The sequence below is a fragment of the Panthera pardus genome, unplaced genomic scaffold, assembly GCF_024362965.1.
Source record: "Panthera pardus isolate Hobbes unplaced genomic scaffold, ASM2436296v1 HiC_scaffold_8, whole genome shotgun sequence".
NCBI classification, from domain to species: Eukaryota; Metazoa; Chordata; class Mammalia; order Carnivora; family Felidae; genus Panthera; species Panthera pardus.
In genome coordinates this window covers 36,158,820-36,268,878 of record NW_026527013.1, presented here as the reverse complement: position 1 = coordinate 36,268,878, position 110,059 = coordinate 36,158,820, and the positions used below count along the sequence as shown (strand labels likewise).

Sequence of the window (110,059 nt, the reverse complement as noted above, 5' to 3'; positions counted from 1 at the left end):
GAGGTTTAAAAATAAACAACAACAAAAAAAGCTGGATATGACTGTATTTACCATGATTTCCTTCTCCGTCTCTCATAAAATATTAATCATGCTTCTCTCTCTGGCTGCATATGATTTTTTTTTCCACTACACATTTTTACCTTTGTCAAAATCATTTCAAATAAAAATGGACAGATGTGGAATCCTTAATTTATGTCAGGTACTATTTGAAATGCTATTAGTAGCAGCTTTTTGCCACTTTTCATTCAGGGGGTCAAATTCAATGTAAAGGTTTTCCTGGGGCTCTTATGTCCACACTTATGCTTCTAGACAGGGCCACCTGAATATTTATCTGTCTGTATACAAACCACAGTGGATAGTCTAATAGTTTATGATATATTCCATTCCAATGAAAAAAATCTGTTGCATGTCTGTTACTTTCATTGCTGGCTGTCTCTAATTGGTCAGTCTGAGCCAGTGGGAGTGCCTGGTGTCATGTACCAAAACACCACCACAGGAGTCTAGGTGTTAGATCCAAGGCACACAGATGCCGGGCTAGATGCCTCTGCAGACCTCTTCTCCATCCAGCGGCACCCTGTTCCTGGACCTCAGCTTCCTCCCTGTGAAATAGGTAGGTTTGGACTAGGTGATTTCCAAGGCACCTGTTGGTTTCTATTATCTGAGGGGGCTGTGGTGCTTGCTGCCACTAATCAAAAGATCTCCTGAAAGTAGCATTGCCAGGGTCCAGCCCACATGAGCCTGTTTTGAAAAGCACCGGTTTAATCTCAGTGGTTTCTACCTGTAGAGTAGTCTGGAGGGGGAAAAAAAGAGCTTTCTGGGTTGATGTTGAGACACCTGACCTGGGAAAGTGGCTGGTATCTCCTGCTACTGACTGTGGACTGTGAACTCTGTCCTCTCCCATTTACTGCCTGGCACTAATTTTCAGCTCAATGAATGCTATTAAACTCAACCTGATTGGGGAATAATAAAGGACAAAGAGGAGACAGTATCATGATTTATTAACAGCAGCTACATTTACTGAGTACCCATTAGGCTATATGTATTCCACGTCAGTAGTTCTCAAACTTTATTTTGAATAGAATCATTCAGGGCCTTGCAGAAGGTTGGGGGTGGGTGTGAGAACTTGCATTTGTAACAAATTCCCAAGTGATGCTAATATGGCTGATCAGAGATTATATTTTGAGAACCATTGTGTTTTATTCAATTCTCAGTCTTACAAAGTAAATATTTTACAAATAAAGACCCAGAAGTGCCGAAGGTCTCATAGTTCATAAGTGAAGAGTTAAGGATTTATTATTTTTTTAATGTTTATTTATTTTTGACAGAGAAATAGAGTACAAGCAGGGAAGAGGCAGAGAGAGGGGGGACACAATCCAAAGCAGGATCCAGGCTCTGAGCTGTCAGCACAGAGCCCAAGGCAGGGTTGGACCTTACAACCCTGAGATTATGACTTGAGCTCAATTGACTGAGCCACCCAGGCACCCTGAGAGTTAAGGATTTAAACTGTATTCCTGAGTCTATATCTCATTTTTCCAACCTCCCGCTCCAAGAAAGGATACATATATGTATGTATATATACATACATATATGTATATTTTAATATAATCTTTTTGTATTCATTCAAACACACATGTGCGTGCACACACACGCGTGCGCGCGCGTGCGCGCGCGCACACACACACACACACACACACACACAAATGTATCTATCCATCTATCAGTGTATGTCCGACTGTGGAAGAAAATAGCCCCAAATTTTATTACCGTTTATCTTCAGGTGATGAGATTATGGGTGTTCTAAAGTATTCATTAATTTTGTGGTTTTTTTCCTTTGTACTTTTCTTTTGTCTAAATATATATTTTTCCCCCCAAAAAAGTTTTTTTTCAATTCAGTTCCATTGCCGCTTAACTTCTTATCTGACAGAATGATGTGACATTAAAAGATTACCACTGATATTCACAAAGGAAGAAAATAATCTCTCCATCCCACCACTATAAACCGATTTAGATACGTTTTATTCTTACAGTGAGTACCCTTATGCAAAAATGTTTCCTGAAAAGTAAAAAGTGAAAATTACTCCGATGCTTTGCGTCAGGGAAAAGGTCAGGCGTATGAAGATGGCTCTTTCAAAGAGTTTTTTCATAGAATATACCATTTTATATAATTGTTTATTAACATAAATTGTACAAACATATAATGTATTATATGTATATTTTTACTCAGCATAACATTACACACTGGGTAAGATTTATGTAATTAAGTGTAGTTAATCAAGATTATAATTACAAGAAAAGGCTTTAAAACCCATCGTAGCCTCCGCGCAGTCAGCCCCACCCCTTCCTCTGGCCCCGCCCCAGTGCCCCTTTCCGCCCCATTGCCCCTTTCCGCCCCATTTCTTTCGACCGCGTTGACCCCGCCCCTTCGCGTCGTCCCGCCCCTCCGCCCCGCCCGCCGTGAGGGCACCTGGGAAGAGGCGGAGAACAATATGGCGGATGGCGAGGAGCCGTAAGTACTCGGGCTCAGCAGGCGTGCCGGGCCGGGCTGGGTTGTGAGAGAGCGCGGCGGTGGGCGGTCACCGCCGCCACCCGGGGTCCCCCAGCCCCCCGCCCCGTCCCCTCGCCCCCCCATCCCCTCGCGGCGCCCAATGTGTAGCGTGATGCTGACCCTTCTTTTATTCTCTCTTTCTTTTAGGGAGAAGAAAAGAAGGAGAATAGAGGAGCTGCTGGCTGAGAAGTTAGTGCTGCCGGGAGGCCGGGGCCCTCTCCGGGGACCCCCGCCTCCCCCGACCCCAGGCCTAGGGGACCAGCCGCAGCGGGCCCGGGGGGCTGGGAGGGGGGCACCCGGAGCGCAGGCCGCGCGGCCTCATCCCCTGACCCCCATCCCGCAGCCCCAGGGGCCTGGCGGGCCGCTCCTCGTCTCAGTCTCGGGCGGGCGCCGGGCCCGGGGTCTACCGCAGCAGGTCCTGCACCGGCCCGCCGGGGTGGTACTTGACCAAAAGTCTTGCGGAAGGACCCTTGAGCCCCAACCCCTCCTCCACCCCAATTGTCAAAGCCGTGACCTTGTGAAAAGGGAATCTTTCTTAAACACGTGAAACGGACCGTAGGCCTGTTTGGCCTTTCGTAAATACTGAGACAGTAGTATTAATTGCAAACTTTTTATGAGAACTTTATGCATAAGGTATTGCAGTAAGCACTTCAATCATTTTTGCAGAATAATTGGTTCTAAAAGGAGAGCGTTGATTCCAAAGAGCTTATTTTCCCCGGATAAGTTTTTATCAGATACTTAATTCTGTGCTGATGAGACAGATTTAAACAAAATGTTTTCCACCCTGGCCCACACCACTTAATGTTTCATCTCCCTACACGGGAGGGGAGGAACGTACTCTTGCAGTGGGTGTGGTGAGTTAGTAATTTCTGTGCCAGTTCCCGGTAGCAGTGCTTCAGAGTCTCTACGAATCTCCTTCGGAGAGTTTAATTGCAATTGCAGTTGGACTGGAATATCCAGCTTAATTTCACATTCCTTCCCATCTTTCATTTCCTTTCCACTTTTGTTTAAAATGACAGTTAAGAATTGAATGCTTACTATATGCCATGCATTTTACTAAGTCCTATATGTGGATTATCTCTTTATCCTCGTTCTGACCTTAAGATGTAGCTACCACCTACACATGAGGTTTATGGCTGTTAAGTAATCTGCTGAAGGTCACAATGTTGTGGAACCAGACCCAGCTGAAATGTGACATCAAAACCTGTGGGCTTTATTGTTAGGCAGTACTTACTTGTCCCTTCGTAAAAATTGGGTATTACTAATACATTTGAAGGTAGCAACTGTGGGTTTATAGGAAATTTGAAAATTAAAAATAATCAGAACCAAACATGTATCTTGCATAGAATAGGAAATACATTTTGTATTTTGTTAGAGGAGTCCCTCTCTACTCAGTTGTATGTTCTAAAAAGTTTTTAGATAGTAATGCATATCTGTAGTGTAGTTGTAACCCCAAACTTTTTTTGTGTTGAGTGGAAACAACACCTCATAGTTAAGAGATTCTTTCTTGAAAATTGGGACCTCTTTCAGAGAAAAATGTGTAACAGTTCCTGTCATCAGAAATAATCATTAAATGACATCTTTCAAACTTGGAAATGACACATGAATTATATTAGATTTGGAGCATCACACATCTGAAAGTGGTGTTTTTTTGTTTTTTGTTTTTCATTTTCCTGGTATAATTGTGTTGATGGAACAGACTTGAGGGGTTTGCAGTAATCTTTTATAAATTCCAAATGTAGAAAAGCCCATTTCTCACCAATTGACCAAAATCCCAAATTTGATCTTGGTTTGCTTTAGGATCCCAGAAGCACGTAGAATGATATATTTCGTCAAACGTGCTGTTCCTAACTTGAAATAAACTATATAATAGCCAAGGGAAAATTTAAAAGCATAAGCCTAATGATACTGATACTTCCCTTTTTATTTGAGCAGGTCTGGTGTGGTTACTTTTTCATTTGGGGAAACCATAATAGTTGTAGGTGTGGCTTTTTCCTACTGATCTTTGCAGCTGAATTTACTGTGTTCTGTGCAGAATGGCTGTTGATGGTGGGTGTGGGGACACTGGAGACTGGGAAGGTCGCTGGAACCATGTAAAGAAGTTCCTCGAGCGATCTGGACCCTTCACACACCCTGATTTCGAACCGAGCACTGAAGTGAGAAACGTTTATTTTTAAGTAACTCCTCTAATAGTTTTATGTTTCAAAAATAATAAAATGCTTTCTTTCTAATTTGCTCTTTAATAAAAAAATACTAATACAATTGTGTAAGTTATCTTGAAATACTAAATTGAATATTTGCAACTGATTTTATTTGAATGACAAATATTTAGTAGTTTTCACATTTCTCATGTAATGTGTTGAAAATTCTCAAGAATAAAATAACTTTATAATCTGAATTAAGATTCTAAGTTATACTTCACTTAAAATTACAGTTTAAAATGACTTCTGAGACACATTCCCCATTTTAGTCCTACTCTGAGGAATTAAATTTGATAGAGATATACATGTACTTGCTTAAATTTTGAAATTTAGTTGAAATGCGCATCTTAGAATTGAGTATAATTGCATGTTAAAAATTATGACTGCTCTATAATAGAGGAATAGAATTTTGGACTGGGAGTGTTTAACTTAAGGCAAGTATTCAATTAGATACAACTTATTTTTTAATACAAGGTAGAGAATATCTTCTTTATAGTTAGTTTTTATGTCCTTTGTGTTTATAAAGAGATGTTGTTGAAATAGAAATATTATGCTATGCCTAAAATTAAGGTACAGACTCTTGGGTTTCAGTATACATTTTCTCTCCTTTCATCTTAGACAGAATTGCAAGTATTTTGAATTTCTTTGGATAATCTACCTTTTATTTTTTTGCCTGATAATTTAAGATACTGGTGTTAAATGATTGTTTTAAATTGTATTTCTGCTGATGTACAATTTTCTAAGAGTTTTATCCATTTTTTTCTTTCTGTTTTCTCTTGTTTTATAAATACCATTATTGTTGTTCTTATCTTTTTAAGACCTTTAAACACCTTGTGCAGTGCTTGATCCTCTGTTAAAGTTTTTACAAACTTTTCTCTTCTTAGGAAGTCAGTTAAATAAGTAAATTTGCTGTTTTCCATCCCCTTTCAGAGTTTAAAAAAAAAAAAAGATGAGTCTTAATTAACTAGGTATAGTAGTTTTTCTTGTTGGACATGAACTTTTAATTTCATAAAATGAAAATGAATTTAAAAACACTAAAATTGAAACCCGCTGAAATCATTGGGATTATAGAATTTCTGGTTCTACCTTGTTCATAAATTTAAAATAATTCATTGAATACAAAGTCTGCTCTTTATCTTCAGTTGCTTTTTTCACGGAAACATTAGAAACTTTTATGGCAATTGCTTTATTGATGGTACTTACAGTTATTATCAACCAGATTTTAATAATGCCTTTTCATTCTTTACAGTCTCTCCAGTTTTTGTTAGATACATGTAAAGTTCTAGTCATTGGAGCTGGCGGCTTAGGATGTGAGCTCCTGAAAAATCTGGTAATTTATACATATATGTATGTATATATGTATATATATATATATATAATGTATTTTTTTCCTCCTTGTGATAATTAGTCCTTTATCTTTTTCTGTTCTATTACTAGAAAATTTCTTTATTATAATTGTTAATCTTTTCTCCTGAGACTTTGTTAGATAAATTTAGCAGGTCAGATTAGAGATAGTAATTAAAATGATGATATAACTGTGGAACTTTTTACAGTCTAAAGTTTTCAACTGTAAAGTCATTGATAGAAATTCTTCTGTTTTCTTCTCTGGTCTTTATTAAACAGATCTTTGTGCTTCCTCTTGCATAGCAGTCATTAATTTCAGTGAAGTAAATAACAAAACTGGTAATTCCTATTTTAACATGTAATTTCAAAGAATTATTTCTTCTTTTCCTCAAAATAACCCAATTAGGTGGATAGGATATTGTCCCATTTTACATATAGGGAGAACTGAGGTTCAGAGATGTTAAATGAATTGCCCAAGTTTTTCTGAAGAATAGTGATGTGCTTGGAACCTAATCCAGGTCATTAAATCTTAGTCAAGTGTGCTTTTCACTGAGCCGTTAGGTCATTACAGGACTTAATCAAACAGTAATTTGTGATGGCCATAAAATAGTAAACTCATGAAATTTCAGAGAGCTAAGCCTTTTTTTTTTTTTTTTTTTGTCAATTTGTTTTCACAGTATCATCTTAAAAGAGGGTACTCTGTAGTGAAGCTATTTCTGTATACTGGTTTGAAATCCATAATATGTGACTTGAGAGTTTTGTTGACTTTTAATAACCACAAAGTAGCTTTTTATAAGGTCTTATTGGCTTATTTAACAAAAATGGTGAGGGGAAGAATTGATTTAAAGGTGTTGTGTGTCAGGTGTTCGTTGGTGTGTCAAAAATTGGAAGTGCTAGAACAAACTCTTAGACAATGAGTAAAGTCACATTCACTGGCCAAATGAAGGACTTAAAAAGTTGGTCTTGGAGCTACAGTTTAAATGTAAACAGCCATATACATTTTGCTAAGAAAACACTAATGTCACTCCTAGTGGCACTGCAGAAACTTAATGCGCTTCATGGTACTTACTCCTGTGCTCAGTTCTGAAGGGATTGTGGGTCATCATGGTCTATGTCCCTAATGAATTTGAAATTTCATTGGAGGTACAAGTCGTACACAAAATAAATAGAATTATGTATGATGTACTATGTGATGTGGTGCCAAAATGACAGTACTTTCTTAAACATAAAAACCCTATTGCAGTACCAAGGAGTTCTAGAAAGGAAGGATTTATGGAGGATGGGTAGTGGTTTTGGTAGGCATTGTATGCAAAAATCTCCTAATGCTTAACTTTTTCTCTAATGAAGCTATTACCTGCAAATGTGACATATGGTAATTTTAAATGTAAATTAATTGGAGATTAGATCTAAGGAAGTCACCAAACAACTTTGATGCCTTGTAATTTATTGTTGTAATAACCTCTTAATAGAAGAAAACTAAAGCTTTTAGATTACCACTTGTTGCTTTGCTTATTTCAGACATAAATACCTAAGAGGTATACATGGTTTTTTGAATTGACTATAAGCCTTCTAAAGACTCATTCTAAAAAAAAGGCTATGACATTAATATTAATGATTGATCAATAGTTATTTAACCTCTTCACCCTCATATGCCAGGCATCATTTTGGAAGCTAAAGATACAGCCTTGAATAGTACTGACGGGTGTTTGTATTTGTGGGGCCTATGTTTTAGCGGAAGGAAAAAGACAAGTAAAATACATAATATATCAGATGGTAATAAAAGCTGTGGGGAAAGGAGGAATGCAAGATTGATAGCTTGGTAGATAGCCTGGTGAGAATGGAAGTGGTTTACAAAAAGGTGTTATTTGAGCAAAGGGGTGAGCAAGAATTCTTTAGGCAGAGAGAACATTTGGTGCAAAATCTGTCAAGTGGGAGCATGACCGTTACTTTTTAGGACAGCCAGGAGGTCATTATAGCTAAATCAGAAGTGGAAAAGGGGGAGCATTTTCCCATAGGGTATCAGAGAGGTAGTGGGAGGTGGAGGAGCTCAGAGTGAATATTACAAAAGGCTTTACAGGCTACTGTAAGAACTTTGCCTCTTACTGTGCGTCAGGAAGTCATTGGATGGATTTAAGCAGATGAGTTGACTTAATCTGACTTTTAACCTGGTTCACTGTGTCTGATATACAGAGAAAAAAGCTCAAGGAAGAACAGAGCAGGAAGCTGAGAGGCTGGTTAGAAGGTTGTTGGAGTCACCTAGGCAAGAGATGACAATGACTTGGAACAAGATGGTAGCATTGGAAGTGGTAAGAGGTGGTCAGGATGATGAACATGTTTTGAGATTGGAGTCAACAGGGTTTGCTAGTGGATTAGTTTGGGGACATGAGTAAAGGAGAGTGAAGGATGACATGAAAAGCTTTTCTCCTGGGAGGATGGAGTTTGCATTCACTGAAATGGAAGACACTGGGAAAAGAATAGATTTAGTGGTGTTGGTGAGCAAGGATGAATGAGTTTGGTTTTGGAAACTGTTAAGTTTGACAGGTCTGTCAGATGATGCTTTATCTTCCAAAATTGCCTGGGATCACAAGCACTAACGAGAAGTAAGCACAAGGGCACTCCACCTTCTGGCCAGTAAAGTAGGGGGAAAGCTCCTGAGTGAGATGAACTGGAAACCAATTTTTAGTGTTCAAATTTCTCATGAGTGTAGCAACCAAGTGGAGAACGTATTTTAAAGAGGAGGAATTGGTTCATACCCTGTCACATATCTCAGGTGGGTATGATTAGAGAGACTGAAAATTGTCATTGGAGGTAGCGACATAGGAGTCACTGGTTACCTTGACAAGGGCAGTTTTCTGTGAAGTGGTGGTAGTGAAAGCTTGTTTAGTATAAGTGTGAGACAGGAATATGAGAAAGCAAGTATGGACAGCCCTGGAGGACATCTTGCTATCTAAGGAGGGGCCCAAAAGTAGGAGAATTATTGACACCTGATTTAATCTATTTCACTGACCAAGACCAGAAAAGCATGGTTAATCATTGAGACTTGGTTTTTTTTCGTTCTGTTGCTTCTGCTGATAAATTTGAGCAGTGGTTGTACTGTTAGAATATGTGGCCTTATTGAAATGCAACCATTTGTTGCTTTTCCTTAGCTTTTTTGATGGCTTGTTCTTGACTCAATACTTCAAGGACACTCCTTTTACATGTGCTGTGTACGTATGTGTGTTGGTAATATGTAACTATGTAATAGTTATTTCTGAAGCACGACATACTTAATGTTATGTAAACTAAGATAAAGCTTGTAGGAATATTATTAACAATATTCTGAAAAAGAACAGCAAATTCAGTTAATTAGTAAGACTAGTAAAATTAAAATAGCTGGCAACAGCAGCAAAGCAACAAACTTTACAAATGTGTTTACGGGATTATAAAACCGCTGCAGAAATGTCGAGTTGTTCTCTTTTGGTTGCAGACTATTTAAAGTTGAGTAGTTACACATTTTTGACCTTTACAAGAACTCTGAGTTTTATGTACCTTGTAAGACTCTTTAACCACTGAATACAATTATGTAGAATTTATTATTGAGCATTTATAAATTTAGAACTACATGAAAACAAATCTTAAAATTTCAGATGTGAGGAAACTTCTGCTTAATTGGATTTTTTTTATTCCCACAGGCATTGTCTGGTTTTAGACAGATTCATGTTATAGACATGGACACAATAGATGTTTCCAATCTAAATAGGCAGTTTTTATTTAGGTAAGTTTTAAGATCTTAGTTTAAAATGCTGATAATCACTTGAACTTGAGTACATTACAGTTTAATCATCTTTAAAAACTATGAGAGGGTCACACTCATTTTATTTAAAAAATAACTACCACTCCCTTTTTAGGTAAAATTTTGCAAGAAAATTTGAGCATTCTGGTGAAACTAGTTTTGTAAACAAATACATGATTTTGTTGTGTTTTTTTAAGAGATTTCCAAATGGTTTATGTGATTCGGGAGGTGATTGTGTTCTGAAGACGTGGAGTGCAGCCTTTTTCCTCCTGTTGATTTCATGAGAGAATAGTAGCCAGAATATTAGGCCCTAATGACATACATTGGTGGGAATTTATAAGCCAAGAGTTGTATGGTGACTCTGGGGCAATGAAGTTGTGACAGAGTTGGAACTTTGTTAATAGAAAGAAAAAGAAAATGGACAGTTAAGGAGAGAAGATCCAGGAACAAAGGGATAATTACCTTCGACAAACATGAAATACAGAAAGCGTCTAGAAATGGATTGTTAGAAATGACTTTAAAAACTGGAAGTAGGCCATATATGCAGTCCTGAGGAAAGATTCATTAGTCAGTTTTACTATGTAGCATTTAGAGATTTGATTAGCTTAGATAGAAGTATCATTGATCAAAAAATTATACATATGGAGAGATAAGGACTTTTTATTTTTCTTTCTAGGGATTAGATTACTAGCAGAGAGTACTCAAATAGTTGTAGATATGCCGTATAAGGTTAGGTTAGCAGAGAAGGTAAAATTAAATTTTTGGATAGGCCTAAAACCTCTCTCTTTGTGGAAGATATTAAAGAGATTGAGGGATGGGTTAAAGTCAAGTTAAGGAAGTGCTGTAATTGCGATGTGAACTGTACATTTAACATTTAGGCCTTATCTTTTTGTTTATTTAGCCCTTGAAATTATCCTTCTTCACAGAAAACTTTGTGGATCCTTCCCGTGTGACACATTCTTAGTACATGAATGCTCTAAGAAAGATCCCATTGAATTCATTGGTTAATGATGATAGGTCATGACCTTTAGTTTGTAGCTAAAATAATGATTGAAAATCATAATGATAGTTAACATTTGTTGAGTACTTAAGATGTAGTAAACACTTTCTGAAGTCTTTATATTACCTCCTTTAATCTCAGAGCAGCCCTCAGGGCAGGTCATTGTTTTCCAGAATAAGCAATTAGGCCAGGGTGTCCTGCAAAGTTGGTAACTGTATAAAGCCTTTTTGTTCAGAGGGCAGTTTTTAGGTGGAGCGATCTGATCCCCTAATTCTGGAAAGGTAAATTAGCAGTTTCTACAGAAACTGTCTAGGAGTTTTTTTATTTGGGTTCTACTGTGGAAGTGCATATAATCCACAACATTAAAGAATCAAGTTTCCTTTATCCCTTTTATCTAAAGAACTCTGTCCTGAGTAGTTGAATACAGTACTGAAATCAGGTTCCTTGATTTGTACAGTCTAGTTCTAGGACAAAGTCAGAATAAAACTCTTATTAGAAGTTTTGAATCAAGAAAAGCACACTGCTTTATTGGAGAGGAAAAAAATTGACCTGTTAAATTATTTTTCTTTAAAATTCCCATTTTAGGGGCACCTGGGTGGCGCAGTCAGCTAAGCGTCTGACTCTTGATTTGGGCTCAGGTCATGATGTTAGGGTTTGTGAGATTGAGCCCTCCATTGGGGTCAGCATGGAGTCTGCTTAGGACTTTTTCTCTCACTCTCTTTCTCTGTCCCTCCCCCACTTGTGTTCTCTCTCAAAAATAAATAAACATGAAAAATTTAGACTTCTAAAAAGTAAGTAATAAAAAGTAATTTTTATTAGGAACATTGATTTTTAAATTTTCGTTTATTTTTAAAGTATTCTGTGCTTATATATGAAGGAATACAAAGATATAAGAATATGGTCTCTTTCTTCCAGGTGTTCATAGTCTAATGGGTATGATAGATCTCTGTGTATAATGAAAAATATGTTGTGAAAAAGTAGCAACGAAGCTCTTACTATATGCATATGCATGCATCACACATATGCATGTGTGAGGGAGTGATTTATGTCTTTGAGGAGAATAAGGAAGAAGTGATTTATGTCTTTGAGGAGAATAAGGAAGTAGAAAGAAAATACCATTCGTACTGAGATTAGAAGAGAGAATTCTTTGTGTCCTTTTGTATCTATAGCTATGGTTCTTAACTAGGAGTTACCTTTTTAGGTCTTCTGTTTTTAGCTTCTTAAAAATGTTGGCAATATTTGCAATTTTAGATAATGGCTTTGGCATTGTCTCTTCTTCGAACACATGCATATGACTTCTTATGGGACATAAAATTTCCTATTTAATCAGCACACATGGGAAGAAGGGGATAAACGAAGGTTCTTGTATCCCCAGAATAAATCTCATGTATATTTCAGCCACCACCTCCATAGTAGCACCTTGAGGTTCTGGGGTTCAGGGCAGATTTGGAATGCTCTGAGTGTGGGATAATATTTTACATTAGGAAATGCCAGAGTGAAAAGTGGCCAGGAAACATGCCATTGTTATGCTTTATATGGAAAAAACAAAAATAAAAAACAAACACTTTCTATTTTCATTTAAGAAATATTTGATTAGACTTGTCAGTGCTTGTGAATTTTACAATTTTACAGTTGTATTGTAAATACAATTTGGAACATCAGCAAGTGTTGCCATTTGGTGTTAGTGTTGAATGCCTAATCACTCATCAAAAGTACTTCGATAAAAGTATTCCTTCTAAATATCCTCTAAATAAACTCACCATGAATATTTTTTATGTCTGAAAGTAAATTATACAGATCATCTAGATTTATATGATGAATGATAATTTAAATATAATTTTTCCTGTAGGCCTAAAGATGTTGGAAGACCTAAGGCTGAAGTTGCTGCAGAATTTCTTAATGACAGAGTTCCTAATTGCAATGTAGTTCCGTATCCTTTTGACAAAAAGGTTAACTTTCAAAAGCATTTGTTTTTTATTATAAAAGAGATGTTTAACATAGAGAATACAGATAAGCAAAAAAAAAAAAAAAAAAATCAGCAGTAAGTTTATTACTGAGGTATCTGCTGGTGACGTTTTGTTTTATATTGCTTCCAATCTTTTCTTTAAGGTTATATAAATATTTTTTGCCCTAATTTTTAAATTAAGCTTTCACAGCGCCATTGTTTATTTTGCATTATTGCCCTTGATTTCAGTTTGAATTACATATCTCTTTTGCTAGACTGTAAGTCCTTGTCTGGCTATAGTTAATGTTTATATCTCCCTAGAGTAGCAGGCTGAATAGACAGTTACTGTATTATTAACCAAATGGAAGGTGTGTCAGAGTAAATTCATTCTTAGAAGAAATATCTTTTAAAAAAGTAGTGTTCTGTAGGTTTGGGGACCGTTCAGTATTTTATAGAAATTCAGGAGGTGAGCTTTGCTATTTGAGAAATGCCACAGGATACAAAATGAACAAAAAAACCAAATCTGTTTCTCTATACTAGCAGTGAAAATGTAGAAAGTGAAATTTAAAATACAGTGAATACCATTTACAGCCACTCAAAAAAAAGAAGAAATACTTAGGTATAAATCTAATAAAATAAGTATGTGACTTATATGCTGAATACTGCAAAATGCTGATGAAAGAAATCAAAGGTCTAAATGAAAGGAAAGGTGTTCCTTTTTCAAGACTTGGGTGATTTGACAGAGTAAGGGTGTCATGTCACCCTACATATGTACACAAGTTTAATACAATTTCTATCAAAATCCTGTATTGTTGGATTTCGTTGTTGATACAGATGAGATTCTAAAATGTATATGCACAGGTGACGGGACACTTAAAACAATTTTGAGAAAGAATACAGTGTGAGCAATCACTGTATCATTTCAAGACTTAATACAGCTACAATAATCAAGACTTTGTGGTGTTAGCAGAGAGAGACACACGTTAGTAGAACACAGAAACCAGTAATAGCCAGAGGCAAATACGGCCAATTGGTATTTGACAAAAGTGCAAAACTAGTTCAGTGGAGGAAAGGATAATCTTTTCAACAAATTGTGGAGACTTGATAACCGTATGCAAAAAAAATGAATCTCAACTCAAACCTCAAAATTGAAAAAAAAAATAACTCAAGATGCATCATAGGTTTAAGTATACAATGTAAACTAAAACTTTGATGGCCGTCCGTGTACGAGAAAATCTTTGTGATGTAGGACTTGGTGAAGAGGCCTTAGACCACATCAAAAAAGTGTGATCCATAAAAGAAAAAAATTTGAACTATATCAAAATTAAAAACTTTGTTTTGTGAAGGGCCCTGTTAAGAAAATGAGATGTAATTATGAGAATGGGATATAATTATGAAGTAGGTATCTGACAAAGGACTTGTCCAGAATAAATAAAGAACTCTGAAAATTGAGCAGTAAGAAAACAATGCAATTAGGAAATGGACAAAAAATGTGAAGGGACATTTAACTAAAGAAGATAGTTCAAAAAGCACATGAGAGTATGTTCATCGTTGCTAGCTATAAGAGAAATCCAAATTATGACCACAATGAAATATTACTACATACTTGACATAGCTAAAGGAGAAAATAATAAAATCAAATCCTGGCAAAGCTACAGAAAAATTGGGTCACAGATACATTGCTGGTGGGAAATGTAAAATGGTATAGCCATCTGGAAAATAGGCTGTTTCTTAAAAATGTGAATATATACTTTCTGTATAACTCAGTAATTTCATTCCTCGGCATTTACTCTAGAGAGACAAATACTTAGGTCTACATAAAAATTATTCTCGAATGTTCATAGCATCTTTATCTGCAGTCTCCAAAAACTGGAAACAATCCAAACATCTGTCACTAGGTGAATTGTTAATACTGGCATGACCATGCCGTGGAGTAATACTGAGCAATAAAAAGGAACTAAGGAAACATGCAACAAGTTAGGTGGATATCAAAGGCAGTATGCTGAGGGGCACCTGGAGGCTTGGTTGAGCATCAACTCCTGATTTCAGTTCAGCTCATGATCTCGCAGTTTGTGAGATCAAGCCCTGTGTCAGGCTCTGTGCTGACAGCAAGGAGCCTGCTTGGAATTCTCTCTCTCCCTCTCTCTGCCTCTCCCCTGCTCTCTCATGCGCACCTTCTCTCAAAAAAAAAAAAAAAAAAAAGACATGGTGAATGAAACATGCCAATCTCAAAACATCATATATTGTATGTTTCCATTTAAATAACATTCTTCAAATGACAAAACTACAGAAATGAAGAACAAATTCCTGATTGCCAGGGATTAGACACGGATTGGAGTGACTCTAAAGGGTTAGCAGGAGGTAGAGCGTTGCCTTGATGGAATAGTCACATGTCTTTATGGTGGCGGTTCCACAAATCTACACATGTTTGAATGACAGCTGTACATACTCATTTTTATCAATGTCGTGTTTTTGGTTTGGATACTGTGCTATAGTCTCTAAGAGGTAACCACTAGGGGAAACTGGATGAAAAACACGGGACCTCTTTGTACTAGCTTTGCAACATTCTGTGGATCTGTAGTATTTCAAAATAAAAAGTTTAAAAAGGCAAATACAGGCCCCTGTAGGGAAAAGGATGAAGAAGAATATGCATACTGTTAGATCTGTGAACTTTGAGTATTTTGTAGAAATCTAGGGCATAGAATTTCTTAGTGTGGATCCTGGGTCCCCCTATTGCTGTTTCTCCAGTGTGTGCTCTGGTTCTCTTATGACCTCCCTGTGCTAGCTGCAGTTTATGCCTCCTGTTTGCCGAGCATTCAGAAGGAATAGAGGCCTGAATGGGTGAGGGCTAGAATTGAATTTGTTTTTTATAGCTTTTATAGTCCAGAATAAAAAATCTAGGACAAACATAATTTATATTGTCCCGTTTTTCTCCATTTTGCTTTTTAAAAATATATGATGGATTATTATAATTTAGAGAAGTATAATATATATTATTAAATAGAAAATTGCTCCGTTAGAAAAATTAAAATATTTTGTACACGTGTGCTGTTAAAATGCTACCTACTATGATTGATTAACACCAACAGCCATTTTTGAATGGGGTTCTCTTTGCAGCATCCAGACAGGGAAAGACTGCTGATAGAATTTTGTAGGGTAAAAAAGAGAGAGACTTGGAAAACTGACTTAAATGAGAGAAGAACAAGGATTTGTTCCCCCCCCCCCCCCCCCGCCCGCCCCACTTACTCCCAAAATAACAAATCACATTAGTACCTGAAAAAGCTATTGGAAACCTGGTTTTTTAAAATTAGCTTCGCAGCAGTAATTCCTATTTTTAATGGAAAATGTTTGATATATAACTTCGTATAAATTCAAGGTGTACAAGGTGTTCATTTGTCCTAAGTCTTGTAATCGTGTGCCTCAATGGGAACTGTAATGCGTGTTTCCTTCACTAAAATCCATATTGCCTCTTTGCTTAGGGCTAATGGTGTGTTTGGGGCTAAAACACACAGTCTGCTTTCCCAGGATGTATGGTTTGATATTAAAACTGAAGTCTAGTAGAGAGTATAACAGAGATATAAATATAATATGGGAGTTCAGAGATGAGAGAACTAAGTAGTTAAGGAGAGGAGTGTTTAGAAAAGAGGTGTTGTCATGAATTAGGATTGTGTTCATTTTGTCACATTCCCCGGAACATTGAAGACTTATGTCTTGTTAAATACATTTATAATTTGTTCCTTATGGCATTGTTAAATTCACTTTATAAATTAAAAACTTAACAGCTTAAGTTCCTTTACTTATATCCAGACATTTCAACAAGATTCAAGATTTTAATGACACTTTCTATCGACGTAAGTTGTCCACTTGAAATTAAATTCTCACTAAATTCTTCCTGTATTTTATTGCTATCTATTTGAAGGTTGCTAGCTATTTGAGGGCTGTTTCTTCATTTGTTTTCATCTCTTGGTGTTTGCTTTTCAGTAAGGTTGACTGAACAGAGAATGCCACTGTTGTAATTCTTAGTTGATATCATTAGCTGCATTTTTATTTGTTGTCTTGAGTAAAGATGACTCAAGAATTAGGAGCTGTGTGTGTTTGTGTTGTAATAAAAGGCGGGGCTTTATTGTTTCTTAGAAAGTGTGAATTATTTTGTGCAATGGCATTTTTAAAAGCTAAACTTGCTTTTTCTTCCATAGAATTTCATATAATTGTATGTGGACTGGACTCTATCATAGCCAGAAGATGGATAAATGGCATGCTGGTAAAAACTTTAGTGTTGTTATGATTCTTGGAAGTTCTTGCTGCTGCTTCGAACATACCAAAAATTAGAATACCATATCATATTTTTGAAAAATCATTTTAATTTTCACTCAAGTAGTTGTGCTTCATTATTTATTGCCAGTCATTAATTTTCAGGTGAGAATATAAATTGCTAATATCATAATCCCTTGATTTGATAATCTAGTGCTCAGTAATGTGATTGACTTGTGAAATTACTTGACAGCATGTTATCTTTTTTTTTAATTGTTATTCCCCTCTCCTACCTTCAAATAATTTTCCTAGATATCTCTTCTAAATTATGAAGATGGCGTATTAGATCCAAGCTCCATTGTCCCTTTGATAGATGGGGGGACAGAAGGTTTTAAAGGAAATGCCAGGGTGATTCTGCCTGGAATGACTGCTTGTATTGAATGCACACTAGAACTGTATCCTCCACAGGTAATCAAAAAAGCACCTGCATTTGCGTTTGTGTTAGAGTCTCTTGGGGGGTAGAGTTAGGATTAATTATTAAATCTAGTTCAGTATTTAGGATTTTTAATTACGGGTGACCATATTTTAGAAATCATGCTAAGAAGAAAGATAAGAAATTATGGTCTATTTCTAGAAACATAGGAACCAAATATCACAGTTTGATACTATTCTCTTTTCATAATTCCTTTGTATTCATTTTTTCTTTTGGAGAGTAGGGATCAAGGGCCAATTCCAAAGTTATATGTTGGGATAGAGCTATACTGTGTTTTCTTTGGTTTTTGCCTGTGATTGTTCTGGGGAAATAAAGATACCAGGGATGAGAATGATCCTTCCAAAGATGGGCCTCTTTAAGCTACATACCCACTTTAAGGAACAGTTAGAATTTTGATTTAAAAGTAAAAATGATTTTAGGGGCACCTGGCTGACAGTCAGCAGAGCCTGTGACTCTTGATCTCAGGGCCGTGAGTTCCAGCCCCATGTTGGGTGTAGAGCCTACTTAAAATAAAGGTTAAAAAACAAAAAGAAATAATTTTATTAGTGTTTACTTGGGATTGATTTAACTCTGTGAATTTGCTTTTGTTTTGGTTTGTTTTATACCGTCATATTTAAATATGCAAACATAATGAAGTGCTCATATTTGAGAAATTATTTGGCACTTTTCTTCTCATGATCTAACAAAGCTTAAATTTTGTACATGTAGGGCAAACCTATTGTTACAGGAAGATGAATCTAAGGCAGGTGACTCAGATGCTCTTTTAGTTTTAGAATTATTAGTGGTATAAAATGTTTTGTTTTTATAAGAGGAAAGCTAAGATGAATTAAAACCTACTATCTACTTTTAGGGAGCAGTCCTAATTAGAAGTTACATTTTAAAATAATTCATTGTTTAAAATCCACTAAAAAAGGTAAACTGTGCTTTCAGGTTAATTTTCCCATGTGCACCATTGCATCTATGCCCAGGCTACCAGAACACTGTATTGAGTATGTAAGGATATTACAGTGGCCTAAGGAGCAGCCTTTTGGAGGTAATAAACTGAATTTCATAATCCGGAATTATGTAAGATATATTTGTTTATATTATCCGTTTGTGTAATTACATTAAAAACAAGTTGATTTAAGTTTACATGTTTCTGTCTTCCTCTCCTGCTTATTTTTTCTTTTTCTTTTCTTTCTTTTTTTTTTTCCCACTAACAGAAGGAGTTCCATTAGATGGAGATGATCCTGATCATATTCAGTGGATTTTCCAAAAATCCCTCGAGAGAGCATCACAATATAATATTAGGGGTGTTACCTATAGACTCACTCAAGGTAAGTCAGTGAATTGTCATGAATTATAACCTGGGGATGATCCCATTTTCAAGGGTTGGAATGCTCTGAAAGAAATAACGGATAAATGATTTCAGATAGTACCAGCCATTTGCGGCTCAAAGTACCATGGAAATAATAGTTTCCAAGTGTCCCAAATTTGGTTGGAAGGAACAGAGTTTGACAGAATCCATACTACTTATTAGCTAGAGGAATTTAATAAAATCTTACTGGAATTGGAAGAGGCCCTGAATCATCCAATTTGAACCATTCATTTTATCTTTCACTGAAGAGGAATGTGTCACGTCCTGGGACCATCTATTTCACATTTGGATAAGACTGTCAAGACAATTATTTTGTGTATTGAGCAGAAATCTCCATCTTTAGTTTGGTCTGAGCATTGCCCCAGCATACACCATAGATAAATCAGTTCCCTTTTGAGTAATAGCCTTTAACATATTGACAACAGTTATCATATTGCCTGCAAATCACTGTCATCAGCCTTTCTAGTTCCTTCAAAGCTTTGACATGTTGCCTGATGTTAAGTTCCCATCATGTTGTTTTTTTCTAACCATGTTCCAGTTGTCCATATTTCTCTTAACTATCTAGGGTAGAATGCAGCATTCTAGGTTTGGTCTTAAAATAAACTTGTGATAATTGGTGCAGTCTTAGAGGAGAGCAGGGTTTTTTGTTATTTCTTTGCTTGTTATTTATGTTGATGGTATACTTCTGGTTCTTTAAGGTTACTGTCTACTAAAATCTGAAAGTTTTCCTACATGCAGTTGCTAAGCCCCATCTTCCTACTATAGGTTTGGCAGTTTTTTGGGGTAGTTTTGTCTTTTATAATACACAAGTGTAGGTCTTTACAAGTTTATTCTTTAAAAAATTTTCTTAATGTTTATTTATTTTTGAAAGAGAGAGAGAGCATGAGCAGGGGAAGAGCAGATAGGGAGAGAGAGACACAGAATCTGAGGTAGGCTCCAGGCTCTGAGCTGTCAGCACAGAGCCTGACATGGGGCTCAAGCTCACGAACCGTGAGATAATGACCTGAGCTGAAGTCAGGTGCTTAATCTACTGAGCCACCCAGGCACCCCTTTACAAGTTTATTCTTAAACCTGCTGTTACCTCTCTATATGTGCTTTTATGCCTGCCAGGTTGTCTCTTTTTTTCCAGCATCTTTTCATCTGTTGTTTTGATAATCATTCTCTATCTCTTTTCCAAATAGTTAAAAATTTTTACAAGACTTAAGACATCCAGGTGGCTAAAAGACACATGAAAAAATGCTCAACATTACCCATCATCAGGGAAATACAAATCAAAACCACAATGAGATACCACCTCACACCTGTCAGAATGGGTCAGATTAACAACTCAGACAACAGATGTTGGCAAGGATGCAGAGAAAGAGGATCTCTTTTGCACTGCTGGTTGGAATGCAAACTGGTGCAGCCACTCTGGAAAACAGTATGGAGTTTCCTGAAAAAGTTAAAAATAGAACTACCCTACGACCCAGCAATGCATTGCGCTACTAGGTATTTATCCAAGGGATACACGTGTGCTGTTTCAAAGGAGCACATGGACCCCAATGTTTATAGCAGCACTGTTGACAATAGCCAAGTATGGAAAGAGCCCAAATGTCCATCAACAGATGAATGGATAAAGCACATGTGGTATATATTATACGATGGAGTATTACTCGGCAATCAGAAAGAATGAAATCTTGCCATTTGCAGCAATGTGGATGGAAGTAGAGGGTATTATGCTAAGTGAAATTAGAGAAAGACAAATATATGACTTCACTCGTAAGAGGACTTTAAGATACGAAACAGATGAACATAAGGGAAGGGAAGCAAAAATAACAGGGAGGGGGGACAAAACATAAGACGCTCTTAAATGCACAGAACAAACTGAGGGTTGCAGGAGGGGTTGTGGGTGGGGGGATGTGTTAAATGGGTACGGGACATTAAGGAAGACACTTGTTGGAATGAGCACTGGGTGTTATACGTAGGGGATGAATCACTGGAATCTACTAAAATCATTGTGCTATATGCTAACTGACTTGGATGTAAATTTAAAAAAAAAATTGTTTTTAACAAGGCTCAAGTAGCTGAGAACAGACATTTGAATCATACTTCTGGTTAGGCCCTTTTAGGTTTATCTCATTCTTTTGATCAGGCTTTCTTGAGTACTTGTTATTTCTTTGTCTTATTCACAAGGATATCATGAAAGACCTTTCCAACTGCTCTGCCGAATCCTGGATATACTATCTTCCATGTTTCCCTGGGTTACCTAGTTACTTATCACAGTAACTGAGTCCAACATGACTTAACTCAGTGAACAATCTTAATGCTCGGTCTAGTGATCACTGCTTCCTAATGTAGGTACTCACAGTTCATCCTTCCAGAATTTTGTTCCAAGTTCATCACTTAGTTCACTAGAAAAAAGGCTTTGCCATCTTTTTGAAAATCTGTTTCTCTTCTGTGATTATTTCCTTGTATTTACTGAGGTCCTGGTAATGTCATTTAAAAATTCTATTACATGCTCCTTAGTGCTTCCTGTACTCCCCCTACTCTAACCATTCCAACCTGCTTTGTGTTCTTTTTAAAAAAAATTTTTTAACATTTATTTTTGAGAAACAGAGACAAAGTGCATGTGGTGGGAGGGGCAGAGAGAGAGGAAGACACAGAATCTGAAGCTGCCTCCTGGCTCTCAGCTATCAGTACAGAGCCTGACATGGGGCTCGAACCCACGAACCATGAGATCTTCACCTGAGCCCCCCAGGTGTCCCTGCTTTGTGTTCTTGAACACACCCAACTCATTCCCACCCTGGAGCTTTAATACTCCTAATTCTTTTTTCTTTTTTTTTTTTTTTTTTTTTTTAATACTCCTGATTCTTATACCAGGAATGTTCTTCTTTGGATCTCCTTAGGGTTGGCTGCTTATCCCTCAGGTACCAACTTAACCGGTTTACTCCATCATTCAACTGATAATGACCTCGGAGCCATTCACTATCAATGTTCATATAATTTCTCAGAAATAATGGTAGTCTTGTTTTCCTATGCAAAGAATATTTCATACTTAACACTTTGATACATCCTTGCCCTGGAGCCTTTGCCCTTACTATTTATGAAAATGCTCTTTCCACAGGTCATTGCATAGCTAGATCTTTCTTATGCTTTAGGTTTCAGCTCAAATTAATGACCTTCCTGAGGAGGTCATCCCTGATCATCTACTTTAATGGACCTCTTCCACCATTGTCAACTCTACCATATACCTTGTTTTACTTTCTTCATAAAGCTCTTCAGTATATGAAAGCAGAAGGAAACTCTGTAAAAGCAAATACATGTTTTCACTGCTACTCACGTAGAATGGTGTCTGGCATATAGTGCACATTTGGCAACAGTTTGAATTAAATGACTTAATTTTGTCCTGATCAGGAACTGTAAACTCATTTCAATATGCAGCCTCTTTCATCCTTCCATATTTAGCAAGGCTTGGTGTGTGCTTTTGAGCCTGATGATTGAGAGCCTTGACAAAGTACAGAATCAAAATTGGAAGTAAAGGGGGTGGGGACAAGAAGTGAGGAGTGGGCGATGAGAAGTCTTTATCATTTTGGCTCTTATTGGGCAATGTGTCTTACATTCCTCACTGTGACTACCTGTTCTTCCTTTCAGTACATCCTGCTGTATGTGGTTCACTGGAGAGCTTCTAGTTTAACCATCATGAAGTTAGTTCCTCCCTACTTCCCCTTCTCTGAAATTATATGTATTCATACAGTCAGAGTTAGCTTTTTAAAAATTAATTAATTTTAAATTTATTTCTTTTTAAAAGTTTATTTATTCTGAATGAGAGAGAAAGAGCACAGGAGAGGCAGAGAGGGAGAGAGAGAGAACCCCAAGCAGGCTCTGCGGTCACAGCACAGAGCCTGCTGTGGGGCTTGAACTCATGAACCATGAGATCATGACCTGAATCGAAACTAAGAGTCAGTCGCTTAACTAGCTGAGCCACCCAGGCACCCTAAGTTTAGCTGTTTATTTATTTTGAGAGTGATGGGGAGAACGTGTGAGTCAGGGAGGGGCAGAGAGAGAGGAGACATCAGATCCCAAGCAGGCTTTACACTGTCAGCATAGAACCTGATGTGGGGCTCAGTCTCACAAACCGTGAGATCATGACCTGCGCTGAAACCAAGAGTTGGTCACTTAACTGATTGAGCCACCCAGGTGCCCCCAGAATTAACTTTTTAAAACAGGTTTCTAAACTTTTTCACTGTCTTTGCTCCATGTCTTCTTAGATTGTTTGGCCTTTTTCTCAGTTTTTTGAAACCTGCCTGCACCTAAAGTCTGGGAACACATTTTTAAATTCTCCCTCAACTCCCAAGATAATATGGCTACTTTTTTCTGAAGTTTTTGTGTTCCAAAATGAACAATTCAGATATAGTTAGGGAATATTTATTTTGTACTTAAAAAAATGGTAGAGGGTGGGGCTTTGTTCATTCCTAATCTGTGAATACTGATAATGCAAAACATGAGATAGAAATAGAGTACAGTTAAATATTTTGCATAGTCCATATTATAGAGGGAAATGAGACGACGAGGGGCAGTTTCTCTGTTTGTTGTAAGTTTCGGGGAATCAATAAAACTATTGTATGAGGAAAAATTAGTTAACTCTTGTTCTTTATACTTTATTCACACTTCACTGAGGATAGTATAGTAAACTGTAGCAGTTAAGATTATGCACTGGGGAGCAGATATAGGTTCATATGCCACTCCTATCACTTTATTAGATGTATAGTTGTGGATATTTGTCTCAACTTCATTTTCCTTACCTTTAAAATCAGAGTGATAAGACTAATAACAAGGATGTTATGAAAATTCTGTCGTATCTTAATCTTCATACTGTACCTGAAATACAATAAACACTCTAATTGTGAGCTGTATTATATTGTGTCTTTTTTATTTGAAGCTTAGTAAAGAGTTTTCTTTGATACTGTAACTGGTTTAAGATTCTGAACATACAACAAAGTGATGGGAATGTGAAAGAAGATCATTTCATTGTTAAGTCTATTTTCTGACTTGAACGCCTGAAAAATCAAGTTGTGGAAAATGATATTTAATAATCAGATTGTCTAAGACACTTTTTAGAAGAAATGACCGTCTTTTAATCAATATATTTTTCAGGAGTTGTAAAACGAATCATTCCTGCAGTAGCTTCTACAAATGCAGTCATTGCAGGTAGGGGAAAATGGCCATACTTAATTTTGTTTTCTTTCCTTTAGTTTTGATTCATTAAATTGACATTATTGCAGCTACTTGATTTCAGAAAACTAGTATTTTAGAAATTTGGTATCTTCTTAGGTGGGGAGGGTGTAACAAAACTGCAAAAAAGAACAAGCTATTGGATCTGTATATATTTTGTTTTAAATTATGTCATAAAGTGCTCTGTTGTAAGGGGATATTATATACCTTTCCTTTTTTTTTTTAATTTTATTATTTTTTTTAATGTTAATTTATTTTTGAGAGAGACAGAGACAGAATGCTAGTGGGTTAGAGGCAGAGAGAGAGGGACACACAGAATCTAAAGCAGGCTCCGGGCTCTGAGCTGTCAGCACAGAGCCCGACGCAGGGCTCGAATTCACGAGCTTTGAGATCATGACCTGAGCCGAAGTTGGACGCTCAACCGACTGAGCCACCCAGGCCCCCTATATACCTTTCCCTTTAATCAGTGTAACAGATTGCTCATTAATCTAAAGAAGAGGAAGGAAAACATGCAATGCTACTCTCTTACTTGGATTATATAAAACAAATATACAATTTGTTACTTTCTCAGTGTTTTAAAGAGTGTGTGTATGTATATATCTATATTTATCTGTTTTTTAATCAATAGCCTTAAATGTTTATCTGTTCTGATTTATAACTGACTTTTTAAAAAACTTATAATTTTAAATGTCTAATTTTCATTGAGTTGAGGCACCTTTATTTTCTCCCCTCTTCAGCTGTGTGTGCCACTGAGGTTTTTAAAATAGCCACAAGGTAATGGATTTCATTTTTTAATATCTATGTAAATCTGTATTTTGACTTGGCTCAATTGTATAAAGATGAACATTTTTTCATTACAGTGCATATATTCCTCTTAATAATTACTTGGTATTCAATGATGTAGATGGACTGTACACGTATACATTTGAAGCAGAGAGAAAGGTAAGTACTATTACACTAATGAAAACTTGTTTGATCATGCATAGTTTGATTTTTACGTATTAATTACTGGTTAGAAATATGAGTGAAATTGCCCACATCCTATGTATTCTTTAACTTCCAGAAACCTACTTACTATATATCTTTTGCAGTGTAGCCCAGAATAAATACTGTGTAGCAAGATAATTTAGGAAAACAGGTCTATTATGAAAAACAGATTTTAAAGCATGAAAATTTATTTGTAGGAAATATTATAAAACAAGTTGATTTTCATTTCATATTTATAGACTATTATTGGTGGGTATGCCACTATTATATATTGTGTTTTATGTGTTTAGGAGAACTGCCCAGCATGTAGCCAGCTTCCTCAAAATATTCAGTTTTCTCCATCTGCTAAATTGCAGGAGGTTTTGGATTATTTAACCAATAGTGCATCTCTGTAAGTGTTCTGGATTTTTGTTTTATTATAGAAATAATTTTTCTGATTTTAAAACTTTAAAAACTAGAATTGTTTTTTAAGAAGTGATCTTTGATTTTTTAATTTTATTTTGTTTTCCCTATCATAATTTAGGCAGATGAAATCTCCAGCCATCACAGCTACATTAGAGGGAAGAAATAGAACACTTTACTTACAGGTAATCAGTGTTTGGTTGTTTTTTTGTTTTGTTTTGTTTTTTTGTTTTTCACAAAACTATATTACAAGTCTTTTTTCTCATTATATTACAAGTTCAATTTCATTTAATGTGCTTTACATTAAAATAATTTTGTTTTCTAGTCAGTAACTTCTATTGAAGAACGAACAAGGCCAAATCTCTCCAAGACATTGAAAGGTATTTTAAAGATTAAAAAAAGAAAATGTTTATTTTGAGAGAGAATGCATGAGCAGGGGAGGGACAGAGAGAGAGGGAGAGAGAAAATCTGAAGCAGGCTCCGTGCTGTCAGCACAGAGCCCGATGGGCTCAAACTTACAACTATGAGATGACCTGAAACTAAATCAAGAGTCTGTTGCTTAACCAACTGAACCACCCAAGTGTCCTGAAAGCTATTTTGAATGAATATATTTACTAATCATTTTCTTCTCTTTTTCTCTTGGTAAAAGTAATGAATCCTTATTCTAGGTAATGCCTTTAAATGATGATTTCATTATAATTATATCTTTAGAAATGATAATAGAATTGTTCTTTCAGTAGAATATTAAAAAAACTCGAAGAAATCAAAGATAGTATCACCTTGATTAAAGAGAATTGGATTTTGATGTTTATCTAGACCTTAAATGTGTACTTTGTGTGTGTGTGTGTGTTTTGCTTCTGTTGAGATTTTTTTGCTTGGGTTAATTATACTTTTTCTATTATAGAATTGGGACTCGTTGATGGGCAAGAACTGGCAGTTGCTGATGTCACCACACCACAGACTGTACTATTCAAACTTCATTTTACTTAAGGAAAATAAATCTGCACATAATAGAAAACTGATGGAAATATTATATATTACATGTATGCTAAGAAATTTAATGTCATTTTTAGCGTTAGTGTTGCTAGAATTTGACTTTTTTATATAAAGAACCACTCTTTTTTTAAATTTTTAACTTACCTTGAAGACAGAATTTTGGGGTTGGTATTTGTAAGCATTTTCATTAATAATATGGCAAATGATATCTGGAGAGAGAGATAATGAGCAAATGTATTTCTTTAGAGGAGGAGGCAAACACTCTGATGCGTGACTTCTGTTATTATGGTCACAGAACGCATTCCTCATTTTTCATTTGAGCACCCCCATATAGAAAAGATACCCCTTTAAAGAAAATTAGAAAATAAAGTTTTAAATAACATTAAACATTACAACCTGACATCTAGAGCATATTGAACATAGCCTACTTCTTGCTTGATTTAATATTCATTTAATTGTGGTTGTCCAAATGAATATTAATTATTGCAAAGGTTACCGTGTCCATAATAATTTGTAAATGGTGTTATAGCTGAATACCTGTGCATGGAAATGGGAACTATTTTCATGTTTACTTGTAGTGCCATAGAGGCCAATATGCACAATATTAAAGCCAAGACATGGATGTTTAAAAGAATCTAATGTTCAAACAGTTATCACTGATGCTTTCACACTATTTATTAATAAAATCATATATTGTCTACTTTTCTCACTGAAAAATTTTAAGGTATATTAAGGATAGTAAGTTCCATAGTGATGTACATTGCAATAATTTTTAAATGTGTAGCAGGATTACTAATACAAAACTTTTATGGTACCACAAGAAATAGCTACTGATTTAATTTGCTCTCACATAATAATGTAATGAAATGGAATCTTTTTATATTGTCCTTAAAATGCCCTTTTCTTCCCTAAAAAATTAAGCCTTTAGACAAAATTAAGTGTAAGTATTGAAAAATTAGTTTTAGTGTCTCAATGTGGGAACATGCACTATGTGTTTTTCACTTAGATGGCAGTGTTCTATTCAAAAGCTTTATGATTACATGTCACTAGGTTAAATTTTTATTCTTTTTAGCTCCATACTAACGTTTGTTTCATTATAAACAAACTTAAAAAGTTAAAAACTTAACAAATTTGTTGTTTAACAAAAAACAAAACTTAAAAAGTTACAGATTCAGGGGTACTTGGGTGGCTCAGTCAGTTAAAGCATCTAATTTCGGCTCAGGTCATGATCTCAAGGTTCCTGAGTTTGAGCCCCACATCGGGCTCTGTGCTGGCAGAAATAAACATTTTTTTAAAAATTTAGAAAGTTACAGATAAAGTTTGAATTTCGGAATATGAAGGGACTAACATTTAGCACCTCCTTTACACGGGTGCTCTAATAATTCTCAGAGTAGCCTTGTGTGAGAAGGTGTTAATATCTACATCAGAGAGCTCAATCCTTTTAGAAAGTTTACATCATTTATCCCAAATTGTACAATTCGAAATCTTGGAACAGCGATTCCAACACCAGTCTGCCCCCAACCTCCTTTTCAGTCTACTTGTTTAAGCTGTTTTAAGTTAGTTACCTGAATTATTTAGTACTACTTGTGTAGATCACTAAATATTACGAGTTTTAACATGTAAATTTTTACTGGTTAGATGAAACTATTGGAAAATCATAAATAACTTTTCAAGGGCAAAGTTTAATTTTGTTTTAAATTAAAAAAAATGGCTTTAGGACATAGTTGCTTGCAGTGGGATAAAATAAAGGCGGGAAACCTAAATAACCACAGCAGGGAGATAGAAGAGGTTTAATAGATTTGTGGCAAATTGGAGTGAAAATTACTTTTGTAAAGTGGCAAGTACCTCAGCTGACTGTTCACTCTTGGTATCCATATTTTTCAAAGTCATCTGGAAATCGGAATTTTTGTATGGAATCTGGCTTCAAATGTTGACAGAATTTTGCGTTTAACATTATGGAGTCTAAATCCCTTAGCCACTGACCGGATTAGGTAGGCCACCAGTTTCATTTTTTCTCATAACGAAATGTTTGAAGAGTGAATGCAGAAAAAGTTGTATTTTAAATAGTATGCACAACACACGTTAATAGAGTAATAGTTTTAGTGCTTTTCAGGTTTGTTTTGAATGGGGCGAAGTGCGTACTTGTGAAGGGGAAGTTGTGCCTCAGAAATTCAGACTTGTAACACCTTCAGATGATAGCTTTTTACTTAGGTCATCAGGTGGGCTGGACCAGGCCTTTTATACAAAATCCAGTATTTTCAGGCAAACCCAAACCCAGGGTTTCTCAGGTCCAGTTTAACACAGGACTGATTAAATATCTGAGACAAAGCGCTAATAGAAGGGCGAGAGCCAAAGTTTTGTTTGCAGTTGTTATGTTTTTTTTTTTTTTTTTTTTTTTTAACGGTTTATTCATTCTTGAGAGCGCAAGCGGGGGAGGGACAGAGAGAGGGAGATACAGAATCCAAAGCGGGCTCCAGGCTCTGAAATGTCAGCACAGCGCCCCGGGGCAGGTCTGGAACCCACTAGCCTAGAGATCATGACCTGAACAGAAGTTGGTTGCTCAACCTACTGAGCCACTCAGGAGCCCCTGTTTGCAACCCTTACTGGCAAGACGCTTTTAGTACCTGAGCTATTTTCTAGGAGTGAAGCCACGTGAAAAGTAGCATTTCCTCCCGGAAGAAGCTACCTCTGCTGGCAGCCACAGAGCTGCTGGTGGCTTAGGATTTGCGCCTTACGCTCGTAAGCACTATCAACAGAAATAGTTCCGCGTTCTCCGTAACTAAAGGGAAGCTTCGGGTACCGGATGTGACGTCTAAGTTCCTCTTTTTCTTCCGTCTATTGACGGAACTCTGGGCTCCCGGATTTGGTGGTTGTGTACGTGGAAGGAGCCCGCGCATGCGCGGCTTGGGCCTTTTCGTCTCAGCTGTGCGCTTAGGGCCGAGGGTAACATCCCGGGCTCGGGGGGGATTGTCAGAGTCATGGCCCGCCGCTGACCGGGCCCGCCGTTTGGGGAAGGGGGCGAGGCCGTTCCGCAGCACCCCTCCCCGGGCCTCAGGCTGGTCGGCCTGGCCCTCCGCCTTCCCGCTTGGTGCTGCCGCCGCCACTGCCGGCTGAGGAGGGGAGATGAGTTGGTTCAACGCCTCCCAGCTTTCCAGCTTCGCGAAGCAGGCCCTGTCCCAGGCCCAGAAGTCTATCGACAGGGTCCTGGATATCCAGGAAGAGGAGCCGAGCGCCTGGGCCGAGACCATTCCGTACGGAGAGCCGGGTAAGGGAGAGAGGGGCGGGGGGTCCCGGGGGGCCTGGGCTCGCGGAGGCATCTCTCCTGTGGCAGGCGAACGGACGAAGAGGTGTAGGCAGCGCTCCTTCCCCGCTGACGGCGTTCTGAGCGAGTTCTCTCTCCCTAGCCCGTCCACGAATGCTCGTTTGCCTCCAAGTGGGTCTTTGTTGTTTTCCGGAGGGAGATCCCAGCCCCGGTTCTTCCGTGCCTGGGGCCCCGGGTGCGGGTCCTGCCGGCCTCGGAGGCGCGGGTGGCGATTTGTTGGGCTTGTTCCCCGCCCTCGTTCGACGTAGCTAGCTGCAAGCACGAGCAGTCCAGAAAACTGGGATTGCTCCGCGCTCCGGGCACTGGGGAGCCGCGACGTGTAGGAAATCAGCAGGGACGGGAGGCACCGTGCCCAACGCTTAACGAGCGCTCCGTGCTCGGCAGCGCGGAATGTGCTTTTTTATGGCTTTCTCATCTCCCAGACAGCTCCTCGAGTTAGGTTCCTTGTTGTCGCCGTTTTACAGAAGGGGAAATCGAGGCCGAGTAACTTCCTCTGGGCCATCCCGCAGGTGAGGGGTGGAATATGTTGGAGATACCACCCGTGGAACCCGGCCCAGGAGTTTGGGGTTGCATCACGTTGTGTTTTCAGAGAGCTGCGTCTCTCTCTGGCGGTTTCCTGGAGCCCGATCTTTTCAGGGATCTTTACTTGCTTTGGCTCTAAGCCTAAGGAAACAGTTGAGCATTTTAGTGCGAGGGGTAAAAATTTGTCTATTTGGGAGCTCTGAATCTGTGTGCAAAAAAGAAGGAAGTTATTCTTGACTACTTCTGTCTGGTTTCTTGTTTTAAATTTTACATCTTTGAAAAGGACCTAAGTTTGAGGTACTTCATTTTAAGATATTTTTGGCCCAGGCCTGTGTGTCAGGATCTTAGTACTTTTTACAAGATGCTATGGTGACCTTGTGGGAGTAGCTGAGCTTCCTTTTTCTTAGATACCCCACATTTTGAATTACTAAACCTAGAGGAGACAGCATATAAATTTTAAACATAAGGATGCTCGTTTTTTGAAGTTTGGGGCTTGAGTCATGTATATAATTTTTTTAAGAGAGTTTATCCAGAATAGACAGATTAATGAAATATTTACTTACTGAGTATTTATTGATTGCCTATGTTCTACATTGCCTCCCTCGAAGGTGACCAGCCTTTAGAATGGAGCAGTTGAGGGAGTTATCACATAACCTTGGGATTTGTGTGAAACATTCTTCAGTTTCTTCAAGCGGGACATTTGACTTCTGTCATTCATTAAGGAGACCTGCTAAATTCAGCTAATTAGCGGACTTAATCTTGCTTGTTCATTTGTTCTTCTGGTTTTCTCCTTTTCTCATTGTTTTTATATACTGAACCAATAGATAACACAACTGTGCCCCCAAACCGAAGTGTTCTACATACTTCTCAAGTCATATTATAGAATAGACTTTAATAAAGGGCTAGGTAGTTTTTATAAAGGAGCTTTTAGGTGCTTGTTCTCGCCCCACCAACTTGTTTGTTTGTTTGCTTGCTTTTGTTAAAGTAGCCTTCACTCTGGGCATGAAGCCCAACACTGCGCTTGAACTCAGGACCCTGAAATCAAGACCTGAGCTGAGATGAACAGTCAGAGGCTTAACTGACTGAGCTAACCAGGTGCTCCCGTCCCTATCTACGTAATTGTGCAGAATTTGTGATGATTCTGCTCAGCCACTTTTGAGTTTAGAAAAGGAAATTTTTTTTAAAGAAATGCTTTAATATTTTAGCAAATAGGCCATTTTTTTGTTTATCATTGGGTTTTTTAGTATCATGTGTTTCTGTGACTGAATTACCTTTTTTACCCAGAAGATAGTTATTTTCTCTTTGGTGTTTTGAAAAAGGCCTAGTGTAAACTACCATCGGTATAAAAACATAATAATTCTTAAAAAATGCCCATCTTTGAAATTCATAGCACTTTTTTAAAATTTTATATTTTATTTTGTTAAAAAATTTTTTTTTAATGTTTATTTATTATTGAGAGACAGAGACAGAGCTTGAGCATGGGAGGGGCAGAGAGAGGAGGAGACACAGAATGCGAAGGAGGCTCCAGGTTCTGAGCTGTCAGCACAGAGCCCTACGTGGGGCTAGAACTCACATACTGCTGGATCATGACCCAAGCCGAAGTCAGATGCTCAACTGAATGAGCCACCCAGGTGCCCCTAGATTTTATTTTTAAGTAATCTCTACCCAACATGGAGCTTGAACCCACAACCTTGAGGCCAAGAGGTACATGCTCCAGTGACTGAGCCAGCCAGGCACCCGTGAATTTCATATGACCTTCTAATTGCTGACATAATTTGTAATTTAGGAAGGGAACAAAACTTTCTCATAGAGTGGGTTTGGATAATGACTCTTGGAGAATGAACTTGTCATTAAGTGCATGAAAATGAATGTGTCCTTTAGAAGTTACTGTTCCCATCAGTTTACTTTGATCTTTGGAAAAGGACATTTGTTGCCAGTATGTTGGGTTCAGTTTTTGAGTGTTACCCTCTTTCCGGCTCGTAACTATGTTTTATTACTGATGTTATGACGAGAATAATTACTAAGAAACTGAACAGAAGGTCAGGTTAGTTTGCTGTGACTGCACACGATCTGTAAGTGAGGGTACTGCCTCTTGTTGTGAGATGCATCACAACATGTTGTGAGATGTGTATCTTAGACTGAGCGTGTTATGTAACATATACCATTACTTTCTTAATTTGTTGTGGGAGGGAGTAACATATTTGCTTCTGGTAGGCCAGGCCCATTTTGATCTCTCACCTTTGTTCCTGGTTCCTAGTTTGGACAGATCCATACCAGTTTTCTTCTTTAAGGCCTAAAGTTCAACAGTGAACTAATTAATCATATAATAAGCAGGTAGCCTAATAGGTGCAAGTTATAGGTCGTATTCTATAGGTTTCCTGTTTTTAAACTGTGTATTGACTTATGACGATTGTAATATTAACATAAAACGAATATATTTTTTCTTTTGTAACATATATATATGTATGTATGTGTGTGTGTATATATATATATATATTTTTTTTTTTTATTTATTTTATTTATTTTTTTTTTTTGTCGTCAAAGGAATAAGTCCCCCTGTCAGTGGAGGATGGGATACTTCAACCTGGGGGTTAAAATCAAACAGTGAACCTCAGAGTCAGCCTGTAGCCTCTCCTAAAGCAATAACAAAGCCAGTTCGGAGAACTGTGGTAGATGAATCTGAAAATTTCTTTAGTGCCTTTCTCTCTTCAACGGATGTCCAGACCATTCAGAAGAGTCCAGTGGTATCAAAACCACCAGCTAAATCACAACGACCAGAAGAAGAAGTAAAAAGCACTTTACAGGAATCCTTGCCCACTGGACAGTCAAGAACCTCGGAAACAACTGAGTCAAAAGTGAAAGACTCTACTCCATGTGTGTCAGGGGAAACTCTGGCAGTAGATACTCTGTCGCCAAAAACTGAGGGCAAGCATGAAGAAACTGTTAATAAAGAATCTGATATGAAGGTATCAACTGTACGTTTGAAGGTATCCGAAAATGTAATTAATGTGAAAACAACTAGGGAAAACATACCTAATATGTCAACTGCAGAAACAAAGGACGTGGCTTTGGAACCTAAGGAACAAAAACATGAAGACAGACAGAGTAACACACCTTCTCCTCCAGTTAGTACCTTCTCGTCTGGTACTTCTACCACCAGTGACATTGAAGTCTTAGATCATGAAAGTGTAATAAGTGAGAGCTCAGCAAGTTCGAGACAAGAGACTACAGATTCAAAATCAAGTCTTCACTTGATGCAGACATCTTTTCAGCTTCTCTCAGCATCTGCTTGTCCTGAATATAATCGTTTAGATGATTTCCAGAAACTCACTGAGAGTTGCTGTTCATCTGATGCTTTTGAAAGAATAGACTCGTTTAGTGTGCAGTCATTAGATAGTCGTAGTGTAAGTGAAATCAATTCAGATGATGAACTGTCAGGCAAGGGATATGCTTTAGTACCTATTATAGTTAATCCTTCAACTCCAAAGACTAAAGTAATTGAATCTGTTGAAGGAAAATCTGAAGAAGAAGTAAATGAAACATTAATTGTACCCACTGAAGAAACGGAAATGGAAGAAAGTGGACGAAGTGCAACACCTGTCAATTGTGAACAGCCTGATATCTTGGTTTCTTCTACACCAGTAAGTGAAGGACATACTGTCTCAGACAAAGTGGCCGAGCCGCACGAAACTGCTGAAAGTAAGCCAGAAGCACATTCTGAGAAGGAAGATGTTTGCAAGGTAAATCTAGAAACTGCAAGGGGATTTTTGGATATGCTTTTCAGAAATGAAATCATTGTTTATTTATTTATATTTTCATTGTTTATTTTTAACATTCCATATTGCATAGTGATTTCTGCTGATTAAAAAAGAAAAGCATTTTGGCCTTTAGGTGTGGCATTAAGGATTTTAAAATTGAATTATCGATATTAAATTACTTGAAATTCCTCTGAGACATCTGTGATAACATAAGTTGATATTTCAGCATAACTAAGAATGAAAAGGTTATCTCGCGTCGTTACTTTTGAGTCCTTTCACCTTACAGTTCTTGTATGCTGTGCTCATTTGTCATTTTGCAAAGGATTGGCTTATGGTAACATACGTCTTCAAAGCCTTTGCAGGTAAAGGTGCTGAAACGAATATAAACACTATATGGGTTTTTTATGTCAAAATTTGTTTTGCATGTTCACATTATTTGTAGCAAATCTTAAATGAAAAATTTAGTCTTTAATTATTGATGTGTTTCTGTTGTTACTAATTACTTGTTTGTTTTCTCTTTTATGTTATTTTGATGTTTCCCTGCTAGCTCTCTTAACATGAATAAGAATGGGAAATGTCCAAGAACAAAGGCATTGCTTAGGAATGACAAATTGCTTCTATCTAATACATATAAAAGGAAAGTGGTGTAAATTCTTTAACATTAAGTCACGGTTTTGATTTTTCCTATGATTTTTAGATATAGAAATTGAGTTGGATTTGGCATCTTTAATAGACTCCTCTGAGATATAGAATGTCTTGAAGAAATGTCCTGTAAGTGCCATGTATTGAATTATTTAATGTAAAAAAAAAAAAGTTCCAGATTCTGTTACCTAGGTTTAATATTATTCACACACACAAAAATGCCATGCTATAGCTATAATAAATAGCACTTTGAATTGCTGATATCAGCACTGTTTCGTATCAATAAGATATTTTTGAGCTACTTTCAGAAGGTAAGTGATATCTAAATTAATGTAAACCTCAATCAGGTAAGACTTTTTTTTTTTTTTTTAAGTGCAAACAGCATCATTCCTCCCCTCATACACAAGTTTTTCACTGCTTCAGCAAGGCCTAAGGAGTAAGATACTGTTATCCTTCCTTTTTGTTTAGCTTTATACTGATACATCCTGGAGATTTTAAAGTTACATGCATATGAATTTTTTTAAAATGTTTTTATTTTTTGAATGCAATGTATCATACTAAAAATAGTTACATGCTACATATTTGGATTAAAGAATAATATGGAAAAAGGGACACTTGCGTATCTACTACCCAGCGAAGATACAGGATATTACTAAAGGCTTTGAAGCCCCTGTGATCTTTTTAAAAATTTTCTTTGTCATTCCGCTTTTGTTGGACATGCAGACCTTTTTTTAGATTTTACTATAACAAACTGCTGTAAATATCCTTGTATAGTGATGCAGGAGTTTTCTCCTCTAAAGTATATCTAAAATAATTTTCTGCGTTCAATGGTGTGTAGATTTTCAACTAGATATTAAAGTGGTTTACTAATTTATACTCCCACCAACTATGTGGTTGTACTGATTTATACTCTTCTACCAGCTATGTATGAGTTCTTGTTCTGAATCCCCTATGTTCTCATTGTTGCTAAGTCTTTTTATGAGGTAATGCTATTTTAGTTACTATATTGATTAGATTACCTTTACAATTCATCACTTGCATGTAAAAATGGTCTTTTCAGTTAAATGTTTGACTTTGTGTATTCTTCTTATTCAGAGAGTCGAATTTCTGAATGAGAAACTGGATAAAAGGGAGGCTCAGTTATTATCTCTTAGTAAAGAAAAAGCACTTCTAGAAGAAGCCTATGATAATCTGAAAGAGTAAGTATTTTACAAATGTCAATAATTGTATGTTTTGTAGAGGCCCAAATGGTTATTATTTAAGAATTTTTTTAAAACTAAAATGTCTAAAATCTAACTTGTTTACAATAATTGAAAATGGAATAGCATTTCAGTTATAAATGTAGAGATTTTTTCCTCAAATTATCTGTACCATATTACCTTTGGCATTTGAAGAGAGGTGTTTTGCAAAAACAAAACAAAAAACCTTTTTCCTTTTAGTTATTAGATATTTAAAACATATATTTAAAGAAAACTATGATATCAAAAAAAAACCCCGACAATATTTGTTTCCTTTAAGGAGGTGATTCATAAAATGTAACACAGATTCAAAATTTAAATATTTTACTGTTATTTTTATACACCAAATAGGGGTGACATTTTCGATTTCTAATTGGTTGTCATTGAGGTGTTTTAAAATAAATTAAGCCTGTAATTTTTCTTTTAAATGTTAACAGGCATAAAACTAACCAATTTTAGTAAGTTATGTGTTGAAGACAATGTTATTTTCCTTTTGCAAGCTGAACTCCTCTTGTTACCCTAGGAACATGTAAACAAGTACCTCTCTCTATTATTTTTAATTTAGTGAAATGTTTAGAGTGAAAGAAGAAAGCAGCAGCATTTCTTCCTTGAAAGATGAATTTACTCAAAGAATTGCAGAAGCAGAAAAGAAAGTTCAGCTAGCCTGTAAAGAGAGAGATGCTGCTAAAAAGGTAATGGAAATTAAAAATAATATTACTTAAGTTCTATACAGACATAGATTTTGAGGAATGTGTTCATAATATTTTGGTATGGAAAAAAAGTAAGATTAAAGGATACCATACAGTAGGGGCGCCTGGGTGGCTCAGTTGGTTGAACTTCTGACTCTTGATTTCAGCTCAGGTCATGAACTCAGGGTCATCAGATGGAGCCCCACATGGGGCCCTGTGCTGGCCGTGGAGCCTGCTTAAGATTCTCTCCCTCTGCCCCTCTCCCCCACTTGTGTGCTCTCTCAAACAACTCTTTCTCTCTTTCTCAAAAATAAAAAGGATACCATATAGTATATTAACACTTAAATTATAAACTTTTATTTAATACCTTTAGACTTAGATTTTTGAAACTTTAAAAAAAAACTAAGCATATATTTATATAATTTATCTATAAGTCCTTGTAAGATACATAGCAAGGATCATTAGAGTAGTTTCATAAATGAAAATTTTGTCAAAATAAATAACAATTAAATCTAAATGGCACTTGGGGCACCTGGGTGGCTTAAGCCTCTGACTCTTGGTTTCTGTTCAGGTCATGATTGCATGGTTTGTGAGTTCCAGCCCCACGTGAGGCTCTGTGCTGAGCTTGGGATTCTCTCCCCCTCTCTCTCCCTCCACCTCTTCCACTCATACTAAATAAATAAATAAATAAAATAAACTTTAAAAAGATCTAAATGACACTGTATACATTTTTTTGAAGTATTATTACCTTCATTTGTTACTTTCCAGCCACTTCAAACATATTATATATACCTTTTCAAGTCAGAGTGATTTTAAAATAAAAAATTGTAGGGTCACTTGAGCGGCTCAGTTGGTTAAACGCCTGACTCCTGATTTTGGCTCAGGTCATGATCTCACAGGATTGTGAGTTCAAGCCCCTCATCATGCTCCACACTGATGGTGTGAGGCCTGCTTGAGATTCTCTTTCTCCCTATCTCTCTCCTCCTCCCCTGCTTGCTCTCTCTCTCAAAATAAACAAATATTTAAGTAAAATAAAATATTGTCATCGTTAGCAAGTCTTGTGAGACATAACATTGATTTATTCTAATATAGGATTTCTTAGCACGTTTCACATTTTGGGCTGCATAATTTTATGTTGTATGGGATTGTACTCTGCATTGTGAGATGTTTACCACTATCTGGGCCCCTACCTACAAGACACCACTGTCAGCGTTATCTCCCTATCTCCCACTCTGCACCCACCACCCCATTCCTCGAGTTGTGATAATTAAAAATGTTGGCAGACATTGCCAAATGTCCCCTTGGGAGCAAGATCACTCCTGGTTGGGAACCATTGTTCTAATTCTTATAATTTGTAGCAATTGGGTATTTCAGAAATTGGTAACCAACTAAGGTTAGTAATTCTATCTAAACTATTATTAATAACGTCTCTCAGCATTTGCCCTTCTCAGTTAGGTTGGTCTTCTTGACCAGTGTTAATGTTAATCTTTATTTTTTGGTATACTGTTAAAGAGGAGAAATAAGTCATATACTTCCTTTGCTTGTTTGCTTTAATTAGCTAGCTCATTTCAGACACTAACAATAACCTCAGACTACCTAACCAGTTTACCTCTTCTTGTCCCTACTATATTCCGTCTGGACAAGTTTAATTGAGAAATTAGATTTTAAGTAACGTAATGTTTATTTTCTGTAATGTAATTTGAATTATAGATCTAAAATAGACCCAAATTATTAACTATAGGTGGAAAAAGCTTGGACCCTAAGTTTTTTTACGTGTACTAGTACATATGAAGTTGGGATCCACAGGAAATTCAAAGCAAATTGGATTAACCTTAAGAGTTTGCTTTTCTAGTGATGGAAGATAGATAATGTCAACACCTATATAGTACAAGGCAGAATGAAGTAAATTACAGATCAAGACGAATAAGCAGTTTGGAATGGTATCATAGAGGATGAATTCTGACCAGGGGAATTGAGGAAAGTTTCATGGAAGGCAGGATGGTCTTATTGGGCCTTGATGGATGAATCAAGTTTTGACAGTTGGAAGATGCAGAGTAATGTTGTGGATGGCTCAGTGTATGGGCTTTGGGTACTCATAAACCTGGTTTTCAAGTTAAACTCCCATCACTTAGTAGGTCTCTGACCTTCAAAGTTTATTCAGTCTTTAATTGTGTAGTTAAAGTACCTCCTTCATAGGATTGTTGTGAAAATAAAATTATAATGGATACAAAGCATAGTTTAAATACCTCATGTTAGTTGTTTTTAGCTGTTCTTTCAGATTATTGCTTAAAACCAAATTTTAAATCCTGAGCACTTTTCACATCACCATACTTCTCCATTGTGGTTTTAAAGGATAACTGTCTTGACATATTTCTGCTGAATCTCTGCTTTAAAGTAGACTGAACCTTATATAATCATGCTTTTATTCATTTCACAATGCACTAGCAAGTGCAGCAAGTTTTAGATGAGGAATGGGAATAAAATGAAAAATGGAGACATGTATTGTTTGAAATGTTCCAAATAAAATACTTGATCTGAAGAAAATGTGTATACTTGTATTACCATATTAAAACCTCTTTATTTCTGAATTCAGGTTTTTTATGTTGTTTCAAAGCTGTTTACTTAATTAACTGAGGTAGTAAACACAGGTTAACAATACAACTTAAGGATCTTTATTGAGAATTTGATTATTGACTTTGAATATGGAAAAAATTGAAAAATATGCCCAGAATGAAAGTAATTCGTTATGGTATTCACATTCTTTTTTTTTTTTTTTAATTAGGAAATCAAAAGTATAAAAGAAGAACTTGCTACTAGATTAAATAGTAGTGAAACTTCAGAACTTTTGAAAGAGAAAGATGAGCAGATCCGAGGGTTAATGGAAGAAGGTATGTAAAATATTTAGTTGATTATGAAAAATACTGTCAACACAGGAAAAATGCTTGCCACATGATTAGCTACTGCTTCCCAGTAAAAAATATTGGAAGCAAGAAGGCTTTGTGCTTAAACCTCAGAAATGGTAGGTGATAATTTATGGAAAACTGGGGAGTAATATGTATAGAGGCAGAGACATTTGCATGTAGCCTTTTATACTACATACACGTACTTGCTAAAATAACTTGCTGAAAAATAAATGTTTGTGCTTCCATAAAAAAGTTTTTAACAGATTTTACAGCCTGTCATTTAAACCAAGATATTTGAGGTTATTATTTTGGAGTTTATATAGTATCTCAATCTCTAGCTTGGGTACTCTCTGGTATCATCATATTATTTGGGCATTTGATAGTGAATTTTTCATTATATTCTTATTTTAATTTTTCAGTTATTAAGTACTCTATGAAAAAACTTATTAGCAGGGTTATAGAAATAAATATTTTTCATTAGATAAGTTATTACAAATTGACACTGGACTAATTTCTTTATGTAATTTCATAGGAAAGAGGTAGTTTTTGAAAAGGGGATTAAATGAATTTTTTTTCCTCTTTAATTTATATATTTGTATTTTATTTTTGAGAGAGAGAGAGAGAGAGAGAGAGAGCAAGTGGGGGAGGGGCAGAGAGAGAGAGCGCGTGCGCAAGCAAAACCCAAGTAGGCTCCATGCTGCCAGCACAGAGTCCCATGCATGACTCCATCCCACGAAGCTGCAAGATCATGACCTGAGCCTAAACCAAGAGTTGTAGACTCAACCTACAGAGCCACCCAGGCACCCCTCTTCTCCTCTTAATTAAAATTTTCCTAGTTGTAAAATTAGACTTGCTACTTGCAGAAATTTTTTAAGTTTTGGTAGGTGTAGGAAGAAAAAATACATCCTAATCGACTTTTACAAGAAACTGTTAATTTCTTCTAGTCCTTTTTTAGTGCATTTTTAATACATTGTTAAGCATAATTAAGGTCACATACTTTATTTGTAATTTTCCTTCTTTTACAATTCCCCTGCTACTAAATAATTTTGCTAGCATTATTAATGACCGTATTAAAGTCCCTTCTAGGGGCACCTGGGTGGTTCAGTTGGTTAAGCATCCAACTCTTCACTTTGGCTCAGGTCATGATCTCATAGTTTGTGAATTCGAGCCTTGTGTCGGGTTCCACACTGATAGTGCAAACCCTGCTTGGGATTCTTTCTCTCCTCTCTCTGCCCCTTTTTCTCCCTCAAATAAACTTAAAAAAAAAAAAAAAAAGTTTAAAGTCCATTATATGGCTATATATACCACTATTTATTTTACTGTTTTCCTCATATTGTGTATTTATTTCTAAAATGTTAATATTGTAAATGGTGGGATGAACATTTCTGTACTTAAATCATTGAACTTAAGAGGGTTTCCAGAGGGCTTGTAAACAACATGGAACAATCACTTCATTTCAAAAAATTAGTTTTATCCAGTTTTTATTTTTCATTTATTCAACTAATATTTAACAGTGTGTCAGATACTATATTTAGTATAGTAATACATTTGACATGCTCCCTATCCTTTAGGAGCTTACAGTTCAGTGAAAAGGAACTAAAAGTACTCAGATAATTGTAAAACACAGTCTAAGCACTACAATAGAAAATGGAGAATTGATAAGTCACATAATCATTATGTCAACTCATCTTGAGGTCATGAACTGCCTTTATTACAGCACTAGAGATTGAGGGAAAGGCTGTGTGCGTGGTTTCATAATTTTAAAAAATTATCTTAAGTATTTATATCAAGGGGCATTTGGGTGGCTCAGTTGGTTGAGTGTCTGACTCTTGATTTCAGCTCAGGTCGTGATCTTAGGTTTGTGGGATTGAGTCCTGCGTTGGGCTCTATGTTGATCATGGAGCCTGCTTAAGATTCTCTTTCTTCCACACCCTCCCCTGTTTGTTTTCTCTCTCTCTCTAAAAAAATAAAAAAATAAAAATATTTCTATCAGATGTCACTGTTTGGGTTTTATTTAGTGAGGGGGTGGGTTGATGTTTTCTTTTGCTTAATGAAATTCTTTATACTGAAAATAGAATGATTTCATATGGGATCATTTATTCACTGCTTCTGTATCTTCCAGAAGTATTTTTAAATTCACAGCTAAAAAGCTGAAAGACTCAAAGCTGAAAGCACACTACAGTAAATAACAGATTACATTATTACTGCACTTCGTCATTTATTAACATTTGGGCACACCTGATTCATAGCTTTCTGCACACACATATACTTCCCTTTTGCCAAAGCATTTGAATGTAGGCGACAGATAGGAGTCCACTCATAAATTCTTTTTTTCCTCAGTTTTATTGAGGTATAATTGGCTAATAAAAATTGTATATATTTAAGGTGCACAATGTGATTTTTTTTGGATAACATATATATTGTGAAATGTTTACCACAGTCAAGCTAATTAACATATCAATCACCTCATGTACTTAACTTTTTTTTTTTTTTTACATTTTTTACATTATGTCTGAAGAACTTACCTCTGTAACTGAAACTTGGTCCCCTTTATCTCCATATTTCCCCTGGTAACTAGCATTGTGCTCTGTACTTCTATAAATTCAACTGTTTTATATTCCACATCAGAGTGAGATCATGTATGTAGTATCTGAATCTGACTTATTTCAGCCTCCAGGTTCATCCATGTTCTTACAAATGGCAGAAAATCTTACAAATGATTTCCTTTTTCAAGGCTAAATAATATATAGCATGCTACTTCTTTCTTTTTTAAAAATTTTTAAATTTTTTTAATGTTTATTTATTTTTGAGAGAGAGACAGAGTACAGTGGGGGAGGAGCAGAGAGAGAGGGAGACACAGAATCTAAAGCAGGCTCCAGACTCCGAGCTGTCAGCATAGAACCCGATGTGGGGCTCGAGCCTACAAACCATGAGATCATGACCAGAGCTGAAGTTGGATGCTTAACCAACTGAGCCATCCAGACACCCCTTCTTTTTTAGAATTTTTAATGAATTGGGAAAATATTCACAATTTTAGATAGCAAAAATAAATTACACATTTGTATATACAATATTTTTTATTGAAGTATAATTGCATACAATGTTATATTCCAGGGGTACAAGCTGCATAGTGATTCAAAAATTCTGTATATTATTCAGTGCTCACCATGAATACAGTCACCATACAATATTATTACTATATTATTGACTATATATACTGTATTGTAATTTTTATCCCTGTGACTTATTTTATAACTGGAAATTTGCACCTTTTAATCCTCTTCACCTATTTCACCCCTCACACTCTCCGCATGTTACCTTTGGCAACCACCATTTTCTTTCTGTATTTAAGAGTGTGTTTTTATTTTCTTGTTTGTTTTGTGTTTTAGATTCCACATATTAGTGAAATCATATGGTATATCCCTTTCTTTTTCTGATTTATTTCACTTAGCATAATACCTTCTAGGTCCATCTATGTTGTCAAAAACGGCAAAATCTCATTCTTTATTATGGCTGAGTAGTATTCCATTGTATGTATGTGTGTATATACACACACACCGTATTTAAATGCTTTGTCCATTTATCATTGTATGCTTAGATTGTTTCCGTATCTTGGCTGTTGTAAATAATGCTGCAATATACATAGAGCATTATATTTCTTGGAATTAGTGTTTTCTTTTTCTTTGGATAGATACCTTGTAGGGGGATTGCTGGAACACATCGTATTTCTGCTTTTAAATTTTTGGAGAAGCTCCATGTTACTGGAGTTTTTAATACTTAAAATTTCTTGTCTTTTCGATAATAGCCATTCTGACGTGTGCGGTAATATCTCATGGTGGTTTTCATTTGCATTTCCCTGATGATTAGTAATGATGATTAGTGATGGTTAGTGACCTTTTTACGTTTTGGTCGGCCCTCTATATGTCTTCTTTGGAAAAATGTTTATTCATGTCCTTTTTCCATTTTTTTAATCAGATTGCTTTTGGGGGAAGGGTTGAATTGTATGAGTTCTTTATATATTTTGGACATTCACCTCTTATTGGCTATGTCATTAAAATATGTCTTCAATTCAGTAGACTGTCTTCTTGTTTTGTTGATGGTTTCCTTTGCTGTACAAAAGGTTTTTATTTTGTTGTAGTCCCAATAGTTTATTTTTGCTTTTGTTTTTCTTGCCTGAGGAGACATATTCATAAATATATTCTAAGGCTGATGTTCAGGGGATTACTGCTTGTGTTTTCTTTCTTAAAAAAAATTTTTTTTTAATGATTGTTTATTTTTGAGAGAGAGAGAGAGTAGGGAGAGTGTGTGTGTGTGTGTGTGTGTGTGTGTGTGCGTGTGTGCGTGCGCGCGTGCGGGGGAGGGGCAGAGAGCGCAGGAGACGCAGAATCCGAAGCAGGCTCCGGTCTCTGAGCTGTCAGCACAGAACCCAATGTGGGACTCGAACCCACGAACCATGAGATCATGACTTGAGCTGAACTCGGATGTTTAACCGAAGTCGGATGCTTAACCAACTGAGCCACCCAGGGGCCCTGCTGCCTATGTTTTCTTTTAAGAGTTTTATAATTTCACATCTCACATTTCGGTCTTTAATCCATTTTGAATTTATTTTTGTGTATGGTGTAAGAAAGTGGTCCGGTTTCATTCTTGTTCATGTAGCTGTCCAGTTTTCCCAACACCACTTAACGAAAAGAATATCTTTTCCCCGTTATGTATTCTTAACTCCTTTGTCCTCAGTTATTTGACCGTATAAGTATGGGTTTATTTCTGGGCTCTCTATCCTGTTTTATTGATCTATGTGTCTGTTTTTGTGCCAGTATCCTACTATTTTGATTACTGTAGCTGTAATCTAGGATTATGATACTTTCAAGCTTTGTTTTTCTTTCTCAAGATTGCTTTGGCTATTTGGGGTCTTTGTGTTTGCATACAAATTTTAGGCTTACTGCTTCTAGTTGTGTGAAAAATGCTCTTGGTATTTTGATAGGGATTGCATTGAATCTGTAGATTGCTTTGGGTAGTATGGACATTTTAACAATATTAATTCTTCCAGTTCATGAGCATGGTATATCTCTCCATTTGTGTTGTTTTCAATTTTTTTCATTAGTATCAGAGTATAGGTCTTTGATTTTCTTGGTTAAATTTATTCCTAAGTATTTTATTTTATTTTATTGGTGCACTTGTAAATGGGATTATTTCTTAATTGTACTTCCTACTACTTTATTATTAGCATATGGAAATGCAACAGACTTCTGTATATTTTGTATCCTGGAATTTTACTGAATTCACTTACTCTAATAGTTCTTTGGATGGAGTCTTCAGCTTTTCTAGCTATGGTATTATATCATCTCTAAATAGTGACAATTTTACTTCTTCCTTACTACTTTGGGTGCCTTTTACTTATTTTTCTTGTCCATTTGCTGTAGTTGGTCTTCACTACAATATTATATTAAAGAGGTTAGAGTGCACATCTTTGTCTTCTTCCTGGTCTTAGATGAAAAGCTTGCAGTATTTTACCATCAAATATGATGTTAAGCTAAGAATTTTTTCTGTGTTGCCTTTATTATGTTATGTTCCCTTCTAGCCCACTTTGAAATTTTTATCATGCCCAGATACAGTATTTTATATAAAAATGCTTTTTCTGCTTCTATTGAGTTGACTTATGGTTTTTATCCTTTTATTAATGTGATATTTCATGTTGATTGATTTGCAAATATTGAACCACGTTTGTGTCCTTGGAATAAATCTCACTTGATCGTGGTGAATGATCCTTTTAATGTATTGTTGAATTCAGTTTGCTAATATTTTGTTGAGTATTTTTACACCTGTGTTTATCAGGGGTATTGGCCTCTCGTTGTCTTTCTTTTTTTAAGGGTCTTTGGTTTTGGTGTCAGGGCAATACTAGTCTTATAGGATAAATTGGAAAAAGTTTTTTTCTATTTGTGGACCAGTTTGAGAAGAATAGGTATTAACTCTTCTTTAAATGGTAGAATTCACCTGTGAAGCCATCTGATCCTGGGCTTTTGTTTGAGATGAGGAGTCTTGATTACTGATTCAATTTTGTTACTAGTAATCGATCTGTTCAAATTTTCTTGTTCTTTCTGATTTAGTTCTGGGAGATTGTTTCTAGGAATTTATCCATTTTTTTTCTAGGTTGTCCAGTTCACATATATAATCATAGTATTCTCTTAAAATTCTTTGCATTTCTTTGCACACCACATTTTCTTTATCCATTTATCCATTGATGGACACTTAGGTTATTTGCATAACTTGACTTTTGTGAATAATGCTGCAGTACACATGGAAATGCACATGTCTCTGAGGTACTGATTTTATTTCCTTTGGATGTATACCTAGAAGTGGGACTGTTGGATCATATAGTAGTTCTATCTTTAATTTTTTGGGAATCTCCATGCTGTTTTCCATAATGGCTGTACCAGTTTACACTTCTGCCAATAGTATATACCAAGGTTCCCTTTTCACTACATCCTTGCCAATTCTTATCTTTTGTCTTGTTGATAATAGGTATCCTCACAGTTGTGAGGTGATATCTCATATAGTTTTGATATGCATTTTTCTGATGATTAGTGATATTGAGCACCTTTTTGTATACTTACTGGCCGTTCTTTGTCTTCTTTTGAGAAAGTCTATTCACATCTTTTTTTTTAAAAAGAAATTTTTTTTTAATGTTTATTCATTTGTGAGAGACAGAGAGTGAGTGGGGGAGGGGCAGAGAGAGAGAAGGAGACACAGAATCCAAAGCATGCTCCAGGCTCTGAGCTGTCAGCACAGACCCCCAGTGGGGCTCGAACTCACCAACCGTGAGATCGTGACCTGAGCTGAAGCTAGACACTTAGCCAACTGAGCCACCCAGGAGCCCCTCACATCTTTTACCCATTTCTTAATTGGCTTGTTTTTTTGCTGTTGAGTTATTGGAGTTCTTTGTTTATTTTGGATATTAATCCCTTATCAAATACATGGCTTGCAAATATTTTCCTCCATTCTGCAGATTATCTCTTCAGTCTGTTGATTTGTTTCCTTTGCTATGCAGTAGTTTTTAGTTTGATGTAATCCCAGTTGTCTATTTTTGCTTTTGTAGTCTATGCTTTTGGAATCCATACCCAAAAAATCATTGCCAATACCAATGTCAGAAGTTTTTTTTTCCCTAGTAATTTTACACTTTCAGGTATATTAAGTGTTTATTTTGAGTTGACTTTTGTATTTGGTGTGTGGTCCTATTTCATTCTGCCTATGATTATTCAGTTTTCCTGGTATAATTTATTGATGAGACTTCCCTTTCCCCATAGTGTGTTCTTGGTCTCTTTTTTGAAGATCACTTGGCTCTAAATGTATTTCTGAATTCTGTGTGGATTTTCTAGGCTGTTTTGCTCTGCTGGTCTATGTTTTTGTTTTTGTTTTTAACGTTTATTTATTTTTGAGACAGAGAGAGAGCATGAACAGGGGAGGGGCAGAGAGAGAGAGGGAGACACAGAATCCAAAATGGGCTCCAGGCTCTGAGCTGTCAGCACAGAGCCCGATGCGGGGCTCGAACTCACGGACCGTGAGATCATGACCTGAGCCGAAGTCGGATGCTGAACCGACCGAGCCACCCAGGCACCCCTGGTCTACTGTTTTTATGCTAGTACCATATTGTTTTGATAACTCTAGCTTTGTATCATGTCTTAAAATGAGGAAATATGATACTTTCAGCTTTGTTCTTGCTCAGGATTCCTTTGGCTATTTGAGGTCTTCTGTGGCTCCATATGAATTTTAGGATTTTTAAAAAACTTGTGAAATGTGCCATTGGACTTTTGTTAGATATTGCATTGAATATGTAGTCCGCTCCTAAATTCATGAGTCTCCATTTCCCAGTAGCAAGTACATTTTGCTTCACAAGCACAACATCATAACCATACCTAAAAAAATCAGTATTTATTCAGAAGTATACTCCAACATATATTTTATCATCCCATTGTCTCTAAAAAGGACTTTTATACCTGATATTTGTCCTGCCCCAAGATCCAGTCAAAGTTTGTGTATTGCATTTGGCCATTATGTCTTTTTGGTCTTTCATCAGTCTAGCGATAGGTCTCTCTTCATGACTTTAAAGACTTCGTAGAATCCAGGCCAGTTTTCCTATAGTATGCCCCATGTTCAGGAATTTGTCCTTCTCATGATTAGATTCAGATAAAATTTCTGGTAAGAAAGATCACTGGTGACTAACCAAATGGTTAAGATGGTAATAGCCAGATTTCTCCATTGTATTACAAGTAGATTTTTCCATTTGTAATTCGTAAGCAATACATGGGAATGAATTTTTAAAAATTTATTTATTTAAATTCAAGTTAGTTAACATACATTGTAGTGTTGGTTTCAGGAGTAGAACCCAGTGATTCATTACTTACATATAACACCCAGTGCTCATCCCAACAAGTGCTGTCCTTAATGCCCATCACCCATTTAGCCCTTCCCCCCATTTACCTCCCTGCTAGCAACCCTCAGTTTGTTCTCTGTTATGTAAGAGTCTCTTATGGTTTGCCTGTGGGAATGATTTCTTAAGGCTAAGAATATTCTGTTACCTATCACCCTTCCATCTAGTAATTTTAGCATTTATTGATGGTTCTTGTCCAAATCAGTTTAATGTTCATGGTTATAATATTGTGATTTTAAAAATACTCTATCATTTTATGTCACTGGTTAGATCCAACACACTATCCAGATTCTTAAGGAATCATTATTTGAAATTTTTTTTTTTTTTTGCCATCGCTAGGAGAAAAACTTTCAAAACAGCAGCTGCATAATTCTAACATTATTAAGAAATTAAGAGCTAAAGACAAAGAAAATGAAAATATTATTGCAAAACTGAACAAAAAAGTTAAAGAGCTAGAAGAAGAGTTGCAACATTTAAAACAGGTGAATATTAACTATTATCTAAATATATATATTGTTATTACTTCCTATATGAACAATTAGCCATGGTTTATAAAACATTTAGAATAATTTATTGGGATATATCATGGGAAGAATTTGTCAAGCAATTTAATAGATGATAGTTAAGATTTTTCTTCATTACTGTAACACTCAAGATTCCTGGAATACAATTATTTACCATGGTGTTATTAATTGAAAAATACTTTCGTCTGTTTTATAGGTCCTTGATGGCAAAGAAGAGGTTGAGAAACAACATAGAGAAAACATTAAAAAACTAAATTCTGTGGTAGAACGCCAAGAGAAGGATCTTGGCCGACTTCAGGTAGACATGGATGAACTTGAAGAAAAGAACCGAAGTATTCAAGCTGCTCTGGATAGTGCATACAAGTAAGAAAATGAACAAATATACAACTCGTTTAAAACCAATTATCAGACTAGGATGTTGAAGAAATACTTCTTCTGTTACTTGATCACTAACAATATTTATAAACTTGGCTATATATGGACTTGTAATTGGTCAGAGCAAGTTCAACAGAGAGTCCTTACTGTGGTCAGTGTTTATTATGGGGTGAACTCTCCCTTCTTGTGTAGTTCCTAGGGAAATCTATATGCAAACTTCCTTAACTTGGTCATGTAATTAACTATTTTAAATAAAAATTATCAATCCAATTTTTTAAGAGAACTTACTGATCTCCACAAAGCCAATGCTGCAAAAGATAGCGAGGCACAGGAAGCTGCTCTGAGTCGTGAAATGAAAGCCAAAGAAGAACTTTCTGCAGCACTAGAGAAGGCCCAAGAAGAAGCCCGTCAGCAGCAAGAAACGTTAGCGATTCAAGTAAGCAAGAGATAATAATTAAATTAGTCTTTAAAAACTTTGTGCTTTTACAAATTAAAGAATACATTAGCTGGTTTGAGTCAAATTTTATGTAGGGGTACAGGTGTTATATTTTGTTTCTAATCTCGTTGGACACTTTTTTCTAAGAGTACTGTATTGTGCCAGTCTTGTGTGTTGTTTTTTTTTAATTTTTTTTTTAACATTTATTTATTTTTGAGACAGAGAGCATGAACAGGGGAGGGTCAGAGAAAGAGGGAGACACAGAATCCGAAACAGGCTCCGGGCTCTGAGCTGTCAGCACAGAGCCAGACGTGGGGCTTGAACCCACGGACTGTGAGATCATGACCTGAGCTGAAGTCGGACGCTTAACCGACTGAGCCACCCAAGCGCCCCCCCCTTTTTTTTTTTTTTAATTTTTTGTTTTTTAACATTGTGTGTTTTTTTAAACCATTGTTAAAGTGATACCTACGTTATTCTAGTACTGCTTATTTTTGGTGAATTTCAGACTTACTACAGAATATTGTGAAAGGCAAAGACTGTGTTACTGCACCTATGCAGATAAATACTAGACATTGTGTATAATTTTAGGAGAATCCATATAACTCCTGAGCTTATTCATAACAAGTGGGGGAGTCCATACAGTTCAGATAAGGGAGGAAAACCAAAATTTGTCAGGCTTTGTCTTACAAAATCATCAGTTGATGGATACTTGGGTTATTTTCACTTTTGGTTATTATAAATAATACTACTATAAACATTCATGTACACATTTTTGTGTAAACATTTATTTTAAATTCTCTTAGACATAGGGCACCTGGGTGGCTTATTCGGTTAAGCGTCCGACTTCGGCTCAGGTCATGATCTTGCAGTTCATGGGTTTAAGGCCCGTGTCGGGCTCTGTGCTGACAGCTCAGAGCCTGAAGCCTGCTTTGGATTCTCTGTCTCCCTCTGTCTCTGATGGCTTCATTCCCTGTGCTCTCTTTCTCAAAAATAAATAAACATTAAAAAAAATTATTAAAAAAAATTCTCTTTGACATATATCCTTAGGTTAGTTTGGTAATCCTATATATAACTTTGTGAAGAGCTGCCAGACTTTCCACAACACCTACACCATTTTACATTCTCATCAGCAATATGTGAGGGTTTTAGTTTCTATCTTTTGCCAGTGTTTGTTACCTTCTTTTTTTTTTTTTTTTTTTAAATAATTTTTTTTTTAACGTTTATTTTTGAGACAGAGAGAGACAGAGCATGAACGGGGGAGGGTCAGAGAGAGAAGGAGACACAGAATCTGAAACAGGCTCCAGGCTCTGAGCTGTCAGCACAGAGCCCGACGCGGGGCTCGAACTCACGGACCGCGAGATTATGACCTGAGCCATCCAGGCGCCCCTTCTTTTTTTTTTTAATAGCCCTTTTAGTGGGTATGAAATGGTATCTGATTGTGGTGTATTTGTTTGTTTATATTTCCTTAATGACTAATGATGTTGAGCATCTTTTTATGTGCTTACTGGCAATATATATATTTTTGCATCTTCTTTGGAGAAATTTATTCAAACACTCATATCCTTTGCTCATTTTTAAATTGTTGAGTTGTGAGAGTTGTTTATGTGTTCTGCGTATTAGGTCTTTATCAAAGGTAGGATTTGCAAATATTTTTTCCCATTTTTTAGGTTGTCTTTCATTTTCTCAATAGTGTCCTTTGATGTATAGGTTTTTTTAATTTTGGTGAAGTCCATCTTCTTTATTTTTTCTTTTGTTGCCTGTGCTTCGGGCATTGTATTTAAGACACCATTGCTTAGTCCAAGGTCATGCAGGTGTTCCCCTGTTTCCTTCTAAGAATTTTATAGTTTTAGCTCTTGCATTTAGGTTTTTTGCACACATGGATGTCCAGCTGTCACAGGACCATTTATTGAAAAGACCATTCTTTCCTCATTGACCGCAGTGCAATTTTGATTTAATTTTACATAAATATGTAGAACATTTACATGATTCCAAAGTGAGAACTATATAACTGTATATTGAGACAACATTTGCTTCCAACTTAGCTCCTCCCCGTTCCCTTTCTTTGCCTATAAGTAGCCATTTTACTAGTGTTTGGTTTGTTTTTTCAGTGTTTCTGTTTGTAAATGAAAGAAAATATACAGGTCTATAAATTTACCTATATACCTCTGCATATACACTAGCATAATAACAAAAAGTAGGGGAATGGGAGACAGAGAGCATATGGTGGTACTATTTATAAAATTATCACCTTTTATAAGTAACGTCAGTTTTGTGTATTAACTTCTTCTTACCTTTCTATGTATTTTTAAGTATTTGATACCATATATATTAGTTTTTTCATTTAAGATTTAATTATAAATTTTTACATATTCTTCACATTCATCATAATTTTTTTAAGTTTATTTATTTAGAGAGAGAGAGAGTATGCCCACACACGTATGTGGGAAAGAGGCAGAGAGGGAGAGAGAATGTATGCTGTCAGCTCAGAGCCTGACACAAGCTCAGTCTCATGGAACTGTGAGATCATGACCTGGGCCAGAATCAAGAGTCGGATGCTTAACTGACTGAACCACCCTGGCGCCCACATTCATCATAATTTTTAATGGGAATATTATATTCATGTATCAAACTTTGCAAAAATAGATTACTGATGGATATGTGGAATATTTCCTGTTTTGTCTATTTTTGCTAGTCTAGCTAACAGCAATGGGGGGGGGTATCTATTATATTTATATCTGCTTTTGTTGAGTCAATTCTCAAGACTAGGATGACCAAGGGAAAAAGGTGAAAAATTTTATGATCCTTTAAACATGTTTTCATAATGTTTTACAGAAACACTGTAGCAGTTTACATCTGCAGCAGTTGTGTATTAGGAATAGCAGCTTGCTTTTATAGCTATCACATTCTGCTTTACATTGCGAATATTTATAGATGCATTGTCTCTCCTTCTGTATTGTACAGTGGCTGTGCCTTGTACCTGTTTATATACTTTTTTTTTTTTTTTTTTTTTTTTTTTGGGCCTAACAGTGGTTTTCTAAGTATATATTGGGTACACATATAGTTTAGAATTGCTTGATGAATGGGATGTGTGCTAATCATGTGAAAAAGCTCATTGGATAGTAGAAGTATTCTACATAAACAGCAAGTGTGCACAACACAGTATGCAGGTAGGAAGTTGTGGGTAATGTTTTGTTACCGTCTGTGCTAGTGTGTACGGGTTCTCATACAGGTGGGAGACCTCAGGCTGGCACTGCAACGTGCAGAGCAAGCGGCTGCCAGAAGAGAGGATTATTTACGCCATGAGATCAGTGAACTCCAGCAGGTACTGTCACAGTTTTCCTAAACACAAATCCAAGATGTGTTTTCCTAGAAATAAAAAATGGCTCGGTGGGGATACTGTTCATGGAATTGAGATGATTACTACCATACTTAGCATTTGCTGTATTGTTTTGTGCCTTATATGAATAAAATCAGAGGGGGCACCTTAAAAAAAATAAACATGAAAAGCCCTAGGTTTTTTTATGGAAAATAATTTGTGATAGATTTATTTCTCAGTATTGTCTTTTCATTTGTTATAACTAGTTTATTATTATCAGTCTTTGATTACTGTTAGGTAGATAGGAGACCACTCTGTTAATTTTCAATAAGCGAACATGAATGGGAAAAGGGAGAGAAAATGCAACTCAGATTGATCTTTCTGTTTTTATAAATACTTAGAAATATTTGGGTGATGAGACAATTGCTGGGAGGTTTGGATGATAGTCTCTTTTACCTTCAGGTAATCAAAAGCTATCTTTATGTTTGAAAACCTTATAAAGAAGCACTTATTTACATACTGTTATGCTTCGTAACTCTAATTTAAAGATTGAATAATTGGAAAATAATGTAAATAATTTTTTCTTGGGAAAACAATATTTTCCAGAAATCTCTCATAAAGTTTGTTTGCTAGTGTTTTTAGAGCTTTTATTGCTGTTAGTGGTAATGACTTAAGAATTTCACCATTCAGAGACTTCAGGAAGCAGAGAATCGAAACCAAGAGCTGAGTCAAAGTGTTTCATCAACAACAAGACCATTGCTTCGACAGATAGAAAATTTGCAAGCAACTCTAGGGTCCCAGACATCATCGTGGGAGAAGTTAGAGAAGAATCTTTCTGATAGGCTTGGTAACTGATTTCTTTAGTTCTTAAGCTCAGTGTAGAAGCTTGTTTATAGAATTAGAATAATGGCATAAAATTGAAATTCTTGATCTGATAGTTATATCTTATGTCTAAGTTGTAGATTTTTACCTCTTCTCTTTTTTTACATTTATTTTCTAATATCCTAATTGACCCTTTCAAACCACTTGTTTTCCCTTACACAGTGTGTCAGATACTGTCCCAAATACTAGCATGCCATCCTTTCATTTTTACAGACTGCTGCACTCATTTTTTTCCTTGTCTCTTGCTAAATCTGACCCCTTTCTAGCTTGTCTACAATAATGTAGGATGTAGAAATCAGGATTCTAGTTGTTGGTAGAATTCCAGGAGCAGAGATAGACCTAAGGAGGATCCCGATCAAACTCTACTAGACAGATGATGCGGAGTCTTTAGAGTCTTTTTTATAGAAATGCCCCAGGTTGCCCTTCTGTGATGTTATTAAGAAAATTATTCTAAGATGTTTATGCAAGCATAGACTAGTACAAATGCATATATATGTACATGTATATACATATACATATATTAGATATCCCAGAAGCTGGCAAGTTCATGAAAAATTCATGTGTCCATTCTGTGCCTAAATATAAATGTCATGTGAGACACTGTGGTCTAGTGATAAAAGCAGGCCTGAATGGGTGTCCTTGTAAGCCATGAGGGGTAAACTAGATTAGTGGTTTTCAAACAGTATTTGCTAGATCCCTTAGATGTCTTAGGACTAGCTGTCATGGTGAGAGGGAAGCTCTATAAATGAGAGGTGCTCGATGTATCTCTCTAGGCTGCTGTAATGGGAGTAGTTCCTCCTTTGTCTTTTTTTTTTTTTTTTTTTTTTTTTGAGTTCCATGTGAGATGATGTCTGGAAAAAGATTCATCTGCTTGAACAATCAGTGAACTTAATAAACCCTTATATGTTGTGTAATTTGTAGGTATAAGTTTTGGGGTCCATCAATTGTTATTGAGACCCATTTGTTATGAAAATAAGACATCTGAAAATGACACCTCATGAAAAGAATAATTATTTTGCAATAAATGAAAAGTAGAAGCTGTTATTTTTGTGGTTTTTAAACTGGAGTCTCCATACACTCGAGGGTATGTGGTATTGTGCTGGAATGTAGGCAAAGCCAAGGGACAGGTGTAGTAAATTGTATTTTTTTTTTTAAATGTTTATTTATTTTTGAGACAGAGAGAGACAGAACATGAACGGGGGAGGAGCAGAGAGAGAGAGGGAGACACAGAATCCGAAGCAGGCTCCAGGCTCTGAGCTGTCAGCACAGAGCCCGATGTGGGGCTCGAACTCACGGACCATCAGATCGTGACCTGAGCCAAAGTCGGACGCTTAACCGACTGAGCCACCCAGACGCCCCGTAAATAGTATTTTTAATAGGAGCACAGAGGGCCACCTTGGTGGCTCAACTGGTTGAGCATCCAACTCTTGATTTTAGCTCAGGTCATGATCCCAGGGTTGTGGGATCGAGCCCCATGACCGGCTCTGCACTGAGCTTGGAGCTTGCTTAAGGTTCTCTCTCTCTCTCCCTCAGCCCATCTACCCCTCTCACTCTATCTCTCTCAAATTAAAAAAAAAAAAAAAAGAAAAGAGCACAGATACAGTATGTAACAATATAAAGTGAAAAATAGAGATGGTGTTAAGTGTATTTTGGTGGGGGGGGAGAAGTAGAATTTTTGGTTAAATCTTAAGAGTTGTATGCACTAATCTTTTTTTAATTGAAAATTTTTATCTAGATAATTGTAGATTCACTTGCAGTTATAAGAAATAATACAGTTGGTACTTTGCATGCTTTATCCAACATCCCCAAATGTTAACACTGCAAAATTAAAGTATAATATCACAACCATTATGTTGACTTGATACAATCTACTGATTTTAATCAGATTTTCCCAGTTTTAATGGTACTCATTTGTGTGTGTCTGTATTAAGTACTGCACAATTTTGTCATTTGTGTGGGTTCATGTCCCCATCCCTGCACTCAAGATGTTGAACACTTCTGGCACCACAAAGACCCTTTACGTTGCCCTTTTAAAACCTCACTTTGCCATCCTCGTGGCCTTTCTCACCTGTCTCAAATCTTGGCAATCACTAATCTGTCCTCTGTCTAAAATTATGGAATTTCAAAATGTTACAGCAATAGAATTACATACTGTGTGACAATTTGGGATTGGCTTTTTTTTTTTTTTTTTCTCTTGCAGCATAATTCCCGGGAAGTTTGTTTAAGTTACTGTGTGTATCAGTGATTTAGTCTTTTCATTGCTCATTGTGTTTCCATGGTATGTGCATAGCGCATTTTCTTTAACCATTTACCTAATGAAGGATATCTGGGCTCATTCTAGATTTTTTCACACAAATAAAGCTCTGGTGAACATTCTTGTCCAGGTTTTAGAGTGAACATGTTTTCATTTCTCTGGTGAATGCTTAAGTGTTCACTTACTGGGTTGTGTGGGTAGTTGTACGTTTAGTTTTTTAAAAAAATGCCAAACTGTTTTTCCAAAGTGGCTGTAGATGTGACAGGAATCTAGTCGCTCCATATCCTTGCCAGCAAGGATGTTGTCTTTTCCCTGTTTTTTCTTAATAGTGGTTCATACAGGTGTGTAGTGATATCTGACTGTGATTTTCATTTTCATTTCCCTGATGACTAATGTTGAATATTATTTCATGTGCTTATTTTTCATTTCTATAGCCTCTTGAGTGAAATAACTTTTAATGTCTTGCCCATTTTCGAACTGGATTGTATTTATTTTCGCTACTGAGTTTTGAGACTTTTTTTATATATTCTAGACACTAGACTTAGATGATGTGTTTTGCATTTTTCCCTCCAACTCTGTAGCTTGTCTTTTTATCCTATTCGCAAAAGCAAAAGTTTAAAATTTTGAAGGTGTCCAATTTATCTGTTTTTCTTTAATGGCTCTGCTTTTGGTGTCTGACAAATACTCCTTGCCTGTCCCTAGATGCTGAAGATTTCTCCTGTGGTTTTTTTTTATTGTTTTACAGTTTTGTTTTACATTTAAGTTTATGATCCATTTTGAGTTAATTTTCATTTATGGTAGAAGTTTAGTTTGAGGTTCCTTTTTTTTTCCTTTTTGCCTGTGGATATCCAGTTGCTCCAGCACCATTTGTTGATACTTTAAAATATGTGACTCCACATACAAATTAAAAGATTTTGGGAAAAAGTAATAAAGCAGAAGCTGAAATTTGTTCTTTTGTCTGTTGGAGGCAGTCCTGCTTTTGGCAATAAACTGATTTAAATATGGCTCCTTGAATCATTAACAGTTTGAAGTCAGAATCTACTTGATATTTTGGCCTCTTGGATATATGTGATTTTTCTTTTTTACCCTACAATCAGGTGAATCCCAGACCTTGTTGGCAGCAGCAGTTGAAAGAGAACGTGCAGCTACAGAAGAACTCCTTGCCAACAAAATTCAAATGTCCTCCATGGAGTCACAGAATTCTCTCTTAAGGCAGGAAAATAGTAGATTTCAGGCCCAGCTAGAATCAGAGAAAAATAAGCTAAGAAAACTGGAGGATGAAAATAGTAGGTGAGCATGTTTCTTGAGTGTCATTCTTGGTATTTTGTGCCATAGTAAAGCATGTAAAAAAAGAATGTTAAAGTGTTTCAAGTCAGAATCATTAGTAATAGAATATTATAGCCAGGTGGTTTGGGTATTCACTGAACTTTACATAGATAGGTTCATGAAATTGTGTGGCATGTTCTGTATGTATTTGCATTTTCCAGGGGAAGGATTCATTAATCGGGTTTTTTAAAGGAATCTGTAAGTACAAAATAGTTTGGAGACCACTCATTGGAGTTATTTTTATAGTTTGATATTTTACAAGGGTCTTAGCAGTATTCCAGTCTTTCTAAATAAATGTCTGGCTTCTTTGGAACCATAAGCTGTAAAAGCCATCTCTCTGAATTTTTATGAAGACTGTGATTAGTGTGGTTTTACTCTCTTTTTTCCTTAGAGATTTTAATTAGAAAAAAGTGGTGAAGTAAAAATGATTTATGAAATAAAATACCTGAACTTCTATAAACATTTTCAAAGAACTCCCTAACAAGCTTTTGCAGAATCTGAACCTGTTATAGACTGGTGGTATTCACAATTCTTTTTTTTTTAAATTAAATCCTAGCATAGAGCAGCAATACACTAAAATGCACAAAAGTAGTAGCTTAGCTTCTGAATGTAAAACCCACATCATCTGGAAAATATGGTTGGGAAATCAAGCTGGAAATACAAATTACTATTAAAGAGTTAATAAAGTAGTGAGTTTTCAGTAGTCTGTACTATCATCTCCTTTTTTTTGTTTGCTTCTCTCTGGCTTACTAGGTACCAGGTTGAATTAGAAAACCTAAAAGATGAATATGTAAGAACACTTGAAGAAACAAGGAAAGAAAAGGTATTTAACATTGTTTGCTCAAAAAAAAAAAAAAAAAGGAAAAAAACAATGTTTGCTCACCTCTAGGGCTTCCACCCGAGAATGGTTGGGGATGGTAATGAACTAATGAGATGCCATGATGAAATGGGTGATAAGACTACTTTTGGAACTTGGTCTTTAGTAGTAAAACAAATGGGAATATATGTTTTATGTTCTTGACTTTAAAGTTGGCTAATGATGATTTAGCTTCACAGAAATTACCTAACTATATTTTTCTCCATCAGACACTACTGAATAGTCAGTTAGAAATGGAGAAAATGAAAGTTGAACAAGAAAGGAAGAAAGCAGTTTTCACCCAAGAAGCAGTAAAAGAAAAGGTATTGAATTTTGGTTTTTGTTTTGTTTTTGGTGTAACCAGTTAGTGCTGTTGTTATTAAACATTGTTAGATAATTTTAGTTATCCTTCATAAATACCATTTCTAATGTCTAACATCAATAGAGTGATAAATTCTAACATTCAGTAGCCTGTCAGGGTAGATCCAAAGTAACTTGAGTTTATCCAAAGAGATCTGTTATTTCTAGGATTTGAATCACAGAACCTCTTGCCCATTTTTAAGTGAATTTTGTGTTCTCTCACTGAAACTAATATACCTCGTTTGGCCCCTAGGCACTGTGGGAATAAAACTAGTTTATTCTCTTTATTTCTGGTTAATGAAAGTAATTTTTTAAAATGAGTTTCCTGTATAGGATTAGACTATACTTGATAGATAGCATGATATGTTAAAACTACCTACATGTATATGGAGATTACCTTTTGAATTTATTTGGAATTCTATTTATTTATTTATTTCAAAATTTTTTTTTTTTATGTTTGTTTTTGAGAGAGAGAGAGACAGAATATGAGTGGGGGAGGAGCAGAGAGAGAGAGAGAGAGGAAGAGAGAGAGGGAATCTGAAGAAGGCTCCAGGCTCTGAGATGTCAGCACAGAGCCCGACATGAGGCTCAAACTCTCAAACCATGAGATCATGACCCGAGCCAAAGTCGGACGCTTAACCAACTGAGCCACCCAGGCGCCCCAAATTTATTTGGAATTTTAAAAAATAAATAATAAAAATAAAATGGGGAGGAACTGGGTGACTCATTCATTTGAGCGACTGACTCCTGATTTCGGCTTGGGTCATGGTCTTAACCCCAATCGTGAGTTTGAGCCTTGCATTGGGCTCTGCGCTGACAACATAGAGCCTGCTTGAGATTCTTACTCTCCCTCTTTCACTGCCCCTTCCCTGCTTGCACTCTCCCTCTGTTTCTCTGTCAAAATAAATAAATAAACATTAAAATAAAATGGATAAGCCAGAAAATTTGTGGTTTGTAACACTCATTAGCAACCTGATTCTAAAGAATTAGGTTTAATTGGTGGTTATGTTATACACATAATGTATAATCATATGAAGAAGCTAGTTCATATACTTGCTAGAACAAAAACATTCTCATTCCATTAAAAGTAAATTATATTGTAATATAAATGGTTCCTTAGATGATTTGACCAAGTCTGTCTAGTTTTTAAGTTACTAAGTATTTGTGCCTTTACTAAAGACTTCAGATATCCTATCTGTAACATTTTTTGAGGAACTACGAATGAGTCTTTGTTGTCATTTATCCTAAAAAAGTTTACTGGTTTTTTTTACCATTTTAGTCTTTAATGTGATCTGAATTTTTTTTTTTTTTTTTACTCCCTAAGGAACGGAAGCCATTTTCTGTTTCTAGCACTCCCACAATGTCACGATCAAGTTCAATAAGTGGAGTTGATATGGCAGGGCTACAGACATCTTTTCTGTCTCAGGTGGTATTTTATTTCTTACATGTGCCTAGTTGTTAAACTGAACGATGATGGGATTCCTGGGTGGCTCAGTTGGTTGGGCGTCCAATTCTTAGTTTTGACTCAGGTCGTGATCTCAGAGTTTGTGGGTTTGAGCCCCACGTGAGCTCCACACTGACACTGTGGAGGCTCTTTGGGACTCTGTCTCTCTGGCTCTCCCCCAGCTTTCTCTGTCTCTGTCTCTCTGTCTCTCTCCCTTCCCCTCTCCCCCTCCCCCTCTCAAAAGAAATAATACAATTTAAAAAAATAAACTGAATGATGGTAAAGGAAATTCAGGTAGCATTTTGGCTATCAACTATGACCTTGCCATTCCATAGGCAACTCATGTGAATATTCTTGAAGAAGTGCTAATTGGACTGAGGAACTGTAGATGATTTTCTGCCTTTGAAAAAGTTACAGACATTTTAAAGCAAGAATTAACAACCATTTTGTTTTGGAACTCAGTCTGTAGTAACTAAATAACTGTATATGGTTTGTTTAATATAGGATGAGCCTCATGATCATTCATTTGGACCAATGTCTGTATCAGCAAATGGAAACAATCTTTATGATGCTGTAAGAATGGGAGCAGGATCCAGCATTATTGAAAATCTACAGTCTCAGCTAAAGCTAAGGGAAGGAGAAATTACTCATTTACAGGTATTGGAAAAAATTAAATGTGCTACTGGAGTCACTGAAATTTTGGGGCCCAATAAATAGCACCCTTCATTTCCACCTCAAGTCTAAGCAAATTGAGAAATAAAGTGAAATGGTTGCATATGAAGTTTAAAACGTATCACATATATTTATGATACCGACTGGAGAAATTAGCCAAGGATAAGAGCCAAATGAGCCTGCTAATGGACTGCCAGAATTAGGAATGCTGACCTGCTCCACATAGCACAGGCAGTGCTGGACCGTAGTGGGCCTCCCCCTGTGCTGTAGCTTGCTGTAGCTAAGACTTGGAAGCATCTAGGAGAGCAGAGAGCTCCCTGCAGGCACCTTTTTCCAAACATTAAAAAGAGGGGAAGTTGCTTATCTGAACATCGCCATTTTATTCTTCCCAAATTTACCATTTAGTTTAATTGCTCCCCCTTGTGAGGAAGGAGTTGAGAATATGAGCGTGATGAGAACTATAACACCTGCACATGAAAGGAAACCTCATGAGTAGGGAAGGAGCACCCTCCCATCTTACCTTGCTTTTTAAAAATTTAATATGGTGAGAGATGTGTCTGATTTCAGTGTTAAACTTAATACACTCAGAAGTAAATCTTTCCTCTTTTATTTTCATTATATACTTTAGGTATATTGAAAGGTAGTTGAAAATATTACTCCATTAAAGAAGAAGTGTTTGAATTGGGGGGAAAAATCAGAATAATTTTAATACATGTTATATTTGGGTAGCCCAGTGTGTTATGCTTGAGGGCCCATATTAAGTTCTTTGGTAGTGATGATAGATTCTTTCAATATGACCTGCAAAGCTGGGCCTACATTAAAGTATGTTTTTATTTCTCTGAGTTTCTGTAGTAATTTAGAATAACTGAAATACATGCTGCTTTTCTAGAGAAAAATAAAGTATAGGGCTGCATATTTCAAACAGAGTGAATTTTCTTTAGTTCTTTTTCTTTCATAGTAAGCCCTGTAAATGGTTACCTCTGAGGAAAGCAGAAAGCCTTATTTTTGCCACCGTTTCCTTAAGAAAGAGTTATTTCATGGTTATTTGTTGACATGTCTATGTTTTCAAAAATAATATTGAATTTGTTTATATTAGTGGGACTATTAGACAAGATGTGTATTTATTTAAATTTGTTTCTGGTGATGTTTCTCAGCTGGAAATTGGCAATCTAGAAAAAACCCGCTCAATAATGGCTGAAGAGCTCGTTAAATTAACTAATCAAAATGATGAACTTGAAGAGAAAGTGAAGGAGATACCCAAACTTCGAACTCAGCTAAGAGTAAGTATTCTTCACTTAGGGATAAGTCTAAGATATTTTTATCCAGTTGTACTAAATCTCATATTTTTAGCTTACATAAAATGCATATGTATAAGTTAATGATTTGTTTAAACACTGGTATTAATATTTCAGTAAAGTTTAAAGAATCTTACAGCTTGTCACATTACACAAAGTATTTCTCATAATCGTGTAGCCCTAATATAGGAAAATAACTAGATTTTATTTGACCATGGCTCATTTATAATACAGCTCTTTTATAAGATCTTACTAGTATTTTGTTCATTGATGTTATATGTATCATTGCTATTTGCATATTTGGCATAAGGAGTCACAGTTAAGCCATATATGAGAATATATTTTCTTTCAGCTTTTTTTGTGGGGTAAATGCCAGGTAATAATTAAACTGCAATGAACCAGAAAGACTAAAATCACATGTGTGTTAATGGGAGAAAAGACAGATTAAGCTTTATATAGGGAGAATTATAGAATGGTGGAGATATATGGCAAAATTGATAGCCATTTGGCTTAGGTTTTTTTCTTTCCTTTTTTTAATTCCTTTACTTGCTGTTTATTCCAATAGGTTGGAGTATCAGTTTAATTTTTATAAGAGATGACTATATACCTTTATTTAGATTGTAATGTGTTTACTGGTCAACTGGTGACTCGTTTATAATAAAAATATAATATTAAAGATGTTTTATAAAGTTATTTTAAAAATTGTGAACACATTTTTTGTAGGATTTGGATCAGAGATACAACACTATTCTGCAGATGTATGGAGAGAAGGCAGAAGAGGCAGAAGAACTTCGATTAGATCTTGAAGATGTAAAAAATATGTATAAGACTCAAATAGATGAACTTTTAAGACAAAGACTCAGTTAACTTCTAAAAATTACATTCCCATCAAACTGAATGTAAACATTTAATATCTAAAATGTAGACTTCCAATAAATTCTTTTATAGAATTAGAAAGTGGAATTTACTGTAGAGTTCAAAAACTGAAAAAAATTTGTTTTATAGTATATAGTAATAATTGCAATTAAATTATTTTGTGCAATATTTGAACTTTATTTTTGAAACTATTCTTTAAAGATTTATTTTTTAAAGCACCCTTTTTTTTTCTTTCTTTTTTTTTTTTTTTGTCTTGAAAGCACAGAGATTAACTACTTTTCCTCATATCAATATGGTTAGGGAAAGAGAATGGTGTTCATATGGTGTTCATATGTGGTATTGTAAATATATAATTGTGTCTCTAATTTATATGTGTTTGTATATATTAAGGACATTTAAAGAGTGGTATTAACATACTGAAACTTTGAAATCTTCCACAATTCAATATGTCTAATTATTACTTGCTGAAAATGAACATTTAGTCTTCAGGTAAAAAAAAAAAAAATTAAACCTGCAATTACTAAATTTTGAGCTAATTTTTTTTTTTTTAAGTAGAAGTCACGCTGACACTGTCTGAAGTTTAAAGGGTGAATGATTTAAACTTAAAAATTTTTGTGGCCCGTGAAATTATTTCACCCAATTCTATAATTAAGTCTGTGCAAAGTTTACCTCTCTGGTAAAAGCTATACCTATTCAGTTAGTTATATAGGCATGATTGGATAGTGGAAAAATTTTACTTACAATGATTTTTTGATGGTATCAGTGACATTTAAGTGATTTTGAAGAAGTATTGTTTTACTACCCTATAAAATGAATCAAAAGTGATAAAATAATAACATAATTTTCTCTTAAAAATTAATTGTTCACATTTTGTAAAGCCTTATTTTTTGGCACATTAAAAATCAATGTTTGATATTACAGAATATTCATAACAAAATAGAGAAGTTATAGGAGTTAATTTAAATTTGGCATTTTGCAGTTCTGTGTAATTTATCATTTTACTTTTCCTCAAAACTTAATTTAAACACAAAAATAGTGTGGAAAAAGCTTTAAAAACAGCTATGCTTTCTTTCAAATGTTATTTTGTTTAAAAGTTAACTAGGCTGTGTTTTAGATTTGTGATATATTTTGATACATTTTATTACTCAAAGTCATTTAGCTGCCTTTAGGTGGGAATAAAAACTCGCATTTAAAATTTAGTTTAATTTTAAACACTAGAACTTGGGAGTATAGCTACAAGCAAGCCATGTTGAAGAATTTGGAATGCTTTTCAGGGCAATTCAAGTGACCTCATTTTTATTCTTTTTGTATTCCAGACAGTGTTTCTGTCATGGATCTCTGATTTGTAGCACTAATAAATACTCTTTCAGTGTGAACCAAACTCATAAAATTAATTTTCTATATATTAGTGGTAAGAAGCAGTGTAATAGCTTTTTGTCAGCTTGGATTTTTTTTTTTTTTTTTTTTTTTTTTTTTTTTTTATTCAGGGGCTGACAAGGAATGACAAGACTGATAGCAATAAAAAAATGTACAGAATTAGAAAATATAGGAAACTTAAGTTGCAAAATTCTGTCAAGCATTTGAAACTAGAAGTTTAGAAATTACGAAACTATTCTTTTAAAATATCTATTAGTGAGAAAATAAAGTCTTCAGTTGTGGAGAAAAGATTGAAATAAAACCTATACCTTTCAATTTCAAAATAGTAAACATTCTCTTTTCTTCTTATTAATAACATTAATAAAATCAATTCAACTTAAAATTTTAAAAGTGTTTTCAATTTATTTAACTCATAAATGATAAGCATTTATTTAAAGCCTTGGCTGTATATTACCCTATGTTCTTTATCCAAAAATTAATAACAAATAGTCATACGTATTTTATTATACACTTAGATCTCTCAGTACATTTTTATAAGTTTGAGAAGGTGTAGGGAATGAGTTTCTTGAAAAATTCCACTAAGTGGCAGAACACCTATAGAATTTTGGTTGCTGTATTTTGCTGTGTGTCATTAAAACTTCTCCATCCATATTCTAGTAAGGTAATGTTTATAATAGTTTGCAATCAGATGTTTCTAATCTTGAAAGAAAATAGATACTACAAATGATAATAATTTCAACAATATAAAAAAAGAGTAGAAGAGGTGTGAACCTTGTTGATATGTAGACAGCTGAATACAGACTAGGTGTTTTTCCAACTCCTGGGAAGCTAAATTGAGACTACCATTTCTTTCTTTTTCATTTCCTCTTTTTTGAGAAGTTCCAGTTGTATACTCCTTAGCATATGGGAATGTACCGAATGTATCTGTATTATGATTTGAGGTATTCTGAATATGAGTAACTTCTGACCTGGGGAAACATGAGTTTTTGGAGTTAATTAAGTGAATTTTCTTTTCGCATGATCCCTCAATTGGCATTTGATTTCTTAATTGAAAATTTATGCAGATGTGTATTAAAAGTATATGATTTGTAGTATTTAGAAAATATCCACAAGAAAAAAAAGAAAGTGACTATAGATATCTTTATCTTGTTTTACTATTTGTCTAGTATATATACATTTTTTTCTAGTGTATTATAATTTTTTTATTTTCCTTTAAAAATCTAATCACCCGTATTTCATTCAGTTTTACACTGTAACTTTAATTTCATATTTTGTAAAGGGCTAAAAGTATGATTTAAACTACAGATTGACATAATATTTAATTCTAAATGAAAGGTAATGTAAATAAGCATGGATCTGATTTTAATAAAGATTTTAAAATATTAATAATGTATTTCATTGTTAACATAATTTAGACTGGCCAATGACTAATAGTATTGTTTTATGAAGATAATATAACTTGTATAACTTTGGAGTTCATTTTTTTTTTTAAGTTTATTTTTATCTCTTTTGAGACAGAGAGAGTGAGCGGGGGAGGGGCAGAGAGAGAGAGGGAGGCAGAATCCCAAGCAGGTTCAGGGCTGTCAGTGTGGAGCAGACTTGGGGCTTGAACTCCTGAACCTTGAGGTCATAACCTGGCCAAAACCAAGAGTCAGACACTTAACTGACTGAGTCACCTAAGTACCCCTAAAATACATATTTTAAAATGAGGATAAGCCCAACTTTTCTGTAACTTACATTGTGAAGACTGTTAATAGTATTAAGGATAGTTTTTCTAACGAAGATATGTTTTTGGAAAACAATTCTGAGAATTTCCTTTTGCCACTAAATTACTGTAAGGGTGATTAGTCTTTTAAAAATCACACTGTCGGGATATTCTTCTAAAAGTCTTACAACAGTTATGTATTGAAATAATAGTAGATAAAATATTGTCCTGTCTTCCTGAGTTACCTACCCTGAGTTCATACTGTTTGTACTATTGAACTTTGCAACTTTGATCCTTAGAAATACAAGCTTTTGCCCTAACATCTATCCGTTCTACCTTTAGCAAATCAAGATCTTTTAATAAGACAGAAGGGAAATTAGTGGTTTTTTCTTCTTAATACTAAATACTTCTCAAAACAAATAAAAAGCCCCAAATTCTTCAGTGGTCCACGATTGCGACACAGAGAATTTGCTATTGGTGCTATCCAGAATTTATTCCCCATTCTGCCCTGCTTCTAACTAAGCTAAATTTAAATTTAGAAACTTCAAATAATACTAAGCAAGGGGTATTAAGAGGTGTTGCTGTTTGCTTAATATTGAGCTCTCTTGTTGCTTTTACATGTAGTGACGAACAGAGGTGTTCTTTCAGTTTTATACAACACCATGCCCATTTGTCTCCTGAAATTTCAATCTTCATTTTAAAAAATACATACTGTTTACAAATCTGTGGTCATGTTGATTATAGCAAACACCGTGCTTACTTCCTTTGTTACTGTGGAAAGAATTAACTGAAATGTGCTCATAATCCCTTATCCACTGTTTTGAAGTCTAGAAAACTCCAAAAACTAATTGGTATTTTTATAAGTTTATTACCAGATCTGCTTTGGTGGTAAAGCCTGACCTTTACTGACATGGGGCTATTTAGAGGCTTTATCTCATTCGATGTGAGTAATCATATATTTTCTGCAGAACTGTGTGGGATTATGGGGTGTTAACCCAGGGCACACTGAAGGTGTTAAGTAGTAAACTGTGCAACAACCTATTCTTTACAAAAAAAATTCAGGAACACATATGGTTCCAAGGATTTTGGAAGAGGGATTGTATACCTACCTGCACTCTTACCTTCAGATCAGCCTTTAAAGTCCACACCATTATTTCCATTTATTTTTATTTTATTTTTTTAAATTTACATTCAAATTAGCATATAGTGCAACAATGATTTCAGGAGTAGATTCCTTGATGCCCCTTATCCATTTAGCCCATCCCCCCCCCACAATCCCTCCAGTAACCATCAGTTTGTTCTCCATATTTATGAGTCTACTTCTGTTTTGTCCCCCTCCCTGTTTTTATATTATTTTTGTTTCCCTTCGCTTATGTTCATCTGTTTTGTCTCTTAAAGTCCTCATATGAGTGAAGTCATATGATACTTGTCTTTCTCTGACTAATTTCACTTAGCATAATATCCTCCAGTCCCATCCACGGAGTTGCAAATGGTCCATTTTTAAAATGAAGAATGGTCTACTTGCTTAGGGTCATATGGCAAGTAAGTGGCAATGATGGGGTTCTCATTTGTGCTGTTCGGCTCCAGAGCATGCTCTGAACCATTAAGTGCAGTGTCTTGCTCCTTTTCTGTAAACCCATAAGCATATAGATCACTTTAGCATAAGACCAACGTTTGTCAAAACTTATTCACTTAAAACTTCAACCTTTGAATTACAGTTTAAAGCAGCTGGATGTATCAGAGAGCCAATCAGCTATATGCTGATAGTTCAGCATTTTGCTGACACTATGAGCCAGCCAAGTGTCACTATGTGTGTAGCAAGCTTAAAACATATAATAAAATTGCAATGCACTATAAAAATTATATAAAATTTCAAACCTGTACAAATGAGAGAACAGATTATGAATCCCCATACACTCGCTAACATACTCTTTAACAGGGTTCAACAGTTCATGGCCCATTTTGTTTCATTTATAGTCCATGTGTGTTTCATCTCAATCCACACTTTAAAAAAATTTTTTTAATGTTTATTTTTGAGAGCGACAGAGACAGTGAGCAGGGGAGGGACAGAGAGAGAGGGAGACACAGAATCTGAAGCAGGCTCCAGGCTTTCAACTGTCAGCACAGACCCACACGGGGCACGAACTCCCAAACAGCGAGATCATGACCTGAGCTGAAGTCGGACGCTTAATCAACTGAGCCACCCAGGTGCCCCTCAATCCACACTATTTTGAAGCAAATTTCAGACATATGATTTGATTATCATATTTAAGTATGGAAAGTTTCTGTAAAAAGTACCTCATCATTTGATTACGTGCATCATGCATGACTCATAGGAAAGATGGGATAAATATGTTTGATTTGTTTACTTCATTTACCAGTTTTCACATGAAGAGTTGGTTCCCTTCTGCCATCAGAGATGAACAGTGAGGTTTTGGCTGATGTATTTGGTTGATTGGTTGGAACTTTTTGAGTATAATATTTATAGATGCTTGAATCCATTACAGTTACCTTTATTGATGATTTAAATTCTTCTGTCTTTGGCCAGAGGGAGCCTTTTTAAATTGGTTCCTGAGTCTTTTTGATATGGCCCTTATAAACTTTAATTACTTCCCTGCCCCCTCATGTAAGATCTTTCAGCTTCTTGTACATTTCCTGCCCCACATCTAAGATGATCCATTTTTCTTTCTTTGGAACCCATGTTCCTTTTAATGAGAAGAGGTTTGCAGAGATCACATTCTGGGTACAACAGGTGCTTCTTGCTACAGAGTTGGTTGTTTATAGGCCTTTTCAATGGATGATGGAGGAGAGATTTGTTTTTAGTAATAAAGTATGTTAACTTATATTATCACCTCCAAATTCGTAACTACAGGATTTTTATATAACCTTATCAGGCTTACATCTATACCACATGTCAAAAAATTCACCTTCCAAGATACTGTCTTAATTATTTCTATTTGGTTTATCCTAACCAATATTCCCACCAACAATTGGGTTCATGAAAACAGTTTATGATTTTAAAATTCTTTTAATCCTGAGGGTACATCTACTGGGATGTACTATGTTTCAAAGTCACTTGGGATAGTTCCTTCCTTGTGGACTACAGCACAACTGGACAGTGTTTAAATGCACTTAGTTTCATTTTATTTGTAATTTTGAAGGATTACTTTTAAAAAATTTAATTTTGTTTCATAATGTAAAATATTCACATGATTCTAAAGCCACTTCTATATAATGTACATCTAGGGAAGTTATTTTCTTTGTCCCTATACCCATATTCCCTCTTCCCCCCATAATCATTTTAAATGTTATGCTATTTGTAAAATAACATATATATCCTCTTTCCTGGATAAATAATAGTATATTACCATCTTTTCCCCGCTCAATACACCCTGCAGTGTATAAAGATATTTCTCGTTTCTTTTTTTTAATTTTTTACACCTGCATAGTACCTTGTGTGGATATACCACAATGTAGTCATTCCAATATTAATGGACATTTGAGTTTATTTTAATGTCCACTTAAAGAAAGTTCAAAATTAAATTTTAAGATTGGGGGGGCTCCTGGGTGGCTCAGTCAGTTGAGCGACCGACTTCGGCTCAGGTCACGATTTCACGGTTTGTGAGTTTGAGCCCCACTTTGGGCTCTGCGCTGACGGCTCAGAGCCTGGAGCCTGCTTCCGATTCTGTGTCTCCCTCTCTCTCTACCCCTCCCCACCTCATGCTCTGTCTCTCTCTGTCTCAGAAATAAATAAACATTTTTTGAAAAATTTAAGATTGGTATTTTGGGTAGAAATTCTATGTTACAAATAGCTGCTGCAGAATCACTCTCCCGTTCTTAAAGCTCTATCCTATCTTGTTTCCTCTGAGCCTGAATGACCACAACTTAATATTTAGCCATTTAAAATAGTACCATGTGTATGTGACACCAATTTAATTGACTTGTATGTCCTTGCAATGAGATTAACTTATTTTTAGAAACTTTTCTCAGGTATTATGTTTAAAAACTATATAATAAATATAAATATATGTCACATGGCTTAGTGAGAAAAATTTATTTTAAATGATTACAACTCATTTTGAATACCTAACAGGAAAGCTCCATTTTCTGTACATGACAAAAATGGGATGGTGACAAGTAAGCTTAGAAGCACTTTTAAAAATTACTGCCTTTATTGGTATGGGGTGGGCAAAGTATGAAATTAGAGAGCAGTAGTTCCCTTAAAGGCAGTCTTTAACATGAAGAGTAAATGACTTGATACTGTGAAGTGCTTTAGGATTATGCCTGGCACATGTCAAGTTACTCTGTGTTTTAGCGGTGTTGTTATTTGGGGGGAAAATCCAGACAACATTCCTAATTTAGCAGATAACTAGTAATACTTCTCATAACAGCATCTTCAAAAAGTATTTAAAAAGCATGTAAACCTTTGGAAATAAACTGTCGTGTTTCTTTAAGGTCATAGGAATAGTGGTGACTCTGTGAGCGTAAGTTTATTTTGATGGCATCAACCTTTAGTTAATCAGTTCAAGTTGAGTCCGTAATGCTCCTATGCTATACGAGATAGCATTCTAGAACCCAAGGTGTCCAAAGTGAAGACAGTGTGGGGGATGGACATTCAAATAATTATGATAAAATAACCCATATAATTATAAAGGAATTCAAATAATTATAAAATAATCCAAGGATCAAACTTCAACTCCGCAGAAGAGCATTTGAACTTGGCGAGTTGCCCCCAAGTACGGAGAGAAGCAAGTATCCCGGAATCCCCGCCGCCAGAAGGTGCCGCCAACTCCGTTCGCGCTCACGTTGCAAAGTGAAGGCGGCAACTTCTCTAATGAACCAGACGGTAACCACCCGCGTCAGGAAGACGCAACCAGAATGAAGACCGGGAGAGTCAGGTGTGCCGTGTCCTCCGAGCGCCTTATCGCCTCCCCCCGAGGGGGCCGGTGCAGCTTCGAGACCCCGCTTCGCTCTCCGGCTCAGCTCGCGGGGCCGGCTCAGAGGCTCTCCCTCTCCGCCCGGTAGCGAGGGGCAGCGCAGACCGAGCCCCCGCCCCGCTGCCGTGCGTCCCACGGGCGCGCGCCCGGCCCCGGCTCCTGCCCCTGCCCCACTGCGGGGCTCGGGCCCGCCTCCCGGCGCAGGCCGTCTCGCTGTCCCGGCGGCTCCCTGGCGCCCCCTGGCCCGGCTCCGGCGCCCGAGGTTTCCGGTGAGCCGCAGTAGCCGGTTATGACGACTCCGTGCCCCCGCACGGCGGCCGTCTCCTCCTCCTCCTCCTCCGCAGCCCCGGCTCCCCCGGCTCCAGGTGGGACTCGCTCGGCGATCCGCGGAGCCCTTACCCGCCGCCCTCCCGCGGCCGCCGTGCTGCGCGCGCCTCTCCCGCCGGGGCGCCCGGCGCGCCTTGCCCGCGGGCTGCAGCCTCTCCGCGGACTCCGCCGGCGCCTTCGCCGCCTGCGGGCCGGAGAGGCGGGCGCTCGGCCCCTTCACGGTGCCTGCAGCGGCGCGCGGGGCTCCCGGGAGCCCGCCGGCCACGGGGAAGGATGCCCTTCTTCCCCGCCCGCGCCCCGTGGGTCGGGGTCCCAGACCGGGGCGAAGCCGCTTCCCCGGGCCCCTCCCCGGCACGCCGGGGGCCGGGTGGAGCGGGGGTGCGGTGCTGGGTGGCGGGCGACGTGCGGGGATCCCCGCGTCCGGGAGGTGGCGGCGTGGGTGCGGAGCGCGGAGTGGGTCCGGAGCGCGGAGTGGGTCCGGAGCGCGGCGGGGTGGCTGCGGAAGCGCGCCCGCCGCGGACCCCGCCGCCGCGCCGCTTCCCGTTCTCGCGCACAGCTGGTGGACCTCCCCTGGGCATCTCAGGCAGCCGCCGAGCCCTCTCTGACCCCCTTGCCTATACCCACCGTGGGACCTGTGGCCCCAGTGGGGGCCGAGCCATTTAGGAGTCCTTGTGAGCCTCAGATGCTTTCAACTTTTCGTGTGTCCACTGCCTTCTTTAGACTGCCCAAGCTCTGTCACAAGGCACTGCCCACTGTGTCACCCACTGTGGTCCCTGTCAGCCTCGGGCTTTAGCCTCTCATCGTCTTTCATGCTCTTACTTTTTTTTTTTTTTTGCCCCTCCTCCACCTTTTAGGCCTGAGGAAATCCGGTCCAGGAATACAGAAGAGGAGGGAGCCAGTTGCATTGCGCTGAAGGCAAGTAGCGCAGCGCTGAAGCTTTCATCTGCTGGAGAAGTGCAGACACCCTGCCCTGGGGGACCTTGCAAGACGACCGCGTTCGGACAGGCTTTCTGCCAGGCCCCGGGGTTGTGCTTTCATGCTCCAGCAGCCACCCCCTTCTAGCGTATGCAAGTGGGTACGTGCCCTTTGCAAAAGCCTGCTTTCTGGTCTGAGACTTCAGATTTTTCCCATGACTTAAGTTACTCCTTCTGCATGGATCAGTGGGTTTAGTTTTGGCTAGAGCTCAGTCAAGGACAGTGGACCTGAACACCGGAAGGTCAGGACTTAGTCATAGCAATGACTTCATCACTGGAAGGGATTAGCCAAAAAATAGGCCATCCTGCCTTTTGAAAGGTAAGGCCCGGAGTAGTAAATAGTAAGGTTCAAGTAGCAGTATGATTCAGTGCGCAGAATGAATAGGGTCAGAACCAGGAACATTGTTTGCCTCTAGGAAATGGTTAATCTACAAAGTGTCCCTTTGGCCTGTACCAGTTGGTGACTGTATAAAGCAGGCTGTGTCCTTCTGCTTACCATTAGAATCTGGTTAAAGTTAGAGTGTTGAAGATGGTGTCTTTGACTTTGCTTTTAGCAGCATGGTGTTCATTAGGGAAAAGAAAACTCACTGAGTCAGGCTCTTTGCTTACGGAGTGTCTCACTAAATGCTTGGCCTTCCACTGAGACGTTATCTCACTACGTTGTTTTCTCTCTTAATATTTCCTTGAATCCAAAATATCACCTATATGATAAGGTCTACGTTAGCATTCTTTTAAGGTAATATGTTTCATTTCTGACAGATTTCAGATACCTAAAGCATGACAAAAGCTTCTGTGTGGTTCTGAGAATTCAAGAGGTCAATATTTCCCTGATAAGTACACTGTTAGTATTAATATGTATTTTTAAATTTTGTAAAATTGCTATCAACTCACTGTTGTATAAAAGTCATAACTAACAATATTAATTCAGGTCACTTTATAACAGGTAACAGTATATTCTTCAGAGCCACGAAAGAACCCACCATATTTACTACTCCAGAGGGGAAAAGGATTCCTTTTCACTGTCCACACTCTTTGTTATGAAGCCTTGGCCTTGGAACTTGAAGCTGGATTGAACATTGAAGTTTGTTCCTAAAGGCCCCGTCCTTGTGACCCAGGGTCAATGAAGGCTGATTCTGAAAGCTGGGTTTTCCAACATGCCCTGATGACTGTGGATCTTGCTGGGGAGTAGTTACGTGTAATATAGCCCTATCATTCAGTGGGAAGAGCCCTTTTTTTTTTTTTTCACAGAGCAAAATATACTGCTAAAGTGAAGAAATGGTATCATTATGGTCTGGATACATAGGAGAATTCTAGTCCCTGAGATTTAATCCTTGTGGGGTGAGATAGACATGTAGTAAGGTCCCATGATGGTTATCGTCTGTTTTCATCTTGCTGATGCAAGATGGGGACAGAGTAATGGCACAGTCTCTGAGACAGACTGCCTGAATTTCCCTCCTGGAGTTTTCTAAGTTGTAGTTACTATTATCATAGATCATTATGACACCCACTAGAATGTAAGCTTCACGAGGGTAAGGGGTTTTAGACCACATCTTCATTGCTACATCCTTGGTACTTTGAACAGTACCTGACACATAGTATGAACCCATATACAATTGTGATTATTAGGTGTGGTTTTTGTTTTTTTTTTAATTTCAGAGACAGAGAGTGCAAGAGGGATAGAGGGGCAGAGGAAGAGAGAGAAAATCTAAGCAGGCTCCATTCTCAGTGTGGAGCTTGATGCGGGGCTCAATCCCACCATTTTGGGATTATGACCTGAGCTGAAACCAAGAGTCAGAACACTCAACTGTGTGAGCCACTCAGGCATCCCATGATTATTAGTTTTTATTCAGCAGATACACATATCCTCAGAGCTTTTGCATTTTCTTTTCTTCTCTCTCCCTGGCATGATTTCCTTGCTCAAAATTCAGGTCTAAGCTCAAATATTATTTAGCGACCTGTTCCTTCCCCCCACCATACCACATGGCTTTAAACATTTATTTCATAAACACCTATATAGCATTTAATGTGCCAGGTACATCTAAACATTTTACCAATGTTTAAGTCACAACAGCCCTATGAGGAAGGTTTATTATTATTTCCATTTTACAGTTGGAAAAGCTGAAGCACAGAGAGATTAAATAGCTCAAGATCATACAGCCAGGAAACTGTAGCTGGATTCAAACCCAATTGGTCTAGTCTCAAAGTTCATATTCTTAACCACCATGCCGTGTTATCTATCATATTACCTACTTTCTAGCATCAGTAATATGTGAGTGGGGTCACATCGAATCCTTCATCCCATTTTCACAAATAAAGTTTTATTAGAACACAACCACCCCTATTCTTTAGGGTGGGCTGTGGGTTCTTTCATAGCAAAGGTACTGTGGCGTAGTACCTCAGAGATTGTAGGACCTCCCAAGCCAAAAATATTCACTATCTGGCTCTCTACTGAAAAGTCTGAAAAAGGTTATAAGCTCCAACAGAGCAGGAGCCTTTCCTGTTTTGTTCAAGCCTGTGTACGGGGTAGCCCCTAACACAGTGCCTGGCACAGAACAGGTGCATAATAAATGTCAAATAGAGGGAATGTTACTCAGTAGAGTTCGGTGTCTTTATATTTAGCTCTTGATCTCTTTGACCTTTAAAGGATAGGCCTTAACAAAAACCTTTCCAATTGGATCTCTAGGTTTGGAGGTTGCTATGTTAATGCTGCTTATTCTTGGAGTATTGCTTCATGGTGTTTCACTGAGTGGCCAAGAGGAGGCTTCTCCCAAGGCTGATGGCATTCCAGGCGAACCTCTGTTTAACTACGCCAGCATTCGCTTGCCCCAGGAACACATTCCCTTCTTTTTGCACAATAATAGGCACATTGCCACGGTCTGTAAGAAAGACTCCCATTGTCCTTATAAGGTAGGTATTCGTCTTGTTTTTTCTCCTCTTAGTTCTTTTTAAAAGGATTTTAGTCCTGTTTTATAACCTGAACTTGATGGCTGCATTCTGTAAGGTAGTAGTAAGACTGTTTGCATTTCATCTAGTGCTGCTAAGTGACTAAACTTTGCTTTTTAAAATGATACCCCATTCATGAGAGTGAGATTTAAAGTCGAAATCACTAATAAAATTTAAAAGCTAAATCACTAATGAAATAAATAGGCGGCCGATACTATTGGTATTCTCTGTAAACAAAGTAAATTAGATTTCGGACAAAAGGTCTAGGTAAAAGCAACCGAAGAACTTCACACCTCTTCTTTCTTAAACTGCTCTTGAGAAGGTCTCTTAGCATTTAATTTCGGTAATAACACCTCCGCCTCTGTCTCCACCTAATTATGACTGTTACTATGGCCTTCCTTCTGTTTTAAGGTTGTTGGAAAGGCCTCAAATTGGAGCCCATTAAGACGTCTCACGAGGTCAGGTCGCAGAGATCAAAGCTGGGCCTTGTGAAACGCTTCCTTTCCCATGGAGCCCACACAGGAAGCACATGGACAGGCAGACCTGGGAATGAGACCAGTCTTGCTTCTGGGCCTTGCAGACAAGCGGACTAAGCTTTCTGGCCAACAGGAGCTGCTGGGTCCCCCCAGGACTGCAGAACTGTCCCGTCTTGTGGCGTCTTGTGGCGTCTCTCCTTATCTTGATTGATGAGTAAAGTTGCTGATCCATCTAATTTGTGGTTCTTTTGATCATAGAAATTTCATTTTGTGACTCTTTGGGGACTGCTTTTAGAATCACTTTGAGCACTGAGAAAGGCAGTTTCATTAGGCTACTTGAGGAAGTTCCAATGCAAGTGGTCTTTGGGAATGTAGGTAAAGCCTACACTTGGGTTGGGTCACAGACGGACATGGTGTTGGGGGAGTGGTGATTAAATACCATTGTTGTTAAGAACTTTGAGACTGCCATTCTTAGGATTTATTCTAATGATTTTTATTACATGAATATGTATTATAAGATGTAAGAGTGAAAGTTCTGTAAAGATTTGTTTTCTTCACAGAAAAAACTAGAGTCGTCTCTCAATGTCCGAAAAAGGGAGACTAGTCTAAAAGTACACGTTTGTTTTTTTAGAAACACTTAGAGAATCTAAAGTTCTGCTGGGGTTATGAGAAATCCTGCAAACCAGAGTTCAGGTTTGGCTACCCTCTTTGTACCTACGTCGACATGGGATGGTAAGCTTCTAGATGGAATCCTCCTCTCCTTTAAATTCTTATCTTTTTTTAATGTCTATTTATTTTTGACAGAGAGAGGGCATGTGTGGTGGTGCACAGAGAGAGAGGGAGACAGAGGATCCCAAGCACACTCCACACCGTCAGCACAGAGCCCGATGTGGGGCTCAAACTCACAAACTGTGAGATGATGACCTGAGCCAAAGTCGGACACTTAACCGACTGAGCCACCCGGGCACTCCCCCCTCCCCTTTATATTATCCTTCTCTGCATTGTATGCTGATGCCCCACTTCCCAGACAAACTCTTTTGGTTTTTAGATAGTAATTCTTTTAGATATTAATTTGCTTATACAGTGATGAATTCAAGTTGACTTGCCTCCCCTCCTTCTTGCCACCCTGTGCAGGAATATGTCTTTTTACCTCTACCAAGAGGGAAAAACAGTATGGATCACTAGAAAATATTTTACCCCAACAAACACTAAAAAAAAAGATAAATTGATGGCTCCCTCTTTTTAAAAAAAAAATTTTTTTTTAAACGTTTTTATTTATTTTTGAGACAGGGAGAGACAGAGCATGAACAGGGGAGGGTCAGAGAGAGGGAGACACAGAATCTGAAACAGGCTCCAGGCTCTGAGCTGTCAGCACAGAGCCCGACGAAGGGCTCGAACTCACGGACCATGAGATCATGACCTGAGCCGAAGTCAGCCATTTAACCGACTGAGCAACCCAGGCACCCCTGATGGCTCCCTCTTGAGTGTGGAGGAGAGTGTGAAGTATATACAGTAGGTAAAGCCTACACTTTAGTTGGGGCACAGATGGACGTGGTGTTGGGGGAGTGGTGATTAAAGACCATTGTTGTTAAGAACTTTGAGGCTGCCATTCTTAGGATTTATTCTAATGATTTTTATTACATGAATATGTATTATAAGATGTAAGAGTGAAAGTTCTTTAAAGATTTGTTTTCTTCACAGGAAAGGCTAGAGTCATCTCTCAACATCTGAGAAAGGGAGACCAGGCTAAAAGTACACGTTTTATGTTTTAGAGACACTTAGAGGATCTCAAGTGCTGCTGGGGCACCAGTGCATACCAGCTAAAGAAAATACAGTAATTAGCAGCTCGTTTTCTTGAGTTCCAGATGACCCTAACTTAATAAATTTCTGTTGTGTATTTTTAGTAAAAGAAAGTAAGTCTGTAAGTAACTTATTTTGGTATCTTGATGTCTCAAAGGAGTTTCAGGAAGATTATGATAGTTTAAAAAAATTAATGGCAAACTTTTAGCAATTTCATCTTTAGAAAAGAAACTCAAGGCTCAGAAAAGTGAAAAAGAGAAAAATAATGGCATCTTTGTGATTGCGAATAGGACAGATACCCTTGAATCAGCCCAGGACATATTCTGGAAACAAGCTGACTTTGGATATGCCGGAGAGCGACTGGAAGAACTTCACGTGCTCTGCCAGCCTGAGGAAACGGTGCGTGTTTATTTTCAAATACTCATTAGTGTTTGGGTTTTCATGTAAAAGCAAGGCTCCATGAGAGGAATCCTTACTCACTTATTTATTGGCTTCAACTTGAAAAAATTTGTTTATGTTTATTTATTTTTTGAGAGAGAGAGAGTGAGTGGGGCAGGGGCAGAGAGAGAAGGAGACACAGAATCTGAAGCAGGCTTCAGGCTCTGAGCTGTCAGCACAGAGCCCAACAAGGGGCTTGATCCCAGGAACCATGAGATCATGACCTGAGCCTAAGTCGGACGCTTAACCGACTGAGCCACCCAGGCGCCCTGGCTTCAACTTTTATTTAACTTCTAAAACAAGTTGTTCTGTGTCATTTGGAAGCCATGTCCTCATTTTCACACATATCTCAGAAGGTCATATTTTGAGACAGTTAAAATATAACTAGGTTTAGAATTTTCCCCCAACATAGGCTAAAGAAGATAAATTGCTTCTTTCCAGATTCCCTCGCAAGTCGTTTGGGACGGATGATACACCCCCACCATACTGCTCTGTGTTTGTTTAGGACTTGATGGTTTGTGAAAGGCTTTTCTCCTTGTCAGCTAGCTTGACTTTTGCAAGCCTTAGAGCAGATAGACAGGGCAGGGATTACTGATGCCATTTGACCAGAGAGAAAAAAAAAGTCCTCAGAGAGGTTAAGCAGCTTCTCCAGGACCACGCTTGTAGACTTGTACGTCTAGAACTCAGATACAGATCTCTTTCTGTGTGCTTTCAACCGTGCACTGCCCTCAGTGGGTCAGCCATGCACGTTGCTAAGAGCCAGTTCTGGGTGGTCAGGAGAAGAGCAGTCTCCACAGGGCAGGGTTCAAAACCTGATTCTTAGAGCACCCAACCTTGCCATGTTTCAGTTTCTTTTCCTTTCAAGCCATGCCTGTGTCATAGCTTATGGTGGGGATGAAATGGAATTCTGCTTGTAAAAATGCTCAGTGTGGGACTGGGTTTCCAGCAAAGGGCTCAGGGTTAGTTTTTAAAGGTTCATGGCTTATAAGCACTTACTATTATTCTAAATTTATTTATTTATTTTGGGAAAGAGAGAGAGAGAAGGAACGCAAACGAGGGAGGGGCAGAGAGAAGGAGAGACAGAATCCCAAGCAGGCTCTGCACCATCAGCGTAGAGCCCAGTGCAGGGCTGGCACTCACGAAGTGCAAAACCATGACCTGAGCTGAGATGGAGAGTTAGACGCTTAACCTACTGAGCCACCTGGGCACCCCTGTAAGCACTGATTATTATTTTTTTATTTTTTTCTTATTTTTATTTTATTTTATTATTACTTTTTAAATTTACATCCAAGTTAGCATATAGTGCAACAATGATTTCAGGGCTAGATTCCTTCATACCCCTTACCCCTTTGGCCCATCCCCCCTCCCACAACCCCTCCAGTAACCTTCTGTTTGTTCTCCATATTTAAGAATCTCTTATGTTTTGTTCCCCTCCCTGTTTTTATATTATTTTTATTTCCCTTCCCTTATGTTCATCTGTTTTGTCTCTTAAAGTCCTCATATGAGTGAAGTCATATGATTTTTGTCTTTCTCTGACTGACTAATTTCACTTAGCATAATATCCTCCAGTTCCATCCACGTAGGTGCAAATGACAAGATTTCATTCTTTTTGATTGCCGAGTAATACTCCATTGTGTATATCTACCACATCTTCTTCATCCACTCATCCATCGATGGCCATTTGGGCTCTTTTCATACTTTGGCTATTGTTGATAATGTAAGCACTTATTATTAAGGTCTCCTATCTGCCAGGGTTCTTGAACCCTGGCCATGTCTCTGACCTCTCAGGGGTCTCTGTTATCTCCAGACAATCTAGAAAATTTTAAAAAAATTCTTAATTCACTTTCATTAAGAAGTGGAATATGTGCTCTGTGGCGCTTTTGGAGATACCACGTAATAGAACTTGAAGCAATTGTAGGGAGGTGGATGAACCCCGAAGGAGGAATTTGTGGCTTTAACCTGCACTGCTGCTGACACCCTTACAAGACATTGTTTTGTGTATGCCACATAGTTTGGCTGGAGCCCAGATGTTCTTGTGGCGGGCACAAAGGGAGAGCCATTCCACACCTCACACACCTCCTCCAAGGCAGTTTGTAGAATGCTTTCCTGGACAAGATCTACAGTGACACATTTTGTGCAATCAGAATATGATCTCTTACCAACTATGGATTCCAAAACACCATGTGGGTTAAGGTTAAGGCCTTGTGTTCATTGGGAATTACGGGAAAACAATAAGATGGCATTTAAATCCATAAATAAAATCCAGAGCAGGTAACAGTTTTTGAAACTGTCCCTATTTCAGCACAAACCAGATTGGTTAAAAAAAAAAACAAAAAAAAACAGGCTCTGGTAGTTGACTCTTTTGCTCTTTTATTACAGTGATTTAAAAAACATTGCCCTTTTACTGCTGTTGAAAGAGAGACTCTGAGAAGTTTTGTAGTTTGTAGAAAGCACCTCTTATTAAAATTGGTAACTGCCCTTCCAGCCTTCACTTTAATGTCTCTTAATGTGTGCATTCTTCTTTGTTGCATTTGGCTTGGCTTTGAAAAATGCTTTTTCTCATAGCTGTGAGATACTGATGGCTCTAAGAGCTTTTTTTTTTTTTTTTTTTTTTTTTTAAGAGCACAGCAAAACCACACATAAAGCTCTTGGCCTTAAAATTTGAGATGATATAAATAGAACATTTGGGAGTTTTCCCAGTAACCTAAAAGTGTGCACACTGGCAAAACTATGCTTGACCAGAGTCTGCTGGGGAGGAGAAAAATGCATCAACAGAAGCAGGCTTTCAGAAGCTGTTCTCATCACGTGGTGTGGTTTCAGCCCGAACATGTACATCCTGTCAATCTGTCTAGCGAGGCTGAGTGTGTCCTCTAAATGTTAATACCTGGAGTTATTTTTTTCTTTCTTCTCCACCTTGTTTCAGAATGACTCAAGTCTGGTATGTTCCCGTTATCTTCAGTACTGCAGAGCAACCAATCTCTATCTTGATTTAAGAAACATCAAGAGAGACCATGACAGGTATTTCAATGGTTGATGTTAAAATCGAATAGAAATTTGGAAATATTTCCAGGTCCAGGGATATGGCTTGGACTTGCTTCATAGTAATATGGCAATGAGGTCAGGGAATGGGTGGAGGATGGAAGCCCAGTCAAGCCACAAGCTGATCATTGTGAAGCTGGATTATGGGTCCATCAGGTTTCTTTACCATTCTGCTACTTTTGTTTATGTTCGAAGCATTCTGTTTTAAAGAGTTAAATTCTAACGAGGAACGGATTTTGTAAACCACATTAGTTACATCCTGTGTGCTTGAACAGTGATAAAATTTTTCAAACTCCGCTTAATTTTTTGTCATCCACCAGATTTAAGGAAGATTTTTTCCAGAGTGGTGAAATTGGAGGACACTGTACGCTTGACATTCATACATTGATGTCTCAAGGTCAGCGCAAAAGCCCTCTGCAGTCCTGGTAAGATTTAAAATATATATATACGTATATATATATATATTTCTAAAATATTTGCTTTTATTTCTGGCACTTGCAGACCTTGGAAGGGACTTTTAAATGGAAAATGTTACTTTATTTGTAGAGAATTTGGCATGAGCCTCCAGGGAGTGATGGCTACAGAGTGAATCTGTCAGTTGTATTTGAATTAAATATATGTTTATAAAATATTAGGAAGTATGATACACGATTTACTGACTGCCAATGAAAGAAAAAAAATCTGTTCAAAAATGAAATTTTATTAACTCTTCATAATTGTGCATGTGTTTGGAGAACACATTTTTTATCTTTAAAAATTTTTTTTCTTTTTACATTTATTCATTTTTGAGAGATAGAGACAGAGTGTGAGTGGGGGAGAGCCAGAGAGAGAGGGACACACACACAAAATCCAAAGCAGGTTCCAGGCTCCGAGCTATCAGCACAGAGCTCGACGCGGGGCTCGAACCCATGAAATATGGCATCATGACCTAAGCCGAAGTCAGACACTCACCACCTTACCTTCCAGGGGCCCCAGGGGAACACATTTTTTAAAGAATTAAGTATTTAATGAAGTACGTAACAATCATATAGAGGAGGGTACAGTTTGGATGATGAAGAAGTGAACCTAGCTGTATAACTCTTACCCTGGTGAAACATAGACCATCACCAGTACCCAAGACTCCTCTTCAAAGGGAAACCCTGCCCCGACTTTCAACACTTCTGATCAGCTTTTTGAACTTTATATAAACTGGAGAAAATATTTTGATTTAAAACATATTTCTGAAGTTTATTTATCTACTTTGAGAGACAAAGAAAGAAAGAGAGAGCGCGGCAGTATGAGCAGGGGAGGGGCAGAGAGAGGAGAGAGAGAATCCCAAGGAGGCTCTGCACTGTCAGTGCAGAGCTCATTGTGGGGCTTGAACCCAGGAACCATGAGATCATGACCTGAGCCGAAATCAAGAGTCGGATGCTCAACCGACTGAGCCACCCAGGTGCTCCTAAAACATTTTTACTAATTCTTTGGTCTAATTGACTATATCTAGAAATTAACAAATTAGGGTACTTTAAAAAAACTTTTTTTTAAAACTTTTTATTTGGAAATAATTGTAGACTTCCAGAAGTTTAGACAGCGCAAGGAGTTCCCATTCTACCCCTATCCCAGCTTCCTCTAATGATGACATCTAACATAACCACAATGATCAAAACCAGGAAATTGACATTGTTGCAATAATATTAAGTAAACATAGTTGAATTTCACCAGTGCTTGCATGCACTCTTTTTTATTTTTTATTTTTGGATGCATAATTCTGTGAAATTTATATCATACGTCTGTGTGCATGCAACCACTAACACAATCAGGACACAGAACTGTTCTGTCATCTCAAAGAAACTCCCGTGCTACCCCTTTAGTCTAGCTGAGCACTCAGTTCCAGCGTATATGTTACATTTTCCACGTGCCACCGAGCAATTGTCCAACAACAGCTGGCTGTCCTACAATTCAACTCAATTCTGACACCATCTACCCAGAGACAACATCAGATCCCACATAGGTTAAGAGCTCAGTCCCACAAGACTGTCCCCCCGCCCCATTTTAGACCCCAGTTACAAGCCCAGGGGATCACCTGTGCTTCTGACTGATCCATCGGCTGTAGATTGGGTTAGATTTTGCTAGAGTGGCTCAAGTAACCTAGAGAAATATTTTGCTTAGTAGACTACCAGTTTATTCTAGAAGGATGTAGCTCAGGAACACCCAGATGGAAGAGTTGCATAGAGCAAGGTGTGGGGAAGGGGCCCAGAGCTTCTGTGCCTTCTCCAGGCACCCCACGTGTTCCCCAACCCAGAAACCTTCCAAGTCCTCTCCTGTTAGGTTTTCATGGAGGCTTCATTACCTCCATGACAGTTGATTCAAACTCCAGCCCTTCTTTATTCCCCTAAGGTGTGGGGGTGGGACTGAAAGGTCCAACCCTCTAATAATGGTGATTCTGATTGGGTGATGTGGTGATTCGTCTGGCAGCCAGCCCCCAACCTTAGGGAGGTCGAAAAGTGCCTCATTAGTGTAACAAAAGACACTTTCCTGGCTTTGAAATTCCAAGGGCTTTCTCCCTTGGCCAGAAATGGGGATGAAGACCAAATATGTATATATCTTATTATAAATCACAATATCACAAGTCACATAGGATAGTCTTATTTAGTGTTAATTTTTGAGGCCAAACATTCATGCTCAGCAAATCCTTCAGGATAATAATCCGCCATACATTTATAGGGCATTTTACAATCCGCAATGCGGTATCTTCCTTAACTGGGGTTAAAAATCAAAATTCACCTGAGTAACTTTGAAGATCCTAGTTGGCTTTATTCGGCGATTCATGAATTGGGCAGCATCCCATCTAGCAAACAGAGAAGAGCTCCAAGAAGCTGTACAAAATGCTTCTGCTTTTATAGGCAGAAGGGGGCAGGGACAAGAAAAGAGCAGATCCCTTCATCTTCCTGTGGGGGAGGTGGACTCTGTGTGGTAGATGGCCTTGTTGGTGCTGACCAGAAAATTACGGACTGGCTGCTTAAGACTCCATTCCTAGAGAAGTTGGAAAGTGTAATTAGGTTAGGCATTAAGCTTCAGTTTGGTGATGTGGGCTTAGCACAAGTGACTCCATTTTGGGCCTCTTTTTTCTTTTCAACACTTAATGTGAGTTTTGCAGTAGGAGTTCCTCTGCTGCAGTGAGCTGTTTGATTACCTAGTATGTTTTGATATCTGATTTCACATGGTGGTAGTTCCCTCTGGTGTATTTATATTAGTAATTTATTGCCATGTAACAAATTACTCCCAAATATGCACTAGGGTATATTTTCATTCATTATCTATTTGATAACAAACTACTCCAAGATTTTACAGTTTAAGACAACAAACTTTATTATCTCATGAAGTTTCTGATGGTCAGGATTTGGAGGCAGCTTAGCTGGCTGGTTCTGGCTCAGGATCTCTCACAAGGTTGCAGTTCAGCTGTTGACAAAGGCTTAGCCATCCCTAGGCTCAAGTTGGCTTGGAGACTCTGCTTCTAGGCTCCCTCATGTTGTGGTAAGTTACACTTTCTCTGTGTCTGGTGCCATGTTTTTGCCACATGGACCTCTCCCTCAGTGCTACTCACAGCATGGTAGCCGGCTCTGAGAGACGGAGAGAGAGAGAGACTAAGCACGTGCCCTAGGATAGAGGCTTCAGTCTTTGTGTACTCTAATCTCAGAAGTCATATACCATCATTTCTGCCATATTCTGTTCATTGGAAGTAAATCACCAAGTCAGGCCCACACTTAAGGGGAGGGAGTTAATCTCTACCTCTTGAAGGGAGAAGTATCAGAGAACTTGTGGACCTATTTTTGAAATCACCACAATAATTCGGCATTGTGTGTATTTTAACAGGATTTGTTTGATATTTGTTTTACATCAGTTGTCTCAAAGATGAAGAGTTACAATCTTTAGGTTAATTATCTTTTGGAACATGCCCGTGATTATCTTCTTTTGTAGGGAAGAAAACTGTGCCATATGGTCTCCAAAGACATTTTCTGAGAAAAAGGCTTTACTTTCTAACGGGAGGCTTAGCTGTCTGCTGTGTTTCTGAGGCACTCAATAATTTTTGGAATGCCATCTGTCTTAGAATCCTAAAGTCTACCACAAGATCACAAGAAGGCTTTTTGAATCTTCCCACTTTACTGGTAGATTATTTAGCCAATGCATTGTGTAGATTTCTTTTTTGTCTGGAAAATTCCTGCTTCATCTTGTACATGAAGCTGTCATCTTTCTTCCTTGTCTCAATCTTAAAGTCATTATCAAGTTATATAAATGTTAGTAAGTTTGAGAAGTTCCACTTGTCTTCATAAGAGCATATTCTAGAAGTAAAGTCCCCCTAATGAGCACATCCTGAGTTACAGTATTATAGTAGGAAGTTCAGGAGGATCCGTTTGAAACTATCTCCCAACTCTTAATTCCAGGTTTGCTGAGCTACAAAGCTATACTCAGCTCTCCTTCAGACCCATAGAAGCTGCTGAATGTGATGTTGTTATTGAAAAACCAACCTACTTCATGAAACTGGATGCAGGTGAGACGTTAAACTTGCCTGTTATTTATTTATCAGTGAATAAGGCATTGCTCCTTCTTTGATATGTGTATGTAGTGATTTCCTGTGACTTTCTGGGAGGCTGTGTGACATTAAATAGTGGGTTTGCTTTTTGATGTGGGTTCCTTCTCTGAAGAAGGGAGCTAGTTTGAACTTCCCATTATATGATACTTTCGGTATTTTAGTGGAGACCTGGACATTCGTATCAGATGACTCTATCAGAATCAAAAGATGAGAGAAAAAGGGTCTATGGACACCTTCTGTAGCTAAATTTACCCCATCTGGTTTCTGCAATAACTTGATTTGTGTTGTGCTTCCTTAGAAAAAATTTAAAAGGAAAAGCCATGTATATATTGTGGGTAGGAGAGGAATGCCCTTGCTCTTCTGGCAGACTTTCTAAAATCCTTTCCATGACTGAAGGGAAATGAAAATTCCTCTGAAGTTAGCAGTGCAGTGTATTATTAGGGGCAAAAAGTTAGTTACATTATTTTCCCATTTGTACCTATAGCTTCTGACTCTCAACTTTCAAGAACAGCTTTAACTTTGTGAACCAGTTGTCCCAGAGAGGAGAAACGTGGATCGTGCTATATTATGTGTCTTATTATGAGAGAAAAAGATCATGGAGTGCCTGGGTGGCTCAGTCAGTTAAGTGTCCGACTCTTCTGCTCAGGTCATGATTTCACAGTTCTTGAGTTCAAGCCCCACATCGGGCTCTGTGTTGACGGCATGGACCCTGCTTGGGATTCTGTCTCTCCCTCTCTCTCTGCTCCTCACCACTTGCTCTCTCTTTCTCAAAATAAATAAAAAACAGATTTTAAAAGACATAAAGGTTATTCTGCCATGCCATATCAAAATGCATGAGGGGCCGGGCTTCCAGTGAAATATAGAGAGCTCTCTGTCACAAATATTTCAGAATTACTATAATGTGTTGATCATATTTTTTTTTTTTTTTTTTAACGTTTATTTATTTTTGAGACAGAGACAGAGCATGAACGGGGGAGGGGCAGAGAGAGAGGGAGACACAGAATCGGAAGCAGGCTCCAGGCTCTGAGCCATCAGCCCAGAGCCCGATGCGGGGCTCGAACCCACGGACCGCGAGATCGTGACCTGAGCCGAAGTCGGACGCTCAACCGACTGAGCCACCCAGGCGCCCCGTTGATCATATTTTTAATGCTTCTGTTTTCTGAAGCTGTAATTCTTATATAACAAAGCATTAGGTTCAGAAATCAGACCCGTTGTGGATTTTGGAATGAGAGCAAGTAAGAATGCTGTGTTCGAGGTCCTGACTCTTGTTTTAAATATGCAAATTGAAAAGGGGCAAAGAAAACTCTGTGATCTGCCTGAAAAGAGGTGGATATGTATGAGCTGTTAAATGGATGCCCCTACTCAGGCGGTAAAATGGGTAAAGTAGGAATAATAGGCTAGCGTAGCCCCGGGCTGTTTCTTTTCCTATGTTTGTAACTCTTTTTCTTCTGACTACACCCTCATCCTGTTTCCCTTTTCACATTGACTCTTACCATCAGAGAATGAGCATTTTACAGAACACGACTCATTCGGGGGCACATTTCTTGAGAATGGGACCCATGTTTTCTCCTTCCTTGGCCACACTGGTCTGTGCTGCGTCCCTCAGTACCTGTTACAAACTTGCCGGATGATCCATGGGGGAGCTAATGTGTGCTGTGCGCTCATCTGGAAATAAGGATGTGTTGTCATAGAACCTTCTTTTTCTTAGTAATTTGAAAATGTGCTCTTTGCCAAATTGTTCTGAATACATAAAGGAGTCTTTCCAAATACTCATCTAAGATTGCAGTCTAGGGGAGCCTGGGTAGTTCACTTGGTTGGGTGTCTGACTTTGTCATGATCTCACAGTTTGTGGGTTCAAGCCCCGCATCGGGCTCTGTGCTGACAGCTCAGAGCCTGGAGCCTGCTTCAGATTCTGTGTCTCCCTCTCTCTCTGCCCCTCCCCAGCTCACACTCCGTTTCTCTCTCAAAAAATAAATAAACATTAAAAAAATTAAAAAAAATAATTAGTTACCAGTCTAAAAATAATTTTTTCTCTTTGTTTTATTGAGATGTAATTGACATAGAGCACTGTATAACTTTAAGATGTACAGCATAATGACCTGACTTCTATAAACAGAGTATTTTTTACTCTTATTTTCTGGCACACAACATTATTCACCGTGGGAATGAAGTCAGAATATTTTATGATTTCTGCTTTTCAGAGTCACTGTTTTTCTTTTCAAATGCATGTTTAAAATTTTTTTTTTAATGTTTGCTTATTTTTGAGAGAGAGACAGAATGCCAGCAGGGGAGGGGCAGAGAGAGAGGGAGACACAAGAATCCAAAGCAGGCTCCAGGCTCTGAGCTGGCAGCACAGAGTCCGACGTGGGGCTCAAACCCACGAACCGTGAGATCATGATCTGAGCCAAAGGCGGACACTTAACCCACTGAACCACCCAGGCGCCCCAAAGTGCATGTTTTGAATGTCAGTTCTTGGAATTTCGTCCCCTTTAGATTTGCACGTTGCCAGTTTGGATACTGGGTCCTGCATACCTAAGTCGAAAGAGTGCATGTTTGGTTTCTTTTTAATGACCGACTTACAAATTTAGAAATAGCTGCACACACACTCCCTTCGCCCCTGTTTGACCCGGCAGCATCCAGGTTGTCTTCATTACAGTTTCCCTCTGTGCCAGGCACAGGGCCGGATACTTTTAGGTACATTTTCTTTGCATTCCTCCTAACAAAGCTGGCACCTAAGTATAAGGATTTCCTATTTCTCCTAGAGAAGCTAAAGCGTGGGGACTTTATCACCTCTTGTGAAAACCTTGCTCCTGAATGGCTGAGCTGGGATTCAACATGGTTCTTCAGACTCCAAAGTTCATGCTGTTTCTATTAGAACATGAGACACTCAGCCCTTTCAAATGGTAGTTGGTTAATATTTTCCCAAGAAGCAATGCTATAAATAGCGATTAAAAAGGAATGAAAAATACCAAAATGTTAAAAGTGCCATCATTGTCCATACTTCTATGGTAAATACATATTGCTTGATTGATTTAAAAAAATAAATGATCATAAAAAATAAAATTACTCTTTTTGGACTTACAGTTCTACTGCATTTTGAGCTAAATAGACTTCTCTTATTTTTTTCTTGGAATTTACTGTTCATTGGTTACTTAGTGTATACAGGGGAAAATGCATTCCTGATTTCTAAATGGACAATTTTAAAGTGATTTTTTGAACCCAATCATCAGTTAATTGAGGACTTCCCAAGTACAGATCCTTTCGTGTTTGGAAAAACTCTTATGTTTTTCTCCCAATTATTTTCAGCTAAAAGTCTATCACACTGTAAATAGGTGGGGTGAATAAAAAATGTTTAATCCTTTGCTCTTTGGGGTTAATTAACATCAATTTCTTTTTTTCCAATACCAGGTGTTAACATGTATCACCACTTCTGTGATTTTATCAATCTTTATATTACTCAGCACGTTAATAATTCATTCAGTACAGATGTGTACATCGTGATGTGGGACACCGTAAGTAAGAACATGTTCTTGGCTTCAGCTTTTTTTCAAAAAAAATTTTTTTTAACGTTTATTTATTATTGAGAGACAGAGAGAGCCAGAGCATGAGCGTGGGAGGGACAGAGAGAGAGAAAGACACAGAATCTGAAGCAGGCTCTAGGCTCCGAGCTGTCAGCACAGAGCCCGACGCAGGGCCCGAACTCACAAATTACGAGATCGTGACATGAGCCGAAGTCGGAAGCTTAACCGACTGAGCCACCCAGGTGCCCCCTTTGCTTCAGCTTTGCCTGCCTCAGTAAATGTGTGAAATGTGATGTGGTGAAATGGAGTTTTCTAACCCACACACATTTAAATATACACACATGTACACACCGATGCAGATGGGTGTGAATGTGTCTGTGCATATGCATTTACATGTATGCATACATATGGGTATGTATGCATTTGCGCGTATATATCTTTGTTCTTTGAATTTTGGAGTGAAGCCGTGGAAGATTTCTTTCCCCCTCTGGGCAGGTGAAGCCCCAGAGACTTGTGCTCAGTGTTTCTTTGAGAGAGACATGTGAAGACTGTCCTTTGCTTAACCTCTGTGACCTCCCACCTGACTCCCATGGGGAGATCTGGCCTCTGTTTCACCGTGTGGCCTCCTGTAATTACCACCTACCTTTGCTTAACTGTAGCTTCCCTTTCCTACTTGACTGATGCCAGATTGTGCTGTATCAGGTCACTACCCAGGGCAAGTCTTAGGTATATTAGCACGGTCTTTTTTTCCCTTCTCCTTCTTCCCTTATCTAGCCCCCCGCCTACCAAGGTAACCCCAGAGTTGTCCCAGTACACTCAGCTGGGAAATGGGATAATTCTGGTATCTCCCTCAGTATCATGGATGAACCATACAGTATGCGAAGAGTCACAGTGCCTGGCTCTGTGTGTTGTGTGCTCTGTGTGTTGACTATGACCATGGCAATGATAGGGAGGACAAGTGGTTTATGGTGCACATGAGAGGCTGCCACTAAGAGGTCATTAAAGTTCACCTAGACATTCCAACTCACAAGATGCTCGTAGACCCCCTCTTGGCACAAGTCTGTTGAGAACATTCTTGCAGGCAGGGCAACTTCAGGCATTTCTTCCAGGGAGAGTCCTTCCAGAAGCCTGAACAGCATAGCTCAGGTGCAAGGGGCGGGGATCTTCCTAGGGCAGGTACAGACACTTCATGTCCCACAGAGGCCACTATCTCCTGCGCCAGCTGTGTTGGTAGAGCCCCCAGGATCCCCAGAAGAGACAGCCAGCTCCAAGAGTCATCGTGCCCTTTCCCAGTCCAGACACATTGTACCCGTCAAGCCTCTTTTTAAATCGCAAACAGGGGCGCCTGGGTGGCTCAGTCAGTTGAGCTTCTGACTCTTGATTTTGGCTCAAGTCGTGATCTCACAGGTTCGTGGGATCAAGCCCTGTGTTGGGCTCCACGCTGGGCTTATAGCCTGCATAGGATTCTCTCTTTCCCTCTCCCTCTACCATTCCCCGGCTCATGTGTGCTCACACGCATGCTCTCTCTCTCTCTCTGAAAAAAAAAAAAAAAATTAAAAAAAATTTTTAGAAAAATCACAAGCAGTGTTACTTAGAAACACAGTTGGCCCCTGCCATCTTCATTTCCAGAGAGAAGAGCCAGACAGTTAAATGAAGGTTAGATTCTCGTGCAGGATTTGGGGAAGTGTTTTGTTTTCACAGATACGAGGCTCATAGTGGAGCTGCATAGAAAGGTTTCCTTTATCACTGCTCCATAGACTTGTAGTTTGATTTGAAGTCTGGGGAGAATTGGTTGATAATTATTCGCATGTGAATAATGCAGTCTTTTGATTTTCTTCTTTGCAAGTACTTTTTTTTCTTTTTTGCAATACTTTGCAACTCAAGTATTCCCTCTTGAGTTCCAGTTTTGCTACCATGACAGTTTCATTTCTTGAAACTGTTTTTGTGAGCAAAGGACGCAACAGTTCCTTTCTCTTTTCTGTCAGTGCTTCTAGGCCACCGTCACCAGCTCTCAGAAGCCCTGATGATTAACTCAGGGTTGTTGTGCCTTTAAAAAAAGAAATTTTTTAACATTTATTTATTTTTGAGAGAGAGAGAGAGAGAGAAAGTGAGAGCAAGTGAGTGGGGAGAGGCCGAGAGAGAGGGAGACACAGACTCCAAAGCAGGCTCCAGGTTTCAAGATGTCCACATAGACCCTGACATGGAGCTCGAACCCACGAACCGTGAGATCATGACTTGAGCCAAAGTCTGACCTTAATTGAGCCACCCAGGCGCCCCTTGTTGTGCCTTTTTTTTAAAAAAAAAATTACACCCTATGTTATATCATTGAATGCTTAGAACCCTCCAGGGAGTAGGATTTTTATGAACTTGGTTTACAGATGAGGAAGCTGAAGCTGTGAGCAGCAGGCGGGTGTTCTAAGAGAGCACAGTCAGCGAGGGGTGGAGTCAGGGTTCCAGGCCAGGCAGTCGGACCCCATCCTGTGCACTGAAACCACAGTGCCCTGTCTCCTCCCTATAGTCCCCTGCACATCCTATTAAGTTGACGGAAAGTTTTCTAGACACTTTCCAGAAGCTTCCTTATATCTTGTTGCATGCTTTTCCATGTTTTCCTCAAGTGGACTGAGTTAAACTGAGCACCTTCTATAGCCCTCCCCTTCTCTGCACCTTCTGGAGAGTGTAAATAGGATGCACGGCCACCATGAAGTCCCAGGTTACTCACTTAACTGGTAACTGGGCACGTGATGTCAGGGCAGGCTGACCACGAGTGGCAGGGAGGGGCAGGATGCATCTAGCTGAGCAGGGTCACCACCCTCCTATTACCTCCCTCTTTTGGGGTTAAGCATCCGGCTTTGGCTCAGGTCGTGATCTCATGGTTCATGAGTTCAAGCCCCACACTGCAGCAGTTAGTGGCTTTGGATACTCTGTGCTCCTCTCTCTCTGCCCCCTCCCTGCTTGCATATTCTCTCTCTCCTAAAATAAATAAACATTAAAAAATAAAATGAATTAAGTCATGGGAATGTAAAAAAGAAAGAAAGAAAGAAAGAAAAAGAAAGAAAGAAAGAAAGAAAGAAAGAAAGAAAGAAAGAAAGAAAGAAAGAAAAAGGTCTCTTCCCCTTCTTCTTCTTCTCCAAGTTCATTTCCCTCAACAGTAACAAACTGCAGTTAACATGTGGGAGTCCCTTATAAGACTTGACTTTAGCAAATATGAAGATATCCTCATACAAAATCTATGTAAGGATCTGTATAAGGATATAATAAAATTTATGTAGGGGTGTGTTTGTTTATATCCTTAGAGAAAATATACTCTCTCATATCCTAGCTTAGTATTATATCAGGGGCATCTTTCCCAGTGGGTACATTTAGGGTTATTATTATTTTTTTGTGTGTATGGATACATGATATTTGGTAGATGCTAGGGATATCCAACACATGCCTCAGTGCATGTATCATGTCCTGCCACCCCCCAATCATATTTCATGTGTTGCCATTTTTTTTTTTTTGCTACTTACTGAAACGCATTGAACATCCTTCCCACATACATGGGCCTTTATACACTCATCCCAGCTTTTCTGTAGGATGTATTCCTGTAAGTAGACTTTCTAAGTTATAGGTTATGTGCATGTTTAAATTGGAGACATACACAGGAGGAAATTTTATGGCATCTTCAAGAATATCCAAATGTTCTTCAACCTGAGACTAGAAAGAAGTCCTTCCCCTGTGGCAGATAATTTGAAGTTGAGGGATGTGGAAAAGAACCTTTTGGAGGTGGTCGTTACTGAATAATACATGATTTCCCTGAAAAGTCAGGATTGCTGTATTTTATTATTAAATTTTCCTTTCAAAGGTATCTTATTTTATCTGAAGTATTTTATCTCAAGAAACTGTCTCGAATCACTCTTTTAATTGCCCTTTATTTATTATTGAGCCAGAATAGGGACATTTCATTTTTGATGGTGTTGAGAAGGGCCTTTATTAGAATGGCATTGGAGAAACATCGAAGGGGAAAATTTTTTTTTATCACTACATCTAACAGTTCTCAATAACTTTGAAATAACTCTAATATGTGCAACATAAAAATTTCAAAATCTGAAAAAAGAATTGCTATAATGATAAAAAGACATGAGCATAATGTATAACCAACTGTAGACCTTGCATCTAATCCTACAATACATAGTTCTTATTTCTTTTGGCTGAATTTTTCAATCTAAGTTATACCATTTTTAAAGAAACTGATCTCCTTCCTTTAGCTGAGGGAGCATGTAATTAATTTCTACTTTGCAAAAATGGAATGCATTTGGTAAATGTACTAGAAAGACCTATTTCCCTCTGAGAGGCAATTGTGTGCAGAGGTTAAAAGCTTGGAATCTGGAAGCAAACTGACTGGATTTAATCTCAACCCTGCAAACATACCAGCACTGCCATTTATGCAAACTACTTAAATTTGTTTCTCTGTTTCCTCATCTGTAAAATGGGGATAATGGTATCCCCTAGCTTATTAAGTTTGTGGGGTGTTAATAATTTTAAGTGCTTAAAAGCATGCCTGAGATGTAGGAAATATGCAAGATGCTATTATAATTATTATTACTCTTAATGTTAATGGGGAATTGTCACATGTTACTCTTTGGTCAATGAGGAAATCATTTCTTAGAAAAACGCTCATCGGGGTGGGGTGCCTGGGTGGCTCATTCGGTTAAGTGTCTGACTTCAGCTCAGGTCACGATCTTGCACTTTGTGTGTTCGAGCCCCGTGTCAGGCTCTGTGCTGTCAGCTTGGAGCCTGGAGCCTGCTTCAGAATCTGTGTGTCTCTCTTTACCCCTTCCCCTCTATCTGTCTCTCTCTCTCAAAAATAAACATTAAAAAAAAAAAAGAAAAGCATTCATCATAGTTTAATGTTAGGACTTCCAAAGCATTTTCTTGCTTTGAAATTTCTTCAGAAGTGTATTCCATTTACCCTGATTGTTTTTGCTTACTGAGCTACCCTAGTGTGTACAAATGGTGTCGTATGTCTGTGATTTGGATAGAAGACTCACAGGGAAAAGACCCCACACCAACTACCATTCAGAGATGTGAGTATAAGAACAGATAGGGTAGAAAAACCAAATGTTTTCAGCAGACTAAGAGTATAATTGTGGTGATTACTTCTTTTTTAAATAAAAATTTTTAATGCTTATTTTATTTTTGAGAGTGAAAGAGAGCACATGCGGGAGAGGGGCAGAGAGAAAGGGAGACACAGAATCCTAAGCAGGCTCCAGGCTCTGAGCTGTCAGCACAGAGCCCGGTACAGGGCTCGAACTCACAGAATTGTGAGATCATGACCTGAGCTGAAGTCGGACCCTTAACTGACTGAGCTACCCAGGTGCCCCTTGTGGTGATTATTTTTGATGACATTCCATCAAATTAGGTATTTGCTCAGGCCCAAGATGAAAATCCGTGTTTCTTCTATGGATTTTTTGAGCTGGTTTAGCATCATTAGTTCTTAAGACTAACAAGCTTATTCGAGTATTTTGTTGCATTTTTAAAAAGCCATATTGCATCCTTCCATGGCCCTAACCTATTTTGTTTTCACTTTCAGAGCTCCTATGGATATGGTGACCTATTCTCTGACACATGGAGAGCATTTACGGATTATGATGTTATACATTTGAAAACTTATGATTCCAAAAGGGTACTGGAAACTTTCCTGAAATGTCTCTAAATAACAGTCATTACAGATGACTCACTCATCGAATAAATATTTAATACGAGTTTCTATTAGCTATTACCATTGATTTTTGACTTCGTAGTTGCTTTTTTTTTTATGACTAGAATAATTGTTTTTAACTAGGTAGCATTAAAAAACTTTTCCCTTTAACTTTTCCAAAATTATGATTTTCACTTGAGTGAAATAGTTTGCTGTTCAAAATATTTTAATGCAAAAAAGAGATTAATTAAAATTTGTTTTCTGTAATTTTAAGTACTATTTTGGTGTGGAGTGTGCAGATTGTGTTCTCTTACCTTGTACAATACCTTCATTCTTAGGTGTGTTTTAAAGAAGCTATTTTTTCCCTACTCCCCCGGATGCGATACGGGCTGTTCTATAATACCCCTTTGGTAAGCATGTCAACGGGTGTTAATATTCATATTTATACACTTATTCTGGATAGATTTTAAGATAAACGTTTATTTGTAACTTGAGAACATCCTAAATAGTACGGCAGAATGGCTCATTGTAACATGAATTATTGTTTTCATGTTAGATATCTGGCTGTCAGAACACGGGATTATTCAGGGCATTTTCCCAGCATGTGCTGCACAGACTGAACATCACACAGGAGGGCCCCAAGGTAAGGAGTACATTATAGGTTCTGACTTGGGCCTGACTTCACCCAAAATAAAAACCAATGGCACCTTTGCAGAAAAAGAAACCAGCGGAAGACAGTGTTTTCTGGGGTTAATAATTTCTTGCCTGGAGTGAGTGATCCAAAATCAAACGTCACCAGCCTATGACAGATAAATAAGGGACAGTGGAAGAATGTACTTTTTTCTCCATTCTCTTTCTCCTGTCTTTCTCCATATCTCCTTGCTCTTCCCCCAGTCCCCACCTAACCCACAAACCCCTGCTAAAAATTCCACCCAGCCAATCAAACAGAAGTGTAGTAAACAAGTTTTGTCTTCTGTGGCTAAAATGGATGCAGTGTTATTTCCTGAGGGAAGTCTGAAGGAATCAGGCTAAACAAGTACTCGTTCCCTAAATATATCCTGATTGAGTTTCATTGCTTTGTGAAAATCACATTTTAGGTTCTAGTATTCATTCATCTGTGCAGGCATATACAGCATTATTTTGCCTTTTCCTTTTGATGACAGGATGGAAGAATCCGAGTCACCATTCTTGCACGGAGTACAGAGTACCGGAAAATTCTAAACCAAAACGAGGTTAGTTTTTGGTATGCATTTTTAATACCATCATGTTGAATTTAACTTCCTGTAACTCATGTGCTTAATTTTTTTCACATTGCACTACATGCTTTGATTGGAAATTATTAGCTTTTAGCAAAGTTTGATGGCTATGCCCAGTTCATCTACTAGACTCCTACTGGGGGTCAGCAAACCACCAGTTGCCCAAACTAGCTTCGCCTTACTGTAAACGTTCACCTGCCACAACTCAGAGTGGAAACAGAGGCAGAAACTATCTCTTGTGTCCTGCCTTTACTGCCATAGATTGCCAGACATTCTGCCTCTGTACAAACTAGCGGCAAAAATGCAAGAGTATCTTTTGAGAGATGATTGATGGAGCGTGGCAATACTGTGGCATCCAGAGGCAGACTAAGTTAGAAGAGTCTCCATTCTTTTCATGACTGTGTGTCCTGGAAATTATTCACCTTTAGGTTTTGTACTTTATTTTGACAGCATCAGCTCTTAAATTATATTTAACTGAGATAAGATCACCATGCAAGGCCCTTGCCTATAACACCCTGGTTGGCAGGTGTTCTCACAATAGTATGACTGAGTCCACAAAAATGTCTTGAGCACCTGCTATGTGTTGGGCTGTATACTAGGCCCTGGAGCTACCGTAGAGGACAAGACAAGTGAGATCCCTGCCCTCACGGAACTTATGCTCTCTGGGTGAGACAGACAAGAAATAAGTAAACAAGTCCCTAAGTAAGGTGATTTCAGGTAGTAGTAAGTGCCACAAAGGAAGTAAAACAAGGTGATGGGGTAGAGGGGCCAGAGATGCAGGAGGAAGGGGAAGCAGTCAGGTGAGATACCTGAAGAGGTGCTGTTGAGCAGAGACCTGATCGCTAAGAAGCCAGCCAAGGAGAGAGCCTCCCAGGCAGAAGCAGATGGCCTGTGATGTCCAGGCTTTAGGTGCTCCAGGATAGGAGAGATCACCAGGCGGCTGTAGCACAGCAGGAAAGGTGGGGGCGACCCTAGAAGAGGTCAGAGAAGTTGGGCAGGGGGTAGGGAGGTCCCATATCCTCTCAGCCTCATAGACCTAGCTGAGAAAACGAGCAGGTTCTATTCTGGTGTGGGAGAAACCACCGTGAAGTTTTGGGCAGGGTGAGGTAGGCAGAATACCAGGCCTCCTCCAGAAGATGCCCCCATCCGAATCCCTAGAACCTGTGACAAGATTAGGTTACGTGGCAGAGGGATGCTGAGTTTGTAGGTGAAATTAAGGTCGCTTGTCAGCTGGCCTGAAAGTGGGGAGATTACCCTGAATTATCCAGCAGGGCCTGATGGAATCACAAATGGGCTTTAAGCATTCTCCACCAGAGAACCATTGCCTCTGCCTGAAAGCTCTCTGCTTAGCTGGATTCTTCTAAGCACATTTTAGTTCTGCACGTCCTTGAAAGTGGAAGAAGGAGACAGAATCCAGAAGGGAGTCATGAGGACAGAAGCAGGGCCAGAGGGATGCCACATCCCTGGCCTTGAATATGGAGGAAGAGGCCCCGAGCCAAGGAATGCAATGGCTCCTAGAAGGTGGAAACGAATTCTGTCCTAGAGCCTCCAGAAGGAGCACAGCCCTGCAGACAGCCATCTGTCTCACTGTTGGACTGCTGTCCTGCACAACATTGAGTGGGTCAGTTGTGTTGCCGTGAGCTATAGAGTCTGTGGTAATTTGTTGTAGCAGCTAATAGAAAACGAATACACAGGCAGAGACACGAACTGGCTTATTCATTTATTTGTAAACCACTTTGGCTGCAAGAGTAGGAACAGGGGGTATCATTCATGCTGTCACTGTGACCCTGGGAAGAGTTTGGACGAAGGTGATGATAGCAGAGATGACAAAATAAATGGATTTAAGATCTGTCTCGGAGGTCGAGTCTGGGATACTTCCTGGCTGAATATGTAGGTGCTTGTTCAGTTAGGCCAGGCACTGAGGATCGAGGGTGAACTCCCGGGCTTTTAGCTTGATCAGGTCAGTGGAACTGAGGTGGGAAAAGCTCAGTAGGAGGGGGATGGGGGCAGGTTTGGATGGGTAAAATGTTTTACACAAATTAGTTTGGATGCCTAACAGGCTGATCAAAATTATGCAATTAGTGTCTTGAGATCCATATGGATTATGAACATACGCTGTAATGAGACATTGATTGTAAGTTGTGGGTGGAAGAAATGAGCAGTGTGTGTGTGTGTGTGTGTGTGTGTGTGTGTGTGTGTGTGTGTGTGTTTTAAAGACCCGGAAATGCAAATCTATCTGATACCATGTTGGGGTTGATGGATAGAACCCTTATGGACAGGCAGACCAGTAGTATATATTGGTAGAGGTAACACATATTGAGTGCTAATTATATGCCAAGAATATTACTCTATGTTCCCCATTGCTTCCCGCAAACTTGTGAGGTACATATTTTGTTATTATCCTCTGTTTTAGAAAAGAACACTGAGGCTTAAGCGATAAAAAAAAAAACATGCTTGAGGTCACGCAGCTGGTGAGCAGAATAATGGAGGCGGGGGTGAGCTGAGGTGGTCAGAGTCTGAGCCTACTTCTGAACCAGAGACTGCCACTGCTCTAACACAAATAGATGTGACAGGAGGCCGTGTCGGGAAGGCTGGCGAAGGAACATCATCCATCCAGTGGAAAGGGGTGGTGCTGGGTGCTGCCGGTCAGCCGCCGACATGTTCACATCCGGTCACACAGATCGCCCGCACCATGTTGCCCAGAGGTGAGATCTGGAAGTTCAGATCTGAACTCTAAGCCAACGAGCACCCACTGGCTGCTTTTGTCTCAGTAATTGGCATCACTTGAGAAGGTAGCTACCAAGCAGAGAAGAAAGCACGTTCGACTCTACCTTGATTCGTGAATACATAATAAAACCCCCCATGCTCTCATTGGATGGTGGTTCCTGCAGTCCTGCCCAACCTCAAGGTCGAGAGAGCTCTGGCCACCTCCATGGTGTGACTAGAAATTGTGAACAAGAGCCTGTTTGCCAGGGGACCCTCTGAAACAAGTGATGTGTTTTATGTGGACACATCTTATTACGGGACCCGGGCTCACGCCCTGGGATTAATTCCCTCCTGAAAAACGGATTCTAATCTGTCCTCCCTCCTTCAGCTCCTTGACATAAGCAGCATATTTATGGGAGTTCAGGAGCTGTCTAGAGAGAGAAACTTCCATTCTATGTGTGTGTGTGCGTGCTTAACGGGGGTGGGGACTGGATGTAAATCCCTGTCTGTTGCTTTTAATACATGGGAGAGTACAGGGTACTGGCTGAGAACACAGGTTTGGGGGTCAGATGACCTAGATTTAGTTTTGGCTGTGCCATTTGCTAGCTGGGAGATTCTGGGAAAGGTCCTTAACATCTTTCAGCCTCTGTTGTATCATTTAAAAATAGGCATACGGGAGCACCTGGCTGGCTTGGTCGGTAGACCCTTAATCTCAGGGTTCTAAGTTTGGGCCCCATGCTGGATGTAGAAATTAATTAAAAATAAAATCTTTGGGGCGCCAGGGTGACTCGGTTAAGCATCCAGCTTTTGATTTCGGCTCATGTCATGATCTCAAGGTTCGTGAGATCAAGCCCCACATCAGGCTCTGTGCCAAGTGGAACCTGCTTGGCATTCTTTCTCTTTATCTGTCTCTCCCTCTCTCCCACTTGAGCTCACATGCTCGCTCGCTCTCTCTCTTTCAAATAAATAAACATTAAAAAAATAAAATCTTTAATAAAAATAGGCATAAAAATATTTACTCAGTATGAGACTGTATGAGGATTAAGTGACATTCACCAAAGTACCGAGCAATGCCAGCACAATTGAAGGGATACTTTGGTTACCATTGCTGTCATAGGTCGGTTCAAGATGGCTTAATTGTGAGGGACAGAGAACCATGGCTGTGTTTCTGGTAATAGGTTAATCGTGCTTTGTTACTTTGTTTGCTAAGAGAATAATTGTTTTTTCTGTGTAGAAGTATTGAAAACATTTTTCTGCCAAGAATTTAGCGTTTTCAGAAGATAAGGTCCAAAACACAAGTGGTTTGTCTGAAGTGAGATAATGGGTAGGGAGAAAACTCTTAACATAAAACCTGGAACAAGGTAGGTGCCCAGCAAATACACATTGAGAAATTGAAGGAATAACTAGCAAGTAGTAACCATGGCCGTTAACGCCTACTGGCTTCTGTGCCACTTTGCTCTCATGAATTTTTTTTTTTTAACGTTTTGTATTTATTTTTGAGAAAGAGAGAGAGAGAGAGAGACAGAGTGCGAGCAGGGGAGGGGCAGAGAGAGAGGGAGACACAGAATCCAAAGCAGACTCCAGGCTCTGAGCTGTCAGCACACAGCCTGATGAGGGCTCAAACTCACAAACTGTGAGATCAGGACCTGAACCAAAGTCGGACACTTAACCTACTGAGACACCCAGGTGCCCCCCTCTCATGAATTTTCCGCTCTCAGCCCAATGACAACCCAGCACAGCAGGATTTTAGGGTGGTAGAACAATGTGACCAAGGGGTGAAATCTGCATTTGAATTCAGTTAAGGGTTAAAACACTAAACCTGAATGATATGTAATACCTGAAAAGTATTTTGTATGAAAAACAGAAATTTTAAGACTCAGAGGAAAATAAAACAGAAGAAAAAGAAAAAAAGAAATTCTAAATGTTTCTGTTTTTTCCCTAGCTGGTAAATGCACTGAAGACAGTATCTACACTTGAGGTTCGGATTGTCGATTACAAGTATAAGTAAGTGATACCTCACCCTTGAGCAGACACTGTCATCTTTGGCTTGGATGCATTAACAGGGGTCGAAGGATTTTTTCAAATGGTAGCTTTTGGCGCTGATAGACCAGGGAGGGACAGGCAGAAGCATCAGTGAGTGTAGCCAGCAGGGAAGGGCCCCAGGGCAGGAGAGGGCCCCTGGTGGTGATAGGGGTTGCACCAGGGCACAGGGGCAGTCACTTTTCAGCTCTGTGGGGTCCAATATTTCAACCCCATCTCATTTTTCAAGAGAAGTGAGGAACCGAGATTTTCATTTGAAATTTCTGTGTTTTTATTTATTATTATTATTATTATTATTATTATTATTATTATTTTAAATGTTTATTTTTGAGAGAGAGAGAGAGGGACAGAGTGTGAGTGAGGGTGGGGCAGAGAGAGAGAGAGGGAGACAGAGAAGCCAAAGCAGGCTCCAGGCTCCAAGCTGTCAGCACAGAGCCTGATGCGGTTCTTGAACCCACAAACTATGAGATCATGACCTTAGCTGAAGTCGGATGCTTAGCCTACTGAGCCACTCAGGCGCCCCTGACATTTCTGGATTTTTAAAAGTTGGCAACTAATTCTGAATTTAAAAAATATTACTGGCCTCATGTGTCCTTCTAGTTGCCACATTTCAACTCTTGACCTAAAATTAGTTATATGGGAATAATTTGAGTGTCGTAGAATAATATGAGTTTTCTAAAAAATATTAAAAAGTATTTATACTTCTTTTAAAATTCCAACAGAAGTAAAAGGCTTAGAAAGACACAATATGCCTCGCATTTACTGTCTAGGTAATCCCTGTTGATAGAAAAAACAATGATGCTGTAAAATAGATGTTCCTGGTTGGAAAAGTCAAGCAGTATTGAAAAAAGCGCAAAAGGAAAGGTGAAAACTCTCCTCCATTTGCCCCACTCACAGTCACTGTCTTGTTTTCCAAATTAAACACTATAAAGAGTTTCTATGTTAAAAAAAAAAAAAGCATACGTATACCAGCATATGAATGTCTATAATAGGTTAGAAGCCAGTAAGAGGCGCATCTGTCTGGCTCAGTCGGTAGAGCATGTGACTCTTGACTTCCAGGTCGTTGAGCTCAAGCTCCATGTTGGGTGTGGAGGAGACTACTTTAAAAAAAAAAACAAACTTACCAGTGAGCATGGGATTTCCGCACCTTATTCACCATGCATGCGTTCACTGATACAATGAATCTTTATGGTGTGTCTGCCATGAGCTGGGCACAGCCTTTGAAATAGGAATCCAGATATGGAGGATGGCATGGCTCTTGTCTTCAGCACCGTAGACAATGAATACAAATACACAGCAATCTTAAGAACAGCTACGATTTGTTGAGACTTACTGTTATGCTTCGCTTGCTTTATCTCAGTTCTCCCTCTGGTCTTACGAAGTTGGCAAAACTATTACTGTTTTACAAATTACACTGTGCAGTGGTGACTACCATCATTGCCACAGGAAGGAAGAAGAGGGCCGGACGTCAGGCTGCAGGAACTGGGGAGGCTCCGTTGTTGACTGGCTTTTAAGAAACCGTGCCCCGTGCAGGTTTCCCAGCTGAAGGAGGAACGGCAGTAAATTCAGACATTGCCAATCTGAGGGAAGCGTTACTAACATAATAGATGGAGCTTTGCCTCCTTATCCTCAGACATTTTCCACACCGGCTGACTCCAGGGTCATTCCTACCTGGGCAAATACGCACCCTTCCTGTGGCATCAGTTGGCATTCCTTGAGAAACTGAGGCACGTGTACCTCGTGTGAAGCACACGCATGGTGCCCTTGGCTTCTTTCTCTGTGTGGAATGTGGGGTTTTCATTTACTTCGAGAGGAAGCTCTTTAAAGAGGAGAAGCTGGAAAAATAAAAATAAAAATAAAATAATAAAGAGGAGAAGCTGGGATTTCACATTCTCTTCTTAAATCCAAAATAATCTTGGTAATTTTTTCTTCCTTTCTTTTTTTTTTTTTTTACTTTGGGTAAGAGGGAATGGGAGGTCTAATTCCATTATGTATATTCAGAATGTTATACTTACTGTAGCCTCACTTCAGTGGACTTTATTGGCACTGACTTTCAGTTCAGAGTTTGCATATCTTTTAGGGTCTGGAATTCCAAGGACACTTTAACGATCTTGATGTGCATAAAATTTGAGGATTAGTCTGTTGCAAAGGCAGGACAATGCCCTCGTGGTATCTGAGATAATTTTAGGTATACCCAGATGGCATTGAATGAACTCCAGTCTCACAAGGAGAATTTATTTTACAAAAAAACGTCCTTTTGTTATCTTAAGGAACTAGTTTTCAGCTTGATTCTAGTATAACATAACATCTCTGTAGTGCCTGCTAATTTCCTTTTTTCTTAAAGAAAGAGCAGGCCTTCGGCTCACAGCTCTTCCTTCAATAGTACCTACCTAGATTTGAAACTTTTTCATTTGATTGTATCCGTCTTTACAGTTTTGTTTGTCATGCACTACTGGTTTTTCATTTAAGACAGCTCTCAAAGTTTCCTTCTAAAATAAATGCACTTAGGGGCTCCTGCCTGGCTCGGTAGGGACAGCTGACGGCTCTTGATCTCAGGGTTGTGAGTTTGAGCCCCACGTTGTATAGAGATTACTTAAAAATAAAATCTTTAAAAAAAAATACATTTAAGTTTTTTTTTTTAAGTGAGCTTACTTAGAAAACAATGTTAAATTACTAAATAATTAACTTATTAATTATTGGAGTAGTCTTGGACTTGGCAAAAAGCCATAGTGGCATGTGATTTAAATTGGGAAAGGCACTTGTATGAATACTGTTACCATGAGTCAGGAGCTAACTCAACCCAACAGTCTCTCTCTTCTCCCCTCTGTCTTCTTTTGTTCTATGTGTTCACAGGGAACTTGGGTTTTTAGATCAGCTGAGGATCAGTCATAACACGGACATATTTATCGGAATGCATGGAGCTGGTCTTACCCATTTACTCTTCCTTCCAGACTGGGCTGCTGTCTTTGAACTGTAAGTGTTTGGAGACAACTTGTACACTGAGGCCACAAATAATGCTTTTTGTGCATGGCTGAGACTGCCATTCAGAGCTTCAAAAGGTGGAATACTTTTTTAAAAACATTTTTTATGTTTATTTATTTTTGAGAGCAAGAGAGACAGAACGTGGGTTGGGGAGGGGCAGAGAGAGAGGGAGACCCAAAATCCGAAGCAGGCTCCAGGCTCCGAACTGTCAGCACTGTGCCTAACACAAGGCTTGCACCCACGGATCTCGAGATCATGACCTGGGCTGAAGTCGGACACTCAAAGACTGAGCTACCCAGATGCCCCCAAAAGGCAGAATACTTAATCATTACCAGAAAGTCACATCATACAGGCATCTAGAGAGAAAACAGACCTAAAACTAAATATGTGAAGTCTGTAGCTGCCATTACAGTTAGCAAGCAAACAATCTTTCTCTCTCCATCTCGGTATGATGTGGGAAATGGGAGTCTGTGACTTCCTTCCTGAAAGCTCGTTGCTGTGTCCTTCTCAGACTGGGACCATCTCTCTACACTCTTTGCCATCATGCTGATAAAAAGGAACCTGTATACTGCATACCTGTGTTCATGGCACCCTTATTCACGGCAGCCAAGATGTGGAAGCCACCGAAACGTCCATCAGCGGATGAATGCATAAACAAAATGTGGAAATGTGGGTATATCTGTATATCTCCAGTAGAGCATTACTCAGCCTTTAAAAAGAAGGAAATCCTGTCACGTGTTACAACACGGATGATCCTTGAGGACATTATGTTCAGCTAAATAAACCACTCCCTGAAGGACACATATGGTGTGATTTCACGTATGTGAGGTACCCAGAGTAGTGACATTCACAGAGACAGAGTAGAATGGTGGTTGCCTGGAGCCCACAGGGGAGAGAAAAATGAAGAGTTCGTATTGAATGGAGTCACGTTTCAGATTTGCAAGATGGGGAATTTCTGGAGAATGGTTGCATCGTGTGAGTGAGTGCACTTAGCACTACTGAGCTGTGTGCTTAAAAATGGTTACGACGGTAAATTCCATGTTGTGTTTTTTTTTTTTTCAAAAAATTTTTTTAACGTTTATTTACTTTTGAGACAGAGAGAGACAGAGCATGAACAGGGGAGGGGCAGAGAGAGAGAGGGAGACATAGAATCTGAAACAGGCTCCAGGCTCTGAGCTGTCAGCACAGAGCCCGACGTGGGGCTCGAACCCACGGACCGTGAGATCATGACCTGAGCTGAAGTCGGACGCTTAACCGACCAAGCCACCCAGGCGCCCCCATGTTAAGTGTTTTCTACCACAGTTAAAAAGAGAGCGAGTTCAAGCACCTGTTTGTCTCATGAAGAGCACAGCTCCAAAGCACAGGCCTACCATGTTGCCTGCTGCTCACTGATTCTATACTCAGGGAAAGCGAGGCCTCAAGAGGACAGTGATTTTCCTGGGGTGCTCCTCTAACTGGGTGGGCGATGATAGAGACATGGCCTTCTCCCCCTTAGTGATTCTGCCGTAGACACCACACCCCATCTTTAGTTCTGGGCATGCCACCAGTGGCTACTGTTCCCCCATTTTGCTCTTTGTGTCTGTATACCTAGATGTTACGGTTTCACTTTAAAAACCACTTCATTCAGTATTTGAATGAGAGACCATCTAGGAAAAAAAATTGTGAAGTTCCAACAGTTTGCAAAAATATTTGAAATACAGATACATTAGAGAAATAGCCAGATAATTATGGATTCTATCTGAATGCTTCATTTCTCCCAAAGAGAGGGAGAGAAAGAAGAAAGGAAGAGGTGGTTGATAGTGCTCAGGCAGGCCTTGTTGCTCAGCTGACTAGGTTTCCATTTCTGCTTCCCTAGCTATGTGCCCTTGGATGTGTTACTCCCCTAAGTCCACTTCCATGTGTGTAGACTGGATATTAGGAGATAATACCAAGTCCACAGTCAGTCGGCCCTCTTGATAGACTTTAGTTCCCTGCATTCCTTGATCCTCTTTGGATATTTTAAAGTTAAGGAGCACCTGGGTAGCTCAGTCGGTTGAACGTCCGACTTCGGCTCAGGTCATGATTTCAGTTTGTGAGTTCGAGACCTGCGTCGGGCTCTGTGCTGACAGCTTGGAGCCTGGAGCCTGCTTCGGATTCTGTGTCTCCTTCTCTCTCTGCCGCTCCCCAACTTGTGCTCTGTCTCTCCATGTCTCTCAAAAAATAAATAAATGTATAAAAAAATTTAAAAATAAAGTTAAAGTAGTTCACTTATGAAGATATTTAAAAAATAATCTCCATCAATCTTGTATACTGTTTACACGACCTTTTGCAGGAACATATTTGGGAGGTGTGTTATTCCCCAGACAGGTGTTGATTTGGCAAAACCCCTGGACACAAGTCTCACGTGTGGGTGCCCTTGTGCCCTTAGGTACAACTGTGGAGATGAGCGCTGCTACTTAGACCTGGCCAGGCTCAGAGGGATCCATTACATCACTTGGCGAAGGCAGAATAAAGTCTTTCCTCAGGATAAGGTAAAGTTCAGTGACAAAACTCACCTCTTTTTTTTCATTTTAATTGGTTTAAAGTGTCTGATTAATATGAAAAACTGTCCTTAAACTTCAGTCCAGAGATAAACTGTCCTCCGAAAATAGTGAGTTGTATTTTATATTTGCAAGTTGGGAGAAGGGAAATTAATCACTCCCTATCTTTATGTTGAGAAGACAACTTTGTGAAATTTGAGCCTCGAAAGATCTTTTAAATTATATACAGGAGAGATCAGCAAACTATAGACTGCTGGGGCCAAATCTAGCCCACCCCCTGTTTTTATAAATAAAGTTTTATTGGGACAGTCTCGCTTCTCTGTTTCCATGTCATCTTTGGCTGCTTGTGCATTTCACTGGTGGAGTTGAGTAATTGTAACAGATACTGTTTGGCCCACAGAGCTGGAAAGATGTGTTACCCGGCTCTGTACTGAAAAAAAATTGCCAGTTTCTGATGCAGAGCATAAATTAAAATGGTTGCCTTGGCCAAAGTAAAATAATTATGTTCCTATTCCGAAAACCATGTCATTAGTGACTTACAGCTCTGTGATTGTTTGTTTTTGCAGGGCCACCACCCGACTCTGGGGGAACATCCAAAGTTTACCAACTACTCTTTCGATGTAGAAGAATTCATGTACCTTGTCCTTCAGGCGGCAGACCACGTATTACAACACCCGAAATGGCCGTTTAAGAAAAAACGTGATGAGCTATAAATGTGCCAAGTCTGTTTATAAAAGTCTGTTTGTTTAAACATTCCACCACCCAGGCTCTCACAGTTAAATAAGTAAAACAACTAGTTATCTCCTAACCCCAAATTACCTTTTCTGGACCAAAACATGCCTTCAGGATATTACTTACATGTTTTAGAGTCTTTAACTGTTTCCCATGATTTTCGTGTCATAGCTATTTATCAAGATACTATTTTTGCACTGAAAACTTTACTTTTTATAGTTTAAAAATAAGGCATGGGCTCGCTGATGTATTTGAGTTTCTTAGGTATACCAAAGTTGTCAACCTTTTTGGCTTTAGAATTTGTAAATGTTTTTGCAGATGACAATGGGATTATAATTCTAGTGGCTTCCAATGTGTTTCTGATATATTTAAGTAAATTCACAGCAGCTTTTTTTATTTGCCAAAATCTGTTCACGACACTTTGTGGTAGGAAAGGAAAACAACATACTACACACACACACACACACACACACACACACACACACACACACAAACACCCCATTGTGATTCTCAGCACCAGGCTATAGGTAGCCTACTCCATGTCAGAGATCAAACAATGTTCTACCCAGGTCTGTTTTACTCTCTCAGAGTCCAAAGTATCTCCCATAGAATTCTCTGCTCTATCTTTTTAATAAACTCCAGGCTACATGCACCAAGAACCTCAATAAACCATGCCGTTGCATCAATTAATATTCCCATATTTCATATGCAAATCAGGTTTTCCCCAAATGCACCAACTACATACGATAAAAATAAATTAGACCATCCGTTAGGACTGCTTTGGATACCTTCTAGCTGGTGGCCACTAATTCCTTCTTAGCCCTGGAGAGCAGTTAGGTTGAATTTCTGTATCACATGGTGGTTTCGGTGCAGGTATTCGTGACTGCACACGCCTGTGTGATGCTTCTGTCTCCTTTTGCACGGGAGTGTTTCCCTTTGAGCTTGCAGACTCCAGATTAGCTACATGAAGAGACTGTTTCCCTATCAAAAACAAAAACCAAAAAAAAAAAAAAAAAAAGTAAAGACACATGTGAATTCTCCATTTCAAAATGAAAAAGCAGCCCATGAGAAAGTGCTGTTGATTAAAAAGAATATCTGAAATGCAGTCCCACTCTCTGGGATTAATTTCTTACTGTTTATGAACTTTCAATCCAGGGGTCAGAAACCATGGATTTAATTTACTACGAAATGTGAAGTTTACATTTTATTAACACTTGAGAAATCTAATTTAGAGATGAATGACTTCTATTTTTTAAAGTAGATGATTAACAGAGCTGAAGATTTTTTTAAAAAAACATTTTAGCATTGTAAAAAAAAAAAAAATAGGCAACAGAGTAGTAACTTGAGAAACCCAAAATATTTTTTTATATGGACCTTTACAGAACAAGTTTGCTGACCCCTGCTTTAAAGGTTTATGAACAGTCTTCCAGAGTTTAGGGATATTTATTAAAATCTCTGTAAAGAAAGTAGTGAAGGACTATAGTAATACTTTTGATTTCGATGTGAAAATTGTGTAAAAAGAATCACAACACATGAATATTTAAGTGAGTGGTATGGCTGTGCTTCGTGCAGAATAGAGTCACTCCTGGGAAAAGATTTCACTTTAAAAGAAATTTAGGGGCGCCTGGGTTGGCTCAGTCGGTTGAGCGTCCGACTTCAGCTCAGGTCACGATCTCGCGGTCCGTGAGTTCGAGCCCCGCGTCGGGCTCTGGGCTGATGGCTCAGAGCCTGGAGCCTGCTTCCGATTCTGTGTCTCCCTCTCTCTGACCCTCCTCCGCTCATGCTGTCTCTCTCTGTCTCAAAAATAAATAAACGTAAAAAAAAAAAAATTTAATAAAAGAAATTTAAAGGCAGCATTATACTTTTAATCAGAGCAGTATAAACTTCTAAAAAAAGTATCTGAAAAAAATGTCAGCGTTGAGCTTACCTCATTTTAAGAAGTGTGTAGAAATACAATTCTACAGACTAGCAAGAATTCCAGAAATTGAGGACATTTTCATAATGCAACTATTATATTTAAATATTTTACATTTATAGAGAGAATGCTTTTATATAAACACGAGTACATGTAACACTTTATGGAATTAACTTTTGTCAGACTTTTTCTATGGGAGCAAAAGACCAAATGGTTATAAAATTTAAATGTAAGGAGTGCTTTTGAAAATTAAGTCTTGAAAACAGATTTCATTGTTTGTACATTTTGGGTATGGCTTTGAAATAAATCGTTTTATATTTTATTTGAATACCAGAACAATTTTTAAGGTTTTCTGCGTCTTAATGCTACACCCACCCTTACTTTTTGGCAATCTGGTGGCTCTAGATTATAAAAATAAGTAGCTCACTGATGAGGAATTCGGTTTAAGCAAAAATTATGCCTTACGTTTATTTAGCAGATGATTCTACGATGCTTTCCCAAATGTATTGCATAACTTTTACAAAAATGACAGAAGAATTATTCCCATTTCTCACGTGAGGAAAATCAGACGCTGTTTAAGGGAGAGGACTTCCCTAAAGATCACAGTTCTTCTGGCCCCACATCCATAAGCTTCCGTCCTTTCACTTGCTTTGCTTGTTCAGCAAATACCGAGTAACTACCATGTACCAGTTACTGTTTTAGGTTCTGGGAAAAGAACAGAAAAGTGTCCTTGCCCTCATGGAGCTTACGTTCCGGTGGAGGAGACAGACAGTAAACAATATAAATAAGTGAAATTACACTGTGTGCCAGATGCTGATACACGCTACGGAGAAAACTAAAGCCGGGAGGGGCAAGGGATGTAGATTTCTTGGGGGAGGCAGAGTCTGGTACACTTAAGTGGAGGATCAGGGAAGGCCTTCCGATTTGGAATAGGTGACCCGGGAAGCAATGCAGGGAGATAACTGGGCCAAGAGCATTCCAGGAAGCCAAAAGAGTACGTGCAAAGGCTCTGAGGCAGGAGCATGCCTGGCAAGTTTGAGGAGACACAAGGAAGCCAGTGCAGCTGGAGTGATTGAGGGGCAGAGGAGTAGGAGATGAAGTCAGAGAGGTTCTGGGACTGGGGTGCAAGTGGCAAGGCTCCCATCCTTTGTTTCTGATAAAAGGGGAGTTGCTGAGTTGCAAACAGGAGTAATGATCTTGCCTTGAACAGGGTAACTCTAGCGATGATGATAGGAGTAGACTGCAGAGGGATGTCTTAAGGTCTGTTCTCTGGGAAACAGACTCTGAGATGGAGATGTGTATGTTGTGTATTTCATATTGTAGAAGGCTGTGTGGACCATATGTCTTCTCTGCCCCATCTTATTATTTGTTGGTTCCCCCTCAAGTTTTTAGAAATGTAAAAACCATTCTTTAGATGTTTAAAGAGAGCAGAGGGGTAAAGGAACTTACTTAAAGCCACGCAGCTAGGAAGTAACAGATAGATTGGATACTGGGCTTCATTTA

At 38.3% G+C, this 110,059-nt stretch overlaps 3 protein-coding genes across 10 annotated transcripts; all 3 read left to right on the top strand.

The window, feature by feature from the left end:
• Nucleotides 1-591: 591 nt before the first annotated feature.
• Nucleotides 592-27,204, top strand: UBA3 (ubiquitin like modifier activating enzyme 3). Of its 5 annotated transcripts, none has more exons than XM_053897701.1 (18): nt 592-610; nt 2,693-2,734; nt 4,581-4,701; nt 5,996-6,076; nt 9,762-9,844; nt 12,712-12,792; nt 16,615-16,658; nt 17,004-17,068; nt 17,371-17,526; nt 18,482-18,584; nt 18,754-18,867; nt 24,042-24,095; nt 24,857-24,893; nt 24,980-25,061; nt 25,397-25,497; nt 25,630-25,693; nt 25,834-25,888; nt 26,413-27,204. In XM_053897701.1, the coding sequence occupies exons 3-18, from the start codon at nt 4,582-4,584 to the stop codon at nt 26,496-26,498; spliced, it is 1,326 nt and encodes a 441-aa protein (XP_053753676.1). In that variant the 5' UTR covers nt 592-610; nt 2,693-2,734; nt 4,581; the 3' UTR covers nt 26,499-27,204. The 5 variants fall into 5 exon arrangements, with proteins under 5 accessions (XP_053753676.1, XP_053753675.1, XP_053753678.1 ...); XM_053897699.1 differs by lacking the exon at nt 592-610 and adding an exon at nt 2,418-2,506; XM_053897700.1 differs by lacking the exons at nt 592-610; nt 2,693-2,734 and adding an exon at nt 2,411-2,506.
• A 1,760-nt stretch (nt 27,205-28,964) lies between these two features.
• On the top strand, nt 28,965-65,389 carry TMF1 (TATA element modulatory factor 1). Its single transcript, XM_019469755.2, has 17 exons — nt 28,965-29,769; nt 32,893-34,088; nt 35,844-35,947; nt 36,552-36,678; nt 39,458-39,563; nt 48,343-48,485; nt 48,724-48,890; nt 49,182-49,338; nt 52,568-52,660; nt 53,345-53,501; nt 56,888-57,080; nt 57,870-57,939; nt 58,203-58,295; nt 59,657-59,758; nt 60,281-60,433; nt 61,603-61,728; nt 62,467-65,389. Exons 1-17 carry the CDS (start codon nt 29,628-29,630, stop codon nt 62,608-62,610), a joined length of 3,273 nt encoding a protein of 1,090 aa, XP_019325300.2. The 5' UTR covers nt 28,965-29,627; the 3' UTR covers nt 62,611-65,389.
• A 5,189-nt stretch (nt 65,390-70,578) lies between these two features.
• EOGT (EGF domain specific O-linked N-acetylglucosamine transferase) lies at nt 70,579-108,884 on the top strand. 4 transcript variants are annotated; one of them, XR_008420434.1, is made up of 18 exons: nt 70,890-71,003; nt 71,820-72,040; nt 74,623-74,846; nt 75,990-76,090; nt 77,449-77,557; nt 80,520-80,614; nt 80,956-81,060; nt 85,057-85,163; nt 88,614-88,717; nt 94,299-94,391; nt 94,745-94,816; nt 94,963-95,049; nt 95,570-95,638; nt 100,311-100,372; nt 103,262-103,381; nt 103,902-104,059; nt 105,798-105,900; nt 106,476-106,623. XR_008420434.1 is itself a non-coding variant. In XM_053897698.1 (17 exons), the coding sequence occupies exons 2-17, from the start codon at nt 72,031-72,033 to the stop codon at nt 106,620-106,622; spliced, it is 1,608 nt and encodes a 535-aa protein (XP_053753673.1). In that variant the 5' UTR covers nt 70,579-70,599; nt 71,820-72,030; the 3' UTR covers nt 106,623-108,884. The 4 variants fall into 4 exon arrangements, 3 of the variants coding, with proteins under 3 accessions (XP_053753673.1, XP_019325302.1, XP_019325301.1); XM_053897698.1 differs by lacking the exons at nt 70,890-71,003; nt 103,902-104,059 and adding an exon at nt 70,579-70,599 and having other exon boundaries at nt 106,476-108,884; XM_019469757.2 differs by lacking the exon at nt 103,902-104,059 and having other exon boundaries at nt 71,820-72,036; nt 106,476-108,884.
• The last annotated feature ends 1,175 nt before the right edge of the window (nt 108,885-110,059 follow it).

Excerpts from the sequence above, each read along its gene's own strand:
- UBA3 (XM_053897699.1), top strand. The coding sequence starts at position 2,487 with ATGGCGGATGGCGAGGAGCC. Across the intron at positions 2,735-4,580 it reads GAGGAGCTGCTGGCTGAGAA|AATGGCTGTTGATGGTGGGT; the intron begins GTTAGTGCTGCC and ends TGTTCTGTGCAG. Across the intron at positions 25,062-25,396 it reads CATTTGAAGCAGAGAGAAAG|GAGAACTGCCCAGCATGTAG; the intron begins GTAAGTACTATT and ends TTATGTGTTTAG.
- TMF1 (XM_019469755.2), top strand. The coding sequence starts at position 29,628 with ATGAGTTGGTTCAACGCCTCCCAGCTTTCCAGCTTCGCGAAGCAGGCC. Across the intron at positions 35,948-36,551 it reads GCCTATGATAATCTGAAAGA|TGAAATGTTTAGAGTGAAAG; the intron begins GTAAGTATTTTA and ends TTTTTAATTTAG. Across the intron at positions 36,679-39,457 it reads AGAGAGATGCTGCTAAAAAG|GAAATCAAAAGTATAAAAGA; the intron begins GTAATGGAAATT and ends TTTTTTAATTAG.
- EOGT (XM_053897698.1), top strand. Across the intron at positions 85,164-88,613 it reads CTTCATGAAACTGGATGCAG|GTGTTAACATGTATCACCAC; the intron begins GTGAGACGTTAA and ends TTCCAATACCAG. Across the intron at positions 88,718-94,298 it reads ACATCGTGATGTGGGACACC|AGCTCCTATGGATATGGTGA; the intron begins GTAAGTAAGAAC and ends TTTCACTTTCAG.